This window comes from Pristiophorus japonicus, chromosome 10, assembly GCF_044704955.1.
Source record: "Pristiophorus japonicus isolate sPriJap1 chromosome 10, sPriJap1.hap1, whole genome shotgun sequence".
Lineage (NCBI taxonomy): Eukaryota > Metazoa > Chordata > Chondrichthyes > Pristiophoridae > Pristiophorus > Pristiophorus japonicus.
In genome coordinates this window covers 216,899,011-217,043,189 of record NC_091986.1, presented here as the reverse complement: position 1 = coordinate 217,043,189, position 144,179 = coordinate 216,899,011, and the positions used below count along the sequence as shown (strand labels likewise).

General features: G+C 49.3%; 1 protein-coding gene across 1 annotated transcript; it reads left to right on the top strand.

Moving 5' to 3' along the window:
• Window positions 1–52,562: 52,562 nt before the first annotated feature.
• On the top strand, window positions 52,563–118,081 carry map6a (microtubule-associated protein 6a). Its single transcript, XM_070891347.1, has 4 exons — window positions 52,563–52,766; window positions 71,019–71,425; window positions 110,985–111,219; window positions 117,884–118,081. Exons 1-4 carry the CDS (start codon window positions 52,563–52,565, stop codon window positions 118,079–118,081), a joined length of 1,044 nt encoding a protein of 347 aa, XP_070747448.1.
• The last annotated feature ends 26,098 nt before the right edge of the window (window positions 118,082–144,179 follow it).

The following is a 144,179-nucleotide window of genomic DNA, read 5'->3' as shown; positions in this document are numbered from 1 at the left end:
TCTCCTCATCTCGGTCCTAAATTTCCTACCCCGTATCCTGAGACTGTGACCCCTTGTTCTAGACTTCCCAGCCAGGGGAAACATCCTCCCCACATCCAGTCTGTCCAACCCCGTCAGAATTTTATACGTTTCAATCAGATCCCCTCTCATTCTTCTAAACTCCAATGAATACAGGCCTAGTCGACCCAATCTCTCCTCATACGAGCGCGGAAAGAGCGTGCAGCAAACCAGTCCCACCCACCCCTTCCCTCAACGACTATCTGTCCCACCTGTGACAGAGTCTGTGGCTCTCGTATTGGACTCATTTCAGGAGTGGAAGCAAGTCTTCCTCGATTCCGAGGGACTGCCTATGATGATGATACGACAGTCCTGCCGTCCCAGGAATCAGTCTGGTGAACCTTCGCTGCACTCCCTCTATGGGCATGTATATTCTTTCTTAGGTAAGGAGACCAAAACTGCACACAATACTCCAGGTGCGGTCTCACCAAGGTCCTGTATAACTGTAGTAAGACATTCTTGCTCCTGTACTCAAATCCTCTTTATTTACTCTATCTAAACCCCTCATGATTTTGAACACCTCGATCAAATCTCCTCAGCATTCCCTGCTCAAAGGAGAACAATCCCAGATTCTTTAGTCTATCCATTATCCCTGGAATCATTCTTATAAATCTCTTCTCTGTCCAAAGCATCATGTCCTTCTTAAAGTGCAGTGCCCAGAATTGGACACGAGTTTGCAAGGCGGAGATGTGAAACGAGATGAAAGAGAAGACTTGCATTTATATAGCGCCTCTCACAACCACTGGACGTCTCAAAGCCCTTTACAGCCAATGAAGTACTTTTGGAGCATAGGCCCTGTTGTAATGTGGGAAACGCGGCAGCCAATTTGCGCACAGCAAGCTCCCACAAACAGCAATGTGATAATGACCGGATAATTTGTTTTTTGTTATGTTGATTGAAAGATACATGGAAACATAGAAATTAGGTGCAGGAGTAGGCCATTCGGCCCTTCGAGCCTGCACCACCGTTCAATAAGATCATGGCTGATCATTTAATCTCAGTTCCCCTTTCCTGCTTCCTCTCCATACCCCTTGATCCCTTTGGCCAGAAGGGCCACATCTATCTCCCTTTTGAATGTATCGATAGAAACATAGAAATAAATATTGGCCCCAGAACACCGGGGAGAACTCTACTGCTCTTCTTCGAAATAGGGCCATGGGATCTTTTACGTCCACCCGAGAGAGCAGGCGGGACCTCGGTTTAATGTCTCATCCAAAAGACAGCACCTCTGACAGTGCAGCACTCCCTCAGCACTGCACTGGAGTGTCAGTCTGGATTTATGTACTCAAGTCCCTGGGGTGGGACTATGAACCCACAACCTTCTGACCCAAATGAGAGTGTGCTGCCCACTGAGCCACGGCTAACATGGAATAGTGACACTGTTACATTAGGTTAAGGGCAGCCTTATGGGGTGATATTATACTATTGTGATAGTTGTACTATTGCCTGGATGAGTGCAGCTCCAACAACATTCAAGAAGCTCGACACCATCCAGGACAAAGCAGCTCGCTTGATCGGCACGCTACCCACCACCTTCAACACTCACTCCCTCCACCACCGGCGCACCGTGGCTGCAGTGTGTACCATCTACAAGATGCACTGCAGCAACTCGCCAAGGCTTCTTCGACAGCACCTCCCAAACCCACGACCTCTACCTCCTAGAGGGACAAGGGCAGCAGGTACATGGGAACACCACCACCTCCACGTTCCCCTCCCAGTCACACACCATCCTGACTTGGGAAATATATCGGCCGTTCCTTCATCATCGCTGGGTCACAATCCTGGAACTCCCTCCCTAACAGCACTGTGGGAGCACCTTCACCACACGGACTGCAGCGGTTCAAGAAGGCGGCTCACCACCACCTTCTCAAGGGGCAATTAGGGATGGGCAATAAATGCCGGCCTTGCCAACTAAACATGTTGGATTACTATTACTGTATTACACACTGCAATTTCAATCAATGCATGCCAAATGCGAAGGGGGAGAGGGAGAGGGGGGGAAGATGGATCGGTGTAATGGGGGGGGAACAGGGGGAGAAAGAGGGGAGGGCAAAGAGGAAGTGGGGGAACGGAGAGGGCTACTGTTAGCGGTTCCCTCTCCTCAGGTACTGTACCCATCCTCTCCAAATCTGTTGTCATCGCCTCCCTCCTCTAAAAACCCACCCTTGATCCCTCCGTCACATCTCTAACCTCCCTTTCCTCTCCAAAGTCCTTGAACGTATTGTCACCTCCCAAATCCGTGCCCATCACTCCCACAAACTCCATGTTTGAACCCCTCCAATCAGGCCTCTGCCCCTGCCACAGTACCAAAACGGCTCAAGTCAAAGTCACAAATGACATCCTATGCGACAAAGGTAAACAATCCTTGCTCATCTTTCACAACTTGTCTGCAGCCTTTGACACGGTTGACCGTTCCATCCTCCTCCAACTCCTCTCCGCTGTTGTCCAGCTGGGTGGGACTGCACTCACCTGGTTCCATTCCTATCTATCCAGTCATAGCCAGCCAATCACCTGCAACGGCTCCTCTTCCCACCCCTACATCGTTACCTGTGGGCTCCCCCAAGGACCTTGGCCCACTCCGATTCCTCATCCACATGCTACCCCTCAGCGACATCATCCAAAAACATGTCCATTTCCACACGTACCCTGACGACACCCAGCTCTACCTCACCACCACTTCTCTCGACCCCTCCATTGTCTCTGGATGAGCACAAATACCCTCCAACATAATACTGGGAAGACAGAAGCCATTGTCTTTGGCCCCCACCGCAAACTGCGTTCCCTAGCCACCGACACCATTCCTCTCCCCAACTTCTGTCCGAGGCTGAATCAGATCGTTTGCAACTTTGGTGCCGTATTTTATCCTGAGATGAACTTCCGAGCACATATCCTCTCCATCACCAACGCCACTTACTTCCATCGCCCTAACCTCGCCTGTCTCTGCCACTGCCTCAGCTCGTTTGCTGCTGAAACCTTCACCCAACAACAACAATGACCTGTATTTATATAGCGCCTTTAACGTAGTGAAACGTCCCAAGGCGCTTCTCAGGAGTATCATGAGACAAAAAATTTGACATGAGGCGCATAAAAAGAAATTAGGGCAGGGCTTGGTCAAAGAAGTAGGTTTTAAGGAGCGTCGTGAAGGAGAAAAGAGAGGTGAAGAGGTGGAGGGTTTTAGGCAGGGAGCTCCAGAGCTTGGGGCCCAGGCAACTGAAGGCACAGCCACCAATGGTTGAGCGATTATAATCAGGGATGCTCAAGAGGGCAGAATTAGAGGAGCACAGACATCTCGGAGGAGTTGTGGGGTTGGAGGAGATTACAGAGATAGGGAGGGGCGAGGGCCATGGAGGGATTTGAAAACAAGGATGAGAATTTTTAAATCAAGGCGTTGCTTAACCGGGAGCCAATGTAGGTCAGCGAGCACAGGGGGTGATGGGTGAGCGAGACTCGGTGTGAGTTAGGACACGGGGCAGCGAGCACAGGGGGTGATGAGTGAGCGGGACTCGGTGCGAGTTAGGAAACGGAGCAGTGAACACAGGGGGTGATGGGTGAGCGAGACTCGGTGCGAGTTAGGAAATGGAGCAGCGAGCACAGGGGGTGATGGGTGAGCGAGACTCGGTGCGAGTTAGGACACGGGGCAGCGAACACAGGGGGTGATGGGTGAGCGAGACTCGGTGCGAGTTAGGAAATGGAGCAGCGAGCACAGCGGGTGATGGGTGAGCGAAACTCGGTGCGAGTTAGGACACGGGCAGCCAAGTTTTGGATCACCTCTAGTTTACGGAGGGTAGAATGTGGGAGGCCAGCCAGGAGTGCATTGGAATAGTGAAGTCTGGAGGTAACAAAGGCATGGATGAGGGCTACAGCAGTGGATGAGTTGAGGCAGGGGCGGAGACGAGCGATGTTTCGGAGGTGTAAATAGACGGTCTTAGTTATGCTGCGGATATGTGGTCGAAAGCTCATTTCAGGGTCAAATATGACACCAAAGTTGCGAACAGTCTGGTTTAGCCTCTGACAGAAGTTGGGGAGAGGGATGGAGTCAGTGGCTACGGAACGGAGGGGCCGAGAGAAGTGGTAGTGAGGTAGAGCTGGGTGTCATCATATGGAAACTGACGCTGTGTTTTTGGATGATGTCGCCGAGGGGCAACATGTAGATGAGAAATAGGAGGGGGCCAAGGATAGATTCTTGGGGGACACCAGAGGTAACGATGCGGGGGGTGGGAAGAGAAGCCGTTGCAGGAGATTCTCTGACTACGATGAGGTGGATAAGAATGGAACCAGGCGAGTGCAGTCCCACCCAGCTGGACGATGGTGGAGAGGCGTTGGAGGAGGATGGAGTGGTCACCCGTGTCACAGGCTGCAGACAGGTCGAGGAGGGACAGTTTACCTTTGTCACAGTCACAAAGGATGCAATCCGTGACCCTGACGAGAGCCATTTCGGTACAGTGGCAGGGCGGAAACCTGATTGGAGGGATTCAAACATGGAATTGTGGGAAAGGTGGGCACGGATTTGGGAGGTGACCACACGTTCAAGGACTTTGGAGAGGAACGGGAGGTTGGAGATGGGGCTGTAGGTTGCACAGACAGAGGGGTCGAGGGTTGTTTTTTTTGAGGAGAGGGGTGATGATGGCAGGTTTGAGGGAGAGGGGAACAGTACCTGAGGAGAGAGAACCATTAACAATGTCGGCTAACATGGGAGCCAGAAAAGGAAGTTGGGTGGTCAGCAGTTTGGTGGAAATAGGGTCCAGGGAGCAGGAAGTGGGTCTCATGGACAGGATGAGCTCGGAGAGGTCATGTGGGGAGATCGGAGAGAAACTGGAGAAAGATGTGAGGTCAGGACGAGGGCAGGGGACTACCTTAGGGGAAGTTTGGCCCTGTGGGCTCGGGGAAGGAAGGGAAGAGGCACAAGCGGCTGAACGGATGGTCTCAATCTTAGAGATAAAGAGGTCCATGAGCTCCTCACACTTATTGTCGGAGGTGAGGGTGGAGACTGGGGAGAGGGGTATAAGGCGATGGTTAGCAGTCGGGGTTTATCTTTACATTCCAGAATGATTCTGGAATAGTGAGCAGTTTTGGCAGATGAGAGCAGGACCCGATGGTTTATGTGGTCCAGCCAAATCTGGCGGTGAATGGCTAAACCAGCTGTCCACCATATCCGTTCAAGTCTGTGTCCCTTGGACTTGAGGGAGTGAAGATGAGGGATGTACCAGGGGGAACGGCCAGCAAGAGAGAGAGTAATTGCTTTAACAGGGACTAGGGCCTTAAAGGGGGTGTTGAGGGTGAGGTTGAGCAGATCGGTAGCTGCAGAGATGTCATGATGAATGGAGGACCAAAGGCTGGACAGTTGGGAGTTCATAAGTGCAATTGTAAGAGAGTTGGGAGAGGGTTTTCTCCAGGGAAAATTCTAAAGGGTCAAAGTGTAATAAAAAGGCAAGCATGAAAGCTCGGTGCCTCAATGCAAGGAGTATTCGGAACCCAGGAGAGGGCTCTGAGCTAGTTAGTGGGTGAGAGCGCAGATGAACAGCACCCCAAGAAAGAATGCAAAAGGCAGGAGGCAATAGAGCAGAGTAACACTGGGGTAAGTGTAAACCACAAGGTGATAGGAAGGGACAATATGTATGAATATAAAGGGGCTGCAGGAGGGGTCAAAACTAAAAATCATGGTTTAAAAACTAGTATTAAAACACTCCACCTAAACGCACGCAGCATTTGAAATAAAGTAAATGAGTTGACGGCACAAATCATTACAAATGGGTATGATTTGGTGGCCATTACAGAAACGTGGTTGCAGGGTGGCCAAGACCGGGAATTAAACATGCAGGGGTATCTGACAATTCGGAAAGATAAACAAGAAGGGAAAGGAGGTGGGGTAGCTCTGTTAATAAAGGATGATATCAGGGCAGTTGTGAGAGACAATATTGGCTCTAATGAACAAAATGTTGAATCGTGGGTGGAGATTAGAGATAGTAAGGGGAAAAAGTCACTGGTGGGCATAGTTTATAGGCCCCCAAATAAAAACTTCACGGTGGGTCGGGCAATAATCAAGGGAATAATGGAGGCATGTGAAAAAGGAACGGCAGTAATCATGGGGGATTTTAACCTACATATCGATTGGTTAAATCAAATCGCACGGGGTAGCCTGGAGGAGGAATTCATAGAATGCATACGGGATTGTTTCTTAGAACAGTATGTTACAGAATCTACAAGGGAGCAAGCTATCTTAGATCTGGTCCTGTGTAATGAGACAGGAATAATAAACGATCTCCCAGTAAAAGATCCTCTCGCAATGAGTGATCACAGTATGGTTGAATTTGTAATACAGATTGAGGGTGAGGAAGTAGTGTCTCAAACGAGCGTACTATGCTTAAACAAAGGGGACTACAGTGGGATGAGGCAGAGTTGGCTAAAGTAGACTGGAAACACAGACTAAATGGTGGCACAATTGAGGAACAGTGGACGTCTTTTAAGGAGCTCTTTCATAGTGCTCAACAAAAATATATTCCAGTGAAAAAGAAGGGTGGTAAGAGAAAGGATAACCAGCCATGGATAACCAAGGAAATAAAAGAGAGTATCAAATCAAAGGCCAATGCGTATCAGGTGGCCAAGGTTAGTGGGAAACTAGAAGATTGGGAAAATTTTAAACGACAGCAAAGAATGACTACGAAAGCAATAAAGAAAGGAAAGATAGATTACGAAAGTAAACTTGCGCAAAACATAAAAACAGATAGTAAAAGCTTATACCGATATATAAAACGGAAAAGAGTGACTGAAGTAAATGTTGGTCCCTTAGAGGATGAGAAGGGGGATTTAATAATGGGAAATATGGAAATGGCTGAGACCTTAAACAATTATTTTGCTTCAGTCTTCACAGTGGAAGACACAAAAGCCATGCCAAAAATTGCTGGTCACGGGAATGTGGGAAGGGAGGACCTTGAGACAATCACTATCACTAGAGGGGTAGTGCTGGACAGGCTAATGGGACTCAGGGTAGACAAGTCCCCTGGTCCTGATGAAATGCATCCCAGGGTATTAAAAGAGATGGCGGAAGTTATAGCAGATGCATTCGTTATAATCTACCTCTGGGGAGGTACCAGCGGATTGGAAAGCAGCTAATGTAACGCCTCTGTTTAAAAAAAGGGAGCAGACAAAAGGCAGGTAACTATCGGCCGGTTAGTTTAACATCTGTAGTGGGGAAAATGCTTGAAGCTATCATTAAGGAAGAAATAGCAGGACATCTAGATAGGAATAGTGCAATCAAGCAGACGCAGCATGGATTCATGAAGGGGAAATCATGTTTAACTAATTTACTGGAATTCTTTGAGGATATAACGAGCATGGTGGATAGAGGTGTACCGATGGATGTGATGTATTTAGATTTTCAAAAGGCATTCGATAAGGTGCCACACAAAAGGTTACTGCAGAAGATAAAGGTACGCGGAGTCAGAGGAAATGTATTAGCATGGATAGAGAATTGGCTGGCGAACAGAAAGCAGAGAGTCGGGATAAATGGGTCCTTTTCGGGTTGGAAATCGGTGGTTAGTGGTGTGCCACAGGGATCGGTGCTGGGACCACAACTGTTTACAATATACATAGATGACCTGTAGAGGGGACAGAGTGTAGTGTAACAAAATTTGCAGATGACACAAAGATTAGTGGGAAAGCGGGTTTTGTAGAGGACACAGAGAGACTGCAAAGAGATTTAGATAGGTTAAGCGGATAAGCTAAGGTTTGGCAGATGGAATACAATGTCGGAAAATGTGAGGTCATCCATCTTGGAAAAAAAAAACAGTAAAAGGGAATATTATTTGAATGGGGAGAAATTACAACATGCTGTGGTGCAGAGGGACCTGGGGGTCCTTGTGCATGAATCCCCAAAAGTTAGTTTGCAGGTGCAGCAGGTAATCAGGAAGGCGCATGGAATGTTGGCCTTCATTGCGAGAGGGATGGAGTACAAAAGCAGGGAGGTCCTGCTGCAATTGTATAGGTATTGGTGAGGCCGCACCTGGAGTACTGTGTGCAGTTTTGGTCACCTTACTTAAGGAAGGATATACTAGCTTTGGAGGGGGTACAGAGACTTTTCACTAGGCTGATTCTGGAGATGACGGGGTTACCATATGATGATAGATTGATGGGTCTTTACTCGTTGGAGTTCAGAAGGATGAGGGGTGATCTTATAGAAACATTTTAAATAATGAAAGGGACAGACAAGATAGAGGCAGAGAGGTTGTTTCCACTGGTCGGGGAGACTAGAACTAGGGGGCACAGCCTCAAAATACGGGGGAGCCAATTTAAAACCGAGTTGAGAAGGAATTTCTTCTCCCAGAGGGTTGTGAATCTGTGGAATTCTCTGCCCAAGGAAGCAGTTGAGGCTAGCTCATTGAATGTATTTAAGTCACAGATAGATAGATTTTTAACCAATAAGGCAATTAAGGGTTACGGGGAGCGGGCGGGTAAGTGGAGCTGAGTCCACGGCCAGATCAGCCATGATCTTGTTGAATGGCGGAGCAGGCTCGAGGGGCTAGATGGCCTACTCCTGTTCCTAATTCTTATGTTCTTATGTAGGGGAGGAAAAGAAGGGGGTAGGGTTGGGGGGTGCGGGGGGCGGTGGGAGGGAGATGTGGACGGAGAGCGAGTTCCTGATGGGTTCATGTCAGATTCCCTGGTGACGATGGGAACGGAATAGCTTGATACAATGACGGGGAACGGTGAATGCAGAAGGAAGCAGACATTTTTCAGCCCTGTAATCGAGCTCTCTAGTGGACTCCTCCACCTAGTGGATCATTGATGTAATAACAATAAAAGGCCACGTGGCCACAGTTCTGATTGGGAGCCATGTTATGAGCTGTGTGTGTGCCTAGCTGTGTCTCATGATATAGAAACATAGAAACATAGAAAGTAGGTGCAGAAGTAGGCCATTCGGCCCTTCGAGCTGATCATTTTTACAACTTTAGTACCCCATTCCTGCTTTCTCTCCATACCCCTTGATCCCTTTAGCCGTAAGGACCACATCTAACTCCCTTTTGAATATAGCTAATGAACTGGCTTCAACAACTTTCTGTGGTAGGGAATTCCACAGGTTCTCTAAGTGAAGAAGTTTCTCCTCATCTAGGTCCTAAATGGCTTGCCCCTTATTCTTAGACTGTGTCCCCTGGTTCTGGACTTCTCCAACATCGGGAACATTCTTCCTGCATCTAACCTGTCCAATCCCGTCAGAATTTTATATGTTTCTATGAGATCCCCTCTCATTCTTCTAAATTCCAGTGAATATAAGCCTAGTCGATCCAGTCTTTCCTCATATATTAGTCCTGCCATTCCGGGAATCAGTCTGGTGAACCTTCGCTGCACTCCCTCAATAACAAAAATGTCCTTCCTCAGATTAGGAGACCAAAACTGTACACAATATTCCAGGTGAGGCCTCACCAAGGCCCTGTACAACTGCAGTAAGACCTCCCTGCCCCTGTACTCAAATCCCCTAGCTATGAAGGTCAACATACCATTTGCCTTCTTCACCGCCTGCTATACCTGTATGCCAACTTCCAATGACTGATGACACCCAGGTCCCGTTGCACCTCCCCTTTTCTAATCTGTCACCATTCAGATAATATTCTGCCTTCCTGTTTTTGCCACCAAAGTGGATAACCTCACAATGATCTACATTATACTGCATCTGCCATGCATTTGCCCACTCACCTAACCTGTCCAAGTCCCCCTGCAGCCTCTTAGCATCCTCCTCACAGCTCACACTGCCACCCAGCTTAGTGGCATCTGCAAACTTGGAGATATTACATTCAATTCCTTTGTCTAAATCATTAATGTATATTGTAAATAGCTGGGGTCCCAGCACAGAACCTTGCGGTACCCCACTAGTCACTGCCTGCCATTCTGAAAAGGCCCCGTTTATTCCTACTCTCTGCTTCCTGTTTGCCAACCAGTTCTCTATGCACGTCAATACATTACTCCCAATACCATGTGCTTTAATTTTGCACACTAATCTCTTGTGTGGGACCTTGTCAAAAGCCTTTTGAAAGTCCAAATACACCACAGAATTAGGGTTGTAGAATAAGTTACCAGAGGAGGACATTGAAGTAGATGGAAAAAATGGGTTCGAGAGGCAAATGTGGGTCTAAGCAGGTGAGTGCCAATAGCTATTTTACCATGGAGTGCATCACAGCCCAATCCTCCACCAACATCAGAATGCGGGAATCTTCCAGAAAGGTGCTGGATCGATAGCATTCGTGTTAGGAATCTCGGCTGCTTTTTCCCCTTCTTGGGTTAGCTTCCTTGAGGCCAATTATCGCGTCCCTAAAAACATCACCCAACACGATTTAAGGCTAGCCATTGCACCTGGAACCACCCACCCGTGACTCCACTGGCCTGCTGCAGTACTGAGGGAGCACCGCACTGTCAGAGCTGCCAGCTTTCGGATGAGACGTTAAACCCAGGCCCCGTCTGCCCGCTAACTTGAACGTAAAAGATCCCACGACCCTGTTTAGAAGAAGAGCAAGGGGAGTTCTCCCCGGTGTCCTGGGGCCAATATTTACCCCTCAATCAACATCACTGAAACAGATGATCTGGGTCATTATCACATTGCTGTTTGTGGGAGCTTGCTGTGCGAAAATTGGCTGCTGTGTTTCGCACATTACAACTGTGACTGCACATCAAAAAGTGCTTCATCGGCTGTAAAGCGCGTTGGGACAGCCTGATGTTGTGAAAGGCGCTGTAGAAATGCAAGGGCTGGATTTTTGGCTCCTGAGCGCCTCTGATTTCGCCCGAGAGCAGCCCCTGGTTGTGACACCGGCTCAATTTTTGGATCGTGTCCCGCTCCGTAGCGCTGCGTAGCGCCCCCTGCTGGGACCACCTGTGAAAGCAGGTGTTCCGTGCTGTACTGGCCGCAGTGAGGTCAGTCATGGTGACCTCAGGCAAGTGTGAACGTTTGGAATTTTATTCTTTCTGCGAGTTATGTTGCGGTGTCGTGGGCTATATATTGATGGGTATTATTCAGGTTTTTTTCTCCCCAGGCCTCTCTCAGAGAGCGGCGAGGCCGGGATTTTCCCATCCTCAGCCGGCCTAGTGCCCTAATCATCATCATCATCACAGGCAGTCCCTCGGAATCGAGGAAGACTTGCTTCCACTCTTAAAATGAGTCCTTAGGTGGCTGAACAGTCCAATACGGGAATTACAGTCCCTTTCACAGGTGGGACAGACAGTGGTTGAAGGAAAGGGAGGGTGGGACTGTTTTGCCGCACGCTCCTTCCGCTTCCTGCGCTTGCTTTCTGCATGCTCTCGGCGACGAGACTCGAGGTGCTCAGCGCCCTCCCGGATGCACTTCCTCCACTTAGGGCGGTCTTTGGCCAGGGACTCCCAGGTGCCGGTGGGGATGTTGCATTTTATCAGGGAGGCTTTGAGGGTGTCCCTGTAACGTTTCCTCTGCCCACCTGGGGCTCGCTTGCCGTGTAGGAGTTCCGAGTAGAGCGCTCGCTTTGGGAGTCTCGTGTCGGGCATGCGGACAATGTGGCCCGCCCAGCGGAGCTGGTCGAGTGTGGTCAGTGCTTCGATGCTGGGGATGTTGGCCTGGTCACGAGGTGTGCAACGCCTGCCTCAGTGCTCTGCCCCACACTCAGGGCCCAGATGCCCAATTTTGGTGTCTGAGGCGCAAACGTTTTCCAGGCAGTATCGGGACTTCCCCGCTGCCATTAACGCCCCGAAATCCTAAAAACCCAAAATCCAGCCTCAAGTCTTTCTTTTATGGTGTATTTCCCAACGGGGCCATCGGAGGGAGCCAGTTGTCCGTTTGACAGATTGGACACCCTCGGTCATGTGATGCCGTCAACTGATCTCGCGATCGTGGCGCACGGTTGTGACTGTCGCCAGAATTATCCTCCCGGCTCACGTTAAGCTCTTTGTTTCTGGACTGCAACAAAAGAGGGACGTCGTGGTTTTATACAGCGGCTTATCACTTGAAAAATGGCTCAAGAACACCTCAGACAATGAACCGCTTCCATGCGTAGGTCACTGAGAAGTGTAGAGGAACAAAGGGGCCTTGGAGTGCATGTCCACAGATCCCTGAAGGTAGCAGGCCAGGTGGATAAGGTGGTTAAGAAGGCATACGGAATGCTTGCCTTTATTAGCCGAGGCATAGAATACAAGAGCAGGGGGGGGTTATGCTTGAACTGTATAAAACGCTGGTTGGGCCACAGCACCCGCCCTTAAAGGGGAGGGCGCACCGCCGCGGCCGCCATTTTGTTTTAATTGCTGGCCGAGTACGAAGCAGGCCCGACAATGGCGGACACGGGTTCAGCCGGGCCTCCAGAAGGCAGCCCTGGCCGAAACCCTCCCTGGTGGCCTAGTGCTTGCCACTGACGTGGCTGCAGAGCTCGCAGTGGCCCTCCCCTTTAACTGAAGGGGAGGGACGTTGCTTGACGTCAGAGTCGCGCCGATGTGCTTAGCATGGCGCGGTTACTACCGCTCGCCTACTGCCCTGCTCCCTCACTGCCCCAAACACCGCCCGGACAAATTAAAACACCAAATGTGGGCTATTTTCCATGGATTTGGGCGGAGAATATTCATTTAATTCCAATTATCCGCCCCGCCCAATTTTAGCCCCATTGTATCGAACATAAGAACATAAGAAATAGGAACAGGAGTAGGCCATTTGGCCCCTCGAGCCTGCTGGGTTTGTTTTCTTTGGAACAGAGGAGGCTGAGGGGGAAATCTGACTGAGGTGTATAAAATTATGAGGGGCCTACATAGAGTGGATAGGAAGGACCTATTTCCCTTAGCATAGGGGTCAACAACCAGGGGGCATAGATTTAAAGTAATTGGTAGGAGGTTTAGAGGGGAAATGTCTTCACCCAGAGGGTGGTGGGGGTCTGGAACTCACTGCCTGAAAGGGTGGTAGAGGCAGAAACCCTCACCACATTTAAAAAGTACTTGGATATACACCTGAAGTGCTGTAACCTACAGGGCTACGGACCGAGAGCTGGAAAGTGGGATTAGGCTGGGTGGCTCTTTGTCGGCCGGCACGGACACGATGGGCCGAATGGCCTCCTTCTGTGCCGTAAATTTCTGAGATTCTATGAGACGTTGAGGGGCTGTGGCTGTTTTTATGTAGGCAAATTTGTCAGCTGTTTTTGACAACAAGATCCCACCAATCGCAAGCAGTGACTGGGGCAAGTCATTCACAACATGCCCTCACCCACACAAAGTCTAACACACTCCCATCATCCCCAGCCCTTCTTCCCAAGGTTTACTGGTCCCTATCAATAGATTTCACCATTCTCACCTTCTCACCCTACCGTGACCTCCCTCCACTCCACCACTCCCAAAGCAAGCGCTCTACTCGGAACTCCTACACGGCAAGCGAGCCCCAGGTGGGCAGAGGAAACGTTACAGGGACACCCTCAAAGCCTCCCTGATAAAGTGCAACATCCCCACCGCCACCTGGGAGGCCCTGGCCAAAGACCAGTCCGCCCTAAGTGGAGGAAGAGCATCCGGGAGGGCGCTGAGCACCTCGAGTCTCGTCGCCGAGAGCATGCAGAAACCAAGCGCAGGCAGCGGAAGGAGCGTGCGGCAAACCAGACTCCCCACCCACCCTTTCCTCCAACCACTGTCTGTCCCACCTGTGACAGAGACTGTAATTCCCGTATTGGACTGTTCAGCCACCTAAGGACTCATTTTAAGAGTGGAAGCAAGTCTTCCTCGGTTTTGAGGGACTGCCTGTGATGATGATGATGGTACTTTTCCCAGAGGACATCAGGAACAGGCTGCCGCCTCGCGCAGTGGATGCTGATTCGCTGAATTCCTTCAAGCGAGAGACAGTCCCTTTCTGACTAGGGTGGAGATCACCTCGTATATAAGGTAGATACTGCGGGGAATTATCAGGAATGGAGTGATCTCCTAGATTAGCTTTGATCGCCTGCTTTGGCCGGATGTGGGGTGGGACCGTGGGGGGCGGGGTAGCGGCTGGGATTGTTGGGTCAGAGAGGAATTTCCCCAATTTTTTCCCCCCAAATTGGCCTGGGTTTTTTATCTGGTCTTTTTTGCCTCTCAATGGAGGTCACCTGGTTTTGGGCGGGGTGGGGAGTGTGTATATTGTGATACACAAGCTATCACAATTGTGTGGGACAGGCTGGATGGACTATAGGGTCCTTACCTGTCAGTCATTGTTCAAATGTTCGTATTTTAATATCAGACCTGCTGTACCTCCAGACTTGACTGTTCCAACCCATTCCTGGCTGGCCTTGCACATTCTACCCGACGTAAACTAGAGGTGATCCAAAACTCGGCTGCACTGTGCCCTAACTCGCACCAAGTCCCGCTCACCCATCACCCCCTGTGCTCGCTGCCCCGTGCCCTAACTCGCACCAAGTCCCGCTCACCCATCACCCCCTGTGCTCGCTGACCTACATTGGCTCCCAGTTAAGCAACGCCTCAATTTCAAAATTCTCATCCTTATTTTCAACTTCCTCCATGGCCCTCGCCCCTCCCTATCTCTGTAATCTCCTCCGGCCCCACAACCCACCGCAATGTCTGTGCTCTTCAAATTCTGCCCTCCTGAGCATCCCTGATTATAATTGTTATATGCAGTCTGTAGATATACTCTCTGTGTAGTCACTGTATACTTGCATAAGATGGAGACTTGTTACCTGATGTACCAATAAGGTTTACACTGTGTGTACCACTAGAGGGTGCAACTGGTGGAGACCGGGGTTTCCTGCCCCTGTGGCAGAGGCTGTCCACCAGAGGGCACTGCGGTGGGAGACCTGAGGGCCACCTGCATAGGTGTGCAGGGCCCCGTATAAAAGGCTGCCCAGCATGCTTGTGCCTCACTCTGGAGTTACGAATAAAAGACCAAGGTCACTACAGTTTGAGTACAACACAATGCCTCGTGGAATCATTCATAAGTGCATTATAGACATAACAATAATCTCTCAACCATTGGTGGCCGTGCTTCTGTTGCCTGGGCCCCAAGCTCTGCAACTCCCTCCCTGAACCTCTCCATCTCTCTACCTCTCTCTCCTCCTTCAATACGCTCTTTAAAAAATGCTTCTTTGACCAAGCTTTTTGTCACCTGCCCTAATTTCTACTTATGCGGCTCGGTGTCAAATTGTTATCGCATAATACTCCTGTGAAATGACTTGGGATAAAAAAACATAAGAAACAGGAGCAGGAGTTGGCCATTCGGCCCCTCGAGCCTGCTCTGCCATTTAATAAGATCATGGCTGATCTGGTCATGGACTCAGCTCCACTTCCCTGCCCGCTCCCCATAACCCTTCACTCCCTTATCGCTCAAAAATCTATCTACCTCCGCCTTAAATATATTCAATGACCCAGCCTCCACAGCTCCCTGGGGCAGAGAATTCCACAGATTTACAACCCTCTGAGAGAAGAAATTCCTCCTCATCTCAGTTTTAAATGGGCGGCCCCTTATTCTGCTACGTTAAAGGCGCTATATAAATGCAAGTTGCTGTTGAATGATCAGCTGGTCTTTTCTTTTTCTCTTTCCTTTCCCTCATTTCTCACCTTCTTGTCTGTATTCGCCTCCCCTGGGTCTTATCGTTCTTCACTATTTGCACAATGATGTATCTCTTTTGCCTCATCCAGCGGTTTTCTATCAAGAAGGTCATCCAAGACATTGACCCTCTCTGTGTGTGATTGGTGTAACTATTGATTGGCTCTCTCGCTCTCTCTCTCTCTACCCTTCCCCCCACCCCACCACCGCCTCGCTCTATTTTTCCCGTCCTTACTAAAAATGCCTGTTTATCATTCAGTCAGCTGTTAGCCGCTGCTCAGTGAGGCCACACCTTGTCCTCTGAGTTGAAAGGTCGTGGGTTCAAGCTCCACTCCAGAGACTTGAGCACAAGCACGGTGTGAATCTCGGCCTGCCACTTCAGTGCTAAAGTACTGAGAGAGTGCTGACTAATTTCGAAGTCGACTTCTCCCCCCTGGTGTCCTGCTCAATTATTATCCCTCGACCAACATCACTAAAATCATCATCATAGGCAGTCCCTCGGAATCGAGGAAGACTTGCTTCCACTCTAAAAGTGAGTTCTCAGGTGGCTGAACAGTCCAATACGGGAATTACAGTCTCTGTCACAGGTGGGACAGACAGTGGTTGAGGGAAAGGGTGGGTGGGGAGTCTGGTTTGCTGCACGCTCCTTCCGCTGCCTGCGCTTGTTTTCTGCATGCTCTCGGCGACGAGACCCGAGGTGCTCAACGCCCTCCCGGATGCACTTCCTCCACTTAGGGCAGTCTTTGGCCAGGGACTCCCAGGTGTCGGTGGGGTTGTTGCACTTTATCAGGGAGGCTTTGAGGGTGTCCTTGTAACGTTTCCTCTGCCCACCTTTGGCTCATTTGCTTTGAAGGAATTCCCAGTAGAGTGCTTGCTTTAGAACATAAGAACATAAGAACATAAGAATTAGGAACAGGAGTAGGCCATCTAGCCCCTTGAGCCTGCTCCGCCATTCAAAAAGATCATGGCTGATCTGGCCATGGACTCAGCTCCACTTACCCGCCCGCTCCCCATAACCCTTAATTCCCTTATTGGTTAAAAATCTATCTATCTGTGATTTGAATACATTCAATGAGCTAGCCTCAACTGCTTCCTTGGGCAGAGAATTCCACAGATTCACAATCCTCTGGGAGAAGAAATTCCTTCTCAACTCGGTTTTAAATTGGCTCCCCCGTATTTTGAGGCTGTGCCCCCTTGTTCTAGTCTCCCCGACCAGTGGAAACAACCTCTCTGCCTCTATCTTGTCTATCCCTTTCATTATTTTAAATGTTTCTATAAGATCACCCCTCATCCTTCTGAACTCCAATGAGTAAAGACCCAGTCTACTCAATCTATCATCATAAGGTAACCCCCTCATCTCCGGAATCAGCCTAGTGAATCATCTCTGTACCCCCTCCAAAGCCAGTATATCCTTCCTTAAGTAAGGTGACCAAAACTGCACGCAGTACTCCAGGTGCGGCCTCACCAAAACCCTATACAGTTGCAGCAGGATCTCCCTGCTTTTGTACTCCATCCCTCTTGCAATGAAGGCCAACATTCCATTCGCCTTCCTGATTACCTGCTGCACCTGCAAACTAACTTTTTGGGATTCATGCACAAGGACCCCCAGGTCCCTCTGCACCGCAGCATGTTGTAATTTCTCCCCATTCAAATAATATTCCCTTTTACTGTTTTTTTTTTCCAAGGTGGATGATCTCACACTTTCCGACATTGTATTCCATCTGCCAAACCTTAGCCCATTCGCTTAACCTATCTAAATCTCTTTGCAGCCTCTCTGTGTCCTCTACACAACCCACTTCCCCACTTTGGGGGTCTCGTCTCGGGCATGCGGACAATGTGGCCCGCCCAAAGGGGCTGATCGAGTGTGGTCAGTGCTTCAATGCTGGGGCTGGAAACAGACCCGATGATTTCCACATTGCAGTTTGTGGGAGTTTGCTGTGCGCAAATTGTCTACCGCATTTCCCCTACAACAAAAATATGCATTTATATAGTGCCTTTAATGTAGCAAAATGCCCCAAGGCGGTTCAGGAATGCAGCTCAACACCACCCACCTTCTCGATGGGCTATAAATGCGGCCTTGCCATTTCAAGGAGCGTCTTAAAGGAGGAGAGAGAGGCAGTGAGGTTTAGGGAGGGAATTCCAGAGCTTAGGGCTCAAGCAGCTGAAGGCACGGCCACCAATGGTTACAACAGTGGCTACATTTCAAAAGCACTTTATTGGTTGTGACGTGCGTTGGGACGTCCTGAAAGGTGAGAGAAAAATGCACATTTTTTCTTTAAAGTTCTATGAAACGTTAGGCACCTGAAACATGAATAATCCATCATTTCTCTTGGCATTACAGAATTTTTTTTGTCACAGGTAGAAATAGAAAGACTTACATTTAAATAGTGCTTTCAATGACCATCGGACGTCCCAAAGCGCTTTACAATCAATGCAATACTTTTGGAGTGTAGTCACTGTTGTAATGTGGGAAACGCGGCAGCCAATTTGCGCACAGCAAGCTCCCATAAACAGCAATGTGATAATGACCAGATAATCTGTTTTAGTGATGTTGATTGAGGGATAAATATTGGCCCCAGGACACTGGGGAGAACTCCCCTGCTCTTCTTCGAAATAATGGCATGGGAACCTTTACGTCCACCTGAGAGAGCAGAGGGGGTCTCGGTTTAACGTTTCATCTGAAAGACAGCACCTCCGACAGTGCAGCACTCCCTCAGTACTGTCCCTCCGACAGTGCAGCGCTCCATCAGTACTGTCCCTCCGACAGTGCGGCGCTCCCTCAGTACTGCCCCTCCGACAGTGCGGCGCTCCCTCAGTACTGTCCCTCCGACAGCGCGGTGCTCCCTCAGTACTGCCCCTCCGACAGTGCGCCGCTCCCTCAGTACTGCCCCTCTGACAGTGCAGCGCTCCCTCAGTACTGCCCCTCCGACAGTGCGCCGCTCCCTCAGTACTGTCCCTCCGACAGTGCGGCACTCCCTCAGTACTGCCCCTCCGACAGTGCAGCGCTCCCTCAGTACTGCCCCTCCGACAGTGCGGCATTCCCTCAGTACTGCCCCTCTGACAGTGCAGCGCTCCCTCAGTACTGCCCCTCCGACAGTGCGGCACTCCCTCAGTACTGCCCCTCCGACAGTGCAGCGCTCCCTCAGTGCTGCCCCTCCGACAGTGCGGCATTCCCTCAGTACTGCCCCTCTGACAGTGCAGCGCTCCCTCAGTACTGCACCTCCGACAGTGCGCCGCTCCCTCAGTACTGCCCCTCTGACAGTGCAGCGCTCCCTCAGTGCTGCACTGGGAGTGTCAGCCTGGATTTTTGTGCTCAAGTCCTTGGAGTGAGACTTGAACCCACAACCTTCTGACTCAGAGGTGAGCGTGCTGCCCACTGAGCCACAGCTGACACACCATGTGCTTTGTTCTTTTGTTGCTGAAGTCTAGGAATGGATGACTCCCTTAATATCGCAGTGCATTGTATCTGGAGCCGGCCACATTTCAAACTGATATTCCGCTTTCCTTCGAAATTTTCATTTTGACATCTTACTGGAAGCGGGGAGCTGAGAATTTTGTCTCAGCCTCGATCCTTTTAAAACATTGCTACTGCATTTGTAAAACATGCTTTATGAAGGGGGAGGGATATCCTTTTTAACCAAAACAGCCAAAAAAACACCATTCTACAAATCCACAAACCCACTGTGTACTGGCTGGAACAGATATGGTGAACAATTCAACAGTGGGATGTCAGAAAAGAAAAAACGAAAGACTTGTGTTTATATAGTGCCTTTCAGGACATCCCAGAGCGCTTTACAGCCAATGAAGTACTTTTGGAGTGTGGTCACTGTTGTAATGTAGGAAATGCAGGTAGCCAAATTGCACACAGAGTTCGTGAAATGTGCTATATAAATGCAAGCCTTTCTTTCTCTAAACCTCTCCATCTCTCTACATGTCCTCCTTTAAAACGCCACTCCTTAAATCCTACCTCTTTGACCCAGCTTTTGGTCACTAGTCGAAATTTCTCTTTATGTGACTCGGTGTCAAATTTTGTTTGATAACAGAGAGACATAGAGTGAGAGAGAGAGAGACAGAGAGACACAGAGCGAGAGATGGATAGAGAGACATAGTGAGAGTGAGACAGAAAGACACAGAGCGAGAGATGGATAGAGAGACATAGAGTGAGAGAGAGAGACAGAGAGACACAGAGCAAGAGATGGATAGAGAGACATAGTGAGAGTGAGACAGAAAGACATAGAGCGAGAGATGGATAGAGAGACAGAGTCAGATTGAGAGAGAGAGACAGAGAGACACAGAGCGAGAGATAGATAGAGAGACATAGTGAGAGTGAGAGAGACAGAGACACAGAACGAGAGATGGATAGAGAGACATAGAGTGAGAGAGAGAGACAGAGAGACACAGAGCGAGAGATGGATAGAGAGACATAGTGAGAGTGAGACAGAGAGACACAGAGCGAGAGATAGATAGAGAGACATAGTGAGAGTGAGACAGAAAGACATAGAGCGAGAGATGGATAGAGAGACATAGTGAGAGTGAGACAGAAAGACATAGAGCGAGAGATGGATAGAGAGACAGAGTCAGATTGAGAGAGAGAGACAGAGAGACACAGAGCGAGAGATAGATAGAGAGACATAGTGAGAGTGAGAGAGACAGAGACACAGAGCGAGAGATGGATAGAGAGACATAGAGTGAAAGAGAGAGAAGAGAGACACAGAGCGAGAGATGGATAGAGAGACATAGTGAGAGTGAGACAGAGAGACACAGAGCGAGAGATGGATAGAGAAACAGAGTGAGAGTGAGAGAGAGAGAGAGACACAGAGCGAGAGATAGATAGAGAGACATAGTGAGAGAGAGAGAGACAGAGAGACACAGAGCGAGAGATGGATAGAGAGACAGAGTGAGAGTGAAAGAGAGAGAGAGACAGAGAGACACAGAGCGAGAGATAGATAGAGAGACATAATGAGAGTGAGAGAGACAGAGAGAGACACAGAGCGAGAGATAGATAGAGAGACATAGTGAGAGAGAGAGAGACAGAGAGACACAGAGCGAGAGATGGAAAGAGAGACATAGAGAGAGAGAGAGAGACAGAGAGACACAGAGCGAGAGATAGATAGAGACATAGTGAGAGTGAGACAGAGAGACACAGAGTGAGAGATGGATAGAGAGACATAGTGAGAGTGAGATAGAGAGACACAGAGCTAGAGATATAGAGAGACATAGTGAGAGAGAGAGAGACAGAGAGACACAGAGTGAGAGATGGATAGAGAGACATAGTGAGAGTGAGACAGAAAGACACAGAGCGAGAGATGGATAGAGAGACATAGAGTGAGAGAGAGAGACAGAGAGACACAGAGCAAGAGATGGATAGAGAGACATAGTGAGAGTGAGACAGAAAGACATAGAGCGAGAGATGGATAGAGAGACAGAGTCAGATTGAGAGAGAGAGACAGAGAGACACAGAGCGAGAGATAGATAGAGAGACATAGTGAGAGTGAGAGAGACAGAGACACAGAACGAGAGATGGATAGAGAGACATAGAGTGAGAGAGAGAGACAGAGAGACACAGAGCGAGAGATGGATAGAGAGACATAGTGAGAGTGAGACAGAGAGACACAGAGCGAGAGATAGATAGAGAGACATAGTGAGAGTGAGACAGAAAGACATAGAGCGAGAGATGGATAGAGAGACATAGTGAGAGTGAGACAGAAAGACATAGAGCGAGAGATGGATAGAGAGACAGAGTCAGATTGAGAGAGAGAGACAGAGAGACACAGAGCGAGAGATAGATAGAGAGACATAGTGAGAGTGAGAGAGACAGAGACACAGAGCGAGAGATAGATAGAGAGACATAGTGAGAGTGAGACAGAGAGACACAGAGCGAGAGATGGATAGAGAAACAGAGTGAGAGTGAGAGAGAGAGACACAGAGCGAGAGATAGATAGAGAGACATAGTGAGAGAGAGAGAGACAGAGAGACACAGAGCGAGAGATGGATAGAGAGACAGAGTGAGAGTGAAAGAGAGAGAGAGACAGAGAGACACAGAGCGAGAGATAGATAGAGAGACATAATGAGAGTGAGAGAGACAGAGAGAGACACAGAGCGAGAGATAGATAGAGAGACATAGTGAGAGAGAGAGAGACAGAGAGACACAGAGCGAGAGATGGAAAGAGAGACATAGAGAGAGAGAGAGAGACAGAGAGACACAGAGCGAGAGATAGATAGAGACATAGTGAGAGTGAGACAGAGAGACACAGAGCGAGAGATGGATAGAGAGACATAGTGAGAGTGAGACAGAGAGACACAGAGCTAGAGATATAGAGAGACATAGTGAGAGAGAGAGAGACAGAGAGACACAGAGCGAGAGATGGATAGAGAGACATAGAGTGAGAGAGAGAGACAGAGAGACATACAGGCACATACATAGAGGGAAGAGACAGAGAGGTACAGATATGGTGCGTGAGACAGGGAAGGAGACGAAACAGAGAGACAGACAGAGAGGGATACTGAAATAGTGAGGGAGAGGCACCCAGACACACACAGGCTCACAGAGACAGAGAAAGATAGGGAGAGAATAAACACATAATCCTCGTAAACTGAACCCACCCCTCCACCTCCTCTCCTCCTCCCCTCCACCTTCCTCTCTCTCCACCTCTGCTGTCCTTTTCCCTTCCTCCCCCCCCCCTCCCCCCTCACCTCCCCTCCCCCTCTCTGGTCTGTACCAGATGGAAAAACAAATAATTAACTGGGAGTTACTTTTTTTCCACTCCAGGTTGCCAGGGGTGACAGTTGAGTGTGAGCGATGTGGGTAATTGGAATCCACCTGGGTACAGTCTGACTAAAGACTAGAGGCTGACGAGCCCCCCAACCAAAGGCTGAGAAATCCACTTAGGTAGGCTTTATGTCTGTCTGTCTCCCTGCAGGGGTGCGTCCCATTCACAGAGAATTTAAAAGCAGTTTAACATGAGACAAGGCTTTGGAGATTCCCCTCCCCCCAGCCCCAGAACCTGCCGGTGTTTAATGCATGGTTTACCAGCACAGAATCCGGATAATAACCCTCTCCTGCATGTCCAATTCTGAGCTCTACATACCAGGGAAAGAGAGACTTATATTTCTATAGCAACTTTCACAAGCCCATGATGTCCCAAAGCACTTTACAGCCAATGAAGTACTTTTTGGAGTGTGGTCACTGTTGTAATGTGGGAAACGCGGCAGCCAATTTGCGCACAGTAAGCTCCCACAAACAGCAATATGATCAGGACCAGATCAACTGTTTTAGGTATTGGTTGAGCCAGGACACATGGGATAACTCCCCTGCTCTTCTTCAAATAGTGCCGTGGGATCTTTTTACGTCCACCTGAGAGAGCAGCCGGAGCTTCGGTTTAACGTCTAATCCGAAAGACGGCATCTCCAACAGTGCAGCGCTCCCTCAGTACTGCCCCTCCGACAGTGCAGCACTCCCTCAGAACTGCCCCTCCGACAGTGCGGCGCTCCCTCAGTACTACCCTTCGACAGTGCAGAACTCCCTCAGTACTGCCCCTCCGACAGTGCAGCGCTCCCTCAGTACTGCCCCTCCGACAGTTCAGCACTCCCTTGGCACTGCCTCTCCGCCAGTGCAGCACTCCCTCAGTACTGCCCCTCCGAGAGTGCGGCACTCCCTCAGAACTGCCCCTCTGACAGTGCAGCACTCCCTCAGTACTGCCCCTCCAACAGTGCAGGGCTCCCTCAGTACTGCCCCTCCGACAGTGCAGCGCTCCCTCAGTACTGCCCCTCCGACAGTGTGGCACTCCCTCTCCAACAGTGCAGCACTCCCCCAGCACCACCCCTCCAAGTGCAACGTTCCCTCAGTACTGCCCCTCCGACAGTGCAGCGCTCCCTCAGTACTGCCCCTCCAACAGTGCAGCATTTCCTCAGCACTGCACTGAGAGTGTCAGCCTGGATTATGTGCTCTGGTCTCTGGAGTGGGACTTGAACCCATAACCTTCTGACTCAGAGGTAAGTGTGCTGCCCACTGAGCCACAAGTGACACATAGGAAAATAGGGACAGGAGGAGACCATTCAGCCCCTTGAGCCTGTTCCGCCATTCAATGAGATCATGGCTTTTACCTGCCTTGGTTCCCTTTGTGTGAAGAAGTGCTTCCTGACAATACCTGAAAAGGTAGCACTCTCGCCTCTGAGTCAGAGACTTGAGCACAAAAGTCTAGGCTGACACTCCAGTGCAGTGCTGAGGGAGTGCTGCACTGTCGGAGGGGCAGTGCTGAGGGGAGACATTATTGAGGTGTATAAAATTATGAGGGGCCTAGAGAGAGTGGATAGGAAGGATCTATTTCCCTTAGCAGAGGGGTCAACAACCAGAGGGCATAGTTTTTGCAAAGTAATTGGTAGGAGATTTGAGTGGAAGTATTTACAACCAGAGGGTGCTGGGGGTCTGGAACTCACTGCCTGAAAGGGTGGTAGAGGCAGAAACCCTCACTACATTTAAAAAGTACTTGGATGTGCACCTGAAGTGCCGTAACCTACAGGGCTACGGACCGAGAGCTGGAAAGTGGGATTAGGCTGGGTGGCTCTTGGTTGGCCGGCGCGGACACGATGGGCCGAATGGCTTCCTCCCGTGCTGTAAACTTCCATGATTCAATGATCTACCTACCAATCCTTTAATCCTCTTAGACTCCTCTTCTCCTTTAATCTTCTAAACTCTGGGGCATTCGAGCCTCGGCTGTGCAACATGTCCTCTAGATAAAGAACGCCCTAAAAGATATTGGCCCAAAAACTCTGACGTCCCAGGCCCGTACGAAGTTTCTAGTGACCCGGGAAGGCATCCTAGACATAGCGGGAGCGAGGACATTTGCACGGGCAAGATTGCGGGATTTACCCATATCTTGCTCGGCAAATGTCCTCAAAACTCTTGCGCCTGAAAAAGCATAGCCTACTGTTACAGGCGCAAGTGTTTAAAAAACATACAAAAACACAATAAAATTAAATTAAATAAACTCATTGTTTTGTTAAACACTCTGCCCACTAAGGTAAGTTTATTCTTAACCCGAATTACAAAACTTTTAAAAAATCGGAAGTGATATTGTTTTTTTTCCTAAGGCATTTAATTAATTTTCATTATGTGAGGTCTGTTTTTTTATTTTTTATTAGTGTGTATTTGTTTTTTTTTTCCCCCATTAATAGCACTGAGAGCTCGTAGTTCCGCGAGTGTAAGTGCGATTAATGAGAAAGCTGTGAACTACCTACCTGATTGGCTGAGCAGTCACACGTGACTGCACCTTCTGCGTGGGAACCTCGAGGACGGGAGCGCGTTTGGCAGCGCGGGAAGAGGAGCCCTCCCCATCGGAATCCAGGGCGCCTCCCAGGACCACCAGGTACTTTCGTAATAAATCTCCGGCGATGGGGCAATCGCCCACGGGAAGAACCCCAGAGGAATTTTCTGGTCCATTTATTTTCGCGCGTGCGTAGAGGATGGAGTCCCTTCTCTCGAAGTGTTCTGGTCCTGTGATGGCCTGGGCCTGTAGGCAGGAGTTAATTACACTTTCCTTTCTTCAGTTTATCCCTTTGATTGGGATGGATCAATATTATTTTTTGTCCATTTCCAGTCTTGCTTACCAACCCCCCCTGTTTCTCGCTTGTTCTGTGGTTCTGCTTTGTTCCAGGCACAATTTAGCAGATCATTAATTTGATGTTCCTCCTGATTTAATTTTTCCCCCTGCCACGCTCTCATCCATCAACAGAGCTGAGATCTTTCCCAGCTTTGTCAGGTCATCTTTTCAATCGAATTTTATTTTTCCAAAACGGCTCCGGACATCTCCAGTCCATTCATTACTTCCCAAATCATTCTTAGAATCATACAAGCTTACAGCGCAAAAGGGAAGCCATTGAAAGAAAGAAAGGAAAGACAGAACTTGCATTTATATAGCGCCTCGGGACCTCCCAAAAGCGCTTTACAACCAGTGCAGTACTTTTGAAGCGTAGTTCACAAATCCCTCCATGGCCTCACCCCTCCCTATCTCTGTAATCTCTTTCAGCCTCACAATCCCACGAGATGTCAGCGCTCCTCTAATTCTGCCCTTGAGCATCACTGATTATAATCGCTCAACCATTAGCGGCCGTGCCTTCAGCTGCCTGGGCCCCAAGCTCTGGAACGCCCTCCCTGAACCTCTCTGCCTCTCTACCTCTCTTTCCTCCTTTAAGACGCTCCTTAAGACCTACTTCTTTTGACCAAGCTTTTGGTCATCTGCCGTCATTTCTTCTTATGTGGCTTGGTGTCAAATGTATCTGTTTTGTCTTATCATCACAGGCAGTCCCTCGAAACGAGGATGACTTGCTTCCACGCCAAAAAAGGATGAGTTCACAGGTGTTCCAATGAAGGACCCAAACTACATCCTGAAGATGCCTGTGCGTGGATTTTTTTAACGTGGGGTGGCCGTTGCACACCAGCCACCACACGGGCTTGACAGAGCTAGGTCTTGGTCCAGTGGCAAGGGTTAACCAGGACGACTGGAGACCAGCTCTGCTGCACGGGCCTAGTGCGCACACATATCGCACAGTGTGGGCTGGGCCCGCACTGCCCCTGGGCCCCTGGCACTGCTGTGAAGCGCTGGGATGTTTTGCTACGTTCAAGGCGCTATATAAATAAAAGTTGTTGTTGTAATGTGGGAAACGCGGCAGGCAATTTGCACATAGCAAGTTCCCACAAACAGCAACGTGATGAACATAAGATCAAACGAAATAGGAGCAGGAGTCGACCATTCGGCCCCTCGAGCCTGCTCCGCCATTTAATAATATCATGGCTGATCCGATCATGGACTCCTGCCCGCTCCCCATAACCCTTTACTCCCTTATCGCTCAAAATGATGACCTGATAGTCTGTTTTAGTGACGTTGATTGAGGGATAAATATTGGCCAGGACACCAGAGATAAATCCCCTGCTCTTCTTCAAAATAGTGCTTTGGAATCTTTACCATTCGCCTGAGAGAGCATTGGTTTAACAACTCATGCCAAAAGACTGCCCCTCCGACGATGCAGCACTCCCTCGCTACCTGCGTGTAAGATTGCTATTGCATCTTTTGCTTATGTGCATCAGTCTGTTCGTTTGCTAATCTGATCAATATCTGATCTTTACAGGAGACTTCGAACTGAATGATAAATGCTCACGAGCAGAGCAATGACTTTGCATATGGCCAGCTGAGAGCAGCTGGTTCATTAGATGCACCCAATTTAGATTCTTTTTGTGAAAGGTAACCACATCTGGCACTCCTTGGTGCTGCCGTCTTGTTGGAGCTTGCTAAAGATATAAGGTTGTGAGATTTCAATTACAGTCACTAATTCTGACTTTAGATTACAATGTAAAACACCCGCGATCAGCTGGGACACCAGGTTACATTTTCATTGTATCAGCGACTTGTGGTTAAAAACATTTCCTCTTGGGTCCCAGCAGAAATGAAGACTTGCATTTCTATAGCACCTTTCATTCCCTCTGGCTGTCCCAAAGCGCTTTCGTTTTTATTCATTCCTGGCATGTGGGCGTCGCTGGCAAGGCCGGCATTTATTGCCCATCCCTAATTGCCCCTTGAGAAGGTGGTGGTGAGCCGCCTTCTTGAACCGCTGCAGTCCGTGTGGTGAAGGTGCCTCCCCTGTCATCAAGATCCACGGCACGGCCCTGGACAACGTGGACCATTTCCCATATCTCAGGAGCCTCTTATCAACAAGAGCAGACATTGACGACGAGATCCAACATCGCCTCCAGTGCGCCAGTGCAGTCTTCAACCGCCTGAGGAAAAGAGTGTTTGAAGACGAGGCCCTCAAATCTGCCACCAAGCTCATGGTCTACAGGGCTGTAGTAATACCCGCCCTCCTGTATGGCTCAGAGACATGGACCATGTACAGTAGACAACTCAAGTCGCTGGAGAAATATCACCAACGTTGTCTCCGCAAGATCTAACAAATCCCCCGGGAGGACAGACGCACCAACATTAGAGTCCTCGTCCAGGCCAACATCCCCAGCATCGAAGCACTGACCACACTCGACCAGCTCCGCTGAGCAGGCCACATTGTCCGCATGCTCGACACGAGACTCCCAAAGCAAGTGCTCTACTCGGAACTCTTTCACGGCAAGCGAGCCCCAGGTGGGCAGAGGAAACGTTACAAGGACACCCTCAAAGCCTCCCTGATAAAGTGCAACATCCCCACCGACACCTGGGAGTCCCTGGCCAAAGACCGCCCTAAGTGGAGGAAGTGCATCCGGGAGGGCGCTGAGCACCTCGAGTCTCGTCACCGAGAGCATGTAGAAACCAAGCGCAGGCAGCGGAAAGAGCGTGCGACAAACCAGACTCCCCACCCACCCTTTCCTCCAACCACTGTCTGTCCCACCTGTGACAGAGACTGTAATTCCCGTAATGGAAGGTTCACCCACCTCATTTTAACAATGGAAGCAAGTCTTCCTCGATTCCGAGGGGCTGCCTATGATGATGATGATGATGATGAACCGCTGCAGTCCGTGTGGTGAAGGTGCTCCCACAGTGCTGTTAGGGAGGGAGTTCCAGGATTGTGACCCAGCGACGATGAAGGAACGGCCGATATATTTCCAAGTCAGGATGGTGTGTGACTGGGAGGTGAACTTACAATCAATGAAGTACTTGTTGGAGTGTAGTCACTATTGCAATGTAGGAACCGCGCCAGACATTTGCGCACAGCAAGCTCCTACAAACAACAATGTGACCATGACCAGACAATCTGTCTTAGTGAACATAAGAACATAAGAATTAGGAACAGGAGTAGGACATCTAGCCCCTCGAGCCTGCTCCGCCATTCAACAAGATCATGGCTGATCTGGCCGTGGACTCAGCTCCACTTACCCGCCTGCTCCCCGTAACCCTTAATTCCCTTATTGGTTAAAAATCTATCTATCTGTGACTTGAATACATTCAATGAGCTAGCCTCAACTGCTTCCTTGGGCAGAGAATTCCACAGATGTTGGTTGAGGGATAAATACTAACGGCAAGGACACCGGGGAGAACTTCTTCAAAACATTGCTGTGGGATTTTTTTACATCTACCTGAGAGAGTACACGGGGTTTTGGTTTAACTTCTCAGCCGAAAGACAGAACCTCCGACAGCACTCCCTCAGTACTGACCCTTCGACAGTGCAGCACTCCTGCAGTACTGTTGCTCCGACAGTGCGGTGCTCCCTCACTACTGCCCCTCCAACAGTGCAGCACTGCCTCAGTACTGCCCCTCCGACAGTGCAGCACTGCCTCAGTACTGCCCCTCCGACAGTGCTGCGCTCCCTCAGTACTGCCCCTCCGACAGTGCAGCGCTCCCTCAGTACTGCTCCTCCGACAGTGCAGCACTCCCTCAGTACTGCCCCTCCGACAGTGCGGCGCTCCCTCAGTACTGCCCCTCCGACAGTGCAGCGCTCCCTCAGTACTGCCCCTCCGAGAGTGCGGCGCTCCCTCAGTACTGCCCCTCCGACACTGTGGCGCTCCCTCAGTACTGCCCCTCTGACAGTGCGGCGCTCCCTCAGTACTGCCCCTCCGACACTGTGGCGCTCCCTCAGTACTGCCCCTCCGACAGTGCGGCACTCCCTCAGCACTGCACTGGGAGTGTCAGCCTAGATTTATGTGCTCAAGTCCCCGGAGTGGGACTTGAACCCACAACCATCTGACTCAGAAACATGAGTGGTACCCACTGAGCTACAGCTGACAACGAAAGGGCTAATGTCCTTGAGGGAACCTGTTGTCCTTACCTGGTCTGGGTTTATATGTGACACCTGTCTCTCGCCGGCGTTTGTTTGCCACCGGAGTGAGAGCACGCAGTTACATCCAGGGATTATAGATGGTCAATAAATGCCAACCATGCCTGTGATGCTCACATCCTGAAAATAAATATAGATAAAATCATTTAACGAGCTTTGGCACAGAAACAGTCGGGCGGCTGTTTGGAGTTCAGGTGCATTATTGATCCAAGTAGAGAGAACCTTCCTCTGGGCCCACCCGTAATATACCTGAACTGAACGTGCTTGATGCTGACACTGGTGTGGGGTCAATTTTGGGTTTGGGCTGGCAGATGAATTATGAATCTGACTTGCTGGCCTATATTTGAGGCCTGGGTGGGGGAGGTGGGGAGGGGTATTTTAACTCCTAGGCTTCATCTCCATGCCATCGACCAAGTTGCCCGTTGAAGCGAGCAGTGAAGGGCAAACCGAGCCAAATTGGAGAGTGGCTTTCTTTGTCTCTGACGATAGTCACATTTTTCCCGCACAATGGCCGCGATTTGGCCAACAGAGGCGAGACCGGGGCGGATAGCACAATCTTCCGTTGATGGGGCTTGTTAAGCCCGCCCTGCTCGGTTCCTGACCAATTAACAGGGAGCCAGTCTGATGACGTCATTTGACAATGCGTTATCAGCCGGTTTCCTTAAAGGGACCATGCACATTTTGATTTTGACTTGTTCTGCAGCATTGAGCTGCTGCAAACACTGACAATTACTGCGCAGAGGGGCACGGCTCCAACCAGGCTCTCCCATCACTCCCTCCAGATGCTTATGGCAGGAGTCACAACACGCAGGGAGGTTTTCTTCCCTTCCAATGGACGGAAGAGACCTACCCAGGACACCAACACACCCTGGATGCACATTCATCATCATAGGTGGTCCCTCGTATCGAGGATGACTTGCTTCCACGCCAAAAAGGGATGAGTTCACATAGAAACATAGAAAATAGGTGCAGGAGTAGGCCATTCGGCCCTTCGAGCCTGCACGGCCATTCAATATGATCAATGAAGGACCTAATATTCTACGTTCTGAACTACATGTTGAAGGGTGGAAGATGCCTGTGTGTGGATTTTTTTAACGTGGGGTGACCGTTGCACACCAGCCACCACACGGGCTTGACAGAGCTAGGTCTTGGTCCAGTGGCAAGGGTTAACCAGGACGACTGGAGACCAGCTCTGCTGCACGTGCCTAGTGCGCGCACATATCGCAGTGTGGACTGGCCCGTGCTGCCCCTAGACCCTCGCCTCTTCTGGGCCCCGATCACATCCCTCCCTCACACACTGCACAGGAGGGCACAAGCATGGATGTGGTTAGGAGGACCTGGTTGTGGTGCAAACCTTCAAAGATCTCAGTAGATCACGAAACGTGACTGCAAAGCCATACTCCACCTCATCCTGCTGTGCCACTCCTCGCATCCCCGTCACTCTGCCTTCGCTGCCCTACCCCTGCACATCCTTACTCACACCAACTGACCTTGCACCTCCACCCAGCCCTCTCTCTCTATCTACTTTATCACTTTCCCATCTCACGAGCCGCCCCTCACACTCAACCTCCTCCTTGTCCAGTCACGCCAGCCAACAAGACACAAGGGCAGGCACACGGGCGTTTGTGCCAATGTTCATGTGGAGCTTCTGCTCACGTGTTGTCAAAACATTGAAATCTTTGGGGGCCGAGATTGGGGCCTGAGCGCCCACTGCCGCCGTCATTCCTCGGCTCGAACCGCCCAGGGCCACTCCCGCCGTGGCCTGGAGCGGGCGGGAGGGGGAGAGCCGCCGGGGAGCGCCCGCCGACGTCAGCGGACGGCCGACGCGGGTAAGTGGACTCCCGCCCGCCGAGATGCCGGATTGGTGCAGGCGGGAGTCGGCGGGAGTCGGCGGGAGTCGGCGGGGGGTGGGGGGAGGGGAGCGCTGCGTGGAGGCTGCTCTGTCCCCGACGGTAAGTGTCAAGATCTTGGAAAAAAAAGGTAAGTAGAATGTTTCCAAATTATTTCTTTGCAGGGACGTACCTGGATGGGGTTCCCCTGAAGGTCCTCAGATGGTTTTTTTTTGTTGTTGATTTTTATCTCCAGCCCTCCGTGGGCCCGACTCTGCCGCCGAGAATGAGAGCTCCCGCCCCGCTGCCTCCCAGATTGGCGGTGTACGTCGCCCATTTGCCGCCCGCCGACCTTCAATTATCCCGCCCAGAGTACCGTCCGGTACCTTGGCGGCCACCGGCGGCATTTGGGCGGCACTTAGTCGGGCGGAGGCCTTGACCAAAATCGGCCCCTTTATTTTGAACACTTTGGGGCCAAAAATTGCCCCTTTTTTTATAAGAGCCTGAAAGAGAGGGCCGTGGGTCAGCACGGACTCAGCGCTCGGTCGGTGCGCAGGGGCTGCCATTTTGAAATTTCCCCTCCATTATTTTTGGAGCAGTGTACGGGACTGCCCCGGCCGCCTTCCCGCCCCGTCGGGCACGCGGTGACCCAGTTACCGACCGTCGCCGGCCCCCGTTCCATCCCCCGCAGGAAGTGGCCCCCGGGGGAGGGGATCGGCCGGCGCTCGCTGCCCCCCATGGCGGGAAGCTGCGTGTGGCGGGGGTGATGCACCGCCATTTAAAGGGGAGGGCGCACCTTTATTTTAACTGAAGGGTCTGGGTTGCCGTGGCGCGTCCGGCTCACGGTGATGTCATCAGCGCAACGCTGGCGCCTCAGAGCAACGGCCGACCCAACAGAACGGCTCGCCCACCTCGCTCCCAACCCCACGTCCCCCTCTCCCCCGACCCCACTTCCCCCTCTCCCCCGACCCCACTTCCCCTTCTCCCCCGACCCCACTTCCCCCTCTCCCCCGACCCCACTTCCCCTTCTCCCCCGACCCCACTTCCCCCTCTCCCCCGACCCCACTTCCCCCTCTCCCCGACCCCACATCCCCCTCTCCCCCGACCCCACATCCCCCTCTCCCCCGACCCCACGTCCCCCTCTCCCCCGACCCCACTTCCCCCTCTCCCCGACCCCACATCCCCCTCTCCCCCGACCCCACATCCCCCTCTCCCCCGACCCCACGTCCCCCTCTCCCCCGACCCCACTTCCCCCTCTCCCCGACCCCACGTCCCCCTCTCCCCCGACCCCACTTCCCCCTCTCCCCCGACCCCACTTCCCTCTCTCCCCCAACCCCACTTCCCTCTCCCACCCGATCCCACTTCCCCCTCTCCCCCGACCCACTTCCCACACTCCCCCGACCCCACTTCCCCCTCTCCCCCGACCCCACCTCCCACACTCCCCCGACCCCACTTCCCCCTCTCCCCCGACCCCACTTCCCCCTCTCCCCCCGACCCCACTTCCCTCTCTCCCCCAACCCCACTTCCCTCTCCCACCCGATCCCACTTCCCCCTCTCCCCCGACCCACTTCCCACACTCCCCCGACCCAACTTCCCCCTCTCCCCGACCCCACCTCCCACACTCCCCCGACCCCACTTCCCCCTCTCCCCCGACCCCACCTCCCAGACTCCCCCGACCACATGTCCCTCTCTCCCCCGACCCCACATCCCCCTCTCCCCCGACCCCACGTCCCCCTCTCCCCCGACCCCACGTCCCCCTCTCCCCCGACCCCACTTCCCTCTCTCTCCTGACCCCACTTCCCTCTCTCTCCTGACCCCACTTCCTCCTCTTTACCGACCCCACTTCCCCCTCTCCCCCGACCTCACTTCCCCCTCTCTCCCGACCCCACTTCCCCCTCTCCCCCGACCCCACTTCCCCCTCTCTCCCAACCCCACTTCCCCCTCTCCCCGACCCCACTTCCCTCTCTCCCCCGATCCCACTTCCCTTTCTCTCCCGACCTCATGTCCCCCTCTCTCCCGACCCCACTTCCCCCTCTCCCCCGACCCCACATCCCCCTCTCCCCCGACCCCACATCCCCCTCTCCCCCGACCCCACTTCCCCCACTCTCCCAACCCCACTTCCCCCTCTCCCCGACCCCACATCCCCCTCTCCCCCGACCCCACATCCCCCTCTCCCCCGACCCCACCTCCCACACTCCCCCGACCCCACTTCCCCCTCTCCCCCGACCCCACCTCCCAGACTCCCCCGACCACATGTCCCTCTCTCCCCCGACCCCACATCCCCCTCTCCCCCGACCCCACGTCCCCCTCTCCCCTGACCCCACTTCCCTCTCTCTCCTGACCCCACTTCCCTCTCTCTCCTGACCCCACTTCCTCCTCTTTACCGACCCCACTTCCCCCTCTCCCCCGACCTCACTTCCCCCTCTCTCCCGACCCCACTTCCCCCTCTCCCCCGACCCCACTTCCCCCTCTCTCCCAACCCCACTTCCCCCTCTCCCCGACCCCACTTCCCTCTCTCCCCCGATCCCACTTCCCTTTCTCTCCCGACCTCATGACCCCCTCTCTCCCGACCCCACTTCCCCCACTCTCCCAACCCCACTTCCCCCTCTCCCCGACCCCACATCCCCCTCTCCCCCGACCCCACATCCCCCTCTCCCCCGACCCCACTTCCCCCTCTCCCCCGACCCCACATCCCCCTCTCCCCCTACCCCACATCCCCCTCTCCCCCGACCCCACTTCCCCCTCTCCCCGACCCCACATCCCCCTCTCCCCCTACCCCACATCCCCCTCTCCCCCTACCCCACATCCCCCTCTCCCCCGACCCCACTTCCCCCTCTCTCCCAACCCCACTTCCCCCTCTCCCCCGACCCCACTTCCCCCTCTCCCCGACCCCACTTCCCCCTCTCCCCCAACCCCACATCCCACTCTCTCCCAACCTCATGTCCCCCTCTCTCCCGACCCCACTTCCCCCACTCTCCCAACCCCACTTCCCCCTCTCCCCGACCCCACATCCTCCTCTCCCCCGACCCCACATCCCCCTCTCCCCCGACCCCACATCCCCCTCTTCCCCGACCCCACATCCCACTCTCCCCCGACCCCATTTCCCTCTCCTCCCTGACCCCACTTCTGCCTCTCTCCCTTTGTGTCCTTTTGGAAGAGGCTTTAGTGAGTTGTAGTGAATGGTCGCACACAAGGATACCCTGCAAAAATGATGCTGAGTGTGAAAGGAATGGCTTGAACATTCGGTGGGATGCTTCATGGTGTTGGTGCAGGGTGGTGCCAACCTGGCGCATCATGTGTCAGCCAGGGTGTACAGCGTGAAGTGAAGTAAATCTGGCCATGGTGAGGCTAACCCTGGTGTCCCGGACAGCACTCTGGTCGGGTACTGACGCCCTGTGTCCTGTGCAGCATCAGGTGATTGCGGAGAAAGTTGGCCTTGTTGGTGCGTTTAGTGATGTTGGTGTTGGGGCTGATCGTGGTGGGATTCTGAGGACCAAGATTTTTTTCAAGGGCATCGATGCTGCTGGAAAACACGGCAGGTGATTTTGAGATGACAGAAGCGATCTGTCAATGGTGAGAGCGATTGCTCCAAGGAGGTGACACTGGATAGACACTTCCAAACTGTGTACAGCTCAAAAGGTTTCTTCCAAGGCTTCCATGCTGGCGTTTATGCCCCACTCGAACCTCCTCCCGTCTTTCCTCATCTAACTCTCAGCATAGCCCTCTATTCCCGTCTCCAGCATAGGCTTATGGCAGGTTCCAGTCGTCCTGGTTAACCCTTGCCACTGGGCTAAGACCTAGCTCTGTCGAGCCCGTGTGGTGGCTGGTGTGCAACGGTCACCACACGTTAAAAAAATCCACCCAGCTTCCACTCCCTCAATTGGAGTTCAAGACTGGAACATGGGGTCCTTCATCGAAACATCTGTGAACGCATGTGGAAGCAAGTCATCCTCGTTCCAGGGACCGCCTCTGATGATGATACGCTTATTTAGCCTCCCATTAAATGCACGAGTGAAGGGGAGAGATGCGGTGATGCATGCGCGCCATGATGTCATCTGCGCCAGCCTCCGTCTGCCTCCACTTCCGCCCCTCTAGAGCGCGCACCGCCACACGTCCGTCGCCATCATGACCCACTTCCCGTCCGCCCGATGAAAAAATGACAAAGAGCTGAATTTCGTGCAGGAGGCCACCCCTCCCACAGCGGCGGTGAAAACACATCAACATGGGTAGGTGCGTCCCAGTTCTGGGCAGCGCTGAATTTCCACCCCAGAGAGCGATGCAATTGTGAGGGATGAGCAAAAATAGAGGCTATCAATATAGGACAGTCACCAAGAATGAGACAGGGAATTGAGCCTTTGGCCGCCTGAGGAAGAGAGCGTTCGAAGACCAGGCCCTCAAAACTGCCACCAAGCTCATGGTCTACAGGGCTCTAGTAATACCCGCCCTCCTGTATGGTTCAGAGACATGGACCATGTACAGTGGACACCTCAAGTCGCTGGAGAAATACCACCAACGATGTCGCCGTAAGATCCTACAAATCCCCTGGGAGGACAGACGCACCAACATTAGCTTCCTCAACCAGGCCAACATCCCCAGCATTGAAGCACCGACCACACTTGATCAGCTCCCCTGGGCGGGCCACATCGTCCGCAGGCCTGACACGAGACTCCAAAGCAAGCGCTCTACTCGGAACTCCTTCACGACAAACGAGACAAAAGTTGGGCAGAGGAAACGTTTCAAGGGCACCCTCAAACCCTCCCTGATAAAGTGCAACATCCCCCACCGACACCTGGGAGTCCCTTGGCCAAAGACCGCCCTAAGTGGTCCGGGAGGGCGCTGAGCACCTCGAGTCTCGTCGCCGAGAGCATGCAGAAATCAAGCGCAGGCAGCGGAAAAAAAGCGTGAGGCAAACCAGTCCCACCCACCCTTACCCTCAACCACTGTCTTAGAGGGACAAGTGGCGTATAACCACATGAGATTGAGCAATGTGGTTCCCGTATTGGACTGTTCAGCCACGTAAGAACTCACTTTAAGAGTGGAAGCAAGTCTTCCTCGATTCTGAGAGACTGCCTGTGATGATGATGACTTTACCCAGAGAGTGGCGAGAATGTGGAACTCGCTGGCACAGGGAGCGGGGGGGGGGGGCTGCCCAGGATGCCTTTTTTTGGTGGCCCGGCCGAACCCAGCGGGGACATAATTGTCGGGCCGACCCAGCAGTCGGCCGCCGAAAAAAATAAAATGGCGGCCGCGGCAGTTTGCTCCTCCTCTTTAATGTCCGCCGCACCACCATATCGCGCACGCTTCGAACACAGAGCACCGAACAGAAAAAGCTGTTGGGGGGGCGCCGCTCATCGGCCTGAGGATATTTTGCCCTGAATTCCGATGGAGGTGCAGAAGGTGGAGATCGCTGACGCGCGCTTCGATGACGCCACTTCGGATGGGTCGGCAGCAGTGGGGCGGGAATGGGGATCGCCGGAAAACCCCCCCTGGGAGAATTACACGAGCGGCGGACGTCCGACCCCAAATTGGCGGCCCTTTCCGGAGGTAAGTGCGCTTTTCGTGAGGCTGAATTTCAGCCCCTGTGTCCGCTCTATCGAAACCTTTCATAATTTTAAAGACCTCTAGTAGGCCACCCCACAGCCTTCTCTTTTCAAGAGTAAAGAGACCCAGCCTGTTCATCCTTTCCTAATAGGCATAACCTCATGCTTTTTGTATCATCCTTGTAAATCTTTTTTTACATTCTCTCCAACGCCTCTATATTCTTTTTAGAATATGGTGACCAGAACTGTACATCGTACTCCTCGTGTGGACAAACCAAGGTTCAATACAAGTTTACCATAACTTGACTACTTTTTGATTCTATCCCTCTAGAAATGAATTCTAGTGCTTGGTTTGTTTGTTATTGTTACGTATGTAAACACTGTAACTGTGTGGGACTTGCCACCGGAGGGCGCAACTGTTGGAGGCCCAAGGGTCACCTGCACACCTCGTGCAAGGGAGTATAAAAGGTTGTCTGCCAATGCTGCTTAGGCACTCTGGAGTTGTATTAAAGAGACTAAGGTCACATCAGTTTGAGCTCACAGTACTCAGTCTTGTGGAGTTCCTCCACACTTAACAGCTATGGCCTTGTTAACCCACGTCATTACTTTTGAGTGATTTGTGTATTTGTACGCAAAGATCCCTTTGCTCGAGTCGTAGTTTCCAAGTGACACCTCCTTATTTTTCTTACCAAAATGTAATGCCTCACATTTATCTGTGTTGAAATTCATTTGCCAATTGTATGCCCATTCTACAAGTTTATTAATATCCTCCTGTAATTTGTTGCAGTCCACCTCAGTGTTGGTTATCGTCCCCAATATGGTGTCATTCGCAAATTTAGAAATTGTGTTTTTGAATCCAAAATCTAAATCATTAATATAAATTGTGAACAGTGGTCCCAGTACTGATCCTACTCTCTGCTTTCTGTCCTGAAGCCAGCTAGCGATCCATTCTGCTACTTGTCCCCTGACTCCGCATTCTCTGACACTCTATTATGGGGTAGCTTATCGAATGCCTTTTGGAAACCTAGATAACTGGCTGCATTACCCTTGTCTACTCTCTCCGTTGTCTCTTCAAAGAATTCAATGGGATTGGCCAACAAGTCTCTCCCTTTTGGAATCCATGCTGACAATTCATTACCAGTTGAATCTCCCTTATCCGGCACCCTCGGAACCTGGCAGCATACGGATGAGGGATTTTTCCAGATGAGGGGAGGTTATCGGCCCGAGGGGGGTGGGGGGAAGGCAGCCCAGGTGAGTGGGGGGGGGGGGGGGCGGGGAGGGGGGGGCACGGGATGATGGGAGAGGGGTGAGGAGGTCGACGGCCCGAGCGGACCGAGCAGGTCCCGAGAACATAAGAAATAGGAGCAGGAGTCGGCCATTTGGCCCCTCGAGCCTGCTCCACCATTTAATACAATCATGGCTGATCTGATCATGGACTCAGCTCCACTTCCCTGCCCGCTCCCCATAACCCCTTAATCCCTTATCGGTTAAGAAACTGTCTATCTCTGTCTTAAATATATTCAATGTCCCAGCTTCCACAGCTCTCTGAGGCAGAGAATTCCACAGATTTTCAACCCTCTGAGAGAAGAAATTTCTCCTCATCTCAGTTTTAAATGGGCGGCCCCTTATTCTAAGACTATGTCCCCTAATTTTAGTTTCCCCTATGAGTGGAAATATCCTCTCTGCATCCACCTTGTCAAGCCCCCTCATAATCTTATACGTTTCGATAAGATCACCTCTCATTCTTCTGAACTCCAATGAGTAGAGGCCCAACCTACTCAACCTTTCCTCATAAGTCAACCCCCTCATCTCCGGAATCAACCGAGTGAACCTTCTCTGAACCGCCTCCAAAGCAAATATATCCTTTCTTAAATATGGAAACCAAAACTGCACACAGTATTCCAGGTGTGGCCTCACCAATATCCTGTCTAACTGTAGCAGGACTTCCCTGCTTTTATACTCCATCCCCTTTGCAATAAAGGCCAAGATTCCATTGGCCTTCCTGATCACTTGTGCATACTATCCTTTTGTGTTTCATGCACAAGTACCCCCAGGTCCCGCTGTACTGCAGCACTTTGCAATCTTTCTCCATTTAAATAATAACTTGCTCTTTGATTTTTTTTCTGACAAGGTGCATAACCTCACACTTTCCAACATTATACTCCATCTGCCAAATTTTTGCCCACTCACTTAGCCAGTCTATGTCCTTTTGCAGGTTTTTTGTGTCCTCCTCTCACATTGCTTTTCCTCCCATCTTTGTATCCTTAGCAAACTTGGCTATGAGAAGTGTCAGCGGGATCAGCTAATTGTGCACAGACAAGGGACTAAACCTAAAACCTCCCTGGTCTACTACTTACTCCATATTGTGCACTTACCAACCGATGCAGTGGGGAGAACCACATTTGTTTTGTTATTTATTGCATTTGTGGTGGTGTTTGAAGCAATTAACTTATGTTAGCTTGGCCTAGTGGTAATGAGCTTACCTCAGAGGAAGGATTTTGACCAGCCGCGTTCTGCGCATGCGCCACCTGGTGGCCGGGAATGGTGCCGGACGAGGGGTGGTTCCGGATAAAGGAGTTCTGGATAAGAGAGGTTCAACCTGTATTATATTTTTGGTTTCTAGATGTTCTTCTATTTTTTTTCTTTTAACAGGGATTCCATTATTTCTCCAACCACCGATGTTAAGCTGACTGGTCTATAGTTCCCTGGACATGTTCTATCTCTCAGTGAGGCACTTTCGGATATTCTGAGGCTATGAAAGACAATGGGCTAGAATTTATTGACAGCCCGCTAGAGCCCGATTGCCGCCCAAAAGAACGCTAAGATTATCGCCGGCAAAAACTCCGCCCCCCCCCCGACCCCCCAAAAAAGGAAAAAATGTGCCCAGTGAAAAAAATGGGCATTGCACCCCGATTCTCGGTGAAAAGAGGTGCATTTAGGGCCGATTGGGTGGTTCTTAAAGAAAATCGGTGATATGTAAAAAAATTCCACTTTTTGGTTCATGACCAGGAAGGTTCATGACTTGGGCAAAGGTGAAAATGAGAAGAGCTCTCGGACAGGAAATGCTGGAGGATGTCCAAGGGGTCACAGTCTAAGGATAAGGGCTAAGCCATTTAGGACCGAGATGAGGAGAAAGTTCTTCACCCAGAGAGTGGTGAACCTGTAGACATCTCTACCACAGAAAGTTGTTGAGGCCAGTTCGTTAGATATATTCAAGAGGGAGTTAGATGTGGCCCTCACGGCTAAAGGGATCAAGGGGTATGGAGAGAAAGCAGGAATGGGGTACTGAGGTGAATGATCAGCAATGATCACATTGAATGGTGGTGCAGGCTCGAAGGGCCGAATGGCCTACTCCTGCACCTATTTTCTATGTTTCTATGTTTGGCCTGTGGTGCGATTGAAATTGCTAAAGAATGAAATGAATATGTATCTGCGGTGGGGTCGAGAATTGACGAGAGGGTTATAAAAAGAATCTTAGTCTTGGTAGTAATAAAGATTGAAACTACACAATCTATTTTTAAAATATTTTGTCTTGATTAATGCCGCACAAAAACCTGTGCTCGTGTTAGTGCAACGGATACTGGAGATGGAAACACCTTAAACTCAGAGGGTAAGGGTTGGGCCGAGGAGGAGATAAACACTCAAAATATTTTTTTCAAAAAACAGAACATAAAAAAAAAAAATCATAAGAAAACATTCTCAGGACCCTTTTAACTGAAATCACCACAACAGAATTTTAAAATAGTGAGTAAAAAAACCAATTACTCACCTTTTTTCTTGCAGAGCTACTCACCTAGCGCCCAGCTCCGCTGATTCTCGTGGGCAGATATTCTCACGCTTACCTACGGGTCAGCGCTCAGCCGAATATCGGGCCATGGCAATCTGAGGACACTGCACACTGGCAATCTGCTCCCCAGCAGTACCTCAAAACCGCTGGCATAACTCATGTAGGGTAATTTCTCGCCGACCCGGTTATCGCCCAAAACGGCAAATACCGCCCAGAAGTGGGGCGGTGAGCCACTGGAAATTCTAGCCCTTTTATATAAATGCTTGTTTACATAAAGCTGTGCTTTCAGCTGCCTGGAATTCCCTCTCCTAAACCTCCCTGCCTAACTCCTTCTCTGGCCTCCTTTAAGACGCTCCTTAAAACCTACCTCTTTGACCAAGCAATTGGTCACCTGTCTTAATATCTCCTTCTGTGACTCAATGTCAAATTTTGTCTGATTACGCTGCTGTGAAGCGCCTTGGGACATTTTAAAGGTGCTGTATAAGTGACAACCTGTGGAAACTAGAGTTATTATCAAAGTCGGTCATGAAAATAAAAAATATCTTGGTTATTTTCGAAATTTGCACACCCATCATCATCATTGGCAGTCCCTCGGAATCGAGAAATACTTGCGTCCACTCTAAAAATGAGTCCTTAGGTGGCTGAACAGTCCAATACGGGAATTACAGTCCCTGTCACAAGTGAGACAGACAGTGGTTGAAGGAAAGGGTGGGTGGGGAGTCTGGTTTGCCGCACGCTCCTTCCGCTGCCTGCGCTTGCTTTCTGCATGCTCTCGGCGACTAGACTTGAGGTGCTCAGCGCCCTCCCGGATGCACTTACTCCACTCAGGGCGGTCTTTGGCCAGGGACTCCCAGGTGTCGGTGGGGATGTTGCACTTTACCAGGGAGGCTTTGTGGGTGTCCCTGTAACGTCTCCTCTGCCCACCTTGGGCTCGCTTGCCGTGTAGGAGTTCCGAGTAGAGCGCTTGCTTTGGGAGTCTTGTGTCGGGCATGCGGACAATGTGGCCCGCCCAGCGGAGCTTGTCGAGTGTGGTCACCCCTGACCTGCACAGCCACTGTTGGAGCCTCACCCACAGCTGTACATTTTGGCAAATTGCAATTTTCTGATAGGTGCTGGTGGTGGGCGGGGCTCTCTGCCAATGACTCAAACCCAGAAAATCAACTTTTATAACCTTAAAAACACAGGCAGGTGCCGAGATTGAGATGTTGGAAAGATTTTTTAAAAAACACCAGTACACTATCCCCTTTAAGAGTAGCTGTAAATAGGGATCAATCAGTTTGAATAATTGATTACTTGAGTGCTGTTTCATTCACATAACGTTCTTTCTTAAGACCAGTCATTTCCGCGAAGAAAACATGAGCTGAATTGATTATGTCTGACTGAGCATCTAAAAAGCCCAGAAAATCAACAAACTCAATTTAGGCACTTCTCATCAACTCTTAACATCGTTTCCTCGGGTATTATTTCTTTAGCTTGGGCTGATAAGTGGCAAGTAACATTCATGTCACACAAGTACCAGACAATGACCATCAACAAGCGGGAGCCTAGCCATTTTCCCTTGATATTCAATAGGATTACTATTGCCAGATCCTCCACCATCAACATCCTGGGGTCATCATTGACTGAAAACTGAACTGGATCAGACATATAAATACTGTGGCTACAAGAGCGGGTCAGAGGCTGGGTATTCTGCGACAAGTGACCCACCTCCTGACTCCCCGAAGCCTCTCCACCATCTACAAGGCACAAGTCAGGAGCGCGATGGAATACTCTCCACTTGCCTGGATGAGTGCAGCTCGAACAACACTCAAGAAGCTCGACACCATCCAGGATAAAGCAGCCCACTTGATCGACACGCCACCCACCACCTTCAACATTCACTCCCTCCACCACCGGCGCACCGTGGCTGCAGTGTGTACCATCTACAAGATGCACTGCAGCAACTCGCCAAGGCTTCTTCGGCAGCACCTCCCAAACCTGCGACCTCTACCACCTAGAAGGACAAGGGCAGCAGGCGCATGGGAACACCACCACCTCCACGTTCCCCTCCCAGTCACACACCATCCTGACTTGGAAATATATCGGCCGTTCCTTCATCGTCACTGGGTCACAATCCTGGAACTCCCTCCCTAACAGCACTGTGGGAGCACGTTCACCACACGGACTGCAGCGGTTCAAGAAGACGGCTCACCTTCTCAAGGGGCAATTAGAGATGGGCAATAAATGCAGGCCTTGCCAGCGATGCTCATATCTCGGGAAATAATTAATTAAAAAAATCTTATTCCCCCTGATGGTCTCATTAAAGGATACCACTTGCTATAGTGCCAAGCCATACAAGATATTCAGGGGAACAGATAGGGTAGATAGAGAGAAACTATTTTTGCTGGTTGTGGATTCTAGTCTAAAAATCAGAAGCAGGACTTAAAGGAGTGAAGTTAGGAAACACTTGTACGCACATAGGGGGGTAGAACTTTGGAGCTCTCCTCCACAACAGCAGTTAATGCTAGATCAATTGTTAATTTTAAATCTGAGATTGATAGGTGTATGTTAACCAAAGGCATTAAGCGGATATGGGGCAAATGCGGGTATATGGAGTTAGGTCGCAGATCAGCTGTGATCTCATTGAATGGCGGAGCAGGCTAAATGGGATGGGTAATGGCACTGAAATCCCGGCTACCCCAGATCCGTACGGAGTGCGTACGGAATGTGTATGGGGTCTGTACGGGGTGGGTACGGAGTGTGTACGGGGTGTGTACGGAGTGTGTACGGGGTGTGTACGGTGTACATGTACGGAGTGTGTATGGGGTGTGTACAGGGTGTGTACGGAGTGCGTGTACGGAGTGTGTATGGAGTGTGTACGGAGTGTGTACGGAGTGCGTGTACGGAGTGTCTACGAAGTGTGTACGGAGTGTGTACAGGGTGTGTACGGAGTGTGTATGGAGTGTGTACAAGGTGTGTATGGAGTGTGTACAAGGTATGTATGGAGTGTGTACGGGGTATGTACTGAGTGTGTGGGTGTGTACGGGGTGTGTACGAGGTCTGTACTGAGTGTGTACGGGGTCTGTACTGAGTGTGTATGGAGTGAGTACGGGGTCTGTACTGAGTGTGTACGGAGTGTGTACGGGGTGTGTACGGAGTGTGTACTAAGTGTGTACGGGGTGTGTACGGGGTGTGTACTGAGTGTGTACTGAATGTGTTCAGACCCGGGAAGGCATCGGAAAAGCCGGTTTTCGGCGCACAATGCACAAGCGCTGAAAACCGGCTTTTCCGATCTGTCGAGCTGGAGCGGGAGTGAGGATATTTGCACGGGCAAGATTGCGGGATTTACCCATATCCTGCCCAGCAAATGTCCTCAAAACTCTTGCACCTGATAAAAACATAGCCTACTTTTACAGACGTAAGAGTTTAAAATACACAAAAACATTGTAAAATAAAATTATAAAAACACATTTTATTGTTAAAAACCCTCCCCACTATGGTAAGTATATTTTAAACCATAATTAAAAAAACTTTTTAAAATTCGGAAAAATATATATTTTTCAAATACACAAATAACTTTAATTTAAATTAATTAAAATACGTGGTGTATTTTTTCTATCTGTTATTATTGGTTATGTGTGTGTTGGGGGCTGTTTCTCATTCATAATAATGGGAACTCCAACTTATGAATGAGAACATACTTTACCTGATTGGCTGCCCAGAGCCATGTGACTGCATCTCCAGCCCGACGCGCAGTCAGTGGAGGCCTCAGGGCCAGGAACTCGGGTGGGCGCAGCAGGAACAGGTAGGTGCGCTTCTTTTTTCCAGAATCCAGCCGAATGCCCGCGGGAAGGAGAAACCGGGATCTCCGGGCCAATATCTTGTATGGCTTAGCACTATAGAAGGCAGGTATCCTTTGCAACTAGACCATCAGGGAAGATGGGATTTCTTTAACTCATTATTTCCCAGGATGTGGGGGTTGCTGGCAAAGGCCAGCATTTATTACCCACCCCATTCAGCCCATTCAATGAGATCACAGTTGATCTGCAACCTAACTCCATACAGCCGCCTTTGCCCCATATCCGCTTAATGCCTTTGGTTAACATACACCTATCAATCTCATATTTAGAATTCACAGTTGATCTAACATCAACTGCTGTTTGTGGAGGCGAGTTCCAAAGTTCTATCACCCTCTGTGCGTTGCCAATCAATTGTGATGCCTCACATGGGCCAAATAGCCTTCTAACAGTCAACCAATTGGATCGTGCATAACGATGGTAAAAAAACAAAATTAAAAGCTCTTTATCTGAAGGCACGCAGCAGTCGTAACAAGATAGATGAGTTGACGGCACAAATAGATGCAAATGGGTATGATCTGATAGCCATTACAGAGACATGGTTGCAAGGTGACCAAGACTGGGAACTAAATATTCAGAGGTATTTGACATTTCAGAAAGATAGACAGAAAGGAAAAGCAGGTGCGGTAACTCTGTTAATAAAGGATGAGATCAGTGCAGTAGTGAGAAATGCAGTAGCTGGGGCAGCATGAGCCAGCCCACACTGCGATATGTGTACGCACTAGGCCTGTGCAGCAGAGCAGGTCTCCAGTCATCCTGGTTAACCCTTGCCACTGGATAAAGACCTAGCTCTGTCGAGCCCGTGCGGTAACTGATGTGCAACGGTTCACCACACATTAAAAAAATCCACGCACAGGCATCTTCCAACCCTGGAGTTCAGGACCTAGAATATCGGGTCCTCCATTGAAACATCAATGAACTCATCCCTTTTGGTGTGGGAGCAAGTCATCCTCGTTCGAGGGACCGCCTATGATGTCGATGACATAACGAACAGGCCGCTTGGATGAGCTACGTCTTTCAGCAGGCCCAGCATTTTGATGAGAGGAGGGGAGAAAACTGGTAAAGGAAATTCAACAACGAAAAATAGCAATTGCTACGGTCCACAAGCAACAGAATCGGCAACAAGTTACTGAAGGTTCACTCTGTCATGACTGTTGAAACAACAAATTAATTTGAAAGAAAATATGCATTCCAGGATTACACTTTATGTAATGCTTCCATTTAGTTTTATTTTTTAATGCAATTTGCTTCCCCGATCAATGCTAATTCTGCTTCGTTTTGGGACAAAATTGATTTACAGCAAAATAATAATACATTAAATCTCAATCCCCAATTTAATGCAAGCCAATATGGGATTATATAAAAGAATGCTGGTTAATAATTGCAGATTCTTGAAATTAAAAGGGAATACTTCAGAGTCCTCCTCCCATGGCCTATTGGATGATGGCACTATCCACAGAAACATAGAAACATAGAAAATAGGTGCAGGAGTAGGCCATTCGGCCCTTCGAGCCTGCACCACCATTCAATATGATCATGGCTGAACATGCAACTTCAGTACCCCATTCCTGCTTTCTCTCTATACCTCTTGATCCCTTTAGCCGTAAGGGCCACATCTAACTCCCTTTTGAATATATCTAACGAACTGGCCTCAACAACTTTCTGTGGTAGAGAATTCCACAGGTTCACAATTCTCTGGGTGAAGAAGTTTCTCCTCATCTCGGTCCTAAATGGCCTACCCCTTATCCTTAGACTGTGAGCCCTGGTTCTGGACTTCGCCAACATCAGGAACATTCTTCCTACATCTAACCTGTACAATCCTGTCAGAATCTTATATATATCTATGAGATCCCCTCTCATTCTTCTAAATTCCAGTGAATATAAGCCAGCTCCTGACGGACCGCGTTGCGGAATTGGAGCTGAGGGTGGATTCACTCTGGAGCATCCACGATGCTGAGAATGACGTGAGTAGCACGTGTAGCGAGTTGGTCTTACCGCAGGTGAAGGGTCCACAGCCAGTTAGGGAATGGAAGACCAGCAGGAAGAGCAGTGCAAGGAAGAGTAGTACAAGGGTCCCCTGCGGTCATCCCCCTGCAAAACAGATACACTGCTGTGAGTACTGTTGAGGGGGATGACTCATCAGCAGAGGGCAGCAGCAGCCAAGTTCATGGCACCGTGGCTGGCTCTGTTGCACAGGAGGGCAGGAAAAAGAATGGGAGAGCGATAGTGATAGGGGATTCAATTGTAAGGGGAATAGATAGGCGTTTCTGCGGCCGCAACCGAGACTCCAGGATGGTATGTTGCCTCCCTGGTGCAAGGGTCAAGGATGTCTCAGAGCGGGTGCAGGATATTCTAAAAAGGGAGGGAGAACAGCCAGTTGTCGTGGTGCACATTGGTACCAACGACATAGGTAAAAAAAGGGATGAGGCCCTACGAGACGAAATTAAGGAGCTAGGAGCTAAATTAAAAAATAGGACCTCAAAAGTAATAATCTCGGGATTGCTACCAGTGCCACGTGCTAGTCAGAGTAGGAATCGCAGGATAGCGCAGATGAATACGTGGCTTGAGCAGTGGTGCAGCAGGGAGGGATTCAAATTCCTGGGGCATTGGAATAGGTTCTGGGGGAGGTGGGACCAGTACAAACTGGACGGTCTGCACCTGGGCAGGACCGGAACCAATGTCCTAGGGGAAGTGTTTGCTAGTGCTGTTGGGAAGGAGTTAAACTAATATGGCAGGGGAACGGGAACTAATGCAGGGAGACAGAGGGAAACAAAAAGGAGACAAAAGCAAAAGACAGAAAGGAGATGAGTAAAAGTGGAGGGCAGAGAAACCCAAGGCAAAAAACAAAAAGGGCCACTGAATATAAAGGGGCTGCAGGAGGGGTCAAAACTAAAAATCATGGTTTAAAAACTAGGATTAAAACACTCTACCTAAACGCACGCAGCATTCGAAATAAAGTAAATGAGTTGACGGCACAAATCATTACAAATGGGTATGATTTGGTGGCCGTTACAGAAACATGGTTGCAGGGTGGCCAAGACTGGGAAGTAAACATACAGGGGTATCTGACAATTCAAAAAGATAGACAAGAAGGGAAAGGAGGTGGGGTAGCTCTGTTAATAAAGGATGATATCAGGGTAGTTGTGAGAGACGATATTGGCTCTAATGAACAAAATGTTGAATCATTGTGGGTGGAGATTAGAGATAGTAAGGGGAAAAAGTCACTGGTCGGCGTAGTTTATAGGCCCCCAAATAATAACTTCACGGTGGGGCGGGTAATAATCAAGGGAACAATGGAGGCATGTGAAAAAGGAACGGCAGTAGTCATGGGGGATTTTAACCTACATATCGAATGGTCAACTCAAATCGCACGGGGTAGCCTGGAGGAGGAACTCATAGAATACATATGGGATTGTTTCTTAGAACAGTATGTTACAGAACCTACAAGGGAGCAAGCTATCTTGGAACTGGTCCTGTGTAATGAGACAGGAAAAATAAACGATCTCCGAGTAAAAGATCCTCTCGGAATGAGTGATCACAGTATGGTTGAATTTATAATACAGATTGAGGGTGAGGAAGTAGTGTCTCAAACGAGCGTACTATGCTTAAACAAAGGGGACTACAGTGGGATGAGGGCAGAGTTGGCTAAAGTAAACTGGAAACACAGACTAAACGGTGGCACAATTGAGGAACAGTGGAGGACTTTTAAGGAGCTCTTTCATAGTGCTCAACAAAAATATATTCCAGTGAAAAAGAAGGGTGGTAAGAGAAGGGATAACCAGCTGTGGATAACCAAGGAAATAAAGGAGAGTATCAAATCAAAGGCCAATGCGTATAAGGTGGCCAAGGTTAGTGGGAAGCTAGAGGATTGGGAAAATTTTAAACAACAGCAAAGAATGACTAAAAACGGAATAAAGAAAGGAAAGATAGATTACGAAGGTAAACTTGCGCAAAACACATAAAAACAGATAGTAAAAGCTTTTACCGATATATAAAATGTAAAAGAGTGACTAAAGTAAATGTTGGTCCCTTAGAAGATGAGAAGGGGGATTTAATAATGGGAAATGTGGAAATGGCTGAGACCTTAAACAATTATTTTGCTTCGGTCTTCACAAAAACCATGCCAAAAATTGCTGATCACGGGAATGTGGGAAGGGAGGACCTGGAGACAATCACTATCACTAAGGGACAGGCTAATGGGACTCAAGGTAGACAAGTCCCCTGGTCCTGATGAAATGCATCCCAGGGTATTAAAAGAGATGGCGGAAGTTATAGCAGAGATGCATTCGTTATAATCTACCAAAATTCTCTGGACTCTGGGGAGGTACCAGTGGATTGGAAAGCAGCTAATGTAACGCCTCTGTTTAAAAAAGGGGGCAGACAAAAGGCAGGTAACTATAGGCCGGTAAGTTTAACATCTGTAGTGGGGAAAATGCTTGAAACTATCATTAAGGAAGAAATAGCGGGACATCTAGATAGGAATAGTGCAATCAAGCAGACGCAGCATGGATCCATGAAGGGGAAATCATGTTTAACTAATTTACTAGAATTCTTTGAGGATATAACGAGCATGGTGGATAGAGGTGTACCGATGGATGTGGTGTATTTAGATTTCCAAAAGGCATTCGATAAGGTGCCACACAAAAGGTTATTGCAAAAGATAGAGGTACGCGGAGTCAGAGGAAATGTATTAGCATGGATAGAGAATTGGCTGGCGAACAGAAAGCAGAAAGTCGGGATAAATGGGTCCTTTTCGGATTGGAAATCGGTGGTTAGTGGTGTGCCACAGGGATCGGTGCTGGGACCACAACTGTTTACAATATACATAGATGACCTGGAAGAGGGGACAGAGTGTAGTGTAACAAAATTTGCAGATGACACAAAGATTAGTGGGAAAGCGGGTTGTGTAGAGGACACAGAGAGGTTGCAAAGAGATTTGGATAGGTTAAGCGAATCGGCGAAGGTTTGGCAGATGGAATACAATGTCGGAAAGTGTGAGGTCATCCACCTTGGGAAAAAAAACAGTAAAAAGGAATATTATTTGAATGGGGAGAAATTACAACATGCTGAGGTGCAGAGGGACCTGGGGGTCCTTGTGCATGAATCCCAAAAAGTTAATTTGCAGGTGCAGCAGGTAATCAGGAAGGTGAATGGAATTTTGGCCTTCATTGCGAGAGGGATGGAGTACAAAAGCAGGGAGGTCCTGCTGCAACTGTATAGGGTATTGGTAAGGCCGCACCTGGAGTACTGCGTGCAGTTTTGGTCACCTTACTTAAGGAAGGATATATTGGCTTTGGAAGGGGTACAGAGACGATTCACTAGGCTGATTCCAGAGATGAGGGGGTTACTTTATGATGATAGATTGAGTAGACTGGGTCTTTACTCGTTGGAGTTCAGAAGAATGAGGGGTGATCTTATAGAAACATTTAAAATCATGAAAGGGATAGACAAGATAGAGGCAGAGAGGTTGTTTCCACTGGTCGGGGAGACTAGAACTAGCGGGCATAGCCTCAAAATACTGGGGAGCCAATTTAAAACCGAGTTGAGAAGGAATTTCTTCTCCCAGAGGGTTGTGAATCTGTGGAATTCTCTGCCCAAGGAAGCAGTTGAGGCTAGCTCATTGAATGTATTCAAGTCACAGATAGATAGATTTTTAACCAATAAGGGAATTAAGGGTTACGGGGAGCGGGCGGGTAAGTGGAGCTGAGTCCACGGCCAGATCAGCCATGATCTTATTGAATGGCGGAGCAGGCTTGAGGGGCTAGATGGCCTACTCCTGTTCCTAATTCTTATGTTCTTATGTTAGTCAATGCAGTCTTTCTTCATATGTCCTCCTCACAGCTCACTGTCACCCAGCTTAGTGTCATCTGCAAACTTGGAGATATTACATTCAATTCCTTCATTTAAATCATTAATGTATATTATAAATAGCTGGGGTCCCAGCAATGAGCCCTGCGGCACTCCACTAGTCACTGCCTGCCATTCTGAAAAGGACCCATTTATTCCTACTCTTTGCTTCCTGTCTGCCAACCAGTTCTCTATCCACGTCCGTACATTACTCCTAATATCATATGCTTTAATTTTGCACACCAATCTCTTGTGTGGGACCTTGTCAAACGCCGTTTGAAAGTCCAAATACACCACATCACTGGTTCTCCCTTGTCCACTCTAGTTACATCCTCAAAATATTCTAGAAGTTTTGTCAAGCAGGATTTCCCTTTCATAAATCCATGCTGACTTGTACCGACCCTCTCACTGCTTTCCAAATGCGCTGCTATTACATCTTTAATAATTGATTCCAACATTTTCCCCACTACCGATGTCAGGCTAACCGATCTTTCATTCCCTGTTTTCTCTCTCCCTCCTTTTTTAAAAAGTGGGGTTACATTAGCTGTCTGATTTTCCCTGCTCCTCCACAAGCTGCACTATAACACTTTGTCACCGAGAGACTCGAGACTGAGGACGCGAAATTGCGGTGCTGCCCTAGTATAGACCCACTCAACTGAAAAAGATAGGGCTGGTCCATTGCAGAGAGTAAGTACATTTTTAACACCATGGTAAGTCTTAGTTACTGCCAAACAGCCTCTCTGGCACTGAAAATTAACCTTTACAAGTGTGAATTCTCATTCCTTCAGATTTTAATTATTGGTGGAGATTTTTTTTTAATTAAATAAAATGTTTGATTTTTACTTTTTCTGTTTCTTTTATCTCTCTCAATATTTATCTCTCAATCAACATAACAAAAACTGATTATCTGGTTCATTATCACAATGCTGTCTGTGGGAGCTTGCTGTGTGCAAATTGGCTGCTGCATTTCCCACATTACAACAGTGACTACACTTCGGCTGTAAAGCACTTTGGAACTTCTAGTGGTCGTGAAAGGCGCTATCGAAATGCAAGTATTTCAAATTCTCTTTTTTCTTTATCCAATCTCTCTTTCCCTCTTTTTATTTTCTCTTTATCTACCTGATTTGGCATTCAATTAAATACACTAATTTACACTTCGTGGTTCAGACTCTGCGTGTCTTAGTGAGGATTCTTCTAGCTGGTTGGTCCAGGAGATACACAGGTGAACATAAGAACATAAGAAATAGGAACAGGAGTTGGCCATTCGGCCCCTCGAGTCTGCTCCGCCATTCAATAAGATCATGGCTGATCCGATCCTGGCTGGAACTCCACTTCCCCACCCGCTCCCCATAACCCTCGACTCCCTTGTCGCTCAAAAACCTGTCTATCTATCTATCTGTCTGTCTCCAGTCGCCCTGGTTAACCCTTGCCACTGGATAAAAGCCCAGCTCTGTCAAGCCCGAGTGATGACTGGTGTGCAACGGTCACCACACGTTAAATAAAATCCACGCACAGGCATCTTTCACCCCTGGAGTTCAGGAGTGGAATATCGGGTCCTTCATTGAAACATCTGTGAACTCATCCCTTTTGGTGTGGAAGCAAGTCATCCTCGTTCGAGGGACCGCCTATGAAATATATTCAATGACCCAGCCTCCACAGCTCTCTGGGGCAGAGAATTCCACAGATTTGCGACCCTCTGAGAGAAGAAATTCCTCCTCACTTCTGTTTTAAATGGGTGACCCCTTACTCTGAAACTATGCCCCCTTAGTTCTAGATTCCCCCACGAGCTCCATCTCCCTCCTCTAAGCCCAAAGGATGCCAGCCTGTTCTGTTTTAATGCAATTGCAATTTAAAAATAAAACTCCACACAAAAGAGCCACATTTTATGATGAGCTGCTAAGCTCTTGTTATGACTTATATGGAAATCTGGGCAGCAAACAGTTAAAGGGCTTGTGTGTGTGTGTGTGTGTGTCTCTCTCTCTCCCTTCCCTTCCCCCTCTCTCCAGCTCTGCAGCCACAGCGTGTGCTGACGAAGGAAGGGAGCAGGATTTTTTTTTCATCTGGCTCCGGTTCCCTCTTTGAACATCCTGAGAGCGAGGATGTTAGAAGCAGAGAGAGGGTGTGGCTCCTTGGAAATGGACATGTCTGCTTTTAGCTCTGTCAGCCACAGGACCCCAACTATGCTTTTGAGTGCTTCGTTCTGAAGGTTACCAGATCTCTTTCTTTTATATATATATATAAAAAAAAACATTTTTTAACCAAGCAGCTCGCAGCAAAAAAATATTCTTACAGAATCAAATCCAGGAGGTTGTGGGGCGTGCAGGAGGAGGTCTGCGGGTGGGTTTTTGAGGAGAGGTGCTGGGTGTGGAGGAGAGCCAAAGAAGGCTTTCAGCACCCTGGACAGCGATGGCTTGGCCATGCATCAGCCGGGCTTGTTGCATTGCTCGCTTCTGGAACCAGCTGGACAAGGCTGACATCGCCGTGCCCCTGGTTTTCACCAAATACTCCGAGGTCACCGATGGGGCGACTCCCCACCACCAATTCCGAGCCCCCGGCATCGACACACAGCCTTCCGGGGGCGACCAGGATTCTGTTGCCAAGACGACCGAGGTACCGTTTCTACCTTATTTTCTTTTTTTTAAATTTCATCTGCAGCTCTTTTTAAATAAATGCAAAGCTTTGGTGGGCTGAAATTTCGTAATTCTCCCTACTGCAATTCACAGCCCTCTGTATATAGGGGAATAGACAGACAGACAGAGCGAGAGAGACAGACAAACAGACAGACAGATAGATAGATAGATAGATAGAGAGATAGAGAGACAGACAGACAGATAGACAGACATCGAGAGATAGCCAGACATATAGTGAGAGAGATAGACAGATAAATAGAGAGATAGATAGATAGATAGATAGATAGATAGATAGATAGATAGATAGATAGATAGATAGAGACAGACAGATGTAGAGAGATAGACAGACACATAGTGAGAGAGATAGACAGATAAATAGATAGATAGATAGATAGATAGATAAATAGATAGATGGATATACAGATAGATAGATAGACAGATAGATATACAGACAGACAGACAAATCATTAATTCTAGAAATGCTATCTACCTTGCAGGGCTAAAGTCAGCATGGGATTTTGCATGGGATTAATAGCATCAATCCCAGACTAAGATTGTGTGTTTCAGCACTGCATGCAACCCCTTGGCGGTACAATGTAATGTGCCTAAGAATACCTTCATCTGCTAATTCTCTCCTCCGTCTCCTCAGACATAGTCTCCAGTCAGCAGATGTGAGGCCCTTTCTAACTGCTGTCTGCAGCTCTCTCCCTCCCTCTCTCCCTCCCTCCCTCGTTGTCGTGTCCTTGCAAGCACTTGCTTGGTGTTTTTTCCCACCCTGGTATTCTTTACATTCTGGATGTGCGACCCAGTGACCCTCTTTCTTTCCCTTAAAAGAGCTTTTTAATATTCATTAAATACACAGCTTGCAGTCATTGGAGGAGAGACGCCAGTCAGTGAAACTGAATTAAAAACTGGCCAATGGAATCATAAATAATATATATATTATAGAAAGATAGATATTCATACAGATAGATAGATAGATAGATAGATATACAGATAGATAGAGAGATAGATAGAGAGATAGATAGATAGATAGAGAGATAGATAGATAGATAGAGAGATAGATAGGTAGATAAATATGCAGATAGATAGATAGATAGGTAGTCTGACAAAATCCACCAATTTTAGATATCTACCTTGTTCAACCATATATACATCAATAAATGAGTTGTGTGCAAATTAATTGTAAAATATCAGCGTTAAGTTGGAGATCGATTAAAATCCCCCCTTTAAGGTAGACACACACATTTATTCACCTTAATTAAATTTATGTGGGAATGTAACACCATCCTGTCGGATCCAATATTATAGATTCGGATTTCTTTCTTCCAAAATTGATTTTCAACATCCAGTGACTTTGCAAACTCACCCAATAGGATGAAACACACAGATGCACACACACACACACACACACGTAGAGAGAATCAAACACACACCCTGTCACGGTTGCAACATTACTGACCGCCCAGTCCCAATCCAGTATCGACCTCTCAGGCACACCTCACCAGTTGGGCTGGGAATCCTTTATGCCACAAAGCCTGCGGACACCTCATTTTATTTCTGATCCAGCTCCCACGCCCCTCGTCTGACCACGACCCTCTCAAACTGCGTCATACCACCTGAAGTGCAGCATTTCAATGCAGTGTCTGGGAATACAGGGGAGCTGTTATCAGCACTGCAGTGAACACTAGAATCCTGTTCAGATACATCGTTTATGATCAGTATTGATACAATCCTAGTGCAATAAATGGTATTCTCCCACATCAAGGTTGCATAAGAACATAAGAAATAGGAGCAGGAGTAGGCTATATGGCCCCTCGAGCCCACTCCGCCATTTAATACGATCATGGCTGATCCGATCATGGACTCGGGTCCACTCCCCTGCCCGTTCCCCATAACCACTTAATCCCTTATTGGTTGTGTGATGATTCATCAAAACAGCACCTCTGAGTCTAACTATTAACAAAACAGCGGTTAAAAACTTTCCCATGGTTACCAAAGTCCAATCTGTATCTCCTTGCGCCATGAAAAACAAGCGCCATTAAATTATAGATTTTGTCCTTAAATCTATAGTTGCCAGCTGTGGCTCGGTGGGCAGCACACTCGCCTCTGAGTCAGAAGGTCATGGGTCCAGAGACTTGAGTACAAGGGAGCGACGCACTGTCAGAAGTGCTACATTTCAAATGAGACGGTAAAGCGAGGGCCCCCCATCTGCCCTCCCAATTGGGCGTAAATGATCCCAAGCTACTATTTTGAAGAACGGCGGAGGAGACCTTCCCCCGGTGCCCTGGCAAATATGTACCGTCAAGTAACGCCACTAAAAGAGAGGGCGAGAAATTCAATGCATTCGCACAGTTGCCTTACCGCCCAGGGCGTGGCCCTGACAACGACTCATAAGAACATAAGAAATAGGAGCAGGAGTAGGCCATACGGCCCCTCGAGCCTGCTCCGCCATTTAATACGATCATGGCTGATCCGATCATGGACTCAGGTCCACTTCCCTGCCCACTCCCCATAACCCCTTAATCCTTTATCGGTTAAGAAACTGTCTATCTCTGCCTTAAATTTATTCAATGACCCAGCTTCCACAGCTCTCTGGGGCAGCGAATTCCACAGATTTACAACCCTCTGGGAGAAGAAATTCCTCCTCATCTCAGTTTTAAATGGTCAGCCCCTTATTCTAAGACTATGTCCCCTAGTTCTAGTCTCCCCATCAGTGGAAACATCCTCTCTGCATCCACCTTGTCAAGCCCCCTCATAATCTTATACGTTTCGATAAGATCACCTCTCATTCTTCTGAATTCCAATGAGTAGAGGCCCAACCTACTCAACCTTGCCTCAAAAGTCAACCCCCTCATCTCCGGAATCAACCTAGTGAATCTTCTCTGAACTGCCTCCAAAGCAAGTACATCCTTTCGTAAATATGGAAACCAAAACTGCACGCAGTATTCCAGGTGTGGCCTCACCAATACCCTGTATAACTGTAGCAAGACTTCCCTGCTTTTATACTCCATCCCCTTTGCAATAAAGGCCAAGATACCATTGGCCTTCCTGATCACTTGCTGTACTTGCATACTATCCTTTTGTGTTTCATGCACAAGTACCCCCAGGTCCCGCTGTACTGCGGCACTTTGCAATCTTTCTCTCACGCCATCACCGTGCGTCCATTAGTGACCCGCGCCGGCAGATACAGGTGGGCGGCCACTACAGGGACGAGAATTACAGGCGAAGGAAGATTTTTTTTTTAAATGACCTTAGTTGTTTCCCTGTTACTACCTTCTCTTCATGGGTTCACGCCCCCGCGATCACTCTGCCCGCTACTCTGCTCAAGTGGTGAGCTGATCGCGCCGCACCCCCGCCCCATGGTGGTCCGACTAGGACCCTTCTTCATCTACAGATCCACCTTGTCGAGCTCCCTCATTATCTTATATGTTTCAATAAGATCACCTCTCATTCTTCTGATCTCCAATGTGTATAGGCCCAACCTCATAAATCAAACCCCCTCCTTTCCAGAATCAACCGAGTGAACCTTCTCTGAACAGCCTCCAATGCAAGTATATCCTTCCTTCAATACGGAGACCAAAACTGCACGCAGTACTCCAGGTGTGGCCTCACCAATACCCTGTACAGTTGTAGCAGGACTTCTCTGCTTTTATACTCCATCCCCCTTAAAATAATGGCCTATATTCATGGTGTCCGCCCCTTTAGTGCTCCACGAGGGGGTGCTAAGCCGAATTTTTGGAAAGGGGCAAGACTTCAGCACCTGACGCTAAGTCGCGCACCTCCCAACTGTCACCAACCCCAAACAAGGGGCGATAGCGTATATCTCCCCCAGAGTCTCTGGTCACGATCACATTGCTGTTTGTGGGAGCATGCTGTGCGCAAATCGGCTGCCACGTTTCCTACATTGCAACAGCGATGACACTTCAAAGAAGCACTTCATTGGCTGCGAAGCGATTTGGGACATCCCGAGGTGGTGACAGGTGCTATAGAAATGCAAGTCTTGCATCTAACAAACTTGGGTTGCATCCAGGAGAGAGTTAGAGCTAGACGACACCCGGGTGATATATTGGTGTGCTATAGGTCTGTCTGTCACTGGGAGAAATTTGAGGTAATGAATAAAAGAGGGAATTTCCAGAAGTGAAATACTAGACCGAACAGGAATTACTGGAATGGTAGTTTGAAAGCGTATATTTTTCACCCTTGAGCGAGGTGACTCCATCCTTGCCTGACTGCTCCTCCGGCATCAAGTCCAGCTGCCCCAATACGGATAGAGGGGGAGGTCAGAGCAACTTCAGATTGGCCTCAGAGCCAATCCAGAATGGCCAATCCATTCTCAGACTGTGACCTGGCTTCCTAAGCTCAGGTGGCTGCAAACCTGTTCATGCCACAAGAACATAAGAACATAAGAAATACGAGCAGGAGTAGACCATTTGGCCCCTCGAGCCTGCTCCGCCATTTAATAAGATCATGGCTGATCTGATCATGGACTCAGCTCCACTTCCCCGCCTGCTCCCCATAACTTTTTACTCCCTTATCGTTCAAAAATCTGTCTATCTCCGCCTTAAATATATTCAATGACCCAGCCTCCACAGCTCTCTGAGACAGCGAATTCCACAGATTTACAACCCTCTGAGAGAAGAAATTCCTCCTCATCTCAGTTTTAAATGGGTGACCCCTTACTCTGAGACTATGCCCCCCTAGTTCTCGATTCCCCCACGAGGTGCATCTTCCCTTGATAAACCAAAAAGATCCCAGCCTGCTTCCAGCCACCTGCTGTTGGTTTACAGCTTGTTCTGTTTTAATGCAATTGTAATTTAAAAAAAAGACAACACAATAGTCACATTTTATGATGAGATCCTAACCTCTTGTTATGACTTATATGGAAATCCATTCTGAAACTATGTCCCCGAGTTCTAGATTCCCCTCTCAGCATCCACCTTGTCGAGCCCGCTCAGAATCTTATACGTTTCAATAAGATCACCTCTCATTCTTCTAAACTCCAATGAGTTAAGGCCCAACCTACTCAACCTATCTTTATAAGACCTCAAAGCCAGTCTGCCGTGACACTCCTCTGTTTACTCCAATTTACGGTGTGAAATCTCAATGTTCTGGTTCTTTGCTGTTCTTTAGGCACGCAACCCAGACCATTCTAGATATCAGGAATCTAAGTAATGAGGAAACAGGACGTGTTCATACAAAAACCAGAACCAGAAGAAGTTCTCAAGACAATGAAGGAGGGAACTTGCATTTCTATGGCGCCTCTCACAACCTCAGGACGTTCCAAAGCACTTTACAGCCAATGATGCTCTTTTGAGGTGTAGTCACTGTTGTAATGTGGGAAACGCAGCAGCCAATTTGTGCACAGCAAGTTCCCACAAACAGCAATGTGATAATGATGAGATCATCTGTTTTTTGTGATGTTTGTTGAGGGATAAATATTGGCCAGGGCTAATAAAAAATTATTCGTTTCAGGATGTGGGCGTCGCTGGCAAGGCCAGCATTTATTGCCCATCCCTAATTGCCCCTTGAGAAGGTGGTGGTGAGCCGCCTTCTTGAACTACTGCAGTCCATGTGGTGAAGGTGCTCCCACAGTGCTGTTAGGGAGGGAGTTCCAGGATTGTGACTCAGTGACGATGAAGGAACGGCTAATATATTCTCAAGTCAGGATGGTGTGTGACTTGGAGGGGAACGTGGAGGTGGTGGTGTTCCCATGCGCCTGCTGCCCTTGTCTTTCTAGCTGGTAGAGGTCGCGGGTTTGGGAGGTGCTGCCGAAGAAGCCTTGGCGAGTTGCTGCAGTGCATCTTGTAGATGTTACACAAAGCAGCCACGGTGTGCCGGTGGTGGAGGGAGTGAATGTTGAAGGTGGTGGATGGGGTGTCGATCAAGTGAACTGCTTTGTCCTAAATGGTGTCGAGCTTCTTGAGTGTTGTTGGAGCTGCATTCAGGCAAGTGGAGAGTGTTTCATCACACTCCTGCCTTGTGCCTTGTAGATGGTGGAAAAGCTTTGAGGAGTCAGTAGATGAGAAAGTTACTGCAGAATACCCAGCCTCTGACCTGCTCTTGTAGCCACAGTATTTATGTGGCTGGTCCAGTCAGGTTTATGGTCAATGGTGACCCCCAGGATGTTGATGATGGGGTATTCAGCGATGATAATGCCGTTGAATATTAAGGGGCGATGGTTCGACTCTCGCTTGTTGGACATGGTCATTGCCTGGCACTTGTGTGGTGTGAATGTTACTTGCCACTTATCAGCCCAAGCCTGAATGTTGTCCAGGACTTGTTGCATGCGGTCATGGACTGCTTCATTATCTGAGGAGTTGCGAATGGAACTGAACACTGTGCAGTCATCAGCGAACATCCCCACTTCTGACCTTCTGATGGAGGGAAGGTCATTGATGAAGCAACTGAAGATGGTTGGGCCAAGGACACTGCCCTGAGGAACTCCTGCAGCGATGTCCTGGGGCTGTGATGATTGACCTCGAACAACCATCTTTCTTTGTGCTAGGTATGATTCAAGCCAGTGGAGAGTTTTCCCTGATTCCCATTGGCTTCAATTTTACTAGGGCTCCTTGATGCCACACTGAGTCAAATGCTGCCTTGATGTCAAGGGCAGTCACTCTCACCTCACCTCTGGCATTTAGCTCTTTTGACCATGTTTTGACCAAGGCTGTAAAGAGGTCTGGAGCCGAGTGGTCCTGGCAGAACCCAAACTGAGCATCGGTGAGCAGGTCATTGGTGAGTAATTACCGCTTGACACCTTCCATCACTTTGCTGATGATTGAGAGTAGACAGATGGGGCGGTAATTGGCCGGATTGGATTTGTCCTGCTTTGTGTGGACAGGACATACCTGGGCAGTTTTCCACACTGTCGGGTAGATGCCAGTGTTGTAGCTGTACTGGAACAGCTTGGCTACAGGTGATGGATGTTGTCAGGTCCCATAGCCTTTGCTGTATCCAGTGCACTCAGCTGCTTCTTGATATAATGTGGAGTGAATTGAATTGGCTGAAGACTGGCTTCTGTGATGGTGGGAACCTCAGGAGGAGGCCGATATGGATCATCCACTCGGCAGCAGGCTGAAGATGGTTGCAAATGCTTCAGCCTTGTGTTTTGCACTCACGTGCTGGGTTCCGCCATCATTAAGGATGGGGATATTCATGGAGCCTCCTCCTCCCGTTAGTAGCTTAATTGTCCACCACTATTCACGACTGGATGTGGCAGAACCGCAGAGCTTTGATCTGATCCGTTGATTGTGGGTTCACTTAGCTCTGTCTATAGCATGCTGCTTCCACTGTTTAGCATGCATGTAGTCCTGTTTTGCAGCTTCCCCAGGTTGGCTCCTCATTTTTAGGTACACCTGGTGCTGCTCCTGGTATGCTCTTCTGCACTCCTCATTGAACCAGGGTTGGTCCCCTGGCCTGATGGTAATGGTAGAGTGAGGGATATGCCGGGCCATGAGGTTACAGATTGTGGTGGAATATAATTCTGCTGCTGATGGCCCACAGCGCCTCATGGATGTCCAGTTTTGAGCAGCTAGATCTGTTCTGAATCTATCCCATTTAGCTCGGTGGGAGTGCCACACAACACGATGAAGGGTGTCCGCATTGTGAAGCCAGGACTTCGTCTCCACAATGGCTGTGCGGTGATCACGGCTTTCATGGACGGAGACATCTGCGACAGGTAGATTGGTGAGGATGAAGTCAAGTAGATTTTTCCCTCGTGTTGGTTCTCTCACCACCTGCTGCAGGCCTAGTCTGGCAGCTATGTCCTTCAGGACTCGGCCAGCCCGGTCAGTCGTGGTGCTACCGAGCCACTCTTGGTGATGGTCGTTGAAGTCCCCCACCCAGAGTACATTCTGTGCCCTTGCTACCTTCAGTGCTTCTTCCAAATGGTGTTCAACATGGAGGGGAACTGATTCATCATCATCATAGGCAGTTCCTCGGAATCGAGGAAGACTTGCTTCCACTCCTGAAGTGAGTTCTTTGGTGGCTGAACAATCCACATGGAGGCGTACTGATTCATCAGCTGCGGGAGGGCGGTAGGTGATAATCAGCAGGAGGTTTCCTTGCCCATGCTTGACCTGAAGCCATAGGGGTCCAGAGTCAATGTTGAGGACTCCCAGGGCCACTCCTGGTGGTGGGACAGGACGTACCCAGGGAAAGTGATGGAGGAGTCTGGGACATTGGCTGAAAGGTATGATTATGTGAGGGTGACTACATCAGGCTGATGCTAGACTAGTCTGCGGAACAGCTCTCCCACATTTAGGCACAAGTCCCCAGATGTTAGTGAGAAGGACTTTGTAGGGTTGACTGGGCTGTGTGTGTCATGTCTGACGCTGGTGCCAACATTGATGCAGGGTGGGCTGTCCAGTTTTATTCTTATTATTGTTTCTTGGAACGGTTTGTTACAACTGAGTCAGTGACTTGCTGGGCCATTTAAGAGTCAACCACATTGCTGTGGGTCTGGAGTCACATATAGACGAGAAGACTTCCTTTCCTAAAGGACATTAGTGAACCAGATAGGTTTTTAATCCACAATTTCATGGTCACCATTCAATAATACGAGCCTTTTATTTCAGATTTATTTCATTAACTGAATTTAAATTCCACAGCTGGCATGGTGGGATTTGAACTTGGGTCTCCAGATCATTAGTCCAGGCCTCTGGATTACTGGTCCTGCAAGTTAACCACTATGCTACCATTCCTACTCCCTGGTTTTTTTCGAAATAGTGGCCATGGATCTTTTACATCAACCTGAGAGGACAGAAAAGGTCTCAGTTCAACATCTCATCTGAGAGACGGCACCTCCGACAGTGCAGCACTCCCTCAGTACTGCCCCTCCGACAGTGCAGCGCTCCCTCAGTACTGCCCCTCTGACAATGCAGCGCTCGCTCAGTACTGCACCTCCGACAGCGCAGCCCCTCCGACAGTGCAGCACTCCCTCTGCACTGCCCCTCCGACAGTGCGGCACTCCCTCAGTACTGCACCTCCAACAGTGCGCGCTCGCTCAGTACTGCACCTCCGACAGTGCAGCGCTCCCTCAGTACAGCCCCTCCGACAGTGCGCGCTCGCTCAGTACTGTCCCTCCGACAGTGCAGCGCTCCCTCAGTACTGCACCTCCCACAGTGCGCGCTCGCTCAGTACTGTCCCTCCGACAGTGCAGCGCTCCCTCAGTACTGCACCTCCGACAGTGCAGCGCTCCCTCAGTACTGCACCTCCGACAGTGCAGCGCTCCCTCAGTACTGCCCCTCCAACAGTGCGGCGCTCCCTTAGTCCTGTTACTCCGACAGTGCGGCGCTCCCTCAGCACTGCCCCTCCGACAGTGCGGCGCTCCCTTAGTCCTGTTCCTCCGACAGTGCGGCGCTCCCTCAGCACTGCACTGGGAGTGTCAGCCTACATTTATGTGCTCAAAGTCTCTGGAGTGGGACTCGAACCCACAACCTTCTGACCCAGAGGTGAGTGTGCTGCCCACTGAGCCACGGCTGACAGTTTAAAGGGGAGTGACAAAGTTGCGAAGGTGGCAAAGGTGTGATTAAAAATTGCATGGGCTGAGCGGTGGAACGAAAACCTTTAATTCTTTCTGTACCCGGCCGTGCTGTGCCAGGTCAGGTGCCGCATTGGCCTCCCTTACCTCTCACCTATCGGAGCTAGGCAACCTGATGGCTATATACCGCTGGGGCTGAGGCCGTCTTTGGGATATGTGTCTGAATCACTGCATAAAGCCCATCCTGATATTGGCTTGTTTGATTTCCCTCCCAATCAGAAAACCTGCTCGAGCCGAACGTTCAGACAGGTTTCAGGTCCTGATTGGTTTTGCCCGTGGCTATCGCTGAGCTGACCTTCTACGCATCCGGTTCCTTCCAAGCAGCTGCAGGCATATCGTGCATATTTCACAGCAACGGTGCACCGATAACAACAACAACCTGTATTTATATAGCGCCTTTGTTGTAGTGAAACATCCCAAGGCGCTTCACAGGAGTATCATGAGATAACATTTTGACACCGAGCCGCATAAGTAGAAATTAGCACAGGGGGAGAGAGGGGGAGTGGGGGGGGGGGGTGGTGGGGAGAGAAGGGGTGAAAGAGGGGAGAGAGATGGGGGGAGAGAGATTGGGGGAGAGAGATTGGGGGAGAGAGATCGGTTTTAAGCAGCATCTTGAAGGAGGAACATAAGAACATAAGAAATAGGAGCAGGAGTTGACCATTCAGCCCCTCGAGCCTGCTCCGCCATTTAATAAGATCATGGCTGATCTGATCATGGACTCAGCTCAACTTCCCCGCCCACTCCCCATAACCCTTTACTCCCTTATTCTGCCTTAAATATATTCAATGACCCAGCCTCCACAGCTCTCTGGGGCAGAGAATTCTACAGATTTACATCCCTCTGAGAGAAGAAATTCCTCCTCATCTCAGTTTTAAATGGGCGGCCCCTTATCCTGAGACAATGCCCCCTAGTTTTTAAGTCTCCCCTATGAGTGGAAACATCCTCTCTGCATCCACCTTGTCGAGCCCCCTTATTATCTTATAAATTTCAATAAGATCACCTCTCATTCTTCTGAGGTAGAGAGACGGAGAGGTTTAGGGAGGGAGTTCCAGAGCTTGAGGCACAGGCAGCTGAAGGCACGGCCACCGATGGTTGAGTGTTTATAATCAGGGATGCTCAAGAGGGCAGAATTAGAGGAGCGCAGAGATCTCGGGGAGTTGTGGGGTTAGCGGAGATTACAGAGATAGGGAGGGGCGAGGCCATGGAGGGATTTGAAAATAAGGATGAGAATTTTGATGCATATCATCATAGGCAGTCCCTTGGAATCGAAGAAGACTTGCCTCCACTCCTGAAGTGAGTTCTTAAGTGGCTGAACAGTCCAATACGAGAGCCACAGGCTCTGTCACATGTGGGAAAGATAGTTATTGAGGGAAGGGTTGGGTGGGACTGGTTTGCCTCACGCTCTTTCCACTGCCTGTGCTTGATTTCTGCATGCTCTCGGCGTTGAGACTTGAGGTGCTCAGCGCCCTCCCGGATGCACTTCCTCCACTTAGGGCGGTCTTGGGCCAGAGACTCCCAGGTGTCAATGGAGGTGACGCACTTTATCAGGGATGCTTTGAGGGTATCCTTGTAGCGTTTCTGCTGAAGGAGCCATGAAGGAACTCCGAGTAGAGCACTTGCTTTGGAAGTCTCGTGTCTGGCATGCGAACTATGGTGGCCTGCCCAGCGGAGCTGATCGAGTGTGGTCAGTGCTTCAATGCTGGGGATGTTAGCCTGGACGAGGACAATGATGTTGGTGCGTCTGTCTTCCCATGGGATTTGTAGGATCTTGAGGAGACATCATTGGTGATATTTCTCTAGCAACTTGAGGTGTCTGCTGTACATGGTCTATATCTCTGAACCATACAGGAGGGCGGGTATTACTACAGCCCTGTAGACCATGAACTTGGTGGCAGTGGTGAAGCAGGTGACAAATGCCTTGTTTTCCCATGCTAACTCACTGACTATTTTTCCCCTGGAAAACAGTCCGATAGGGCACGGCATTTTTATGTTTCTTCTAGGTACAGGGCATTGCTGGTGAAATTCATGTGACCTTCCTATGTGATCTTATAGGGCTTGACAGGGTAAATGCAGGCTGGGGAGTTTAGAACCAGGGGTCACAGTCTCAGAATAAGGGGTCGGCCATTTAGGACTGAGATGAGGAGAAATTTCTTCACTCAGAGGGTGGTGAATCTTTGGAATTCTCTGCCCCAAAGTATATTCAAGACAGAGATCGATAGATTTTTGGACTCTCGGGGAATCGAAGGATATGGGGATAGTGCAGGAAAGTGGAGTTGAGGTCGAAGATCAGCCGTGATCTTATTGAATGGCGGAGCAGGCTCGAGGGGCCGAATGGCTGACTCCTGCTCCTAATTCTTACGTACAGATGATCCTCACTCAGGACGTTACTAAACTGTTCCTCCAGGTCTGCAGTGACAAACAGGAACCTAAACTTAGAATGCTGGCTGCAGGAGATGCCTTAAAATAATTTGCATTGTTACATTATAGAATCATACGGCGCAGAATGGGGCCATTCAGCCCATTTTCCTGTGCCGGCTCTTTGAAAGAGTTATCCAATTAGTCCCACTCCCCACTCCTATGATAAGTACTGCAGCGAATCGAATACGGCCAGGGTGATCTCCTGGACTAGTTTCGATTGGCTGGATGGGTTGGAGAGGAATTTTCCCAGATTTTTTTTCCCATAAGTTAGCCTGGGTTTTTATCTGGTTTTTGCCTCGCTCAGGCGATCACATGGCTCCGGTTGGGGTGGAGTGTAGAATGTTTCAGTATAAGGGATGTCACAGTTGTGTGGGGCGGACTGGTTGGGCCGGGTGCTCTTTACCTGTCCGCCATTGTTCATTGTTCATAGGTTTATATGTAACCTTCAGGGCTGCTGACCGAGGGCCGTGCACGGACACGATGGGCTGAAATGGCCTCCTTCTGCGCTGTACATTTCTATGTTTCTATGTTTCTCTTTCCCATATAGCCCTGTGTTTTTTTTTTCTTTTCAAGTATTTATCCAACTCCACTTTTGAAAGTTACTATTCAATCTGCTTCCACCGCCCTTTCAATCAGCGCATTCCGTGTCAGAACAACTTACTGCATAAAAATAATTTATCCTCATCTCTCCCCCTGGTAGTTTAACGTGTGAGATATTTGTTTGGAGGTTTGTACACCTGGGATTATTGAGAAAGGAGGAAAGAAAGACTTGCATTTATATAGCGCCTTTCATGACCACCGGATAACTCAAAGCACTTTACAGTCAATGAAGTACTTTTTGGAGTGTAGTCACTGTTGTAATGTGGGAAACGCAGCAGCCAATTTGCGCACAGCAAGCTCCCACAAACAGCAATGTGACAATGACCAGATAATCTGTTTTTTTGTTATGTTGATTGAGGGATAAATATTTGCCACAGGACACCGGGGATAACTCCCCTGCACTTCTTCGAAATAGTGCATGGGATCTTTTATATCCACCTGAGAGAGCAGACGGGGCCTCGGTTTAATGTCTCATCTGAAAGACGGCACCTCCGACAGTGCAGCACTCCCTCAGCACTGCACTGGGAGTGTCAGCCTTGTTTTTTTTATGCTCCAGTCCCTGGAGTGGGACTTGAACCCATAACCTTCTGACTCAGAGGCGAGTGTGCTGCCCACTGAGCCACAGCTGGCAAGACAAAAAAAGCTAAACTGAAATTTAGAAACATAGAAACATAGAAAATAGGTGCAGGAGTAGGCCATTCGGCCCTTTGAGCCTGCACCACCATTCAATATGATCATGGCTGATCATGCAGCTTCAGTACCCCATTCCTGCTTTCTCTCCATACCCCTTGATCCCTTTAGCCGTAAGGGCCACATCTAACTCCCTTTTGAATATATCTAATAAACTGGCCTCAACAACTTCCTGTGGTGGAGAATTCCACAGGTTCACAATTCTCTGAGTGAAGAAGTTTCTCCTCATCTCGGTCCTAAGTTTAAGAGGGGAAGAGGGGGGGCGGCATATGATCACATCAGGGCGAACAATACTAAAGATAATCTTTTGCCAGCTTTTAACTGAGACATATCAAGGACGTAAAGTGTGAGAATGCCGGCCAGGGGTCGTGAGAACATAATTAGGAGCAGGAGTCGGCCATTCAGCCCCTTGAGCCTGCTCTGCCATTCAATGAGATCATGACTGATCTTCTACCTCAACTCCTCATTTTGCTGATCAGAGACAAGAGCTGTGCCTGTGACGGATGCTGCTCAGGTCTCCAGCCACAAGCACACACTCAATCTCATTGGTTGTGTGTTCTGTTGCTGGGCAACCCACAGGAGTTGCAATATCTGCCGAATCAGAAAGGTTAGGGTCAAGAGAACAATTTGTACAGTCCCTGAGAAATGGATGGAATTGGAGCGGAACAGGGTGTACATTAAGAATATAAGAACATAAAAAATAGGAACAGGAGTAGGCTATTTGGTCCCTCGAGCCTGCTCCGCCATTTAATGAGATCATGGCTGATCTTCGACCTCAACTCCACTTTCCTGCACTGTCCCCATATCCCTCGATTCCCTTAATATCCAAAAATCTATCGATCTCTGTCTTGAATATACTCAAAGACTGAGCCTCCACAACCCTCTGGGGGTAGAGAATTCCAAAGATTCACCAGCCTCTGAGTGAAGAAATTTCTCCTCATCTCAGTCCTAAATGGCCGACCCCTTATCCTGAGACTGTGACCCCTGGTTCTAGACTCCCCAGCCCGGGGGAAACATCCTCCCCGCATCTACCCTGTCAAGCCCTGTAAGAATTTTGTAAGTCGAAGGAGAAGGAGATAGAGTTGGCACAATAACAATAACTTGTATTTTTATATCGCTTTGTTCCAAAACGATTCACAGGACGAATTGTCAAACAAAATTTGACACTGAGCCACATAAGGAGCTTTTGGGGCAGATGACCAAAAGCTTGGTCAAAGAGGTACGCTTTGAGGAGCATCTTAGGAGAGGCGAAGGAGGTTTAGGGAGGGAACTCCAGAGCTTGGGGCCCAGGCAGCTGTGCAAGAGGCCAGCGTTGGAGGAGTGCAGAGATCTCAGAGGGTTGTGGGGCTGGAAGAGGCCACATTCTCTGCCCTATTTCACTTGGGGATTGCAGAGAAGAATTCTCTCCGTGTCCTCATGGGCCCCTGGAATCCTCTCACACACTCCCGGTTTGCAGGAGTAGAAAATAATTGATAAATTTGACCATTAGTCCTGATTTCCTGAACTCTACAGTTCTGTTTCCAGTATGACATTTCATCTATAATCTTATTGTCAGCGATAAGCATCAAACATGCCACAATACGGACATGAAATAATTCACTTACAGGTTGCTCGGAAACAATTTCCAAGAAATACAGGATGGCTGGAATTTAATTCTTGCCAGATATATTACATTTTCCGCCTCTGCAGTCCTAAAGCCACCAAACCATAGAGCATATACTCCTCTGTACCCACCTAGACCCGAACTCCGTGATTAGATTCCAGCCTCTAACTCACTCACAGGTATTCATTATCCAATAGGTAAATCCTTCCGTTAGATTCCAGCTTGTAACTCACTCCCACAAATTGATGATTTGATGTATAAGCTGTCTGAACCTCTCGATTACTTCCCAGCCTGGGGACTCAGTCTTGGGTTTACTGTCACTTGAATCCTGGAACAACACCGATTGGGCTCGAAATTTGTATAGAGACCCGTTTAAAGCGATAACTTTTGCACAAAAGTATCGCTGGGCACTACACAATTGATTTCGACAGGAACTTCCCCTTTAGTACTCTCATCATCATCATCGGCAGTCCCTCGGAATCGAGGAAGACTTGCTTCCACTCCTGAAGTGAGTTCTTTGGTGACTGAACAGTCCAATACAAGAGCCACAGACTCTGTCACAGGTGGGACAGACAGTGGTTGAAGGAAAGGGTGGGTGGGACTGGTTTGCCGCACGCTCCTTCCGCTGCCTGCGCTTGGTTTCTGCATGCTCTCGGCGACGAGACTCGAGGTGCTCAGCGCCCTCCCGGATGCTCTTCCTCCACTTAGGGCGGTCTTTGGCCAGGGACTCCCAGGTGCCGGTGGGGATGTTGCACTTTATCAAGGAGGCTTTGAGGGTGTCCTTGAAACGTTTCCTCTGCCCACCTGGGGCTCGCTTGCCGTGTACGTGTTTCGAGTATTAAGCCCCTAAATTAAGCGCTAACCACTTCCCTTAGAGCGCTACAAGGAATGTTTGTGGCGGAGGAGCGGTGAGAGATCGTGGCGGAGGTGTGGCAAATGAGGGTACGGGTCCCAGAAGAGGCAAGGGCCCCAGGGGCAGCACGGGCCAGCCCCCACTGCGATATGTGTGCGCACTAGGTCTGTGCAGCAGAGCAGGTCTCCAGTCGTCTTGGGTAATCCTTGCCACTGGACCAAGACCTAGCTCTGTGAAGCCCGTGTGGTGGCTGGTGTGCAACGGCCACCCCACGTTAAAACAATCCACGCACAGGCATCTTCCGCCCCTGGAGTTCAGGACTGGAATATCGGGTCCTTCATTGAAACATCTGCGAACTCATGTGGAAGCAAGCCATCCTTGTTCGAGGGACCGCCTATGATGATGACAGCGAGAGGGGCGGTAACGGCAGAGCACTGTACAATGTCCCGAGCAGCGCTGCCGGTTTTAAAGGCTCCTCCCCTCCCTTAAAGGGACGGGCCACCGCTGAGGTCAATGGAGGCTAAGTGTGTGTGTGTGTGTGTTCGTCGACGGCACCTGCGATACGCGCACAGCAGCCCCAAGCATCCTGAGCGAGCGCAGGGTCTGAGCTATCGTGGGCTGGAAAAAACAAATAAAAAAAAAACAGCACACAGGGGACATTATTACATGTTGCACTACTTGACCACTGCTGCCTTCAATTAGCGCTCCCCAAACGGCAATCAATGAGATCATAGCTGTCGGACTAACCTGAGTCACTTGATTTATCCCGGTACTCAGTATTTGCCAGAGCAGGCCAATCTTCAGCTCCTCCTCGCAACCAAACACGTGGATCACCACACCGAGGTCACAACGCCCGGCGATGGTGCAAGGGGACGGGAACAAATTTTACATCTGGGGCAGTAACCGGGTGCTGCTCACCGGGTGACGTCGCGATCTCCAGGTCTCCGGGGCGCAAGAGATCGCGGCGGTAGGCTTTAGCGCCACGCTAACCCGCCGGGGAAGTTTGCGGGCGTCGATGGTTTTGCTGCGCCCCGGTCGGTAAACCCTAAGCGCCCCGTTACCGCCCCCCCCGCAGGAGACGCAGAGGAAGTCAAATTCTCCCCCACGGTTTCATACAATCTTACAGCACATCACATGTAAGAACATAAGAAAAACGAGCAGGAGTAGACCATTTGGCCCCTCGAGCCTACTCCGCCATTTAATACGATCATGGCTGATCTGATCATGGACTCAGCTCCACTTCCCTGCCCGCTCCCCATAACCCTTTGCTCCCTTATCGTTCAAATATCCGTCGATCTCCCCCTTAAATATATTCAATGACCCAGCCTCCACAGCTCTCTGAGGTAGAGAATTCCAAAGGTTCATGACCCTCTGAGAGAAGAAATTCCACCTCACCTCCGTCTTAAATGGGCGACCCCTTATTCTGACACTATGCCCCGTAGTTCTAGATTCCCCCACAAGGGAAACATCCTCTCTGCATCTATCCTTTCAAGCCCCCTCAGAATCTTCTACATTTCAATAAGATCACCTCTTTATTCTTCTAAACTCCAATGAGTGTAGGCCCAACCTGCTCAACCTTTCTTCATAAGACAACCCACTTCATCTCCTGAATCAACCGAGTGAACCTTCTCTGAACAGCCTCCAATGCAAGTATATCCCTCCTTAAATACGGAGACCAAAACTGTATACAGTACTCCAGGTGTGGCCTCACCAATCCCCTGTACAGTTGCAGCAGAACTTCTCTGCTTTTATACTCTATCCCCCTTGCAATAAAGGCCAAGATTCCATTTGCCTTCCTGATCATTTGCTGCACCTTTTGTGTTTCATGCACAAGTACCCCCAGGTCCCGCTGTACTGCAGCACTTTGCAATTTTTCTCCATTTAAATAATAACTTGCTCTTTGACTTTTTTTCTGTCAAAGTGCATGACCTCACACTTTCCAACATTATACTCCATCTGCCAAATTTTTGCCCACTCACTGAGCCTGTCTGTGTCCTTTTGCAGATTTTTGTGTCCTCCTCACACATTGCTTTTCCTCCCATCGTTGTATCGTCAGCAAACTTGGCTACGTTACACTCAGTCCCTTCTTCCAAGTCGTTAATATAGATTGTAAATAGTTGGGGTCCCAGCACTGATCCCTGCGGCACCCGACTAGTTACTGATTGCCAACCCGAGAATGAACCATTTATCCCGACTCCCTGTTTTCTGTTAGTTAGCTAATCCTTTATCCCTGCTAATAGATTACACCCAATCCCGTGAACTTTTATCTTGTGCAGTAACCTTTTATGTGGCACCTTGTCAAATGCCTTCTGGAAGTCCAAATACCCTGTACAGTTGTAGCAGGACTTCCCTGCTTTTATACTCTATCCCCCTTGCAATAAAGGCCAACGTTCCATTTGCCTTCCTGATCACTTGCTGAACCTGCATACTAACTTTTTGTGTTTTGAGTCACTCCACAATGTTGCATTAGCACGTAAGCGCTGATGTATTTCATGATGTCTTTTTGTGTCTCCGGGCGGTTCAGGCGTCTGAAGCCGCGACAGAAGCTGTGTCGGCGCCGGGAAACATCAGGCCTGGGTCGCGGCGGGAGTCGGTGATGAGGCAGGACTATCGGCCCTGGAAGGTGAAGCCCGAGCCCAGCTGCAAGCCCAAGCAGGAATACACACCGGCGGACACGCCCTTCGAGAAAGAGACACAGTACAAGAAGGATTTCAAGGCCTGGCCCATAGCCAAGCGCAGCGACCAACACCCCTGGATCCCCAAGGGGGAGAGGGGCAGCCAGACCCCGGCGCCCAGCGGGGAGGAGCCTGCCGGTCCCGTGGCAACGTCGGCGGCTCTGCCCGCAGCCGGACACGACCCGGCAAAGGGCAAAGTGGCGGATGCTTTAAACAGGCAGATCAAAGAGGAGAGAGGGACCGGCAGCTCTTACAGGTAACAAACTAACCCCATGGCGGGTCACTTGTACACCAGCGATTTACTTGTACACTCTTTCAATTTAGTATACAGGTTGAACCTCTCCTTATCCAGAACTCCCTTATAGAAACATAGAAACCTAGAAAATAGGTGCAGGAGTAGGCCATTCGGCCCTTCGAGCCTGCACCACCATTCAATAAGATCATGGCTTATCATTCCCTCAGTACCCCTTTCCTGCTTTCTCTCCATACCCCTTGATCCCCTTAGCCATAAGGGCCATATCTAACTCCCTCTTGAATATATCCAATGAACTGGCATCAACAACTCTCTGCAGCAGGGAATTCCACAGGTTAACAACACTCTGACTCTGAGTGAAGAAGTTTCTCCTCATCTCAGTCCTAAATGGCCTACCCCTTATCCTAAAACTATGTCCTCGGTTCTGGACTTCCCCAACATCGGGAACTTTCTTCCCGCATCTAACCTGTCCAGTCCCGTCAGAATCCTATACGTTTCTATGAGATCCCCTCTCATCCTTCTAAACTCCAGTGTATAAAGGCCCAGTTGGTCCAGTCTATCCTCATATGACAGTCCAGCCATCCCTGGAATTAGTCTGGTGAACCTTCGCTGCATTCCCTCAATAGCAAGAACGTCCTTCCTCAGATTAGGAGACTAAAACTGAACACAATATTCCAGGTGAGGCCTCACCAAGGCCCTGTACAACTGCAGTAAAACCTCCCTGCTCCTATACTCAAATCTCCTCGCTATGAAGGCCAACATACCATTTGCTTTCTTTACCGCCTGCTGAACCTGCATGCCAACCTTTAATGACTGATGAACCATGACACCCAGGTCTCTTTGCACCTCCCCTTTTCCTAATCTGCCGCCATTCAGATAATATTCTGTCTTCGTGTTTTTGCCCCCAAAATGGATAACCTCACATTTATCCACATTATACTGCATCTGCCATGCATTTACCCAGTCACCTAACCTGTCCAAGTCACCCTGCAGCCTCTTAGCATCCCCCTCACAGCTCACACTGCCATCCAGTTTAGTGTCATCTGCAAACTTGGAGATATTACACCCAATTCCTTCATCCAAATCGTTAATGTATATTGTAAAGAGCTGGGGTCCCAGCACTGAGCCCTGCGGCACTCCACTAGTCACTGCCTGCCATTCTGAAAAGGACCCATTTATCCCGACTGTCTACTTCCTGTCTGCCAACCAGTTCTCTATCCACGTCAGTACATTACCCCCAATACCATGCACTTTGATTTTGCACACCAATCTCTTGTGTGGGACCTTGTCAAAAGCCTTTTGAAAGTCCAAATACACCACATCCACTGGTTCTCTCTTGTCCACTCTACCAATTACATCCTCAAAAAATTCCAGAAGATTAGTCAAGCATGATTTCCTTTTCATGCTGACTTGGACCGATCCTGTCACTGCTTTCCAAATGCGCTGCTATTTCATCTTTAATGATTGATTCCAACATTTTCCCCACTACTGATGTCAGACTAATCGGTCTATGATTACCCGTTTTCTCTCTCCCTCCTTTTTTAAAAAGTGGTGTTATATTAGCTACCCTCCAGTCCTCAGGAACTGATCCAGAGTCAATAGACTGTTGGAAAATGATCACCAATGCATCCACTATTTCTAGGCCACTTCCTTAAGTACTCTGGGATGCAGACTATCAGGCCCGGGGATTTATCGGCCTTCAATCCCATCAATTTCCCTAACACAATTTCCCGCCTAATAAGGATATCCTTCAGTTTCTCCTTCTCACTAGACCCACTGTTCCCTTGTACATTCGGAAGGTTATTTGTGTCTTCCTTCGTGAAGACAGAACCGAAGTATTTGTTCAATTGGTCTGCCATTTCTTTGTTCCCCATTATAAATTCACCTGAATCCGACTGCAAGGGACCTACATTTGTCTTCACTAATCTTTTTCTCTTCACATATTTATAGAAGCTTTTGCAGTCAGTTTTTATGTTCCCTGCAAGCTTCTTCTCTTACTCTATTTCCCCCTCCTAATTAAACCCTTAGTCCTCCTCTGTTGAATTCTAAATTTCTCCCAGTCCTCAGGTTTGTTACTTTTTTTAGCCAATTTATATGCCTCTTCCTTGGTTTTAACACTATCCTTATTTTCCCTTGTTAGCCACAGTTGAGCCACCTTCCCTGTTTTATTTTTACTCCAGACAGGGATGTACAATTGTTGAAGTTCATCCATGTGATCTTTAAATGTTTGCCATTGCTTATCCACCGTCAACCCTTCAAGTATCCTTTGCCAGTCTATTGTAGCCAATTCACGCCTCATACCATCGAAGCTACCTTTCCTTAAGTTCAGGACCCTAGTTTCCGAATTAACTGTGTCACTCTCCATCTTAATAATGAATTCTACCATATTATGGTCACTCTTCCCCAAGGGGCCTCGCACAACAAGATTGCTAATTAGTCCTTTCTCATTTCACGACACCCAGTCTAGGATGGCCAGCCCTCTAGTTGGTTCCTCGACATATTGGTCTAGAAAACCATCCCTAATACACTCCAGGAAATCTTCCTCCACCGTATTGCTACCAGTTTGGTTAGCCCAATCAAGATGTAGATTAAAGTCGCCCATGATAACTGCTGTACCCTTATTGCACGCATCGCTTATTTCTTGTTTAATGCTGTCCCCAACCTCACTACTACTTTTTGAACTCCCTTATCCAGAACTCCCTTATCCGGAACTCCCTTATCCAGGACTCCCTTATCCAGGACCCCTTTATTCCAAACTCCCTTATCCAGAACTCCCTTATCCAGAACTCCCTTATCCAGGACCCCTTTATTCCAAACTCCCTTATCCAGAGCTCCCTTATCCAGAACTCCCTTATCCGGAACCACCCCTCGTCTGGCAGCATTCTCTGCCACTGGGTGGCGCATGCGCAGAACTCCGACAAGATCAAATTAAAGTCCTTCTTCATTGCCGACTCCCGCAATCGCTGGCCTGACCCCGGGATCCACCATACACACCCTCCCCTGCCGCACTCCCAGCCCCAAGCCAGCCAGCCCTGATATGTCCTTGCTCACTACTTGTACCATCCAATTTAGCATGACCACCCCTCGGCCGGCAAAATCTCTTGTTCAGAACAGGCCAGGTCACGAGGGATCCGGATAAGGGAGGTTAAACCCGTACAGTATTCGCTGCTCACCATGTGGTCTCCTCTACATTGGGGAGAACGATCGCAGATTGGGTGACCGTTTTGCGGAGCACCTCCGTTCAGTCCGTAAGTGTGACCCCGAGCTTCCGGTCGCCTGTCACTTTAATTCTCCACCCCACTGCCACTCTGACCTCCCCATTCTCGGCCTCCTACATTGTTCCAACGAAGCTCAACGCAAGCTCGAGGAATAGCACTTCATCTTTCGTTTAGGCCCTTTACAGCCTTCTGGTCTCAACATCGAGTTCAACAATTTCAGATCACAACCTCTGCCCATATTTTGCTCTTGTGTATTTTTTCTCTCTCTTTATTTCCCATGGCAGCTGGTAAATATCCTGCCACACACACCCTATCTAAACTAATCTTTCTCTAACTACTGCTGTTACCATCTCAGTCAGCCCACCAGCCCTTTTGACTCTGTAATCTCTCCTGTCTTCCACCCTATCATAGACCTTCCCTTTTGTTCTTTCCTTCCATCCCCCTTTCAGTGCTGGTTAAGAATCCACTTTGAAGTGGAGATTAAAATAATTAACCTCGACACAGTCTGTTAGGAATCAAACACAAGTGAATTTAATTTACTTGTAAGGGAAGAACAGACTCGTAATTCAGTCCCTACTGAACTCTCCTCCCCTGTCCTCCACAAACAAAAAACACGCAGGGTTGTCATACAATTACTCGGCCTATAATGGCCAGACATTCAATACATGAGACATACATTGATTTGAATGGACACAAGCCCTTGTCATTCAGGTGAAACTGGTTCGTATCCCGCCTACCCCTGAGACCTTTCCTCCCGAGGCATTTCTGGGTTGTTTAACGCAGCTTTGGAATGTTATGTTATCTCCTCATGCTCTCGCTCTGCTTTTACCTTTGCTTGTCCTGGGTACGAGTTTTGCTGATGTGCTGGTTTGAAAACAGCTATCCCTGAGTTACCTCTTCTGTAGAGACATCAAGCATCTGCGAAGCCTTGAGACAGTGCAGATGTATATTTTATTTCTTGGCTTAGGTTTTGCAAAGACTGCTTCTATCGAGCACACTTTAACTCTATTATTTCATGTCTGATTTGTCCAGTATGACTTATTGTTCCACTTCACACTTCAAGTACAAAAGAGGCAAGGACCTTATTGCTAACCCTCTCATCATCATCATCATAGGCAGTCCCATGAATCGAAGAAGACTTGCTTCCATTCCTGAAGTGAGTTCTTTGGTGGCTGACCAGTCCAATACGGGAATTACAGTCTCTGTCACAGAGAAACATAGAAACATAGAAAATAGATGCAGGAGTAGGCCATTCGGCCCTTCAAGACTGCAACAGCATTCAATAAGATCATGGCTGATCATTCACCTCAGTACCCCTTTCCTGCTTTCTCTCCATACCCCTTGATCCCTTTAGCCATAAGGGCCATATCTAACTCCCTCTTGAATATATCTAACGAACTGGCCTCAACAACTCTCTGCGGTAGAGAATTCCACAGGTTCACAACTCTCTGAGTGAAGAAGTTTCTCCTCATCTCGATCCTAAATGGCTTACCCCTTATCCTTAGACTATGTCCCCTGGTTCTGGACTTCTCCAACATCAGGAACATTCTTCCTGCATCTAACCTGTCCAGTCCCATCAGAATTTTATATGTTTCTATGAGATCCCCTCTCATTCTTCAAAATCCAGTGAATACAGGCCCAGTCGATCCAGTCTCTCCTCATATGTCAGTCCTGCCATCCCAGAAATCAGTCTGGTGAACCATCGCTGCACTCTCTCAATAGCAAGAATGTTGTTTCTCAGATTAGGAGACCAAAACTGAACACAATATTCCAGGTGAGGCCTCACCAAGGCCCTGTACAACTGCAGTAAGACCTCCTTGCTCCTATACTCAAATCCCCTAGCTATGAAGGCCAACATGCCATTTGCCTTCTTCACCGCCTGTTGTACCTGCATGCCAACTTTCAATGACTGATGTACCATAACACCCGGGTCTCGTTGCACCTCCCCTTTTCCTAATCTTCTGCCATTCAGATAATATTCTGCCTTCACGTTTTTGCCACCAAAGTGGATAACCTCACATTTATCCACATTATACTGCATCTGCCATGCATTTGCCCACTCACCTAACCTGTCTAAGTCACCCTGCAGCCTCTTAGCATTCTCCTCACAGCTCACACCGCCATCCAGCTTAGTGTCATCTGCAAACTTGGAGATATTACACTCAAGTCCTTCATCTAAATCATTGATGTATATTGTAAAGAGCTGGGGTCCCAGCACTGAGCCCTGCGACACCCCACTAGTCACTGGCTGCCATTCTGAAAAGGACCCGTTTATCCCGACTCTCTGCTTCCTGTCTGCCAACCAGTTTTCTATCCACGTCAGCACATTACCCCCAATACCATGTGCTTTAATTTTGCACAAAATCTCTTGTGTGGGACCTTGTCAAAAGCTTTTTGAAAGTCTAAATACTCCACATCCTCTGGTTCTCCCTTATCCACTCTACTAGTTACATCCTCAAAAAATTCTAGGAGATTTGCCAAGCATGATTTCCCATTCATAAATCTATGCTGACTTGGACCTGACACTGCTTTCCAAATGCGCTGCTATTTCATCTTTGATAATTGATTCCAACATTTTCCCCACTACTGATGTCAGGCTAACCGGTCTATAATTACCCGTTTTCTCTTTCCCTCCTTTTTTAAAAAGTGGTGTTACATTAGCTACCCTCCAGTCCATAGGAACTGATCCAGAGTCGATAGACTGTTGGAAAATGATCACCAATGCATCCACTATTTCTAAGGCCACTTCATTAAGTACTCTGGGATGCAGACTATTAGGCCCTGGTGATTTATCAGCCTTCAATCCCATCAATTTCCCCAACACAATTTCCGGACTATTAAGGATTTCCTTCAGTTCTTCCTTCTCGCTAGATCGTCTGTCCCCTAGTATTGCCAGAAGGTTATTTGTGGCTTACTTCATGAAGACAGAACCAAAGTATTTGTTCAATTGGTCTGCCATTTCTCTGTTCCGCATTATAAATTCACCTGATTCTGACTGTAAGGGACCTACGTTTGTCTTCACTAATCTCTTTCTCTTCACATATCTATAGAAGCTTTTGCAGTCAGTTTTTATGTTCTCAGCAAGCTTCCTCTCATACTTTGTTTTCTTCTTCCTAATTAAACCCTTTTTAATGTCCTCCTCTGCTGGATTCTAAATTTCTCCCAGTCCTCAAGTTTGCTGCTTTTTCTGGCCAATTTATATGCCTCTTCCTTGGATTTAACACTATCCCTAATTTCCCTTGTTAGCCACGGTTAAGCCACATTCCCCGTTTTATTTTTACTCCAGACAGGGATGTACAATTGTTGAAGTTCATCCATGTGCTCTTTAAATGTCTGCCATTGCCTATCCACCGTCAATCCTTTAAGTATCATTTGCCAGTCTATTCTAGCCAATTAACGTCTCATACCATTGAAGTTACCTTTCCTTAAGTTCAGGACCCTAGCCTCTGAATTAACTGTGTCACTCTCCATCTTAATAAAGAATTATACCCTATTATGGTCACTCTTCCCCAAGGGGCCTCGCACAACAAGATTGCTAATTAGTCCCTTCTCATTACACATCACCCAGTCTAGGATGGCCAGCCCTCTAGTTGGTTCCTCGACATATTGGTCAAGAAAACCATCCCTAATACAATCCAGGAAATCCTCCTCCACCGCATTGCTCCCAGTTTGGTTAGCCCAATCTATATGTAGATTAAAATCGCCCATGATAACTGCTGTACCTTTATTGCACGCATCCCTAATTTCTTGTTTGTTGCTGTCCCCAACCTCAGTACTACTGTTTGGTGGTCTGTACACAACTCCCACTATCGTTTTCTGCCCTTTGCTATTCCGTAGCTCCACCCATACCGATTCCACATCATCCAAGCTAATGTCCTTCCTTACTATTGCGTTAATTTCCTCTTTAACCAGCAACGCCAACCTACCTCCTTTTCCTTTCTGTCTATCTTTCCTGAATGTTGAATACCCCTGGATGTTGAGTTCCCAGCCTTGGTCACCCTGGAGCCATGTACCCGTAATCCCAATTATATCATATTCGTTAATAGCTGCCTGCGCAATTAATTCGCCCACCTTATTACGAATACTCCTTGCATTGAGGCACAGAGCCTTCAGGCTTGTCTTTTTAACACAGGTGGGACAGATAGTCGTTGAGGATGGGGAGGGTGGGACTGGTTTGCCGCACGCGCCTTCCGCCGCCTGCGCTTGATTTCTGCATGCTCTCGCCGATGAGACTTGAGGTGCTCAGTGCCCTCTCGGATGCACTTCCTCCGCTTAGGGCGGTCTTGGGCCAGGGACTCCCAGGTGTCAATGTGGATGTCATACTTTATCACGGAGGCTTTGAGGGTGTCCTTGTAGCGTTTCCGCTGCCCACCTTTGGCTTGTTTTCCGTGAGGGAGCTCCGAGTAGAGCGCTTGCTTTGGGAGTCTCATGTCTGGCATGCGAACTATGTGGCCTGCCCAGCGTAGCTGATCAAGTGTGGTCAGTGCTTCAAGGCTGGGGATGTTGGCCTGAATGAGGACGCTGATGTTGGTGCGCCTGTCCTCCCAGGGGATTTGTAGGATCTGGCGGAGACATCGTTAGTGATATTTCTCCAACGACTTGAGGTGTCTACTGTACATGGTCCATATCTCTGAGCCATACAGAAGGGCAGGTAGTACGACAGCCCTGTAGACCATGAGCTTGGTGGCAGTTTTGAGGGCCTGGTCTTCAAACACTCTTTTCCTCAGGTGGCCGAAGGCTGCACTGGTGCACTGGAGGCGGTGTAGGATCGCGTCGTCGATGCCTGCTCCTGTGGATAGGAGGCTCCTGAGGTATGGGAAGTGGTCCACGGTGTCCAGGGCTGTGCCGTGGATCTTGATGACTGGGGGTGCAGTGCTGTGCGGCGAGGACAGCACTGCCCTCCAGCAGTTACTAATGGGAGGGCAGGACTGTCGTATGAGGAGAGATTGGGTCGACTAGGCCTGTATTCACTGGAGTTTAGAAGAATGAGAGGGGATCTCATTGAAACGTATAAAATTCTGACTGGGTTGGACAGACTGGATGCGGGGAGGATGTTTCCCCGGGGCTGGGAAGTCTAGAACAAGGGGTCACAGTCTCAGGATACGGGGTAGGAAATTTAGGACTGAGATGAGGAGAAATGTTTTCATTCAGAGGGTGGTGAACCTGTGGAATTCTCTACCACAGAAGGCTGTGGAGACCAAGTCACTGAATATATTTAAGAGGGAGATAGATAGATTTCTAGAAACAAAAGGTATCAAGGGGTATGGGGAGAAAGTGGGAATATGGTGTTGAGATAGAGGATCAGCCATGATCATATTGAATGGCGGTGCAGGCTCGAAGGACCGAATGGCTGACTACTGCTCCTATTTTCTATGTTTCTAAATCGCTGGTTAGACCTCAGCCAGAGTTTCGTGTCCAATTTTGGGCCACCGCACTTTAAGAAGGATGTCAAGGCCTTGCAACAAAAGAACAGGAGGAGGCCATTCAGCCCCTTGAGCCTGTTCCGCCATTCAATGCGATCCGAATGATCTGTATCGTAACTCCATCCACCCTCCTTGTCTCCTCATCCTTGTACAGCCTTGACGAGCAAACATCTAGCGATTGATTAATTGAGCCCCAGCATTGACTGCCTTTTGAGGGGGGAGAGCTCCACACTGCTACCACCCTTTGTGTGAAGAGGTGTTTCCTACATTCTCTCCTGAATGGCCTGGCTCTAGTTTTAGGGTTATGTCCTCCCCCTTTGTCCCAGGCTCCCCCTACCAGCGGAAAAACCTTCTTTCTACCTTCCCGATCAATTCTTTTCTTAACCCGAAAGCCCAGAAGGAGGCCCATTGTGCCTGTGCCAGCTCTCTGAAAGAGCTCTCCCATTACTCCCACTGCCCCCCTGCTCTTTCCCCCACAAACCCTGAAAATCTTTCTTCAGCAAGTAAGGTGATTGGCAAAAGAACCAAGAGGCGACATGAGGAAAAACCTTTTTACGCAGCGAGTGGTTAGGATTTGGAATACGCTGCCTGATAGGGTGGTGGATACAGATCCAATAGTCGCCTTCAAAAGGTAATTGGGTAAATGCTTGGAAAAAAAAATTACAGGGATACGGGGAAAGAGCGGGGGGAGTGGGATGAACTGGATTGCTCTTCGAAAGAGCCGGCACGGACTCGATGGGACGAATGGTCTCCTGTGCTGTACTATTCTGTATCCAGTGTATCCAACTCCCTTTTGAAAGTTACGATTGGATCTGCTCCCACCGCCCTTTCAAGCAGCGCGTTCCAGATCACAACAACTCGCTGCGTAAAAATAAATCATTCTCCTCATCGCCCCCTCTGCTTCTTTTGCCAATTATCTTAAATCTGTGTCCCTCTGGTTACCGACCCTGCTGCCAGTGGAGGCAGACCCTACCTATTTACTCTCATGAAACCCCTCAAAAAGTTGAACACCTCTTTTAAAATCTCCCCTTATCTATCCTTCTCGGTCTTGAAAGTTCCAACCGTCTCAGCCTCCACGGCCTTTTGGGGGACAGAGTTCCAGATTTCTACTAAGAACATAAAAATTAGGATTAGGAATGGGTCATACAGCCCCTCGAGTCTGCTCTGCTATTCAACAAGATCATGGCTGATCTTCTACCTCGCAGATCGTATTAAATGGTGGAGCAGGCTCGAGGGGCCGTATGACACACTCCTGCTCCTATTTCTTATGTTCTTATGTTCAGGAGAGGGCTCAATTTTCTGATTGAATTGGTCATGATATTTCTAGTCTTTAGTTACTTTATGGAAGCACCTTAATTTGATTAGCCTATATGTCTGTTGGAGTAGTGGTTTTATTCAAGGACACATGTATTGAATCTTGTAAGGTGACTGTCATAAAAAAGAAAGACTTCTTTTTACATACAGCGCCTTTCATGATCACCGGATGTCCCAAAGAGCTTTACAGCCAATGAAGTACTTTTGAAGTGTGGTCACTGTTGAAATATAGGAAATGCGGCAGCCAATTTGTGCACAGCAAGCTCCCACAAACAGCAATGTGATAATCACCAGATCATGTTTTAATGATGTTGATTGAGGGATAAATATTGACCAGGATTCCCTCCACCGTGGCTGCAGTGTGTACCATCTACACGATGCGCTGCAGCAACTCGCCAAGGCTTCTTCAACAGCACCTCAAAAACCACGACCTCTACCGCCTAGAAGGACAAGGGCAGCAAGCGCATGGGAACACCACCACCTCCACGTTCCGCTGCAAATCTCACAGAACCTTGACTTAGAAATATATCGGCCTTTCCTTCATCGTCGCTGGGTCAAAATCCTGGAACTCCCTCCCTAACAGCACTGTGGGAGCACCTTCACCACACGGACTGCAGCGGTTCAAGATGGCGGCTCACCACCACCTTCTCAAAGGGCAATTAGGGATGGGCAATAAATGCCGGCCTTGCCAGGGACACCCACATCCTGAGAATGGATGAAAAAACTGCATTGGTGCATGAAACACAAAAGGATAGTATGCAGGTACAGCAAGTGATCAGGAAGGCCAATGGAATTTTGGCCTTTATTGCGAAGGGGATGGAGTATAAAAGCAGGGAAGTCTTGCTACAGTTATACAGGGTATTGGTGAGGCCAACCTGGAATACTGCGTGCAGTTTTGGTTTCCATATTTAAGAAAGGATATACTTGCTTTGGAGGCAGTTCAGAGAAGGTTCACTAGATTGATTCCGGAGATGAGGGGATTGACTTATGAGGAAAGGTTGAGTAGGTTGGGCCTCTATTCATTGGAATTCAGAAGAATGAGAGGTGATCTTATCGAAACATAGAAAATAGGTGCAGGAGTAGGCCATTTGGTCCTTCGAGCCTGCACCACCATTCAATGTGATCATGGCTGATCATGCAACTTCCTGCTCTCTCTCCATACCCTTTGAGCCCTTTAGCCATCAGGGCCATATCTAACTCCCTTTTGAATATATCCAACGAACTGGCCTCAACAACTCTCTGCGGTAGGGAATTCCACAGGTTCACAATTCTCTGAGTGAAGAAGTTTCTCCTCATCTCGGTCCTAAATGGCTTCACCCTTATCCTTAGACTGTGACCCCTGGTTCTGGACTTCCCCAACATCGAGAACATTCTTCCTGCATCTAACCTGTTCATCCTGAATTTTATATGTTTCTTTGAGATCCCCTCTCATTCTTCTAAATTCCAGTGAATATAAGCCTAAGATTATGAGGAGGCTTGACAAGGTGGATGCAGAGAGGATGTTTGCACTGATGGGGAAGACTAGAACTAGAGAGCACGATTTTAGAATAAGGGGCCACCAATTTAAATGTGGAGGAATTTCTTCTCTCAGAGGGTTGTAAATCTGTGGAATTCGCTGCCTCAGAGAGCTGTGGAAGCCGGGTCATTGAATAAATTTAAGACAGAGATAGATAACCGATAAGGGAATAAGGGAATAAAGGGTTATGGCGAGCGGGCAGGGAAGTGGATCTGAGTCCATGATCGGATCAGCCATGATCGTATTAAATGGCGGAGCAGGCTCGAGGGGCCGTATGGCCTGCTCCTGCTCCTATTTCTTATGTTCTTATTAACAGACTGTAGCATTTTCCTCGTGCTACCAGCCTCATTAAGTCCTTTGTCCGTCCCCCTCCCACACAGGATATCATCAGCAGTCCCCATTCAAACAAAAATATAGATTTATTTCCAATCAACAGCTGAAGAATGTTAAAATGAATTCAATTCTGCAGACACTAGGGAAGCTGGAATTCTTCTCCCTAGAGCAGAGAAGATTAAGGGAAGATTCAACAGACGTGTTCAAAATCATGAAGAGTTTTGATGGAGTAGATGAGGTGAAACTGTTTCCTCAGGGAACAGGGAGGAGGGTCGGTAACCAGTGGACACGGAGTTAAGGTAATTGGCAAAAGAACCAGAAGGAGAATTTATTTATGATTTACAACGCGCTGCCTGAAAGGGTAGTGGGAGCAGATTCAATAATAACTTTCAAACGGGGGAATTGGATAAATACTTGCAAGGGAAAGATTTGTAGGGTTTATGAGGAAAGAGCAGGGGGGAGTGGGACTGATTGGATCGCTCTGTCACAGAGCTGGCACAGAGACGATGGGCCGAATGGCCTCCCTCTACAGTGTATTACACGATGATTCGATGCGTATCTGATGGCTGTTTGAGAATAGCCTGGTGCCACCATTCTCTTTTTAATTACTGACGTATTAACCTGAGTGACAAATGCAAAGGGATAAATGAGCTCACAGTGGCAGCTGGCCCTTTGCAGATGACATTTTGCACTGCTTGTATTGACTTGAGAGACACTGCTGTTGTGCTGATACTGGCCAGTTGCGTTCTTGTGCAAGAGCAAAGGGATTTGGGGCTGAATGTGTCAGGCGTGGCTCAGTGAGTAGCACTATCTGCCTCTGAGTCAGAAGGTCGTGGGTTCAAATCCCACTCCAGAGACTTGAGCACAAACATCCAGGCTGACACTCCCAGTGCAGTACTGAGGGAGCGCCGCCCTGTCGGAGGAGCAGTACTGAGGGAGCGCCGCACTGTCGGAGGGGCAGTACTGAGGGAGTGCCGCACTGTCGGAGGGGCAGTACTGAGGGAGCGGCGCACTGTCAGAGGGGCAGTACTGAGGAAGCGCCGCACTGTTGGAGGGGCAGTGCTGAGGGAGCACCGCACTGTCGGAGGGGCAGTACTGAGGGAGCGCCGCACTGTTGGAGGGGCAGTGCTGAGGGAGCACCGCACTGTCAAAGGGCCAGTACTGAGGGAGCGCCGCACTGTCGGAGGGGCAGTACTGAGGGAGCGCCGCACTGTCGGAGGGACAGTACTGAGGGAGCGTTGCACTGTCGGAGGGGCCATCTTTCAGATGAGACGTTAAACCGAGGCCCCGTCTGCTCTTTCAGCTGGACGTAAAAGATCCCATAGCCACTATTTCGAAGAAGAGCAGGGGAGTTCTCCCCGGTGTCCTGGCCAATAATTATCCCTCAATCAACTTCACTGACACAGATGATCTGGTCATTATCACATTGCTGTTTGTGGGAGCTTGCTGTGTGCAAATTGGTTGCCACGGTTTCCCACATTACAACAGTGACTGCACTTCAATGAGATCATGGCTGATCTGCGATCTAACTCCATACACCTGCCTTTGCCCCATATCCCTTAATACCTTTGGTTAACAAAAATCGATCAATCTCTGATTTAAACTGAACAATTATTCTCGTATCAATTGCCGTTTGTGGAGGAGAGTTCCAAACTCCTACCGCCCTTTGTGTGTAGACGATTTTCCTAATTTCACTCCTGAAAGTTCTGGCTCTAATTTTTAGACTGTGCCCCAACCAGCGAGAACAGTGTCTCTCCATCCACCCTCTCTGGTCCCCGTAATAGCTTGAAAATTTCGATCAGATCGCCCCGCAACCTTCTAAATTATAGAGAATACATCCCTATAATTTTGTGTAATCTCTCCTTGTAGGCTAACCCTTGAAGTCCGGGTATCATTCTGGTAAACCTACGCTGCACTCGCTCAATGTACTGAGTGTTCTCTATAAAGACACTTACCTTCCATATGGTGCGATCTTGACCCCAGTCACGAACTGCTGCAACTTCCTCCTGAAGTTGCGTAGAGCATCGGCATCCAACTCACCAGCCGGCGTTATATTCCAGAGGTTCCCTGCTTTCTGCGAGCCCAGACTACGAATGCCCCTGGCTGACATAACAGCCAAGACTGGTCCTCACCCCCAACCTCCTGTTCCCCATCTACACGTCGCCCCTGGGTGACATTAACCACAGGCGTGGGGGTCATAAAAACATAAGAATTAGGAGCAGGAATCGGCCATTCGGCCCCTCGAGCCTGCTCCGCCATTCAATGAGATCTTGGCTGATCTTTGACCTCAACTCCACTTTCCTGCACTGTCCCCATATCCCTCGATTCTCTCAATATCCAAAAACCTGTCGATCTCTGTCTTGAATATACTCAACGACTGAGCATCCACAGCCTTCTGGGGTAGAGAATTCCAAAGATTCCCACCCTCTGAATGAAGAAATTTCTCCTCATCTCAGTCCTAAATGGACGACCCCTTATTCTGAGACCTTGACCCCTGGTTCTAGACTCTCCAGCCCGGGGAAACATCCTCCCTGCATCTACCCGTCAAGCCCTGTTAGAATTTTGTATGTTTCAATGAGATCACCTCTCATTTTTCTTGCTATTGAGGGAGTGCAGCAAAGGTTCACCAGACTGATTCCCGGGATGGCAGGACTGACATATGAAGAAAGACTGGATCGACTAGGCGTATATTCACGGGAATTTAGAAGAATGAGAGGGGATCTCAAAGAAACATAGAAAATTCTGACAGGATTGGACAGGTTAGATGCAGGAAGAATGTTCCTGATGTTGGGGAAGTCCAGAACCAGGGGTCACAGTCTAAGGATAAGGGGTAAGCCATTTAGGACCGAGATGAGGAGAAACTTCTTCACTCAGAGAGTTGTTAACCTGTGGAATTCTCTACCATAGAAAGTTGTTGAGGCCAGTTCGTTGGATATATTTAAAAGGGAGTTAGATGTGGCCCTTACGACTAAAGGGATCAAGGGGTATGAAGAGAAAGCAGGAATGGGGTACTGAAGTTGCATGATCAGCCATGATCATATTGAATGGTGGTGCAGACTCGAAGGGTCGAATGGCCTACTCCTGCACCTATTTTCTATGCTTCTATGTTTCTAAACCTAGAGAATATAGGCCTAGTCTGTTCAATCTCTTCTCATAGGACAATCCCTCCATCCCAGGAATCAGTCTGGTGAACCTTCATTGCACTCCCTCTATGGCAAGTATATCCTTCCTTAGGTAAGGAGACCAAAACTGTACACAATACTCCAGGGCTCTGTATAATTGCAATAAGACGTCTTGACTCTTATACTCAAATCCTCTTATAATAAAGGCCAAGATACCATTTGCTTTCTTAATTGCTTGCGGTACCTGCACGTTAACGTTCAGTGATTGGTGTACAAGGCGGGTCCTTGTGTACGCTGATGACCCCTAGCTCTTCCTCTCCAGCACCTCACGCAATCCCGAGATCACCTCTCTCTCTCTCCATGACCCTGTCGTCCATTCCCCTATCTAATTCTATGTCTTGCCCCTTTAAAGTGCTTCATAAATTCAAGTCGTTGTTAGCTACGTGCAGGCTTTGTCCAGCTGAGTTGCTGCATGGCGAGGAATGCTAGCTCATTTTCTTCCCCTTCTCTCTCCAGCCAACGAGGCTGAGACCACTTATAAAGCAAGACTTGCATTTATATAGCGCCTTTCACCAACGCCGGATGTCTCAAAGTGGCTTTACAGCCAATGAAGTGCTTTTGGAGTGTAGTCACTGTTGTAATGTGGGAAACGCAGTGGCCAATTTGCACACAGCAAGCTCCCACAAACAGCAATGTGATGATGACCAGATAATCTGTTTTTTGTCATGTTGATTGAGGGATGCCGGGGAAAACACCCCTGCTCTTCATCCAAATAATGGCCAGCTGAGAGAGCAGACGGGGCCTTGGCTTAATGTTTCATCTGAAAGACGGCACCTCGGACAGTGCAGCGCTCCCTCAGTACTGCCCCTCCGACAGTGCAGCACTCCCTCAGTACTGCCCCTCGGACAGTGCAGCCCTCCCTCAGTACTGCCCCTCCGACAGTGCAGCACTCCCTCAGTACTGCCCCTCCGACAGTGCAGCACTCCCTCAGTACTGCACCTCTGAAAGTGCAGCACTCCCTCAGTACTGCCCCTCCGACAATGCGGCGCTCCCTCAGTACTGCCCCTCCGACAGTGCGGTGCTCCCTCAGTACTGCCCCTCCGACAGTGCGGCACTCCCTCAGTACTGCCCCTCCGACAGTGCAGCCCTCCCTCAATGCTGCCCCTCTGACAGTGCAGCCCTCCCTCAGTACTGCCCTTCTGACATTGCGGTGCTCCCTCAGTACTGCCCCTCCGACAGTGTGGCGCTCCCTCAGTACTGCCCCTCCGACAGTGCGGCGCTCCCTCAGTACTGCCCCTCTGACATTGCGGTGCTCCCTTAGTACTGCCCCTCCGACAGTGCAGCCCTCCCTCATTACTGCACCTCTGAAAGTGCAGCACTCCCGCAGGCAGCGGAAGGAGCGTGCGGAAAACCTGACCCACCCACCCTTTCCTTCAACCACTGTCTGCCCCACCTGTGACAGAGACTGTAATTCCCGTATTGGACTGTTCAACCACCTAAGGACTCATTGGTCGGGTGCAAGCAAGCCTTCATCGATTCCGAGAGACTGCCTATGATGATGAATGGTTTTCAGAGCTCCAGAGATGTGAGCTGGGAGCAGGCTCTGCCAAACTGAATAGGCGGTCATGCAACCTGCTCATTATCCAATCAGGCCCCATGGGTTTAATTAGTGATCTTGCTCCGTCAGCCCAGTCACTTGTTGTTATTTTGCCTCTCGCGGGTAATTAAAAAGCCCTCGATTCTCCGATCAGACGGTCTCCAGCGGTGTGGGAGGACAGCAAGGGGGAGGGGTGGGTGGGGGGGTGCTGCCAATCCTGCGGCTTTGGGTCAGCAAACACTGGGGCTGGGCGACAACATGTACAGATCAAGCATTTAGAGACACAGAGCAGAGCGCTAAATGCACAGCAGGCCTGTCACCATCTTCCTGCTAACTCAATAAGGGTCAGAGTGCATCTGTCGGCAAGCTCTTTCTTCGTGTTCATTGTCGGGACATGGGGGTTGCTGGCAAGGCCGGAATTTGTTGCACCTCTCTCGTTGTCACAACTGAGGGAATTTGCTAGATAATTTTCAGAGGACAGATAAGAGTCAATCACGTTGAAAGACAGAAAGACTTGCATTTATATCGCGCCTTTCAGGACCTCAGGATGTCTCAAAGCGCCTCACAGCCAATGGCGTACTTCTGAACTGCAGTCACTGTTGTAATGTGGGAAATGTGGCAGACATATTGCGCACAGCAAGCTCCCACAAACAGTAATGGCCTGATAATCTGTCTTCAGTGATGTTGGTTGAGGGATAAATATTGGCTCTTCTTCGAAATAGTGCCATGGGATCTTTTACGTCCACTTGAGAGGGTAGACAGGGCCTTGGTTTAACATCTCATCTGAATAATATCACCTCCGATAGTGCAGCGCTCCCTCAGTATTGTCCCTCCGACAGTGCGGCGCTCCCTCAGTACTGCCTCTCGGACAGTGCGGCGCTCCCTCAGTACCTCCCCTCCGACAGTGCAGTGCTCCCTCAGTACTGCCCCTCTGACAGTGCAGTGCTCCCTCAGTACTGTCCCTCCGACAGTGCAGCGCTCCCTCAGTACAGCCCCTGCAACAGTGCGGCGCTCCCTCAGTACTGCCACTCCGACAGTGCAGCACTCCCTCAGCACTGCCCCTCCGACAGTACGGCATTCCCTCAGTACTGCCCCTCCAACAGTGCGGTGCTCCCTCAGCACTGCCCCTCCGACAGTGCGGCATTCCCTCAGTATTGCACCTCCGATAGTGCGGCGCTCCCTCAGTACTGCCCCTCCGACAGTACGGCATTCCCTCAGTACTGCCCCTCCGACAGTGCGGCATTTCCTCAGTACTGCCCCTCCGACAGTACGGCATTCCCTCAGTACTGCCCCTCCAACAGTATGGCATTCCCTCAGTACTGCCCCTCCAACAGTGCGGTGTTCCCTCAGTACTGCCCCTCCGACAGTGCAGCACTCCCTCAGTACTGCCCCTCCGACAGTGCAGCGCTCCCTCAGTACTGCCCCTCCGACAGTGCGGCGCTCCCTCAGTACTGCCCCTCCGACAGTGCGGCACTCCCTCAGTACTGCCCCTCCGACAGTGCAGCACTCCCTCAGTATTGCCCCTCCGACAGTGCGGCGCTCCCTCAGTACTGCCCCTCCGACAGTGCGGCACTCCCTCAGTACTGCCCCTCCGACAGTGCAGCACTCCCTCAGTACTGCCCCTCCGACAGTGCGGCGCTGCCTCAGTACTGTACTGGAGTATCAGCCTGGAATGTGTCCTCAAGTATCTGGAACTTGAACCCACAACCTTTTGTCTGAGTGCTGCCCACTGGGCCACGGCTAACACCATGCCAGACTATCCAGCTTGTTCCCGGCTGCGTGAGCACATCTGTGAAGCCCTGAACACATTCACCAAGTCCCCGAACAGATTCAGGCAAAGCACCGCGTTAAACACTCGCTCTGTTGCAAGGTGTGTGTCCGAAGTGTGCCCCTGGTGGAGCAGACAGAGCCCAGCTCTGTGCAAATTTGGTCCCGACCCCTGACCCTGCACGCTGCACTGGGGTCAGTGCTGGAGGGCACCAGTGGGCACAATGCTATGGTCGGAGCTGAAATCGGGGCCCATGGAATTGTGTATTAGGAGATATGCCAAATCGCTATATCCTTCATGAATAAGGTGCAGTATTATTGTAAATATACTGCAGAATTTTGAAAAATCAATGGAAAATGTAAGGTTTTGCCACACAATGATCAAGAGGTCGGCTCGTAATTCAGAGAACGCGAAATCAAATCCTACCAAGGCAGTGTGAGAATTTGAATTCAGTTTTAAAACACATCTGGAAATATAGTTAAAAGGTGCTGTCGGTAAAAGTGACCATGATGTCGTCAGATTGTCATAAAAACTCAACTGGTTCACGAACGTCCTTTAGGGAAGGAAAACTGCTGTCCTTACCCGGTCTGGGCCTATATGTGACTCACGTCCCACACGAATGTTGGGGTATGTCAGCTGTGGCTCAGTGGTTAGCATGCTCGCTTCTGGGTCAGAAGGTTGTGGGTTCAAGTCCCACTCCAGGGACTCGAGTACATAAATCTAGGCTGACGCTCCCAGTGTTGCACTGTCGGAGGGGCAGTACTGAGGGAGTGCTGCACTGTCGAAGGGGCAGTACAGAGGGAGTGCCGCACCATCGGAGGAGCAGTACTGAGGGAGCGCTGCACTGTCTGAGGGAGCGGCGCACTGTTGGAGCGGCAGTACTGAGGGAGTGCCGCACTGTTGGAGCGGCAGTACTGAGGGAGTGCCGCACTGTCGGAGGAGCAGTACTGAGGGAGCGCTGCACTGTCGGAGGTGCCGTTACTGAGGAAGTGCCGCACTGTCGGAGGGGCAGTACTGAGGGCGCGCTGCACTGTCGAAGGGGCAGTACAGAGGGAGTGCCGCACCATCGGAGGAGCAGTACTGAGGGAGCGCTGCACTGTCTGAGGGAGCGGCGCACTGTTGGAGCGGCAGTACTGAGGGAGCGGCAGTACTGAGGGAGCGCCGCACCATCGGAGGAGCAGTACTGAGGGAGCGCTGCACTGTCGGAGGTGCCGTTACTGAGGAAGTGCCGCACTGTCGGAGGGGCAGTACTGAGGGAGCGCCGCACCATCGGAGGAGCAGTACTGAGGGAGCGCTGCACTGTCGGAGGTGCCGTTACTGAGGGAGCGCTGCACTGTGGAAGGGGCAGTACTGAGGGCGTGCTGCACTGTCGGAGGTGCCGTTACTGAGGGAGCGCCGCACTGTTGGAGGGGCAGTACTGAGGGAGGGTCACACTGTTGGAGGTGCCATCTTTCGGATGAGACGTTAAACCGAGGCCCCGTCTGCTCTCTCAGGTGGATGTAAAAGATCCCATGGCACTATTTTGAAGAAGAGCAGGGGAGTTCTCCCCTGGTATCCTGAGACTAATATTTATCCCTCAACCAACATCACTAAAACAGATGATCTGGGTCATTATCACATTTTTGTTTGTGGGAGCTTGCTGTGCATCGATTGCCTGCTGCGTTTCCTACAGTGACTACACTTCAAAAAGTATTTCATTGGCTGTAAAGTGCTTTGGGAGGTTCCGAGGTCACGAAAAGACGCTATATAAATGCAAGTTCTTTCACTTTTCCTTCCTGTTCCAATCCTCTCGCTCCCGCTGAGTGAGTAATCACCCACTGGGTTAGTGTTGTGGGTGCCCCGTCTCACTCGGTGCCAGACTGGTACATGCCGGGATCTTTGCACCAATATATCGGAGACCCAGCGTCCAGCAGAGCGGTTGCCAACCAGATCCCATCGGGGTCCCTGCTCCCAGCGGAGCGGAGCGACGATGAGATTTCCCTCGGCTCTTCCGACAAGATGCAATTATTGGTTAGCGGGAACGTGCTCTAATTGTCAGCAATTTGTGTGGGGAAAAAAAAGAAAAGATTTACATTTCTATGGCGCCTTTCACGACCTCAGGATGTCGCAAAGTGCTTTGCAGCCAATGAAGTCCTTGTGGTGATGTTCAACCTTCGCCGCCTCCAGGCCAGGTCCAAGACCACCCCAACCTCTGTCGTCGAGCTACAGTACGCGGACGACGCCTGCGTCTGCGCACATTCTGAGGCTGAACTCCAGGATATAGTCGATGTATTCACCGAGGCGTACGAAAGCATGGGCCTTACGCTTAACATCCGTAAGACAAAGGTCCTCCACCAGCCTGTCCCCGCCGCACAGCACTGTCCCCCCAGTCATCAAGATCCACGGCGCAGCCCTGGACAACGTGGACCACTTCCCATACCGCGGGATAAAGGCAGACATTGATGCGGAGATCCAGCACCACCTCCAGTGCGCCAGTGCAGCCTTTGGCCGCCTGAGGAAAAGAATGTTCGAAGACCAGGCCCTCAAATCTACCATCATCATCATCATCATAGGCAGTCCCTCAGAATCGAGGAAGACTTGCTTCCACTCTTAGCATGAGTTCTTAGGTGGCTGTACAGTCCAATACGAGAACCACAGTCCCTGTCACAGGTGGGACAGACAGTGGTTGAGGGAAAGGGTGGGTGGGGAGTCTGGTTTGCCGCACGCTCCTTCCGCTGCCTGCGCTTGCTTTCTGCACGCTCTCGGCGACGAGACTCGAGGTGCTCAGCGCCCTCCCGGATACACTTCCTCCACTTTGGGCGGTCTATAGCCAGGGACTCCCAGGTGTCAGTGGGGATGTTGCATTTTATCAGGGAGGCTTTGAGGGTGTCCCTGTAACGTTTCCTCTGCCCACCTTTGGCTTGTTTGCCGTGGACGAGTTCCGAGTCGAGTGCTTGCTTTGGGAGTCTCGTGTCTGGCATGTGGACAATGTGGCCTGCCCAGCGGAGCTGATCAAGTGTGGTCAGTGCTTCAATGTTGGGGATATTGGCCTGGACGAGGACGCTAATGTTTGTGCGTCTGTCCAGGTGGTATTTCTCCAGCGACTTGAGGTGTCTACTGTACATGGTCCATGTCTCTGAGCCATACAGGAGGGCGGGTATTACTACGGTCCTGTAGACCATGAGCTTGGTGGCAGTTTTGAGGGACTGGTCTTCAAACACTCTTTTCCTCAGGCGGCCGAAGGCTGCACTGGCGCACTGGAGGCGGTGTTGGATCTCGTCGTCAATGTCTGCCTTTGTTGGTAGGAGGCTCCTGAGATTGGGGAAGTGGTCTACGTTGTCCAGGGCCACGCCGTGGATCTTGATGTCTGGGGGGCAGTGCTGTGCGGCGTGGACAGGCTGGTGAAGGACTTTTGTCTTACGGATGTTTAGCGTAAGGCCCTTGCTTTCATACGCCTCAGTAAATACGTCGACTATGTCCTGGAGTTCAGCTCCTGAATGTGCGCAGACGCAGGCATCGTCCGTGTACTGTAGCTCGACGACAGAGGTTGGAGTGCTCTTGGACCTGGCCTGGAGATGACGAAGGTTGAACAGGTTCCCACTGGTTCTGTAGTTTAGTTCCACTCCAGCGAGGTGCTTGTTGACTGTGAGGTGGAGCATGGCAGCGAGGAAGATTGAGAGGAGGGTTGGGGCGACGACGCAGCCCTGTTTGACCCTGGTCCAGACGTGGATTGGGTCCGTAGTGGATCAGTTGGTAAGGATCGTGGCCTGTATGTGATCTTGGAGCAGGCGGAGGATGGTGACGTACTTTTGGGGGCATCCGAAACGGAGGAGGACGCTCCATAGACCCTCTCCGTTGACAGTGTCAAAGGCCTTTGTAAGGTTGAAGAAGACCATGTATAAGGGCTGGTGCTATTCCCGGCATTTTTCCTGCAGCTGTCGCGCTGCAAAAATCATTTCCGTTGTGCCCCGGAGGAGACGAAATCCGCACTGTGACTCCGGGAGGGGCTCCTCGGCCACGGGGAGAAGACGGTTGAGGGGGATTCTAGCGACGACTTTCCCAGTGTCTGATAGCAGGGAGATTCCCCTGTAGTTGCCGCAGTCGGACTTGTCCCCTTTTTTAAAGACGGTCACGATCACTGCATCTCTGAGATCTCCCGGCATGCTCTCCTCCCTCCAGATGAGAGAGATGAGGCCATGTATCCGCGCCAACAGTACCTCTCCGCCATACTTCAGTGCCTCAGTAGGGATTCCATCCGCTCCCGTAGCCTTGTTGTTTTTAGCTGTCTTATGGCCTTTCCTACCTCGTGCAGTGTTGGGGTTTCACTGAGGTGGTGGCGGGTAGCATGCTGTGGAATGCAGTCGAGAACACTCGAGTCAAAGGCAGAGTCTCGATTGAGGAGATCTTCGAAGTGTTCCCTGTCTGCCTCGGTGTCCTTGAAGAGTGTTTCCCCGTTCTTGGCCAGGAGTGGGGTGGGGCCTTGGGAGTTTGGTCCGTATGTGGCCTTGACTGCGATGAAGAATCCTCGCACAACATGGCTGTCGGCCAGCTGCTGTATCTCCTGTGCTTTCTCCATCCACCACCTGTTCTTTAGGTCCAGGGTTTTTTGTTGGACCTCAGCCTTTAGCCGTCTGTAATGCTGGTTTGCTGCTCCCGAGTTGGGTTGCTGCTTAAGGCTCAGAAATGCCCTGCGCTTGCAATATATTAGTTCTTGAATCACCTGATCATTCTCATCAAACCAATCCTGATGTTTCCTGGTTGAGTGACCGAGCGTCTCTTTGTGGTAGCCCGTGTGAAATGACCACCCCACGTTAAAAGAAATCACACACAGGTATCTTCCACTCCTTTAACATGAAGTTCGGGACCTGGAATGTCAGGACCCTCATGGCCAACCCCAACAGCGACAGGCCGGAACGCCGCACTGCCATAGTTGCCCGGGAACTTAGACACTTTGACATCGCAGCCCTAAGCAAGACCCGGCGGGCAGAGGAAGGCCAGCTCAAGGAACAAGGTAGAGGTTACACCTTCTTCTGGAAAGGGAAACCAGAGGCAGAACGCCGCCTCCACGGAATCGGCTTCACTATCAAGAACGAGTTGGTCGACCGCCTCAAAGACTCCCCCTGCGGGACTAATGAACGCCTCGTTTCGCTTCGATTCACCCTATCCGGAACCAGTGCGACACAGTCATCAGTGCTCACGCCCTAACACTCGATGCGACTGATGAGGCCAAAGAGGGCTTTTACTCCAACCTCGAAAAATCCCTGACCTGCATCCCCACGGGCGACAAACTGATCCTCCTCGGTGACTTCAACGCCGGGGTCGGCAAGGACACAGACCTCTGGGGAGGCGTGATTGGCAGAGAGGGGGCATGGAAAGCCAACTCCAGTGTACCCTCCTCCTGACAAAATGTCTAAAGCATGAACTTGTCATCACCAACACCTTATTCCGCCAGAGGGACAAATACAAGGCATCGTGGCAACACTCTTGCTCCAAACACTGGCACCTGCTCGACTGTGTCATCATCTGAGCCAGGGATCTCAAGGATGTGCGCATCACCCGCACCATCACAGGAGCCGACGACTGCTGGACGGACCACTGCCTAATCAGATCCATCATTGACATCAACATAGGCCCAAAGCGAAGGGGGCAGCAGAAGCAGTGTCGCAAAAAAGTCAATGCCGGGGCACTTAAGGACCCAGCTAAGAGAGCCCTATACAGCCAGTGCCTCACAGCTAACCTGGCGTGCCTAGATGACCCTGAGACGCAGAATGCCCACAGTGCTTGGTCAAATCTACCAACAAGCTCATGGTCTACAGGGCGTACCTGCCCTCCTGTATGGATCAGAGGCATGGACGATGTACAGAAGACACCTCAAGTCACTGGAGATATATCACCAACGATGTCTCCGCAAGATCCTACAAATCCCCTGGGAGGACAAGCGCACTGACGTCAGTGTCCTCGTCCAGGCTAACATCCCCAGCATTGAAGCACTGACCACATTCGATCAACTTCGCTGGGCAGGCCACATAGTTTGTATGCCAGATACGAGACTCCCTGAGCAATTGCTCTAAGCAGAGCTCTGTCACGGCAAACGAGCCAAAGGTGGGCAGCAGAAATGTTACAAGGACACCCTCAAAGCCTCCCTGGTAAAGTGCGACATCACCACCGACACCTGGGAGCCCCTGCCCGCAGACCGCCCGAGGTGGAGAAAGTGCATCCAGGAGGGTGTTGAGCTCTTCGAATCTCAACGCCGCGAGCGTGTAGAGGTCAGGTGCAGGCAGCGGAAGGAGCGCGCGGCAAATCAGTCCCACCCACCCCCCCTTCCCCCGACGAATGTCTGTCCCACCTGTGACAGAGTCTGTGGCTCTCATATTGGACTGTGCAGCCACCAAAGGACTCGCTTTAGGAGTGGAAGCATGTCTTCCTCGATTCAGAGGGACTACTTTATGATCGGGGGGGAGGGGGGGTGCAGTGATGTGATCAAGGTCTTCTCAATGATTAAGGGATTTAAGAGGGTAGATACAGAGAAACTATTATCGCTACTAGTGGAATGCAGAACAAGGGGACACAATCTTATCAAACAGCACAACTTGCATTTATATAGCACCGTTAACGTAGTAAAACCTCCCAAGTCACCTCACAAACAAAATTTGATACCGAGACGCGTAAGGAGATATTCGGGCAAGCGACCAATAGCTTGCTCTCAGAGGTAGGTTTTAAGGAGTGTCTTAAAGGAGGAGAGTGAGGCGGCGAGGTTTAGGGAGGGAATTCCAGAGCTTGGGGCCCAGGCAGCTGAAGGCATGACTGCCAATGGTGGAGCGATGGAAATCGGGGATGCGTAAGAGGGCAGAATTGGAAGAGCGCAGAGATCTCAGGAGGGGTTGTAGGGCAGGAGGAGGTTACAGCGATAGGGAGAAGCACTTAGCATGGCTTCCTGAGCCACATCCATCTTCCTTTGTGTCAGGTTTGATTCCAGCCAATTTTATCTTTGGCCCACTTTCAGTCTCAGTTTATTTCAGTACTGTGAGGTTTTGATATAGAACACATAGAGTAAACGATTCCATGTGGCGAGTGGGCCAATAACCAGAGGTCATGGATTCAAAATCATCGGCAAAGGAGAGAGGGGAGACGGTATAAAACACTAGTTAGGCCACAGCTGGAGTACTGCGTGCAGTTCTGGTCACCACATTACAGGAAGGACATGATTGCACTGGAGAGGGTGCAGAGGAGATTTACGAGGATGTTGCTGGGAGTGGAGAATCTAAGCGATGAGGACGGATTGGATAGGCTGGGGTTTGTTTTCATTGGAACAGAGGAGGCTGAGGGGAGACCTCATTGAGGTGTGTAAAATTATGAGGGGCCTGGATATGGTGGATAGAACGGGCCTATTTCCCTTAGCAGAGGGGTCAACAACCAGCGGGCATGGATTTAAAGTAATTGGGGGGAGGTTTAGAGGGGGATTTGAGGGGAAATTTCTTCACCCAGAGGGTGGTGGGGGTCTGGAACTCACTGCCTGAAAGGGTGGTAGAGGCAGAAACCCTCACCACATTTAGAAAGTACTTGGATGTGCACTTGAAGTTCCGTAACCTACCGGGCTACGGACCAAGAGCTGGAAAGTGAGATTAGGCTGGGTAGCCTCTTGTTGGCCGGCGCGGACACGATGGGCCGAATGGCCTCCTTCCGTGCTGTAAATTTCTGTGATTCTATGATTCAATGGGGAGAGATGTTTTCACTCGGAGGTACCTGAACGGTCCCTAAAAAGGTGCTGGGAGCTAATTCCGTCAATAATTGTAAAAGGGCGTTGGGCAGGTTCTGGGGGATGAGGAACTGACATGTTCACGGGCAACAAGCGGGGTTATGGGACTAAAGCCCGATCGCTCTTTCACAGAACCGGCGCAGGCACGATGGGCCGAATGGCCTCCTTCTGTGCTATGAATTTCTGTGATTCTACGAGCTGCACTTGGTCAAAGGCTGCCTTGGTGTTGAGGCAGCTGTTCTCAGCTGTTGTGTTCCTGTCTGGATCAAGGCTGTTATTGAGGTCTGGAGCCAGGTGGTTCTGGGGCAGATTATCGGTGAGTGTTACAGAACACCAAATTACTCCATCCTTCACTATGATGATTTGGGAGGAGACTGGTAGACTGGTAATTGACCAGGTTAGATTGATCCTGTTTTGTTTTTGTGGCAGGACATTAGCTGGGCAGTTTTTCACATTGTCGGCTGTGTAGGGGTAAAATGGCGGCTTCTCTCCCTCGGGATGGATTAACTGATATAGTTAATCGACACCTCGCCCAGCTCCCACTGTATAATGACCACGAAAGTAAACAAACGAAACCTCAGGTTTACCGGTTTTATTGCGAGCACTGCACGGGAAGGTTCAGTCTAAACCTCCGAAATACAAGAGTTTTCAAGCATAATTTATACAGGTTTTGGAGAGGAGCTATCCTCCTACAAAATCATCGATAGGTCTATTGCTATCAGCGGAGTTACATTGATTTGTCGACTCTTATCAGACGGGCTCTGAGTGGTACATGCAACTGTCCATCTCCCATCATTGTGTTGTTCCATTATTTGCCCTCTGCCCCAGACTGCACGTCGCCGAGAGTAACTGTACCAAAATACTGGCTTCCTTATCTCGTCCTCAGAGACTTCTAATCAAAAACTGCTGACTTTGGCTGTTTAGTTAATAAAGTTAAGAATACTTAAGGGAATTAAGGGTTACGGGGAGAGGGCGGGTAAGTGGAGCTGAGTCCACGGCCAGATCAGCCATGATCTTATTGAATGGCGGAGCAGGCTCGAGGGGCTAGATGGCTTACTCCTGTTCCTAATTCTTATGTTCTTATGTTCTAATACAGTTCAATGCATTATACATAATTCTGACCACCTATTTGCCACTCCTACAATTTATCCCTTACAATTTGCAACTCTTACAATTTATCCCTCACAGGATGTAATGTATTTGCTTCATGGGTTCTTTGCTTAAGAATTCATAGCAACACATTGCCATTAAGAACTAGTTGGTTTATTAACAAAGGTTTAACAATCACACGACACATTACCAGTTCATCCACTAGGCTCACAACTGCATACCTCATCATGGATGGCCTAGACCCAACTGGCTGGGGTTTTATTGAATCTTGTAAACTTCACATGACTGGCTAAGCTACTCACAGTGCAACAGCTCGACAAACCTCTGAGCATACTCACAGGGGCATACAGTACCTGGAGTGCATGTCCACAGATCCCTGAAGGTAACAGGCCAGGTGGATAATGTGGTGAAGAAGGCATACGGAATGCTTGCCTTTATTAGCCGAGGCATAGAATACAAGAGCAGAGGGGTTATGCTTGAACTGTATAAAACATTGGTTAGGCCACAGCTGGAGTACTGCGTGCAGTTCTGATCACCGCATTACAGGAAGGACGTGATTGCACTGGAGAGGGTGCAGAGGAGATTTACGAGGATGCTGCCGGGACTGGAGAATCTAAGCTATGCTGATGATACAAAGATGGGCGGAAAAGCAATGTGTGAGGAGGACACAAAAAATCTGCAAAAGGACATAGACAGGCTAAGTGAGTGGGCAAAAATTTGGCAGATGGGGCATAATGTTGAAAGTGTGAGGTCATGCACTTTGGCAGAAAAAAAAATCAAAGAGCAGGTTATTATTTAAATGGAGAAAGATTGCAAAGTGCTGCAGTACAGCGGCACCTGGGGTGGGGTCATGCGGGGTCATACAAACCTACAAAATTGATGGGCCGGAAGAGAGCAGCTTGGCTATCCAGTCCACTCCACACCATGACATAAGAACACAGGAAATAGGAGCAGGAGTAGGCCATACTGCCCGTTGAGCCTGCTCCGCCATTTAATAAGTTCATGGCTGATCCGATCATGGACTCAGGTCCACTTCCCCGCCCGCTCTCCATAACCCCTTATTCCCTTATCGGTTAAAAGACTATCTATCTCTGTCTTAAATATATTCAATGTCCCAGTTTACACAGCTCTTTGAGGAAGCAAATTCCATAGATTTACAATCCTCTGAGAGAAGAAATTCCTCATCTCAGTTTTAAATGGGCGGCCCCTTATTCTAAGATTATGCCCCCTAGTTCTAGTCTCCCCCATCAGTGGAAACTTCCTCTCTGGATCCATCTTGTCAAGCGCCCTCATAATCTTATACGTTTCGATAAGATCACCTCTCATTCTTCTGAATTCCAATGAGTAGAGGCCCAACCTCCTCAACCTTTCCTCATAAGTCAATCCCCTCATCTCTGGAATCAGCCGAGTGAACATTCTCTGAACTGCCTCCAAAGCAAGTATATCCTTTCTTAAATATGGAAACCAAAACTGCATGCAGAATTTCAGGTGTGGTCTCACCAATACCCTGTATAACTGTAGCAAGACTTCCCTGCTTTTATACTCCATCCCCTTTGCAATAAAGGCCAAGATTCCATTGGCCTTCCTGATCACTTGCTGTAAACATAGAAATTGAGAAAATAGGTGCAGGAGCAGGCCATTCGGCCCTTCGAGCCTGCACCACCATTCAATATGATCATGGCTGATCATGCAACTTCAGTACCCCACTCCTGCCTTCTCTCCATACCCCCTGATCCCTTTAGCCGTAAGGGCCACATCTAACTCCCTTTTGAGTATATCCAACGAACTGGACTCAACAATTTTCTGTGGTAGAGAATCCCATAGATCCCCTCTCATTCTTCTAAACTCCAGTGAATATAAGCCTAGTCGATCCAGTCTTTCTTCATATGTCAGTCCCGCCATCCCGGGAATCAGTCTGGTGAACCTTCGCTGCACTCCCTCAATAGCAAGAATGTCCTTCCTCAGATTAGGAGACCAAAACTGAACACAATATTCCAGGTGTGGCCTCACCAAGGCCCTGTACAACTGCAGCAAGACCTCCCTGCTCCTATACTCAAATCCTCTCACTATGAAGGCCAACATGCCATTTGCTTTCTTTACTGTCTGCTTCACCTGCATGCCAACCTTCAATGACTGATGTACCATGACACCCAGGTCTCTTTGCACCTCCCCTTTTCCTAATCTGCCGCCATTCAGATAATAATCTGCATTCCTCCTTTTGCCACCAAAGTGGATAACCTCATACTTATTCACATAATACTGCATCTACCACGCATTTGCCCATTCAACTAACCTGTCCAAGTCACCCTGCAGCCTCTTAGCATCCTCCTCACAGCTCACACTGCCACCCAGCTTAGTGTCATCTGCAAACTTAAAGATATTATATTCAATTCCTTCGTCCAAATCATTAATATATATTGTAAATAGCTGGGGTCCCAGCACTGAACCTTGCAGTACCCCACTAGTCACTGCCTGCCATTCTGTACCTGCATAATAACCTTTTGTGTTTCATGCACTAGGACCCCCAGGTCGTGCTGTACTGCAGCACTTTGCAATTTTGGAGCATCATAACTAGATACATCCTACCCTAGCCCCGCCCACTCTTCCCTCCCACCACCAGCTTCTCCGATTGCATCCACCCCCATGTAATCGCCTGGGAGAGGCAAAAACACAGAGAAAAAACAAAGGGTCAATAAGGTGAAAAAAAATCCTTTGGGACATTCCTCTCCCACACCCCCTTGGGTGATGGACACCAGTCCCGGAGATCACACGGACCAAATGTTCTATAAAGCCACTTACACGAGAACATAAGAAATAGGTGCAGGGGTAGGCCAAACGGCCCTTCGAGCCTGCTCTGCCATTCAATAAGATCATGTGACCCTGAGCTTCTGGTCACCTGTCACTTTAATTTCCGGCTCCATTGCCTCTCTGAGCTCTCCGCCCTCGGTCTCCTTCACTGTTCCAACGAAGCTCAACGCAAGCTGGAGGAACATCACCTCATCTTTTGTTTAGCCTTCTGGACTCAACATCGAGTTCAAAATTTTCGGAGCATAACTGCTGCAAATCTTAGGCTCCCTTTCCGCCACCCCCCCCCCGCGCCCCATTCCCCCACCCCCGCTCCCCCCCTCCCAAGCCTGTTTCTTTTTTTCTCCTTGTCTCTAATAGCAGTTGGTCAATATCCCACCATTCATACCCTATCTTGACTGCTTTCTCCATCCACCACCTGTTCTTTAGGTCCTGGGTTTTTTGTTAGACCTGAGCCTTGAGCCGTCTGTAATGTTGTTTTGCAGTTCCCGAGTTGGGTTGCTGCTTGAGGCTTTGCACTTGCAATCTATTAGTTCTTCGATAATGTTTTTCTAACCTCTATCATTACCATTTCAATTCGGCCCATCATCCCTTTTGTCTCTCTAATCTCTCCTACCTTCCACCCGATCACTGACCTTCCCTTTTGTTCTTTCTGCCCCTCCCCCTTTCAGCGCTTGTGAAGAATTTGTTCTTTCCGAACACTCTCCAGGTCTGACGAAGGGAAACTCTGCTTCCTCTCCACAGATGCTGCCTGACCCGTTGAAATTTCCACAGTAAGATCGCGGTTGATCTTGTACCTGAATTCCACTTTCTCGCCCCATCTCCATATTCCCTTGATTCCCCTCGCTTCCAAAAATCTATCGATCTCAGCCTTGAATATACTCAAAGACTGGGCCTCCACAGATTCACCACCCTCTGAGTGAAGAAATTTCTCCTCATCTCAGTCCGAAATGGCCGACCCCTTATCCTGAGACTGTGTGACCCCTGGTTCTAGACTCTCCATCAGACTTTTATCCTCCATATGATGTGATCTCGACCCCGGTCAGGAACCGCTCCAAACCCCTCTTGAAAGCAGAAAGTCTGCACCCACTGCACCAGCTGTGGCCCAGTGGGTAGCACACTCTTGCCTCTGAGTCAGAAGGTTGTGGCTTTGAGTCCCACTCCAGAGACTTGAACTCATAAACCTAGACTGACAATCCCAGTGCAGTGATGAGGGAGCACCGCACTGTCAGAGGTGCCATCTTTCGGATGAGAGGTCAAACCGAGGCCCCGTCTGCCCTCTCAAGTGAACGTAAATAAGGCCATGTCACTGCTTTGAAGGAGAGCAGGGGCGTTATCCCTGATGTCCTGGGGCCAATATTTATCCCTCAGTCATTATTGCTAAAACTGGTGATCATTATCACATTGCTGCTTGTGGGAGCTTGCTGTGCGCAAATCGGCTCCTGCGTTACTTACATTACAACAGTGACTACACTTCAAAAAGTACTTCATTGGCTGTAAAGGGCTTCAGGACGTCCGGCGGTGCTGAAAGTTGCCGTATAAATACAAATCTTTCCTTTTTGCAGAAGCTCACTACTCTCTGGGAAAGAAAGAACTGGCCAACATCCAGTCTATTCTAACCCTTGTAACGGTTAAACTCATATCCCCGCTCCTCTCCAATCTGTTAAACTGGAAGAATCTCTCGATAGGCTCGCTATCCAGCCCTTTCATTATTTTACAGGCCTCCATACGATCAACTGAATTGGTTGGACACTGACATCTCAAATCATTTTCACCACCTCGGCTAAACCACTCCTCAACCGTCTGAACCCAAGGGAATACAAGACAAACTTCGGCCTCATAATTTAACCCTCTAAACCCCGGTATCATATTGTTGCTCCTCATCCATACACGGCGAATCCTAAATCCTTCAACCGCTTGCATTTATATAGCGCCTTTAACGTGGTAAAACGTCCCAAGACGCTTCACAGGAGCGTAATCAGACACAATTTGACACCGAGCCTCAAAGGTCGGAATAAGTTCCGCTCACCCATCATCTCCTGTGCTCGCTGACCTACATTGGCTCCCAGTCCGGTAACGCCTCGATTTGAAAATTCTCATCGTTGTTTTCAAATCCCTCCGTGGCCTACGTATAAATGCAAGTTGTTGGTGAAAAGCCTGGTGCTAGGCCTCAGCTTTCGGGAGACCTCTGGCTTTTCCTCCACCCTCCCCAACTCTCTCTATGCTGTCGTTAACATCATCATCATAGGCAGTCTCTCGGAATCGAGGAAGACTTGCTTCCACTTTTAAAATGAGTCCTCAGGTGACTGAACAGTCCAATACTAGAGCCACAGTCCGTGTCACAGGTGGGACAGACAGTGGTTGGAGGAAAGGGTGGGTGGGGAGTCTGGTTTGCCGCACGCTCCTTCCGCTGCCTGCGCTTGATTTCTGCACGCTCTCGGCGACGAGACTCGAGGTGCTCAGCGCCCTCCCGGATGCTCTTCCTCCACTTAGGGCGGTCTTTGGCCAGGGACTCCCAGATGTCGGTGGGGATGTTGCACTTTATCAAGGAGGTTTTGAGGATGTCCCTGTAACGTTTCCTCTGCCCACCTTTGGCTCGCTTGCCGTGAAGGAGTCCCGAGTAGAGCGCTTGCTTTGGGAGTCTCGTGTCGGGCATGCGAACAATGTGGCCAGCGGAGCTGGTCGAGTGTGGTCAGTGCTTCAATGCTGGGGATGTTGGCCTGATTGAGGAGGCTAATGTTGGTGCGTCTGTCCTCCCAGGGGATTTGTAGAGAATTGTCGTTAACCATAGTATCATTCGCAAATGGTGTGAGGAGGCAGAAGGCTGCTGGTCCTCCTCCCATCTGCACTTGTCCCTGCCTGGAAACAGGAACGTCGCATTGAGACAAGGGTGTTTACACAGTACCCAAGTGCGATAGCGGGACCTGGGGGTCCTGGTGCATGAAACATAAAAGGTTAGTATGTAGGTACAGCAAGTGATCAGGAAGGCCAATGGAATCTTGGCTTTTATTGCAAAGGGGATGGAGTATAAAAGCAGAGAAGTCTTGCTACAGTTATACAGGGTATTGGTGAGGCCACACCTGGAATACTGCGTGCAGTTTTGGTTTCCATATTTACGAAAGGATATACTTGCTTTGGAGGCAGTTCAGAGAAGGTTCACTCGGTTGATTCCGAAGATGAGGGGGGTTGACTTATGAGGAAAGGTTGAGTAGGTTGGGCCTCTACTCATTGGAGTTCAGAAGAATGAAGAGGTGATCTTATCGAAACGTATAAGATTATGAGGGGGCTTGACAAGGTGGATGCAGAGAGGATGTTTAAAACTGAGATGAGGAGGAATTTCTGCTCTCAGAGGGTTGTAAATCTGTGGAATTCACTGCCTCAGAGAGCTGTGGAAGCCGGGACATTGAATAATTTTAAGACAGAGATAGACCGATAAGGGAATAAGGGGTTATGGAGAGCGGGCAGGGAAGTGGACCTGAGTCCATGAGCGGATCAGTCATGATCGTATTAAATGGCGGAGTAGGCTCGAGGGGGCGTATGGCCTACTCCTGCTCCTATTTTTTATGTTCTTATGTAAGTTCTTCTTTAGCATCATAATGTGTGCCAGTAAATGACCATCCATGATGCAGCAAGGTTGTGTTCGAAGGATTGATTGTGTGAATTCCTTTGAAGACGTCAGTGTGTATTTATATGGTGCCTTTATGTGGCAAAATGTCCCAGGGCGCCTCACAGGAGCGTAATCAGACAAAATGTGACACCGAGCCACAGAAGGAGATATTAGGACAGGCGACCAAAAGCTTGGACAAAGAGATAGATTTCTTAAAGGAGGAGAGAGAGGCGGAGAGGTTTAGGGAGGGAGTTCCAGAGCTTGGGGCCCAGGCAGCTGAAGGCACGGCCGCCAGTGGTGGAGCGATTATAATCAGGGGGATGAGCAAGAGCCCAGAATTGGAGGTGCACAGAGATCTCGTGGGGTGGTGGGGCTGGAGGAGATTACAGGGATAGGGAGGGGCGAAGCCACAGAGGGATTTGAAAACAAGGATGTGAATTTTCAAATCAGCCCCTTGGCGGATGAGAGTTCCAGTTATAAATTGCAGCTTGACTGTATGCTCTGCTGGAGTGTGATTATGCACGGTAAGCATTGTCAGGCTGTTTGAGTGCTTTGAGAGCAGCAGTAAATGTGATGGCCAATACTCTGTGGTTCCCCCTTAAAAGGCTGCAGCAGTGCACGAAATGTTAGGGGGTTGAAATTGCCCTGACCAGTAAGGCCTCGGGGTGCCTGAAAGTGGCGGCCACAGGGAGGCGCGGAATGGCTGCCGACTCTCCGCGGGGGGGCGCCATTTTGGAAATTTCCCTTCGTGAGTTTTAGCGCGGTGCTCAGGACCGCTCCACCCGTTTTCCCATGCCAACCCCTTACCGACCGGCGGGGACTCCCCCCCCCCACCCCACCCCCGTGAAATTGCCCCGCTGTTGATCGGTGCCTCTCTGTCGCATGGCGGCCCGGCATCTCTTAAAGGGGAGGACCCACTGCCGCGGGTTTGTGTCGGCTGATTGCCAGCTCAGGCCGACAATTATAGAAACATAGAAATGTACAGCGCAGGAGGAGGCCATTCCGGCCCATCGTGTCCGCGCCGGCCGACAAAGAGCCGCACGGCCCTCGGTCAGCAGCCCTGAAGGTTACATATAAACCTGTGACCAATGAACAATGGCAGACAGGTAAAGAGCACCCGGCCCAACCAGTCCGCCCCACACAACTGCGACACCCCTTACACTGAAACATTCTACATTCCTGCCCATGTGATCTCCTGGGGTGGCAAAAACCAGATAAAACCCCAGGCCAATTGGGAGAAAAAAATCTGGGAAAAATTCATCTCCGACCCATCCAGGCGATAGTCCAGGAGATCACCCTGGCCATATTCGATTCCCTGCAGTACTTACCATCGTATCTGTGTCAGCCAACAAGAGGTTACCCAGTCTAATCCCAATTACCAGCTCTAGGTCCGTAACCCTGCAGGTTACGGCACTTCAAGTGCCCATCCAAGCACCTTTTAAATGTGATGAGGGTTTCTGCATCCACCACCCTTCCAGGCAGTGAGTTCCAGACCCCCACGACCCTCTGCGTGAAGAAGCCTCCCCTCAAATCACCTCTGAACCTTCCACCAACCATCTTAAAACTATGCCCCCTCATAACTGACCCCTCCAGCAAAGGAAATAGACCCTTGCTATCCACTATGTCCAAGCCCCTCAAAATTTTGTGCACCTCAATGAGGTCTCCTCTCAATCTCCTCTGTTCCAATGAGAACAAACCCAGCCTATCCAATCTGTCCTCATGGCTAAGATTCTCCATTCCAGGTTGCATCCTCGTAAATCTCCTCTGTAGCCTCTCCAGTGCAATTACGTCCTTCCTATGATACGGCGACCAGAACGGCACACAGTACTGCAGCTGTGGCCTAAGCAGAGTATTATGCCTCTTGCGTGGCAGGCTGCTGGCCCGGCCGAAACCCTCCCTGGTGGACCCGTGGACCGAAGCTTAAAAGTATGCAGAGCTCACAGCGGCCCTCCCGTTTAACTGAAGGGGAGGGATGTTGTGACGCATCAGCGCGGCTCTGATGACTGGTCGGTGCGGTTGACCCGCGGCACGGGCATTTCCTCTCGGGTTGCAGTAGAGAAAAACATTAAAAAATGGAGGGTGTGTGGGGTGTTTGTTTTTTTTAGACCTCGGAACTTATAGTGGGGAAAGGACAACACATGGCACAAAATTTAGGCTTAACCCAGTTTATTACGCACAAAAACCGACTAAAACTACAGGACTAGATTTCTGAGAGAAATCGACTGAAGACATACAATCGCCCTTCCTGGCTGTAGCTATTGTAGATCCATGGTTGTTGGTTCCGTGACCCATTGGTTCTTCTTCTGGCCGTTCTCTGCAGTACCTGTTCCTTCCGTGTACATTCCGCACTACATATTGTTCCGTCCGTTCGTCTGTTCGTTCTTTCGAACTGTGTCCAGCTGTACATGTGTCCTTCTACTTATTCTGTGTGCTTCTTCCGTCTGTTCCTGTCCTTCTTCCATCTTCTGCTGAGCTGCTTCTAGCTCGCATATTTATAATCCAGGTATTGACTGATCTCCCGCCACTGCGGTTTCTGATACAGTGTTTGCGTCGATGCATTGTTTGGTGGTCCCCTTGGGGATTGACTGCAATAATGAACTCATGTGTTTTCCCATTTGCACACTGATTCTGCAAGGCTCAAGTTGATTTCTCATCTTAACACCTCGTTCCTCACAAATGTGCACGTGGTGTGGTTCTTGTGTTGTCCAGTCTTTTTACAGACTCAATGTCTCCCGTGGCTCTTTTCCCCACCCTGGTCAATCAAGTTCAGGGTCTCATGTAACAACACCATTGCACAAAGTCAATTTTGGTTCCTGACCACAGAGTGTCCTTAATTGTCCAGCTTAATTCCAAAAGCTTGATTAAATTGCAAAAGCTTGGATTAAATCCCAAAAGCTTGGATTAATCAATTTTTAGTTCATGGTCTCCTTCTGTGCTATTCTGAAGATTAGTAACCTTACCGGTGCTCCCCATTTTGGGAGGAAGTCAATTTCTACCCCCAGCTCTCTGCACATGAGCTCCCGGGGGCCGAACACTGTGTGGACAGGAGGCTGCGATGACCACTTCACGAGTGTCAAACCCAGAGGTTTCTGGGAGCTTGCTGTGCAAAAATTGGCTCCTGCGTTACTTACATTACAACAATGACTACACTTCAAAAAGTACTTCATTGGCTGTAAAGGGCTTCGGGACGTCTGGTGGTGCTGAAAGTTGCCGTATAAATACAAGTCTTTTCTTTTTGCAGAGGCTCACTACTCTGGGAAAGAAAGAACTGGCCAACATCCAGCCTATTATTGAATGGTGACCATGAAATTACCGGATTGTGGATTAAAAACCTATCTGGTTCACTAATGTCCTTTAGGAAAGGAAGTCTTCTCGTCTATATGTGAAAGCAGGAATGGGGTACTGAAGTTGCATGTTCAGCCATGAACTCATTGAATGGCGGTGCAGGCTAGAAGGGCCGAATGGCCTACTCCTGCACCTATTTTCTATGTTTCTATGTTTCTATGTTTCTATTCTGACTCTTGTGACGGTTAAACTCATATGCCCGGTCCTCCCCAATCTGTTAAACAGGAAGAATCTCTCGATAGGCTCGCTTTCCAGCCCTTTCATTATTTTACAGGCCTCTATCGGAGCAATTGAATTGGTTGGACACTGACATCTCAAATCATTTTAACCACCTCAGTTAGTCCACTCCTCAACTGTCTGAACCCAAGGGAATACAAGACAATGTTAGGCCTTATAACTTAATCCTCTGAACCTCATCCATACACCGTGACTGCTAAATCCTTCAACAGCTTGCATTTATATAGCGCCTTTAACGTAGTAAAACATTTCAAGGCGCTTCACAGGAGCTCTCTACATTGGGCAGGGCCCCACGAGGCCCCAAGCTGACACGTTGTGTGCACTGGGTCCGTGCTGCAGAGCAGATCTCCAGTCGTCCTGGTTAACCCTTGCCACTGGACCAAGACCTAGCTCTGTCAAGCCCGTGTGGTGGCTGGTGTGCAACGGTCACCCCACGTTAAAAAAATCCACGCACAGGCATCTTCCACCCTTCAGGATGTAGTTCGGGATCTGCAATATTAGGTCCTTCATTGAAACACCTGTGAACTCATCCCTTTTTTGGCGTGGAAGCAAGTCAGCCTCGTTTCGAGGGACTGCCTCTGATGATGATGAATCTAACCTCAGTATTAAGCTGGGTGCCGTCCATGGAAGGAACACACTTGATGGGCCAATGACCTTTTCGCATTTCATTCTCTCTTCGTGCACCGTCACAGAATGACGTTGCAGAGTGTGTCAGCCGTGGCTCGGTGCGTAGCTCTCTCACCAGCGAATCAGAAAATTGTGGGTTCAGGACCCCACTCCAGAGGCCTGAGCTTGTGACCTGACTGACACTCCCATTACCAATACTGAGGGAGCGCTACACTGTCGGTAGGTGCCGTGATTCGGATGAGACGCAGCTCTGGTCCGAATCAGGTGGATGCAAAAGATCCCACGGCAAACATTTCAAAAAGTAAGGGTGTGCTGGCCAATATTTATCTCTCAACCAACATTACTAAAACAAGACAGATTGTCTGATTGCATTTTGTGCTTGTGTGCAAATTGGCTGCCGCGTTTCATGGATTACCGATTATCATTGGCTGTGAAGTACTGTGGGAAGACCTGAGATGGTGAAAGGCGCTATATAAATGCAATGCTTTCCTCTTGCAATTATGTCTTTTCCCAGCAGTGTCCTTGGAGGAAGTTTTTCTTTTGTTATTCATGTACAAGGGTGTCCTTGCACACGAATCACTGAAAGTTAACATGCAGGTACAGCAATCAATTAAGAAAGCAAATGGTATGTTGGCCTTTATTACAAGAGGATTTGAGTCTAAGAGTAAAGACGTCTTACTGCAATTATATCGGGCCCTGGTGAGACCGTACCTGGAGTATTGTGTGCAGCTTTGGTCTCCTTACCTAAGGAAGGATATACTTGCCATCAAGGGAGTGCAACGAAGGTTCACCAGACTGATTCCTGAGGTGGGGAAATTGTCCTCTTAGGAGAGATTGAGTAGACTAGGCCTATATTCTCTAGAGTTTAGAAGAATGAGAGGTGATCTCATTGAAACATACAAAATTCTTACAGGGCTTGACAGGGTAGATGCAGGGAGGATATTTCCCCCGGGCTGGGGAGTCTAGAACCAGGGGTCACAGTCTCAGGATAAAGGGTCAGCCATTTAGACACTGAAGTACTTTTTGGAGTGTAGCCACTGTTGTAATGTAAGAAACACAGAAGCCAATTTGCGCACAGCAAGCTCCCACAAGCAGCAATGTGATAATGACCCAGATCACCAGTTTTAGTGATGATGACGGAGGGATAAATATTGGCCCCAGGACACCAGGGATAACTCACCTGCTGTCCTTCAAAGCAGTGACATGGGATCATTTATGTTCACTTGAGAGGGCCGACGGGGCCTCTCGGTTTAATGTCTCATCCGAAAGACGGCACCTCGGACAGTGCGGTGCTCCCTCTGAGCTGCACTGGGTGTGTCAGCCTAGATTATGTGCTCAAGTCTCTGGAGTGGGACTTGAACCCATAATCTTGTGACTCAAAGGCTACCCACTCAGCCACAGCTGGTGCAGTGGGTGCAGACTCTCTGCGTTCAAGAGGGAGCTGGAGCGGTTCCTGACCGGGGCCGAGATCACATCAAATGGAAGGTAAAAGTCTGGTGGAGAGTCTAGAACCAGGGGTCACAGTCTCAGGATAAGGGGTCGGCCATTTAGGACTGAGATGAGGAGAAACTTCCCCAGATAGCTGTGTAGGCTCAGTCTTTGAGACAGAGGTGAATAGATTTTTGAATATTAAGGGAAGCAAAGGATATGGGAATAGTGCAAGAAAGTGGCGTTGAGGTCGAAGATCAGCCATGATCTCATTGAATGGCGGAGCAGGCTCGAGGGGCCGAATGGCCGACTCCTGCTCTTTAATCTTATGTTCTTAATCGCAAGTGTAACGGGTGACTCTTTGTCTGCTCCTGCAGGAACGAGTTCCGGCCCTGGACAGCAGACGTCAAACCGACGAAGGTTATCAAAGCGAAGCAGCTGTATCACCCACCAGAGGCCAAGGTAGCCCACGAAACCAGTTACAACACCACCTTCAGGGGGCAATTTAGCAAACGGGCGGAGATCATCCGGCCCGGGACAGCGGACACCAAGGTATCTGAGCGTAGGAAGATGCGCAGCCTCTACAGCGAAGTCTACAAGGAGCCTGCCAAGGTAAGAAAGCCTTTTGTGGCGCAGGATCTTCTAAGAGATGTCGGCTCGGCCAATGCTGCCAATATATTCTGGAATATTCTATGTAAGTATAAGGCTACTGTGATGATGAGCATGCGAGCGTTTATATTGGAGAGCTTTTTTTCAATTTAAATTATGTTGTAAATGTAAATTAACTTAGAACCATTTCTCTCAAACCTCTTTGCTAGTATTTGGGAGCAGGTTATGTTTGTCAGTGTTATTTAATTACCCAAAGCCGCACCTGATTCTTCCAGCAAGGTTACCAGAATGCAGAAGGGGTTATTAATAATCCTTATCAGTCAGGAAATGGTGTTAGGGAAATTGATGGGATTGAAGGCCGATAAATCCCTGGACCCTAATAGTCTGCATCCCAGAGTACTTAAGGAAGTGGCCCTAGAAATAGTGGATGCATTGGTGGTCATTTTCCAACATTCTATAGACTCTGGATCAGTTCCTGTGGACTGGAGGGTAGCTAATGTAACCCCACTTTGTAAAAAAGGAAGGAGAGAGAACACGGGGAATTATAGACCAGTTAGCCTGACATCGGTGGGTAAAATGTTGGAATCAATTATTAAAGATGTAATAGCAGCGCATTTGGAAAGCAGTGACAGTATCGGTCCAAGTCAGCATGGATTTATGAAAGGGAAATTATGCTTGACAAATCTTCTAGAATTTTTTGAGGATGTAACTAGTAGAGTGGAGAAGGGAGAACCAGTGGATGTGGTGTATTTGGACTTTCAAAAGGCTTTTGACAAGAGATTAGTGTGCAAAATTAAAAGACATGGTATTGGGGGTAATGTACTAAAGCAAAGAGTAGGAATAAACGGGTCCCTTTCAGAATGGCAGGCAGTGACTAGTGGGGTACCGCAAAGTTCAGTGCTGGGACCCCAGCTATTTACAATATACATTAATGATTTAGTCGAAGGAATTGAATATAATAACTCCAAGTTTGCAGATGACACTAAGCTGGGTGGCAATGTGAGCTGTGAGGAGGATGCTAAGAGGCTGCAGGGGGACTTGGACAGGTTAGGTGAGTGGACAAATGCATGGCAGATGCAGTATAATGTGGATAAATGTGAGGTTATCCACTTTGGTGGCAAAAACAGGAAGGCAGACTATTATCTGAATGGTGACAGATTAGGAAAAGGGGAGGGGCAATGAGACCTGGGTGTCATGGTACATCAGTCATTGAAAGTTGGCATGCAGGTACAGCAGGCGATGAAGAAGGCAAATGGCATGTTGGCCTTCATAGCGAGAGGATTTGAGTATAGGAGCAGGGAGGTGTAACTGCAGTTGTACAGGGCCTTGATGAGGCCACACCTTGAATATTGTGTATAATTTTGGTCTCCTAATCTGAGGAAGGACATTCTTGCTATTGAGGGAGTGCAGCGAAGGTTCACCAGACTGATTCCTGGGATGGCAGAACTGACATATGAAGAAAGACTGGATCGACTAGGCTTATATTCACTGGAATTTAGAAGAATGAGAGGGGATCTCATAGAAACATATAAAATTCTGACGGGATTGGACAGGTTTGATGCAAGAAGAATGTTCCCGATGTTGGAGAAGTCCAGAACCAGGGGTCACAGTCTAAGGATAAGGGGTAAGCCATTTAGGACCGAAATGAGGAGAAACTTCTTCACTCAGAGAATTGTGAACCTGTGGAATTCTCTACCACAGAAAGTTGTTGAAATCAGTTCATTAGATATTTTCAAAAGAGAGTTAGATGTGGCCCTTACAGCTAAAGGGATCAAGGGGTATAGAGAGAAAGCAGGAATGGGATACTGAAGTTGCATGATCAGCCATGATCATATTGAATGGTGGTGCAGGCTCGAAGGGCCGAATGGCCTACTCCTGCACCTATTTTCTATGTTTCTATATTTCTGTGTTTCTATGTTCAAGGGGTGTCCGATCAGGGTAGAATGGACCAATACTCTCTCGAGTGCAGAAGAATGGGTGGTGATCTCATTGAAACATACAAGATTCTGTGGGGGCTTGACAGGGTAGATGCAGGGAGGATGTTTCCCCCGGGCTGGAGAGTCTAGAACCAGGGGTCACAGTCTCAGAATAAGGGGTCGGCCATTTAGGACTGAGATGAGGAGTAATTTCTTCACTCAGAGGGTGGTGAATCTTTGGAATTCTCCACCCCAGAGGGCTGTGGATGCTGAATCGTTGAGTATATTCAAGACTGGGATCGATAGGTTTTTGGAGTCTAGGGAAATGAAGGGATATGGTGATCGGGCGGAGAAGTGGATTTATAAGAACATAAGAACATAAGAAATAGGAGCAGAAGTAGGCCGGTCGGCCCCTCGAGCCTGCTCCGCCATTTAATACGATCATGGCTGATCCGACCATGGACACAGGTCCACTTCCCTGCCTGCTCCCCATAACCCCTTATTCCCTTATCGGTTAAGAACCTGTCTATATCTGTCTAAAATTTATTCAATGACCCAGTTTCCACAGCTCTCTGAGGCAGCGAATTCCACAGATTTACAACCCTCTGAGAGAAGAAATTCCTCCTCATCTCAGTTTTAAATGGGCGGCCCCTTATTCTAAGATCATGCCCCCTAGTTCTAGTCTCCCCCCATCAGTGGAAACATCCTCTCTGCATCCACCTTGTCAAGCCCCCTCATAATCTTATGCGTTTCGATAAGATCACCTCTCATTCTTCTGAATTCCAATGAAGAGGTCTTATGTTCTTAATAGCAAGAAAAAAAAATGGGTCAATAGTTTTATTCAGAGGGACGTTATCTGAATTTGAGGTCAGTTATGGCCCCTGCCTCTTCTGACCCCCGAACTCCCTCATTTTTAGAAAGACTAGAGATGCCGGGATTGTTCTCCTCAGAGCAGAGACGGTTAAAGGGAGATTTAATAGAGGTGTTCAAAATCATGAAGGGTTTTGATAGAGTTGATAAAGAGAAACTGTTGTCAGTGGCGAGAGGGTCGGTAACCAGAGGGAAAACAGATTTAAGGTCATTGGCAACAGAACCAGAGGGGTGAGGAGGAGAAGCGCATTAGAAACGTAAGCAATAGGAGCAGGAGTCAGCCATTTGGCCCCTCGAGCCTGCTCCGCCATTCAATAAGATCATGGCTGATCTGATCATGGACTCAGCTCCACTTCCCTGCCCGCTCCCCATAATCCTTTACTCCCTTATCGTTCAAAAATCTGTCTAGCTCCGCCTTAAATATATTCAATGACCCAGCCTCCACAGCTCTCTGGGGCAGAGAATTCCACCGATTTACAACCCTCTGAGAGAAGAAATTCCTCCTCATCTCAGTTTTAAATGGGCGGCGCCTTATTCTAAGACCTTGGGCTAGAACCTCCACTTTTTTTGCCTGCTTAACGGCCATTTTACCGCTGTAATGACGTATAACGCTCATATATCGCCCATTTTGGCACAAAATGGAAACTGACGGGCATTTTTCGGAAATTTATCGGCGAGCGTTACTTTCCCCATGTGCTTAACGCCCGAGAAAAAATATTACCGGCCGTCCACATTTTTGGGCGGAATCAACAGAATGGGCGATTTCAAAGCTCATAATATCGCCCAGCGTTACTTTCCGTGTGGAATTAATGCCAAGATTCAATATTAATGGCCCGGCCACTTTTTTTTGTCATAAATAGCATATTTACCGAAACTAGCAGCCACGAGATCGCTCAACGTCAATTTAACCACCTCGCACACATATCGCCTACAATATCGCTCACCAAAAAAGTGGAACTAACCGGAACTAATCACAGCGTTATGGACGCCATGTTGTAGATCACATGTCACGTCCTTTAAAAGGCTGCTGTGCTTCAATCTCGGCGGAGTTCGGATGTACTCTGCATGTCGTTGGAATTGATGTGAACATCTGTAAAAACATCTTGACCGTACTGTGACCGATTGGAATTGAAGAGGTGTGTTCATCAGGAAATTCCTTGTTTGTGACCAATCGGTGGAAAACAGAGAGCTACTGCAATGGGGCCTGTCCTCTCTCACCCTCTCTTGGTGACCAAATACATGCAGCAGACTTGACATCGCTGAAGGAACGCTCCACTGCGTTATGTGCCCCCTGCATGACACCCACACCGAGGCTGAGAGGCGATACAACGAGAGCCACTCGCAATATTGTGGAGAAAAACCATTGGAGTGCTGAAGCAGTGCTTTAGATGCCTGGACCACTCAGGAGGCGAGCTCCAATGCCACCCTGAGCAGGTAGCTCAATTCGTGGTGGTGTGCTCCATGCTGCACAACTTAGCTTTCAGGAGGGGACAATAATTGCCTGGTGAGTCTGACAGTCCACCTCACCACAGAGAGGATGAGGAGGATGAGGAGGCGGACACTGACATCGGCCCAGACAATCAGACTGATGCTGAAGCCATGCTCCGGCCCCTCTGTAGACCGCGTGAAAGGGCCTGTGGTGGCATGATAGCTGCAAGACTGTTATGTCAGGAGCTCATCAATGAGCGCTTTTCCTGAAAGAACGTTGGTGGTATTTACAAGGCTGACACACTGCTGGGTGTGCAGGTCATACATTATTGGTGGGCATCACCTTGGTGACAGTTAAAGTTTAAGTTGATTGAAGTTAAGTGTAATTATACCCTTTGATGTAAAGGAATCACCAGCGTGTAATGGTGCAGCTATCGGAACCAATGCGCTACAAGGTTTTGTTAAATAAAAAACATTTAAACCGAACATTAATCTGAAATCATCAGTATTCCTGTACAAACCAACCCTTGCCCCAGCCCCACTTCTTCTCCCCACCTCTACCCCTTCCCCTTCCCCTCCTGACTCCAAGCCGCCTGAGGAAGTCCTCAGGCGATGCTTCATTGGGGGGGGGGGGGGCCCAGTGGGGGTGACGGCTGAGGCACTGCTTGGACGGATACGGGAGAGGATGGTCCCGAAGTTAGAACATGCTCCGAGCCTGAAGCAAGATGTTGCTGCTGGCTCTCATGTGTGGTTGGCAATGGGGGTGCGGCACCTTGGGGTGCAGTGCCACGCTCCGGGACCACTGGGAGCCCTCTGCCACCAGTGTTCCTGGCCACCAGTTCCAGGGCCTCCTCCATCCCTTTCATGTTATATCTTATTTGTTGGACAAAAACTCGGTGCCAACTATGTTCTAGTGCTTAATAGGCTTTTTGCTGCTGGTGAATCTCCGTCGTGCCTCCCACAACAGACAGACAAGCACACACCACAGCCACACACACAGGCTTTCAGTGCCTCTGAGCTCCCTCTCTCTCTGTCTCCTCTTCTGCGCATGTCATGATGACCCTTGACCTCCAGAATTGCGCGAATCAAGCGTTGCCCTGCCGTTGCTAAGGACGGCCACACTTTACGGCAGAAGGTCAAAAAAATTTAACGCTACCGCCCATTTGATATCGCTCGTGGTAACGCCCATTTTCAAAAACGTAAACTAGGTGTTTTGAGAATGGGTGAGAAGCCGGCTATCTGAAAACTTTTTTAATGCCCACGCCGGAAATAATGAACATTTTTGGGCGATAAGCACAAAAGTGGAGGTTCTAGCCCCTTCTCCCCTAGTTTTAGTTTCCCCTATGAGTGGAAACATCCCCTCTGCATCCACCTTGTCAAGCCCCCTCAGTATCTTATATGTTTCGATAAGATCACCTCTCATTCTTCTGAACTCCAATGTGTATAGGCCCAACCTTTGGTTTCCATATTTTGATTTCCATATTTGCGAAAGGATATCTTGGCCTTTATTGCCAAGGGGATGGATTATAAAAGCAGGGAAGTCTTGCTACAGTTATACAGGGTATTGGTGAGGCCACACCTGGAATACTGTGTGCAGTTTTGGTTTCCATATTTACAAAAGGATGTACTTGCTTTGGAGGCAGTTCAGAGAAGGTTCACTCGGTTGATTCCGGAGATGAGGGGGTTGACTTATGAGGAATGGTTGAGTAGGTTGGGCCTCTACTCATTGAAATTCAGAAGAATGAGAGGTGATCTTATCGAAACGTATAAGATTATGAGGGGGCTTGACAAGGTGGATGCAGAGAGGATGTTTCCACTGATGGGGGAGACTAGAACTAGGGGGCATGATCTTACAACAAGGGGCCGCCCATTTAAAACTGTGATGAGGAGAAATTTCTTCTCTCAGAGGGTTGTAAATCTGTGGAATTCGCTGCCTCAGAGAGCTGTGGAAGCTGGGACATTGAATAAACTTAAGATAGAGATAGACAGTTTCTTAACCGATAAGGGAATAACGGGTTATGGGGAGTGGGAAGGGAAGTGGACCTGTGTCCATGATCGGATCAGCCATGATCATATTGAATGGCAGAGCAGGCTTGAGGGGCCGTATGGCCTACTCCTGCTCCTATTTCTTATGTTCTTATGTAACCTGCTCAACCTATCTTCATTAGTCAACCCCCTCATCTCCGGTTGTTATGATCTGGAATGCACTGCCTGAAAGGGCGGTGGAAGCAGATTCAATAGTAATTTTGTCAAAAGGGAATTGGACATAGACTTAAAAAGAAACATTTGCTGGGTCTGTGGAGAAAGAGCAGGGGGGAGTGGGACTATTTAGAGAGCTCTTTCAGAGAGCCAGCACAGGCACTGTGCCCTAAGATTCTAACTTCTGTTGTACATGGCTCATGTGACTAACTGGATCTTCTTCTCCCCTCCCACCCCACAACCTTTCTCTTCAGCCGGATAAGCCCAGCGTCCAGAGTTCGAAACCAAAAAAGCCCTCGAGCCATAAACCTCCCAAAAAGGCCAAAGAGAAACACATCACGTCGGGGCGGGCGGTGAAGAAAAAGGCGACGGAAAGCCTTCCGGCCCCGAAGCCTGAGGATGGAGGCAAGAGCCAGGAGATTAACAACAAATTAGCCGAAGCTAAGGAGTGATGTCACCACGCTTTGGTAACCGGGGGTCGGGGGGGGAGTGGGCGGCCACTGGTAACCGATCAGAACTTTCTCATCAGACAGGTCACGCACAGGTCACAGGTCAAGCCTTAGTCAGGCATACACAGCCCCTCGGAACTACCGGGGGCTGGTTCACCACAATAACCCTTTCACCTGCTTGCTATGTACATAAGAAATAGGAGCAGGAGTCGGCCACTTGGCCCCTAGAGCCTGCTCCGCCATTTAATAAGATCATGGCTAATCTGATCTTGGGCTCAGCCCCACTTCCCTGCCCGCCCACCCTTTACTCCCTTATCGCTCAAAAATCTGTCTATCTCCGCCTTAAATATATTCAATGACCCAGCCTCCACAGCTCTCTGGGGCAGAGAATTCCAAAGAATCACCACCCTCTGAGAGAAGAAATTCCTCCTCATTTCCGTTTTAAATGGGCGACCCTCTTCTTCTGAAACTATGCCCTAGTTATACCCAAGAGATATGTGTACATGATGTAGGAATCCCCCCTACCCACTCCCTCTCACTAGCCCAGCAACTAAACACAGCTTGCACTAAACACTGAATCCGGTATTAGCGTTATCTGCAGACACTGGCCCTGCACCATTGGGACACACCATCGCCCAATCACTGCTGCTGTGGGAACAATGGCAGGCCACCATATTCAGCACTCAGTCAACATCACACGAGAGCAGCAAGTGTCCAAGGCATGGTTCCAGGGTGTTGATCTCCTTTTGTGGGTCCAGCGATAAACCGCTTGAACTCCTGTCCCGACAGAGTACAAGGTCATCCGAACTGGTCATTTCAATCCCTATACTCTGCACATAGCCAGCTGAAACCCCCTCCCCTGATTAGATTCCACGCTTTAACTCACGCCCGGGTATCTGGTATTCTGTATTTCAACCCCTCCCGAACCCCTCGATTAGATTACAGCCTGTAACTCATTCCCAGGTATCTAGTATTCTATATATAAACCCCCCGAACTCCTCAATTAGATTCCAGCTTGTATCTCACTCCCGGGTATCTGGTATTCTATATATAAACCCCCTGAACCTCTCGATTAGATTCCGGCTTGTATCTAACTCCCGGGTATCCGTTATTATATAGATAAACCTCCCCGAACCCCTCGATTAGATTCCAGTCTGTAACTCACTCCCGGGTATCTGTTATTCTGTATATAAACCTCCGAACCCCTCGATTAGATTCCAGTCTGTAACTCACTCTCGGGTATCTGTTATTGTATATATAAACCCCCCAAACCCCTCGATTAGATTCCAGTCTGTAACTCACTCTCGGGTATCTGTTATTGTATATATAAACCCCCCGAACCCCTCGATTAGATTCCAGTCTGTAACTCACTCCCGGGTATCCGTTATTCTGTATATAAACCCCCCCGAACCCCTCGATTAGATTCCAGCCTGTAACTCACTCCCGGGTATCTGTTATTCTATATATAAACCCACCGAACCCCTCGATTAGATTCCAGTCTGTAACTCACTCCCGGGTATCTGTTATTCTATATATAAACCCCCTGAACCCCTCGATTAGATTCCAGCCTGTAACTCATTCCAGGGTATCTGTTATTCTGTATATAAACCTCCGAACCCCTCGATTAGATTCCAGCCTGTAACTGACTCTCGGGTATCTGTTATTGTATATATAAACCCCCCGAACCCCTCGATTAGATTCCAGTCTGTAACTCACTCCCGGGTATCCGTTATTCTGTATATAAACCCCCCCGAACCCCTCGATTAGATTCCAGCCTGTAACTCACTCCCGGGTATCTGTTATTCTATATATAAACCCCCTGAACCCCTCGATTAGATTCCAGTCTGTAACTCACTCCAGGGTATCTGTTATTCTATATATAAACCCCCTGAACCCCTCGATTAGATTCCAGTCTGTAACTCACTCCAGGGTATCTGCTATTCTATATATAAACCCCTCGAACCCTTCGATTAGATTCCAGCCTGTAACTCACTCCAGGGTATCTGCTATTCTGTATATAAACCCCCGAACCCCTCGATTAGATTCCACCGGGTATCTGTTATTCTCCACGTACAGCGTTCTAAAGATTAACCAACCTCCCCCCTCCCCCCCCCCCCCCCCCCCCACCGCGTGCGTCCAAAAGACACAATTTGCCACAGGCATCATAATGAACAACTGCCTTCATTCACCTCCCCCAGATAGCCCTCCTCATTCCAGCCTAAGAGACACAAGGGGCCACTTGTCTACCTGGACGGTGACTGTGAGTAAAAGGGACTGGGACCAACAAAAGGGGCGAGGTAGCTTTTTTTGAAGGATATGTCCTGGATATAATCCGCCCCCCCACCCCCCGCCCCCATTGAAGGCTTCACTGAGCATTGCCTGGAGAAGGTACACATTCCCCAATTTATACCTGGCTTTCTCGTAGGTTTCGTTAGATGTTCACACGTGCACACACACACACACACACACACACACACACACATGCGCGCGCGCGCGTTTGCACGCTCATTTGCGCACAGGCCCGTGCGTACGACACGCATACGAATACCGGCGTGCACGTGAACACATGTCCTCGCACGCGAGTGTGTCAGCGCACGTGTGTGCTCACACTTTACGCCACGCTTCTCTCCTCCAGTGACCCTCCCTGTAACCGCGGCGACGAAGGAAAAGTGTACAACGCTGTACGGCGGTGTCTCGACGTGATGGGAAGATTCTCCTCGATATCCACGTGGCCCAGACACTGTTGCTGACACACCGATAATTTTGCGTTGATTGTGCCGGGCACACCTCACTTGGTGCTATTTCATTCATGTTGTGGCGATGAGAATGACCAATTAATGTAAGTGTAAAACTCCCGATTGTGATGTGCTTTGTGACCTTTGCTTGCAGTTATTTACCAATAAAAGCAGATTGCAAACACTCTCTCTCTCTGTGTGTCTCACTCTGTGGGTGTGTGTGTGTGTGTGTGTGTCTTTCCCCCCTCTCTTTTTGTGTATCTCTCTGACCGCAATATTCTGCTCAAACGACCAGTAAGTATTGTGCTCGGGAAAGTAATCAGATTAGAATGTGTTAATCCAATGCTCCCCTCTAAAGCCCCGTCTGTTGTTCGGATTTAAAATCCCTTCTGAAAGGACTGCCCATTCCCCATCGATGCACTCAGTGAAAGAGGATTCTCCAGTGCCAGCTGTGGCTCAGTGGGCAGCACTCTCGCCTCTGAGTCAGAGGGTTGTGGGTTCAAGTCCCACTGCAGGGAGAAGAGCACATAAATATAGACGGACACTCCCAGTGCAGTACTGAGGGAGCGCTGCACTGTCAGAGGGGCAGTACTGAGGGAGTGCCGCACTGTCGGAGGGGCTGTACTGAAGGAGGGCCGCACTGTCGGAGGGGCAGTACTGAAGGAGTGCCGCACTGTCGGAGGGGCAGTACTGAGGGAGCGCCGCACTGTCGGAGGGGCAGTACTGAGGGAGCGCCGCACTGTCGGAGGGGCAGTGCTGAGGGAGTGCTGCACTGTCGGAGGGGCAGTACTGAGGGAGTGCTGCATTGTCGGAGGGGCAGTACTGAGGGAACGCCGCATTGTCGGAGGGGCAGTACTGAGGGAGTGCTGCATTGTCGGAGGGGCAGTACTGATGGAGTGCCGCACTGTCGAATGTGCCGTCTTTCAGATGAGACGTTAAACCAAGGCTCCGTCTGCCCTCGCAAGCGGATATAAAAGATCCCATGACAATATTTCGAAAATGAGCGGGGGAGTTATCCCCGGTGTCCTGGGTCCAATATTTATCCCTCAACCAACATCACTAAAACAGATTGTCTGGGTCATTAACACATTGCTGTTTGTGGGAGCTTGCTGTGCACAAATTGGCTGCCGCGTTTCCCACAATACAACAGTGACTGCACTTCAAAAGTACTTCATTGGCTGTAAAGTGTTTTTGGGATGTCCGGTGGTCGTGAAAGGCGCTATATAAATGCAAGTCTTTCTTTACTCGATGCAGCACCTTCCCACAGCCAATCGGAAAGTGAACAGACTCGGCATTACCACGATTGGATGTTTCTTGATTGTCGGTCAATCAGTCTCTTCTTTCCCAACTCCAACATTGCTACAACTAATAATTGTAAGTTTGTCTGTAAATCCACCAGGATGTTTCTCACAGGGTTTGCTCCCAGCAGTGACCTGGAGGTTAGTCTCCTATTGAGGGCCTGATCTTCGAATACTCTCTTCCGACACAAGATTCCCAAAGCAAGCGCTCTACTCGAAACTCCTACACAGCAAGTGAGACTTCCCACCCACCCTTTCCTGTCTCCCCACCCAACCACTGCCTGTCCCACCTGTGACAGAGGAAACATTACAAGGACACCCTCAAAGCCTCCTTGATAAAATGCAACATCCCCACCGACAGCTGGGAGTCCCTGGTCAAAGAACGCCCTAAGTGGAGGAAGTGCATCCGGGAGGGCACTGAGCACCTCGAGTCTCGTCACCGAGAGCATGCAGAAAACAAGCGCAGGCAGCGGAAGGAGCGTGCGGCAAACCAGACTCCCCACCCCACCCTTTCCTTCAATCACTGTCTGTCCCCGCTGTGACAGAGACTGTAATTCCCGTATTGGACTGTTCAGTCACCTGAGAACTCACTTTCCGAGGGACTGCCTATGATGACGATGATGATTATGTACAGCACAGAAACAGCCCATTGGGGCCCAACAGCTCCATGCCGGTGTTTATGCTCCACACCAGCCCCCTCCCATCCCTCTTCATCTCACCCCATCACCATATCCCTCTATCCCTTTCTCCCTCATGTGTTTATCCAGCTTCCCCTTAAATTCATCGATACTATTCACCTCAACCCCTCCCTGTGGCAGCGAGTTCCACATTCTCATCGCTCTCTGGGTGAAGGAGTTTTCCCTGAATTCCACACTAGATTTATTGGTGACTGTCCTACATTGGTGGCTCCTGGTTGTGGTCTCCCCTGCAGCTGGCAATACCTTCTCTACATTGACCCTATCATAATCAAGTGGAAGTAGCGGCCGAGGGTAGATTTGGAGTAATGCAGTGTTCTCGGTGGGTTGTGGGCGTGGAGGAGGTTACAGGTTAGGGAGGCCACGGAGGGCTTTGGACATGATAATGAGAATTAAAGGAGAGAGAGAGGTGCAGAGGTGAAGAGGTTTGGGGAGTGAACCCCACAGCATCCAGATGGATGGGGTTATATTCTTTATGTAAATACATGGCCGGTGAGACCACACCTGGAGTACTGCGCACACTTTTGGTCTCCTTATCCAAGGAAGGATATACCTGCCTTGGAGGCGGTGCAACGGGGGTTCAATATATTAATTCCTGGGATGAGAGGGCTGTCCTATGATGAGGGATTGTGTAGAATGGACCCACACTCTCTGGAGTTTAGAAGAATGAGAGGCGATCTCATTGAAACATACAAGATTCTCAGGGGGATCGACAGGGTAGATGCTGAGAGGTTGTTTCCCCCGGGCTGGAGAGTCTAGAACCAGGGGGTCACAGTCTCAGGATAAGGGGTCGGTCATTTGGGACTGAGATGTGGAAAAATTTCTTCACTCAGTGGGTGGTGAATCTTTGGAATTCTCTGCCCCAGAGAGCTGTGGATGCTGAGTCTCTGAATATATTTAAGGCTGAGATAGATAGATTTTTGGACACTAAGGGAATCAACGGATATGGGCATTGGGCCATGATCTTATTGAATGGCGGAGCAGGCTCAAGAACAGAATAACACAAGAAATAGGAGCAGGAGTCGGCCACTTGGCCCCTCGAGCCTGTTCCGCCATTCAATAAAATCATGGCTGATCTGATCATGGACTCAGCTCCACTTCCCTGCCCGCTCTCCATAACCCTTTACTCCCTTATCACTCAAAAATCTGTCTATCTCCACCTTAAATATATTCAATGACCCAGCCTCCACAGCTCTCTGGAGCAGAGAATTCCACAGATTTACAACCCTCTGAGAGAAGAAATTCCTCCTCATCTCAGTTTTAAATGGGCGGCCCCTTATTCTGAGACTATGTCCCCTAGTTTTAGTTTCCCCTATGAGTGCAAACATCCTCTCTGCATCCACCTTGTCGAGCCCCCTCATTATCTTATAAGTTTCAATAAGATCGCCTCTCATTCTTCTGAACTCCAATGTGTGTAGACCCAACCTATTCAACCTATCCTCATAAGTCAACCCCCTCATCTCCGGAATCAACCTCATGAACCTTCTCTGAACAGCCTCCAATGCAAGTATATCCTTCCTTAAATACGGAGACCAAAACTGTACGCAGTACTCCAGGTGTGGCCTCACCGATACCCTGTACAGTTGTAGCAGGACTTCTCTGCTTTTATACTCTATCCCCCTTGCAATACGGCTCGAGGGGCTGTACGGCCTACTCCTGTCCTAATTCTTATGTTCTTAAATACAGTCAGAGGGGTCTTGGCTTGATGATGGGCGAGGAGATGAACCATTCCTGTGCAAAGTAAGCCTTACAGAATAACAGGCAATTCAACACCCGCTTTGGATCATGCAAGTACCGGTGCTAAAAGCTCTTTGTATCGAAAGGGTTAAGGATGGAGTGGTGCAGTTGCAGAGTTGAGAAGGATCTGTAGCGAGGCGATCGATACTCTGATGACCCTTTCAGAAGGAGAGAGGCGGCAATTAGCAGCTGAATCGAAGATCAGGCGCATCAGCGCTTGCAGCCCAGCATATTCTCTACAGGCACATTGTTAACTCAACGGCTGGCTGACGTACAGCAAGGCTACTGACAGCTACAAGCCCCTCCCACAGCTATCCACGACCAGGAAGGCAAGGGGAGTTGTGTCATTCAAGGGCACATGTACTGAATCTTGTAAGGTGAAAGTTTGTCATAAAAAAGAAAGATTTGCATTCCTGTAGCGCCCTTCACAACCTCAGGACGTCCCAAAGCGCTTCACAGCCAATTTTGGAAGTGAAGTCACTGTTGTAATGTGGGAAATGCGGCAGCCGATTTGCGCACAGCATCTCCCACAAACAGCAACGTGATAATGACCAGATTCAGCAGCCTAGGCCCCAGGCTCCAGAACGCCCTCCCTAAACCTCTCCGCCTCTCTTTCCTCCTTCAAGGCGCTCCCTCTTTGACCAAGCTTTTGGTCATCAGCCCTAATTTCTTCTGTGGTTTGGTGTCAAATTTTTCACCACGTTAAAGACGCTATATAAATACAAGTTGTTGTTGCAATCTGTGTTTTTAGTGATGTTGATTATTTGCCCAGGAGAACTCCTCTGCTCTTCTTCGAAATGGTGCCATAGCATCTTTTATGACCATCTGAGAGGGAAGACAGGGCCTCGGTTTAACGGTTCATCTGAAAGACTGCCCCTCCGACAGTGCAGCGCTCCCTCAGTACTGCCCCTCCGACAGTGCGGCACTCCCTCAGTACTGAACCTCTGACAGTGCAGCACTCCCTCAGTACTGCCCCTCCGACAGTGCGGCGCTCCCTCAGTACTGCCCCTCCGACAGTGCGGCACTCCCTCAGTACTGAACCTCTGACAGTGCAGCACTCCCTCAGTACTGCCCCTCCGACAGTGCAGCACTCCCTCAGTACTGCCCCTCCGACAGTGCGGCGCTCCCTCAGTACTGTCTCTCTGAAGTGCAACGCTCCCTCAGTACTGATCCTCCGACACTGCGGCGCTCCCTCAGTAATGCCCCTCCGGCAGTGCGGTGCCCCCTCAGTAATGCCCCTCCGACAGTGCAGCACTCACTCAGTACTGCCTCTCTGACAGTGCAGTGCTCCCTCAGTACTGCCCCTCCGACAGTGCGGCGCTCCCTCACTACTGCCCCTCCGACAGTGTGGTGCTCCCTCAGTACTGCCCCTCCGACAGTGCAGCACTCCCTCAGTGCTGTCTCTCTGACAGTGCAGCGTCCCTCAGTACTGACCCTCCAACAGTGCGGCTCTCCCTCAGTAATGCCCCTCCGACAGTGTGGCGCTCCCTCAGTACTGACCCTCTGATAGTGCGGCGCTCCCTCAGTAATGCCCCTCCGACAGTGCAGCACTCACTCAGTACCGCCTCTCTGACAGTGCAGCGCTCCTCAGTACTGCACTGGAGTGTTGGCCTAAATCTTTGTGCTCAAGTACCTGGAGTGGGATTGTGAACTCAGAGTGCAAGAGTGCTACCCACTGAGACAAGGCTGACACTCGCACCCTTTGGGAAACATTGACTGAGGAACTGATGTGGACAAAGGCAGAAGTTTACTGGAATATTCGAGGTTGGAATCCGCCACATCAGCCAAGGTCATTGTTAACACAGAGACGTGAAGAGAGAAAGGTGAGTCCAGGCGACAGAGAGAAAGAGTATGGGGAAATGGAGGCAACGAGGCAGAGATGGGGGAAGAAAGAGACATGGAGGGGGAAAGAGAGGGAGGAAGAGGGAGAGGGAGGAAGAGGAGAGGGGGGGGAAGAAGGTAGGGGAGAGAGAGGGAGGGAGGGGAGAGAGAGAGGAAGAGAGTGGAGAGAGAGAGGGAGGAAGAGGAGCGATAGGGGAAGGAAGGGAGGGAGAGAGAGATGGAGGGATAGGGGAAGGAAGGGTGGGGAGAGAGAGAGAGAGTAAGAGGAGAGATAGGGGGATGAAGGGGGGAGAGAGAGAGGGGAGAAAAAGAACAGGGGAGAGAGAGGGAGGAATGGAGGGGGTTGAGAGAGGGAGGACGAGAAAGAGGAGATAGAGAGGGAGGGAGACGAAGAAGGGAGAGAGAGGGAGGAAGAGAAAGAGGGGAGAGTGAGGGAGGAAGGGAGAAAGGAGGGGAGTGTGAGGGAGGAAGAGGGAGTGGGGTGTGCTAAGTAGAGAGATTTAAGGCTGGGGCAAACAAATAGATTCAGAGTTTGGAAGGATGGGGAATGGTAGAGATAGATCGAGAGAGACCGACAGAGAGGAAGAGGGGGTACTAAAATCACATTGCAAGCTGCAACAGTCAGCAGAAGATGATTAATAAATGAGCCCCTCAGTTTGCTGATCAGAGACAAGAGCCGTTCCTGTGACGGGCAATGCTCAGGTCTCCATTCACAAGCACACACTCAATCTCATTGGTTGTGTGTTCCGTTGCTGGGCAACCGACAGGAGTTGCAGTATCTGCGGAATCAGAAAGGTTAGGGTCAAGAGAACAATTTGTACAGATCCTGAGAAATGGACGGAATTGGAGAGGGACAGGGTTCACTTTAAGAACATAAGAGACAGGAGCAGGAGTCGGCCATTCGGCCCCTCGAGCCTGCACCGCCATTTAATAAGATCATGGCTGATCATTAGCCTCAACTCCACTTTCCTGCACTATCCACATATCCCTTGATTCCCTTAATATTCAAAAATCCATTGATCTCAGCCTTGAATATATTCAAAGACTGAGCCTCCACAGCCCTCTGGGGTAGAGAATTCCAAAGATTCACCACCCTCTGAATGAAGAAATTCCTCCTCATCTCAGTCCTAAATGGCCGACCCCTTGTCCTGAGACTGTGACCCCTGGTTCTAGACTCCCCAGCCCAGGGGAAACATCCTCCCTGCATCTACCCTGTCAAGTCCTGTACTAGAACTAACTGGCATTCTAAAGATATTCCAGTAAAAGAAAGCAAGGCTTGCATTTATATAACATTCACAATGCCTCATAGGCATCACAAAACACGTCATGCTTTTTTAATATTAGTTCCTGGGATGTGGGCGTCACTGGCAAGGCCGGCATTTATTGCCCATCCCTAATTGCCCCTTGAGAAGGTGGTGGTGAGCTGCCTTCTTGAACCGCTGCAGTCCCGTGTGGTGAAGGTGCTCCCACAGTGCTGTTAGGGAGGGAGTTCCTGGATTATGACCCAGCGACGATGAAGGAACGGCCGATATATTTCCAAGTCAGGGTGGTGTGTGACTCGGAGGGGAACGTGGAGGTGGTGGTGTTCCCATGCGCCTGCTGCCCTTGTCCTTCTAGGCGGTAGAGGTCGCGGGTTTGGGAGGTGCTGCCGAAGAAGCCTTGGCGAGTTGCTGCAGTGCATCTTGTAGATGGTGCACACTGCAGCCACGGTGCGCCGGTGGTGGAGGGAGTGGTTTTGGGAAGGTGCTGCCAGAGAAACCTTGGCGAGTTGCCGCAGTACATTCAATCATATTGCTTTGAAGTGCATTGATTGCCACTTGAATGTTGCGCATGCAAAGATCCCAGAAGCAGCAATGAGATGAATGGTCGGATCAATTGTTTGGGGGCTGGTGTGAGTTGAGGGAGGAATGTTGGCCAGGACACCAGGAAGTATCACTGCTCTTCGCCCTCGCTCCCTGTGAATAGTGTTTGTGACCTTTAACATCCACTTGTCCCACTGGAACAGGCTGAGGGGGCCTGAGTCTAACATGTTGTCTGAAGGACAGCGTTTCCAACAACCTTGTTTTATAGGGGCTTCTCTGCTGTTTGGTGCCGAAATTGAGCCCCGCTCCAAATGGGGGGCACTTAATGTTTTTAGAAGTTGGGGGGGGGGGGGGCCGGAGATTCCGGTGAGACTCAGTACTTTGGGTGTTTTTTTCCAGTTGGGGCGCTGTTAAAGGGGAGGGCCACTGTGAGCTCTGCAAAGCTTTTAGTTCGGTCCACTGGGCCACCAGGAAGGGTTTCGGCCAGGCCCAGCAGCCAGACACCCAAGAGGGAGGGTGGGTGGTTGGAGGGGCGGGGGGGGCGGCGGGGGGCGACTTGTTGGCGGGCCCAGCCGAGCCCGGGAGGGGCAGGGGGGGATGTGTGCATAGTTGTCGGCCCGGCCCGGCAGTCGGCCGACAACGAAAAATAATATGGTATCGGCGTGCAGTGCGAGCACTCCCCTTTAAGGGCAGACGTGCTGCCCAGCCACAGACCGCTGCACGCTGGGGAAAACCGTCGGCGGCACTGACCGGCAGCTGCATCGCTCCCGCGGGGCAATTTCCCGCTGAGCAATTGTGGCCCCACCCCATGTTCCTGCTAATTTAGTTTGGCGCCGCGCGGCCCCTTTAAGGGGATGCGACGGGACATTCAGTGTAGCGCGTACGCGCTTTTTCTTTGTATTGAAAAGCCGTCTGCGCGGGTTCCTTGGAGTGCCGCGCGATCACACAGCTTGCAGGGAACGACATTCCTGACTCCTTCCGACACTGACTTTACAAGATTTCATCATCAACATCATCATAGGCTGTCCCTCGGATTGGTCTTCGAATCTGAGGAAGGACGTTCTTGCTGTTGAGGGAGTGCGGCGAAGGTTCACCAGACTGATTCCCGGGATGGCAGGACTGACATGTGAGGAGAGACTGGATCGACTGGGCCTGGATTCACTGGAGTTTAGAAGGATGAGAGGAGATCTCATAGAAACATATAAAATTCTGATGGGACTGGACAGGTTGGATGCAGGAAGAATGTTCCCGATGTTGGGGAAGTCCAGAACCAGGGGTCACAGTCTAAGGATAAGGGGTAAGCCATTTTGGACCGAGATGAGGAGAAACTTCTTCACCCAGAAATTGTGAGCCTGTGGAATTCTCTACCACAGAAAGTTGTTGAGGCCAAGTCATTGGATATATTCAAAAGGGAGTTAGATGTGGCCCTTATGGCTAAAGGGATCAAGGGGTATGGAGAGAAAGCAGGAATGGTGTACTGAAGTTGCATGTTCAGCCATGATCATATTGAATGGTGGTGCAGGTTCGAAGGGCCGAATGGCCTACTCCTGCACCTATTTTCTATGTTTCTATGTTTCTCCCCCATGGGATACCTCTTTGACCAAGCTTTTGGTCACCTGCGCTAGTTTCTACTTCTGCGGCTCAGTGTCAAATTTTTATCGTATAATACTCCTGTGAAGCATCTTGGGATGTTTCACTACGTTAAAGGCGCTATATAAATACAAGTTGTTGTTAGTTGTTTTTTCTCACTTCCCTTTAAATGCATCTCTGCTATTTGTCTCAACCACTCCCTGTGGCAGCGAGTTCCACATTCTCGCCGCTCTCTGGGTGAAGAGGTTTCTCCTGAATTCCTTATTGGATTTATTAGTGACTATCTTATATTTATGGCTTACTATTTTTGGACTCTCGCACAAGTGGAAACATATTCTCTACATCTACCCTACTGAACCCCCTTCATAATTTTAAAGACCTCTATTAGACCACCTCTCAGCCTCCTCTTTTCAAGAGAGAAGAGCACCAGCCGGTTCAATCTTTCCTGAAAGTTTATACCCTGTCAGTTCCGGTTGCTGTTATTGCTCTGATCTTCGCACGCGATATAATTCAAAGCAGCTCACCTTTAAACATAGAAACATAGAAACATAGAAAATAGGTGCAGGAGTAGGCCATTCGGCCCTTCGATGCTGCACCACCATTCAATGAGTTCATGGCTGATCATGCAACTTCAGTACCCCATTCCTGCTTTCTCTCCATACCCCTTGATCCCTTTAGCCATAAGGGCCACATCGAACTCCCTCTTGAATATATCTAACGAACTGGCCTCAACAACTCTCTGTGGTAGAGAATTCCACAGGTTCACAATTCTCTGAGTGAAGAAGTTTCTCCTCATTTCGGTCCTAAACGACCTACCCCTTATCCTTAGACTGTGACCTCTGGTTCTGTACTTCCCCAACATCGGGAACATTCTTCCTGCATCTAACCTGTCCAATCCCGTCAGAATTTTATATGTTTCTATGAGATCCCCTCTCATTCTTCTAAATTCCAGCGAATATAAGCCTAGTCGATCCAGTCTTTCTTCATATGTCACTCCTGTCATCCCCGGAATCAGTCTGGTGAACCTTCACTGCGCTCCCTCAATAGCAAGAATATCCTTCCTCAGATTAGGAGACCAAAACTGCACACAATATTCCAGGTGTGGCCTCACCAAGGCTCTGTACAACTGCAGTAAGACCTCCCTGCTCCTATACTCAAATCCCCTCGCTATGAAGGCCAACATACCATTTGCCTTCTTCACCGCCTGCTGTACCTGTATGCACACCTTCAATGACTGATGTACCATGACACCCAGTTTTGTTGCACCTCCCCCTTTACCAATAATTCAAAGCAGGTCACCTTTAAACAACTGCCTGAAGCCAGTGGGATAGAGTAGAAGGATACGCTGACAGGGTGAGATGAAGCGGGGTGGGAGGAGGCTCGTGTGGAGCATATGATACAAAGATGGGTGGGAAAGCAAATTGTGAGGAGGACACAAAAAAATCTGCAAAGGGATATAGACAGGCTAAGTGAGCGGGCAAAAATTTGGCAGATGGAGTATAATGTGGGAAAATGTGAGGTTATCCACTTTGGCAGAAATAATAGAAAAGCAAATTATAATTTAAATGGAGAAAAATTGCAAAGTGCTGCAGTACAGAGGGACCTGGGGGTCCTTGTGCATGAAACACAAAAGGTTAGTATGCAGGTACAGCAAGTGATCAGGAAGGCCAATGGAATGTTGGCCTTTATTGCAAGGGGGATGGAGTATAAAAGCAGAGAAGTCCTGCTACAACTGTACAGGGTATTGGTGAGGCCACACCTGGAGTACTGCGTACAGTTTTGGTCTCCGTATTTAAGGAAGGATATACTTGCATTGGAGGCTGTTCAGAGAAGGTTCAGCAGGTTAATTCCGGAGATGAGGGGGTTGACTTATGAAGAAAGGTTGAGTCGGTTGGACCTATACACATTGGAGTTCAGAAGAACGAGAGGTGATTTTATCGAAAGATATAAGATAATGAGGGGGCTCGACAAAGTGGATGCAGAGAGGATATTTGCACTCATAGGGAAACTAAAACTAGGGGACATAGTCTCAAAATAAGGCGCCACCCATTTAAAATGGAGATGAGGAGGAATTTCTTCTATCGGAGGGTTGTAAATCTGTGGAATTCCTCTGCCTCAGAGAGCTGTGGAGGCTGGGTCATTGAATATATTTAAGGGAGACCGAATGGCCTACTCCTGCTCCTATTTCTTATGTTCTAACAGTAAAACCCTGTCGACGCCCCAGCTGATGTTCTATTCATGCAGCTCTCTCCCGTCCTCCCCATCTTATTTATTCATCGTATCTCGTTCTCTGACGCACTACATTTTAGTTCAGTCAGGCTTGCCTTCACCCGAGGCCCAAGGGAGCCTGTGAGCGCTGACGGTGATCGTACAGCAGTGTTCGCATGTGCCAGGCATGTCTCAAACAAAACCAAATTACAAGATTTAGATTTATACAGAGGCCAGCCGCGTCTCTCAGTACTTTACATGCTGTGAACTGTATCGAAGTGAGACGGTTGTTGTAACGAGGGCAAAATCACAACAACACGGCATAATCTCAGCAACCATAATGTGCTGAAAGACCAGTTCATCTGGTCTCGATTGTGTTGACTAAAGGGCGAAAGTTGGCCAGGACACTGCAGAGAACTCTGTATCTAACCCCTTGCTGTACCTGCCCTGGGAGTGTTTGATGGGACAATATGGAGGGAGCTTTACTCTGTATCTAACCCCATGCTGTACGTGCCCTGGGAGTGTTTGATGGGACAGTGTAGAGGGAGCTTTACTCTGTATCTAACCCCCTGTATCTGCCCTGGGAGTGTTAGATGGGACAGTGTGGAGGGAGCTTTACTCTGTATCTAACCCCGTGCTGTACCTGCCCTGGGAGTGTTTGATGGGACAGTGTAGAGGGAGCTTTACTTTGTATCTAACCCTGTTCTGTACCTGCCCTGGGAGTGGTTGATGGAACAGTGTAGAGGGAACTTTACTCTGTATCTAAACCCGTGCTGTACCTGCCCTGGGAGTGTTTGATGGGACAGTGTAGAGGGTGCTTTAATCTGTATTCAATCATTCTATATTTAACCTGGCTGTGCTTATGGAGCAGAGTAAATGGGTGGTAACTCCATGTATAAACTCTCCGCGATATTTGACCTGGGTTGCTTGATGGGATAGTCTAAAGAGACTTCACTTTGTATACATTGCTATATCTGACCTGATCGTGGTTGATGCAGATATTAGGTGGCTGAAATGGAAAGTGTTCCAGCCCCAATGCCCCTCAACTTGATAAACAGGAAAAATCAGAGTTAAGGAATTGCTCGATGGCTATGTGGGGTGAAATTGTAAGTTAGGTTCGAGAAGAATTCCTCGGTTGGGTATCTCTAGCATCAACATCAGCAGATCTATAAGGAGCTTTCTCACTAGAAGCACTTAACAGAGTAAACAGTTACTAATACCTTTCCAAGGTGGCCACACATCATGACTGCTCTTCGAAAACTGCGCCCCTCCAATTCTGGCCTCTTGCACATCCCCCGATTTTAATCACTCCACCATTAGTGGCCGTGCCTTCAACTGCCTGGGCCCCAAGCTCTGGAACTCCTTCCTGTAATGTATTCGCTTCATGGGTTCTTTGCTTAAAACTTCACAGCAACACATTGCTATTAAGAACAAGTTGATTTATTAGCAAAAGGTTTAACAATCACACTGCACATTACCAGTTCATCCACCAGGCTCACAACCACCTGCCCCATCGTGGATCCCTCGAACCCAACTGGCTGGGGTTTTATTGAGTTTTGTGAACATCACGTGACTGGCTAAGCCACTCACAATGCAACAGCTCAACAACTCTTTTGGGGGGTGGGGTACAAAATAAACATTAGATCGAGTGCCCCCCGATCTGGGGGACACTCCAGACACTTACCCAACAGCTCTACAACTCTTTTGGGGGGTGGGGTACAAAATAGACATTAGATCAAGTGCCCCCCTGATCTGGGGGGACACTCCAGACACTTTTAACTGCCCTCTTTTTCAATGTTTTTTTTTTTTTTTTTTTTTTTTGTGTTTTTTAAAAAAAATTTGGGGGGGGCATTAAAATTATATATTTTACAAGTGCCCCCTATAAAAGGGGAGGGGGACACTAAAAACCCAGCAATAAAGCAAATTAAACTTTAAAACATATCAAATCAAATTAAAATTTGGTTGCCGGGGGTGATAATGTACTCCAGTGCAACAGTTCAACAAACCTGTGAGCATACGCACAGGTGCATAAATTACACCTCCCGAAACCTCTCCGCCTCTCTACCTCTCCTTCTCTCTCTCAGCAATAGCAACTACTTGTATTTAACGTAGTGAAATGTCCCGAGGCGCTTCACAGGAGCATTATGAGATAAAAAAATTTGACACCGAGCCACATAAGTAGAAATTAGCTCAGGTGACCAAAAGCTTGGTCAGAGGGGTAGGTTTTAAGGAGTGTCTTGGAGGAGAAAAGAGAGACGGAGAGGTTTAGGGAGGGAGTTCCAGAGCTTGGGGCCCAGGCAACTGAAGGCACGGCCACCGATGGCTGAGTGATTATAGTCAGGGATGCTCAGGAGGGCAGAATTAGAGGAGCGCAGACATCTCGGGGGGGGTTGTGGGGCTGGAGGAGATTACAGAGATAGGGAGGGGCGAGGGCCATGGAGGGATTTGAAAATAAGGAGGAGCGTTTTGAAATCGAGTTCTTGCTTAACCGGAAGCCAATGTAGATCAGCGAGCACAGGGCGTGATGGGTGAGTGGGACTTGGTGCGAGTTAGGACACGGGGCACCCGAGTTCTGGATCACCTCTGGTTTACGTAGGGTAGAATGTGGGAGGCCAGCCAGGAGTGCGTTGGAATATTCAAGTCTAGCAGCAACAAAGGCATGGATGAGGGTTTCAGCAGCAGATGAGCTGAGGCAGCGGCGGAGACGGGCGATGTTACGGAGGGGGAAATAGGCGGTTTTAGTTATGCTGTGGATATGTGGCCGGAAGCTCATTTCAGGGTCAAATATGACACCAGGGTTGCGAACAGTCTGGTTCAGCCTCAGACAGAAGTTCCATTAAAACACTCCTTAAAATCTACTTCTTTGATCATGCTCTTAGTCGCCTGTCCTAATATCTCCTTATGTGGCTTGGTGCAATCTTCCCTCTAAGCCGCGCGGCCACACAGTGATGGGAAAGGTCACGTGCAGGCCGCTCACCGGCTCCTCCATTGGAAACACTGCGCATGTGCAGGAATTTAAAGGGACCACGCGCTTAAAGAAGCAGGCCGACAGAACAAAGCGCAGCTGACAGGGAATGTTGGCTTGGTGTCAACGTTTGACTGATCACGCTCCTGTGAAGCACCTTGGGGACGTTAAAGGCACTATATAAATGCAAGTTGTTGGTCTGCTAATGCAATATTGATGACTTCAGCCTCTGGAGCCTCCTTGATAAAGTGCAACATCTCCACCGACACCTGGGAGTCCCTGGCCAAAGACCGCCCTAAGTGGAGGAAGTGCATCCGGGAGGGCGCTGAGCACCTCGAGTCTCGTCGCCGAGAGCGTGCAGAAATCAAGCGCAGGCAGCGGAAGGAGCGTGCGGCAAACCAGACTCCCCACCCACCCTTTCTATCAATCACTGTCTGTCCCACCTGTGACAGAGATTGTAATTCCCATATTGGATTGTTCAGTCACCTGAGAATACACTTTTAGAGTGGAAGCAAGTCTTCCTCGATTCCGAGCGACTGCCTACGATGATGGATGCAATATTGAGGCTTTGGAAAGGGTACAGAGAAGGGGCATTGGATTAATTCCCACTTTGGAGCATCTGATTTATCAAGAACGGCTAAAAGAGTTGGGTCTCTACTCATCAAGGAAGCAGAGACTCAGGGGGTGACCTGCTCAAGATTTATAAGATGATGGAGAGAATAGATTGTGCTCCAGTTAACAGTTTCTTCGAATTAAATCGTTTAGGGAGGCCCAGGGGTCACAGTTTAAGTTGTACAAGGCCAGATCAAGGTTAGAGGTCAGGAGGTGGTCCTTTTCCCAGAGGAACTCTGGAACAGGTTGCCCTCTCGTGCGGTGGATGCTGATTGGCTGAATTCCATCAAGCGAGAGCTGGACCTGTTTCTGGTTGGGGCGGAGATCACCTCTTACAGAAGGGTTGGTACTGCAGGGCATTCAGGGCCAGAGTGATCTCCTGGGCTAGTTTCAATCACCTAAAGAGTGGTTGGAGAGGAATTCCCCAGATATTTTTTTTCCTGTTTTTTTAAAAATCTGCTTTCTTCGCCTCTCCCAAGAGACCCCACGGTTACGGGTGGGGTGGGGAGTGTATATATTGTGAGCCACAAGACATTGCAGTTGTGTGGGACAAGCTGGATAGATCACTGGGTCTTTTCCTGTCCGCCATTGTTCCAATGTAGTCAAGGGGAGATCATAACAACATAAGAATTAGGAGCAAGAGTCGGCCATTCGGCCCCTCGAGCCTGCTCCACCATTCATTAAGATCATGGCTGATCTTCTGCCTCAGCTCCACTTTCCTGCACTATCCCCATATCCCTTGATTCCCTTATTATCCAAAAACCTATCGATCTCTGTCTTGAATATACTCAGAGACTGAGCCTCCACAGCCCTCTGGGGCAGAGAATTCTAAAGATTCACCACCCTCTGAATGAAGAAATTCCTCCTCATCTCAGTCCTAAATGGCCGACACCTTATCCTGTATCTGTGACCCCTGGTTCTAGACTCCCCAGCCCGGGGGAAACATCCACCCTGCATCTACCCTGTCAAGTCCTGTATTAGAACTAACAGGCATTCTAAAAATATTCCAGTTAAAGAAAGCAAGGCTTGCATTTATATAACATTCACAATGCCTCATAGGCATCACAAAACACGTCATGCTTTTTTAATACTAGTTCCTGGGATGTGGGCGTCGCTGGCAAGGCCGGCATTTATTGCCCATCCCTAATTGCCTCTTGAGAAGGTGGCGGTGAGCTGCCTTCTTGAACCGCTGCAGTCCGTGTGGTGAAGGTGCTCCCACAGTGCTGTTAGGGAGGGAGTTCCAGGATTGTCACCCAGCAACGATGAAGGAACGGCCTGTAAGAATTTTGTATGTTTCAATGAGATCATCTCTCATTCTTCTAAACTCTAGAGAGTAAAGGCCTAGTCTACCCCATCTCTCCTCATTGGGAGGGTAGAAAATTTTTCGTTTGAAGAAGCTAGCCATAAAATTGGCGCTTTACCGTGGGCTGAGCGTATTTTCTAAACCGAATCCGGGGACTCACAGGGCAGGAACACAACAAATTAGCCAAGACGGAAAATGTAGTTCGTACAGCATAGCAAGGCAAATTAATAGCAGCCTATATTTGTACAGATACACTACAAATACAAAACTAATGTGTGTATAATCATCCTTCGAGTGTGACGTCACTCTATTCAAGTGCAGTCAGACATTGCATATAAATAAAACAATTAAACTGTTCAGTCCGATGACCTGAAACTGTAATTCTGTCGAACGGTAATCCTGCAAATCCCCTGGGAGGACAGGCGCACCAACGTTAGTGTCCTCGACCAGGCCAACATCCCCAGCATCGAAGCACTGACCACACTCAACCAGTTCCGCTGGGCAGGCCACATCGTCCACATGACGGACACGAGACTCCCAAAGCAAGCGGAACTCCTTCATGGCAAACGAGCCAAAGGTGGGCAGAAGAAACCTTACAGGGACACCCTCAAAGCCTCCCTGATAAGGTGCAACATCCCCACTGACACCTGGGAGTCCCTGGTCAAAGACCACCCTAAGTGGAGGAAGTGCATCCGGGAGGGCGCTGAGCACCTCGAGTCTCGTCGCCGAGAGCAAGCGCAGGAAGCGGAAGGAGCGTGCGGCAAATCTGTCCCACCCACCCTTCCCCTCAACGACTACCTGTCCCACCTGTGACAGAGACTGTGGTTCTCGTATTGGACTGTTCAGCCACCTAAGGACTCATTTTTAGAGTGGAAGCAAGTCTTCCTCGATTCCGAGGGACTGCCTATGATGATGAATGATGTGCAGATGAATAAAGGTCCAGTCCATTCGGGGACGGGTTTGGTGACATTTCCGGGCACATTGTTTGCCCGGGGACACAGTCATCACAGGCAATCCCTCGAAATCGAGGAAGACCTGCTTCCACTCTAAAAATGAGTTCTCAGGTGACTGAACAGTCCAATACGGGAATTACAGTCTCTGTCACAGGTGGGATAGACAGTGGTTGAGGGAAAGGGTGGGTGGGGAGTCTGGCTTGCCGCACGCTCCTTCCGCTTCCTGCGCTTGGTTTCTGCATGCTCTCGGCGACGAGACTCGAGGTGCTCAGGGCCCTCCCGGATGCACTTCCTCCACTTCGGGCGGTCTTTGGCCAGGGACTCCCAGGTGTCAGTGGGGATGTTGTATTTTATCAGGGAGGCTTTGAGGGTGTCCTTGAAATGGTTCCTCTGCCCACCTGGGGCTCGCTTGCCGTGAAGGAGTTCCGAGTAGAGCGTTTGCTTTGGGAGCCTCGTGTCAGGCATGCGAACAATGTGGCCCGCCCAACGGAGCTGGTCGAGTGTGGTCAGTGCTTCGATGCTGGGGATGTTGGGCCTGGTCGAGGACGCTGACGTCGGTACGTCTGTCCTCCCGGGGGATTTGCAGGATCTTGCGAGACATCGTTGGTGGTATTTCTCCAGCGATTTGAGGTGTCTACTGTACATGGGCCACGTCTCTGAGTCATACAGGAGGGGACACAGTAACTTATCTTACCCTGGAAAACAGGGACGTATGGTCACCCTACATTTACCACAGCTGAACTTTCCCGGCCTGCATTTTAAGAGCGAGCCCAGACCTCTATTTTATTCAGTTGGTGATTGTAATGTGTGCACCGGTGAGTATGCTCACAGGTTTGTAGAGCTGTTGCCATTATTTGAAGGGGCTGCTCCTCAAATTCTGGTTGCACTTCAGTCCCACGCTCCTGATCTTTGGGCACACTGTGCGGAGGGGAGCGGGCAGGTCGGAAGGCCTCCTCGTAGGACTGCTCCTGGGCACGGCCAAGGTGGCAATCAGCTGGTCCAGGCAGCGGGCATTCGAGGGGGTCGTTCAGCCCGACTGCCTGCCTCTCTTCCGTGGTTATATCCGAGCCAGGGTATCCCCGGAGATGGAGCACGCGGCCTTCCACGAGAGGTGGGCGCTGGAGGGACTGGAGTGCATCATCATCCCCGGCAACCAAATTTTAATTTGATCATTTAATGTCAAAAGTTTAATTTGTTTAAATTTGTTGGTTTTAGTGCTCCTTTGATAAGGGGGCATTTGACTTACAGTTCCCACCAAAATAGTTGTAGAGCTGTTGCACTGTGAGTGGCTTAGCCAGTCACGTGATGTTCACAAGACGCAATAAAACCCCAGCCAGTTGGGTTCAGGGGGATCAATGATGAGGCAGGTGGTTGTGAGCCTGGTGGATGAACTGGTCATGTGTAGTGTGATTGTGAAACCTTTAGAAATATAGAAACATAGAAATTTACAGGGCAGAAGGAGGCCATTTCGGCCCATCATGTCCGTGCCGGCCGACAAAGAGCCGCACGGCCCTTGGTCAGCAGCCCTGAAGGTTACATATAAACCGATGAACAATGAACAATGGCGGAAAGGTAAAGAGCACCCAGCCCAACCAGTCCGCCTCACACAACTGCGACACCCCTTACACTGAAACATTCTACACTCCACCCCAACCGGAGCCATGCGATCTCCTGGGAGAGGCAGAAAAACAGATAAAAACCCAGGCTAATTGGGGGAAAAAAATCTGGGAAAATTCCTCTCCGACCCAAACAGGCGATCAATTTGTTAATAAACCAACTAGTTCTCGATAGCAAAGTGTTGCTATGAATTCTGAAGCAAGGACCCCCATGAAGCAAATACATCACAGTGATGTTTCCGATTGACTGCAGAGCAGGAGTTGAAGAGCAGATGTCTGGACTGGTGATGGAGGATTGTAAAGCATTAGCATTAGTTATTAATGCCTTCTCAGCAGGCAGCAGGGTCCAATATATGAGCCCGTCTGTCTGATGAATGTAGGTCATTCAGTGTAAGACTGGTGCGCAACCTCCCATTCAACACTTCAACACTCACTCCCTCCACCGCCGGCGCACCGTGGCTGCAGTGTGCACCATCTACAAGATGCGTTGCAGCAACTCGCCAAGGCTTCTTCGGCAGCACCTCCCAAACCCGCGACCTCTACCGCCAAGAAGGACAAGGGCAGCAGGCGCATGGGAACACCACCACCTCCACGTTCCCCTCCCAGTCACACACCATCCTGACTTGGAAATATATCGGCCGTTCCTTCATCGTCGCTGGGTCAAAACCCTGGAACTCCCTCCCTAACAGCACTGTGGGAGCACCTTCACCACACGGACTGCAGCAGTTCAAGAAGGCGGCTCACCACCACCTTCTCCAGGGGCAATTAGGGATGGGCAATAAATGCCGGCCTTGCCAGCGATGCCCACATCCCGAGAATGAATTACAGGGTAATACAAACAGATGTTTGCTGGGGAGGAGGTGGGTTGAGGAGTAGGCGTAAGGAATTTCTCAAACCAGAAACTAGGCTGCGTTCATTCATGTTGACTCTTTTATTGTGGCTCATGACTAAACACGGGTAGAATTTTAATTGTGCTGGCTGACAGCTTCAGAAAGGAGCTCCTCACAAACAAATGTTCACCTTTGACTGTAACCACGGACTTGCTGCCCCAGGCATTATGCTGATCAGCAGTGACTTCTACATGCTCGATCCTTCCCAAAAGGCCAACTCTTCTCGCGTTTCACTGGTAATCAGATACAAGAATCGATACAAGCAGCTTCTGTGTCAGCTGGGAATTAAACATGCAGGGGTATCTGACAATTCGGAAAGATAGACAAGAAGGAAAAGGAGATGGGGTAGCTCTGTTAATAAAGGAAGATATCAGGGCAGTTGTGAGAGACGATATTGGCTCTAATGAACAAAATGTTGAATCATTGTGGGTGGAGATTAGAGATAGTAAGGGGAAAAAGTCACTGGTGGGCGTAGTTTATAGGCCCCCAAATAATAACTTCACGGTGGGGCGGACAATAATCAAGGGAATAATGGAGGCATGTGAAAAAGGAACGGCAGTAATCATGGGGGATTTTAACCTACATATCGAATGGTCAAATCAAATCGCACGGGGTAGCCTGGAGGAGGAATTCATAGAATGCATACGGGATTGTTTCTTAGAACAGTATGTTACAGAACCTACAAGGGAGCAAGCTATCTTAGATCTGGTCCTGTGTAATGAGACAGGAATAATAAACGATCTCCTAGTAAAAGATCCTCTCGGAATGAGTGATCACAGTATGGTTGAATTTGTAATACAGATTGAGGGTGAGGAAGTAGTGTCTCAAACGAGCATACTATGCTTAAACAAAGGGGACTACAGTGGGATGAGGGCAGAGTTAGCTAAAGTAGACTGGAAACACAGACTAAACGGTGGCACAATTGAGGAACGGTGGAGGACTTTTAAGGAGCTCTTTCATAGTGCGCAACAAAAATATATTCCAGTGAAAAAGAAGGGTGGTAAGAGAAGGGATAACCAGCCGTGGATAACCAAGGAAATAAAGGAGAGTATCAAATTAAAAACCAATGCGTATCAGGTGGCCAAGGTTAGTGGGAAACTAGAAGATTGGGAAAATTTTAAACAACAGCAAAGAATGACTAAGAAAGCAATAAAGAAAGGAAAGATAGATTACGAAAGTAAACTTGCGCAAAACATAAAAACAGATAGTAAAAGCTTTTACAGATATATAAAATGGAAAAGAGTGACTAAAGTAAATGTTGGTCCCTTAGAAGATGAGAAGGGGGATTTAATAATGGGAAATGTGGAAATGGCTGAGACCTTAAACAATTATTTTGCTTCGGTCTTCACAGTGGAAGACACAGAAACCATGCCAGAAATTGCTGGTCACGGGAATGTGGGAAGGGAAGACCTTGAGATAATCACTATCACTAGGGGGTAGTGCTGGACAGGCTAATGGGACTCAAGGTAGACAAGTCCCCTGGTCCTGATGAAATGCATCCCAGGGTATTAAAAGAGATGGCGGAAGTTATAGCAAATGCATTCGTTATAATCTACCAAAATTCTCTGGACTCTGGGGAGGTACCAGCGGATTGGAAAGCAGCTAATGTAACGCCTCTGTTTAAAAAAGGGGGCAGACAAAAGGCAGGTAACTATAGGCCGGTTAGTTTAACATCTGTAGTGGGGAAAATGCTTGAAGCTATCATTAAGGAAGAAATAGTGGGACATCTAGATAGGAATAGTGCAATCAAGCAGACGCAACATGGATTCATGAAGGGGAAATCATGTTTAACTAATTTACTGGAATTCTTTGAGGATATGACGAGCATGGTGGATAGAGATGGATGTGGTGTATTTAGATTTCCAAAAGGCATTCGATAGGGTGCCACACAAAAGGTTACTGCAGAAGATAAAGGTACGCGGAGTCAGAGGAAATGTATTAGCATGGATAGAGAATTGGCTGGCGAACAGAAAGCAGAGAGTCGGGATAAATGGGTCCTTTTCGGGTTGGAAATCGGTGGTTAGTGGTGTGCCACAGGGATCGGTGCTGGGACCACAACTGTTTACAATATACATAGATGACCTGGAAGAAAGGACAGAGTGTAGTGTAACAAAATTTGCAGATGACACAAAGATTAGTGGGAAAGCGGGTTGTGTAGAGGACATAGAGAGGCTGCAAAGAGATTTGGATAGGTTAAGCGAATGGGCTAAGGTTTGGCAGATGGAATACAATGTCGGAAAGTGTGAGGTCATCCACCTTGGAAAAAAAAAACAGTAAAAGGGAATATTATTTGAATGGGGAGAAATTACAACATGCTGCGGTGCAGAGGGACCTGGGGGTCCTTGTGCATGAATCCCAAAAAATTAGTTTGCAGATGCAGCAGGTAATCAGGAAGGCGAATGGAATGTTGGCCTTCATTGCGAGGGGGATGGAGTAGAAAAGCAGGGAGGTCCTGCTGCAACTGTATAGGGTATTGGTGAGGCCGCACCTGGACTACTGCGGCAGTTTTGGTCACCTTACTTAAAGAAGGATATACTGGCTTTGGAGGGGGTACAGAGACGATTCACTGGGCTGATTCCGGAGATGAGGGGGTTACCTTATGATGATAGATTGAGTAGACTGGGTCTTTACTCGTTGGAGTTCAGAAGGATGAGGGGTGATCTTATAGAAACATTTAAAATCATGAAAGGGATAGACAAGATAGAGGCAGAGAGGTTGTTTCCACTGGTCGGGGAGACTAGAACTAGCCTCAAAATACGGGGGAGCCAATTTAAAACCGAGTTGAGAAGAAATTTCTTCTCCCAGAGGGTTGTGAATCTGTGGAATTCTCTGCCCAAGGAAGCAGTTGAGGCTAATCATTGAATGTATTCAAATCACAGATAGATAGATTTTTAATCAATAAGGGAATTAAGGGTTACGGGGAGCGGGTGGGTAAGTGGAGCTGAGTCCACGGCCAGATCAGCCATGATCTTGTTGAATGGCGGAGCAGGCTCGAGGGGCTAGATGGCCTACTCCTGTTCCTAATTCTTATGTTCTTATGTTCTCATGAATTGCAGGCAGCAATCCTCAAAATGATACTAACTCTCCTGGAGTGCATTACAATACAATGCTAGTTTACACTGTGTATATTATAGAGAATAGCAGCCCCGTGTATATTATAGAGAATAGCAGCCCCTGTGTATATTATAGAGAATAGCAGCCCCTGTGTATATTATAAAGAATAGAACCCCCTGTGTTTATTATCGAGAATAGCACCCTGTGTATATTATAGAGAATAGCAGCCCTGTCTATATTATAGAGAATAGCACCCTGTGTATAGTATAGAGAATAGCAGTTCCTGTGTATATTATAGAGAATAGCAGCCCCTCTCTATATTATTATAGAGAATAGCGCAGTGTGTATATTATAGAGAATAGCAGCCCCTGTGTATATTATAGAGAATAGCAGCACCTGTGTATATTGTAGAGAATAGCAGCACCTGTGTATATTAATAGAAACATAGAAAATAGGTGCAGGAGTAGGCCATTCGGCACTTCTGGCCTGCACCGCCATTCAATGAGTTCATGGCTGAACATGCAACTTCAGTACCCCATTCCTGCTTTCTCACCATACCCCTTGATTCCCCGAGTAGTAAGGACTTCATCTAACTCCTTTTTGAATATATTTAGTGAATTGGCCTCAACAACTTTCTGTGGTAGAGAATTCCACAGGTTCACCACTCTCTGGGTGAAGAAATTCCTCCTCATCTCGGTCCTAAATGGCTTCCCCCTTATCCTTAGACTGTGACCCCTGGTTCTGGACTTCCCCAACATTGGGAACATTCTTCCTGCGTCTAACCTGTCTAACCCCGTCAGA

Bases quoted from the DNA above. Each gene is read 5' to 3' on its own strand.
- map6a (XM_070891347.1), top strand. From the start codon at position 52,563: ATGGCTTGGCCATGCATCAGCCGGGCTTGTTGCATTGCTCGCTTCTGG. The intron at 52,767-71,018 runs GTACCGTTTCTA...CGGGCGGTTCAG, and splicing joins CTGTTGCCAAGACGACCGAG to GCGTCTGAAGCCGCGACAGA. The intron at 71,426-110,984 runs GTAACAAACTAA...CTGCTCCTGCAG, and splicing joins GGGACCGGCAGCTCTTACAG to GAACGAGTTCCGGCCCTGGA.